Genomic DNA, 144179 nt, shown 5'->3' with positions numbered 1-144179 from the left:
TGTGGGAGCATCATACAGAATGCTTACATTATTAAAATAAAAGAGCATTTATGTTTATAATACAGTCTGGTAAGAGATAAACTCTGTTATCATCCCCCAACTATCTGGAAAGAAATCAGTCCTGAACAAGATGTGAAGTGCTTTTCTGTGTAATAGGAAACCTTGCATACTCACTCCATGCTCCCTACTATCCACTGTAGACACAGTCACCGGAGCAAGGGTGGTTGGCAGAAAAAACGCCATGGCAGGCCTTCTGCCAGGCCACAGTGAGACAGAGCTCATAGAGCTGGCTGACATACAGCCCCTGCTCCATGGAGGCTGCGGTCTAGAGAGGGCTCTGCCTGGAAGCCCTCCCAGATAGGTTGTGGAGTGATCCTGAGTATTTCAGGAACCCAGGCATGGAGACACGCTGGTGCCTTTGGTGGTCCACCTGCTCTGTCCTAGGGGGAACAGTCCTACAAGCCCTGCACTATTGCTGGGTCCCTGAGAGCCTGCCAAATCACACTCACTAATGCACTACTCAGATGCGCTAGGCTGTGAATAGTGGGGTGGGGGACATTTGTACATGAGTCATCTCCACAGGTGATTCTATACACAGGCACAATATAACCTATGACCCATGTTTCCATGAGTTTTTTCCCTAGCAGAAAATTAGGAAATATATTCATTAAGCCCACTCACTGCCCCTTTCAGTGAATCCTTGGTGATTGAAGATTGGGTTGATATTCAGGTCTAAAGATGGTGCAATAGTTACTCAGGCCACAAAATTTTAGGATAACTTTCAAATTTCAAAAAAAAATTAATGACCTTACAACTATTTAATCCCTTTCTATGTTGCCATTTCTCCAGCCCACAGTTTATACTGAATATATTTTCTCCTGAACTCTGAAACTTTAAAAAAAAATAATACAACACAGGTTTTCTTTTCTCAGTGCCACACAGAAACCTGTAGAACAGAGCTCTGGTTAAAACATCACCTGATATTACCAGAGACCGTAAAGGCTCCCCACAGAATACCATCATAACAATGGCCATAACAATAAAACTCCAACCCCGGATCAGGCTGTGCATTCATTTGGACAGCAGGACTCCGAATGTCACCTGCCATGGTGGCATCTGGTGGCTCCTGTATGTTGATATATCTCTACTCATTTAGCGAGTGACAGCTCAGCTGGTGAAACCAGGCAGCATGCAGACGCTGACGGTGCAATGGTGCAACATGAGCTCACATTACCCTCTGGTAACTGACCAGGTATCCTTCTCCAGTCACTAATGAGGAAAAGAGATGCTGAGGTTAATTGACTTAGTTGGCACGTTCAGAACATGGAGTGGACCACATCAGTCTCAGTGTCTCAGCTCCAAGCCCCTCAGGCTCCCCACAGCGTCATTGTGGATAACTGGAACCCATTTTTTAACAGCAAAAACAAAATCCTGTAATTTCCTGATGTATGGTAAGAACTTAGGGTCAGAAATGAGTCACCTTTGTTAAAAAAAAAAAACAAATCACATGAGAGACGAGTGAAAGTGAAACCTGTGTAGATAATTATGTTTGTAATTACTCGCGTGCAACAACCTCACAGTAAACAGATATTGACGGCGCTTTTACCCACAGCCTGCTTCCACCTTTCATAGCTGAGGAATCCGAAAAAGTCGCTTCTCTGTGAGCCTTGCCTGCAGGAAGGCAAACTGAGTTACAAGGAACGTTAAGGTGGGAACAGTGCAGAGGAGAAAGAGGAAGGTAAGAGATAGAGGTTAAATAGGGATGAGGAGAAGAAAGGGGGAGAAGGAAAGAAGAGAGGAGAGGGAGGCAAGAGACAGGGGTGGGCTTTAGGAGAGACTGGACCTTACTAAAGAAACTGAAATAGCATACTGAAAATGTTAAACTATCTGAAAAGTTGACAATAGCTCCAAGAATGTTGCTCCCCAGGGCAAGGCTTTCTGTAAGTAACATGGGATTTTCTTAGGTAAATGCCATTAAACATTTGAACCATTTCACTTGCTGACCTTCTGCCAGCTGCGCACATCCAGCTGTGCCTGGGTCATCAGGACTGTGCCCCTGGGGCCCTGAGCATATAATTGTGGGCATTCTGAAGCCCGTGATGACTGAGCTCCTGCATAGCCTTTACTATGAAGCACTAAATTCATTGAAGGTTTGTAGACGGTTTATAATAAACACCAGCACACCCCACAGTGAACACTATCAAATCCACCCCTCCTTATGTTTGCTTCAGATTTATTTTTAGACAAGATAACATTCTAGGGGGTGGAGAGATGGTTCAGCAGTCAAGAACATCCTGTCATTCCAAAGGGCCCATAGTGGATTCCGTACCTACCTTGGGCAATTCACAACTGCCCATCACTACAGAGGGCATTTAAAGCATCTGGCCTCTTGGGCCACCTAAACACATTCTCTCTCTCTCTCTCTCTCTCTCTCTCTCTCTCTCTCTCTCTCTCTCTCTCTCACACACACACACACACACACACACACACACACACACACACACACACGCCTAGACATGACTACACATAGTTTAAACAGAATAAAAATAAATCCTTTAAAAATATTTTAGGTAAAAGTCAACCCTTCCACTTATCCTGCCTCTATAAAAAACCTCTGACTTGGAGGTTTTTCATTCCCATATAGATTGTCATGGCAGAGCGACCCAGCAATGACACACATTCATGAAACAATATTTCAAATTTTCCAACTGTGCCAGACCCAGCATTATAATGCTATGTGTTCAAGTGCAACTTGCTTTTTCTCTCCCTCCATATTATTTGTCTGATACTTCTGCAGGTTGATTCGTGCAGCTGAAATAAATTTAATGCCTCACCCTGGAGATCTGGTGACACCTCGATCGCTGACAAGGGGAGATTTCTGTCCTGTACATCTGATCTTCAGAGTTTATCTGCTCCTTGGTGGCAGAGAGCCTCTCCTTTGAAAGCCGCTACATTGATTGTCCCTTGACTCTCGGTTCCTGGGTGTCAACTCCAGCTCTGTGGCCTGCTGAAGGCTCCAGAGTGCGCCTCATATGGAACCGTGCTGTGTCTCCATGTGACAGCCACAGCCCTGTTTCAGCAGCAGTGTTTATGCTCTTTCACGCTCTGCTCCATCTTCACCCTACAGGTTGCCCCATATATTCCATGTACTATCCCAGTTTTGCCAACTCTCAAAAGTCAAGGATACGACTCTTTCTCTAATCCTCAGTCTGGCAACTGGAAATCCACCATGGTGGGGGCATTTACACCAAGGAAATGGGCAAATGACAGAAATTAGGAGCTTTGGTTTTGGAAATTCACCAGAACATCACTTTATAACACAAACACATCACTATTGTTTTTGCTTGAATGTATAATTAAGATTTTTAAATAGCATAGAGCGAGAAAGAAAGTAGCCTCCTACCTGATCTCATTTACATTTTGCTTCAGGTTTTTTTTCTTTCTTTCTTTCTTTCTTAGCATTTCTTACAATGCAGGACTGTTGTTGACTAAGTCATTTTTTTCAACTTGCTACAAAAGTGCTGCTTTTAATACTTTGCTCAGTACAGAACTCTTTGTGCACACAGTTATCTGCTTCCTCTCAGTACTGTAGTGTTGCCAGGGCACTGTCTTCAGCTTCCTTTCTCCTGGCTAGGAGACTGCCTTCACTTCACTCTTGTCAGTATCCTCTGTGTAAGCCTTGCCTTCTCCTCTGCCTGGATGTCAAGATTTTCTACTCATTGCCCATTTTAAGGCCTTGGTTGTGTTTAGTCAACGCACTATTGCTGTGAAGAGCCACCATGACCGTGGCAACTCTCAATAAAGGAGAGCGTTTAACGGGGACCTGCTTATATTTTGGAAGTTTAGTGCATTGTCATCATGGCAGGAAACATAGCAGCATGCAGGCAGACACGGTGCTGGAGAGGAACTGTATCCAGATCTGCAGGCAGCAGGAAGAGAGAGTGATCCTAGGCCTGGCTTGGGCTTCGGAGACCTCAAAGCCCAATTCCCAGTGACACACTTCCTCCAACAAGGCCACATCTCCTAACAGTGCCACTCCCTGGTGACCAAGCATTCAAATATATGAGCTTATTGTGGCATTCTTACTCTTATTCAAACTACCACATGTTGTATTTGGGATTTGTTGAGTTTTATTCCTTCCTTCCTTTCTTTTTTTTTTTTTCTTTAGTCTGTATATTGATAGTCATTCTCAAATTTGGAAATTCTTGGGTCTCCCAAATACTGTTTTCCTCTCATTTGGAAATACAATTAAGTTGATCGTCCATTGAGAACCCCCTCCCCCCGAAGATGCCCCTAGGCTCCACAGCTCACAAATAACTCATCTTACTTGGTTGCTTTACATTTCCTTTCACAGAATCTCCATTGCTGTTTCTTCATAGGCACTAATCTTTTCTTCCTCAGTATCTATCATGCTGTTAATATTTACCACCATTCTCATACTATTATAGTTTTCAATAGAGTTCAAACCAAGTTGCCTAACTTTTCATATCACTACTCACTGTACTTAGTCTTCGCCTCTTGAACCTATGTCACATAATGACAGTGATTGTGTTGCCATCCCTGTATAGCCCACTAACTGGTATGCCTCACAGTGTGGGTTTCGTCTTCCTGCTTACTTACTGTTGGGAACATTCTTAGTCCATGCTGGAAGACTGGATTTTACTTTGGGTGTATCATACACTTTTGTCTTTCTGTAAATAATGAACTTTGTACTAAGCTGTGGGTGTTTGGAAGTGCTTAGACTCCTTTGAGCCTTGTGTTGGAGCTTAGTTGGACAGGAACTGGGCATTGTTTATCTAATCCTTCTGAGCACATACTCAATGCCCTGAGGACTCAGAGGTTTCCCACTCTACCTGGAACAAACCCCAGATGAGTTCAAAAGGTGGTTCCCTCTCCTTTCATGTGGTTATTCACTCAGCTTGGACTAATGTCCTGAAATCTGTATTGAGCAACACCTAGGGAAAAGCAGAGAGGGGCCCTCTACTGATCTCTGAAGATCTTTCTACACAGTTTTCTCTGTGCTCTACTGTATCCTGTGAACTCTGTTCTGTCCTTGGTGTGCACTGACTCTGTGCTTCCTTCCCTAGACACAGGGTATCATCCCTGTTCTGGGTGGGAAGCCCTTTCTCTGTATATGCACCTGAGTTCAAAGAACGGCTGCTCTGGTTTGCTTCTCCTTTCTCAGGAATCTCCATGCTTCTTGATAATTCTGGAAAGCTGTTACTACACATATTTTGCCTGTTTTTGTTTTATTGTGGTTTTAAAGAGAGAAAACTGAATCTCTCTTATCTTATACTGTCTTGGTCAAATGTGGAAGTATCAATAGAACTTCAGATTCTTAATTTATTACAAACTGGTCTTTGGAGTCTGTACTAGTCTTGTGATGTGCTATGTATTCCTCTGAATTTGAAATATGATGTTTATGGGCTAGTGCATAGTATCCCTAAGTGTTCAAGCCTGATACCCAATGTCTGGTTCCAGCCGGTAGTTGCTGAGGGAACTAGGAGGCCTTGGAAAGGGAAAGCTGCTTAAGAGCCATGTGGCCAACAGTTCCAGCTCCATTCTGACTTTGCTGTTGTGGAATATTTGTTTAACTGTGCAGAGATGTGTTGCATTTGTTTATGTTGCAAAATATTTATTTAACTATGTAAAGATTGTTTTATATGTTTATGTTGCGGTATATTTAACTATGTAAAGATGTGTTACATCTGTTTAATTATGTAAAGATGTGTTATTGATTTACCTTGCCTGCCTAAGGCACCTGATTAGTCTAATAAAAAGCTAAATGGCCAACAGTTAGGCAGGAGGTATAAGCAGGATTTCCAGGGAAAGAAAGAAAGAGGAGAAGGAAGCCCAAAGAAGAGGAGGTGGCCCAAATAAAATTCCAACTGTATATGGTGCCCAATGTGAGCACCAAATGTAACAAGTCTTTTTGTGTCCTGCCAGCCAGCTCCCAAATAACAACACAGAGACTTCTTATTAATTATGAAGTCCCACACTATAGCTTAGGCTTGTTTCTAACTCGTTCCTATAACTTAAATAAACCCATTTCTATTCACCTTCGTCCTGCCATGTACCATCCATCCTGCTTCTTCTATGTCTTCTGACATCTCTTACATGCCTAGTTTCCTCCTCTTCTTCCTTTGTCTCCCTGGAATCCCTGCTGATACCTCCTGCCTAGCTATTGTCTGTTAAGCTTTCCATTACACCAATCAAAGTAATACATTTTCACACAGTGTACAAATGTCCCACACAGTTTGCCACAGATGAATTACTCATGGGCATAATTTAAAAGTAAAATAGTCATACAAACATCCATAGCTAGCACACTGTGTATAGAGACACATCCTATGATTTAAGATGCTAAAAGCATTAGCCTACTCATCAAAATCAGCAGATGGAGAATATGTCTGTATCCATCCAGTACCATCGAAAACAATAATAGTGTTGAAAATATTACACACAAAATATTTTTATTTGTTAACAAGTATGTACTTGTACTCAAAATCACTTTAATCTTGCAGTATTTTCTACTTTCCATTCCTTTGATGCCAACCATGGACTTGGGTGAAAAAAAAAAAAAAAAAAAAAAAACACCCTTGCTTAATCTTACACTCATCAACTCTGGCCTCTAGTTGCTATCATTCCAGCAAAGAGCTCCTCCTGGAGAAATCATCTGACTTTGCTGGCTTTCTAGTTTACCAGGGTGGAGATGTCATTTCAGAGCACATGAGAAACTCAATTATAAACATATTTAACCTCCTGGAACCTTGTCAAAAATCCCAATTTAATCATGGTAAAGCATAGGATTAAGCCTAATGTCACTGAATTCTTCTGCTATCAAAACACAGAACTACAGGAGTCTGCTTCCCCTATCCCCACCCATCCCCTCCTCCCTCTGCTCTCTCCCAAGTTAACTGGGCTATGGGACATTTGTACATTGCATTCACAATTTTCTTTAATTGGAATTGGTTCCATCTACTAAGAGGCGGTTAAGGGAGTGGATGTGGAAACCCTGAGACCTGTTTGTCTGCTTGACTCACCCCCGTTCAAGAATTTCAGCTACTTGAGAAATGAGGCCATTTTTATTAATATCCTAAGTGTTTCTTTTTTTTATCACAGTTACACACCTATGCAGTACATGCCCATATAGCGCCAGAAAGTCCTCAATTCACTATGAAAAATAATGGAACCCATCTCCATCTCTTCTCGCTACTGGGAAACTCTTCACAACCATTTTTCACCAAGTCTTCACATTTACCTCCCTGTCTATAAATTTCATGTCAATTCTGCTATGTCTTTGCTGTATTATTATTATTTTGCTTTAGTCAATGTAAGTGATTTCATAACACATGGTTCTCCTCTAGACTTCTGCTGCTCCACTAGCATGAATGGCTTCAGGAAATCTGTGTTCTCTCCAAGGAAGTCACAAAGCCTCCCAGGGTCTATAGATTCAGTGTTTCTGCCTTACATCTTCCACAAGTCTCTGCCATGCTCTTGTTTCCTAATGTCAGTTGGATGGTTATTAAATACTTCTATCTTCTATTAGCAAATGCTAATTGTATGGCACTCAAAAAGGTTGACGTTTATTTTCTATACAACTTTTTGTTTTATTTAAATTGGTGTTTGTTGATATTGTCAGTGGCTCCCTCTTTTCTTCATACTTTTTGTCTCTGTCCATGAGTAAGTACATGCATGTGAGTGTGGGGACCACATATTCCAAAAGAGGGCATCTGAGCCCCTGCAGCTGGAGCTGCAGGCAGCTGTGAGCTGACTGGTGTAAATGCTGGGACCTCCTGGGTCTCTGTAAGAGCAGGAAGTGCACTTAACCACTATACCATCTCTCCAGCTCATTTGCCTTATTTTCCACATATTTACCAATATTTCCACCCTGGGCTTTCTAACCCTTATGGAAACATCTTCCTGATTCACATGGACATGGCCAGTATACCACCCATTTCCCCCTTCCTGGTCTTGTCTCCCCCAAGTCTCCACCTTGTTCATGGGATCTCACTTGCCCTTTCTTTCCCACTCCACAGTCAAGGTTCCCTTTATCCTGAGTCTAGTTTGGGTTTCTTCCTTATTGTAATGGAACACACCCTTCAGTGGCTCTTGGGAACTGTTGTACAGAAGGTAAACCCTTTGAGAAATCACAGTTATAAAAATTCCTTTTCCAGGATCTTCATCCAGTAGTTGATGGAAGCAGAAGCAGAAGCAGAGACCCACAGCTAGGCACTGAGAATCCAGTTGTAGAGAGGAAGGAAGTGATGAGCAAAGCGGTGAAGACCATGCTGGGGAAACCCACAGAAACAGCTGACCTGACCAAGTGGGAGCTCACGGATCCCAGTCTGACAGCTGGAAAGCCAGCATAGGCTCGAACCAGGCCCCCTGAACGTGGGTGTCAGTTAGGAGTCCTGGGTAGTCTATGGGGCCTCTGACAGTGGAACCAGTATTTATCCCTAGGGAATGAATGGATTTTGGGAGCCCATTCCCCATGGAGCAATACTTTCTCAGCCTGGATACATGAGGGAGGGCCTAGGCCCTGCACCAAATGACTTGACAGACTTTTATGATTCCCCCATGGAAGGCCTCATTCTCCCTGGGGAGTTGATGGAGGGTGGGATAGGGATTGATGGGGGTCATGGAAGGATGGGAGGGAGAGGGAACGGGGATTGATATGTAAAATAAGATTGTTTCTAATTTAAATAAAAATTTATATTTAAAATATATCTTTTTTCTACATTCATACTCGATTAAGAATTGACTTGAATATGGTATCTGGCCTTCAAACCCAGAAGTAACTGTTGAAAAGCCCAAGGTTCTTATAAGTCCTAATCACATGGATGATACTAGTGTTTATCTGAGAAGCTTCAAGAATCACTGAGTTTTCTGTTTCATTTCCTGGGAGCTTACTCTTCAACTTTGTCTTCTGCTTTTCCCCAACAGCATCTGTGCCATGACTAAGATTTCCACAAGTAACATTTCTCTGAAAGTTTCTACCTAGGCGTATTCGATCATTTCATCTCTCTGAAGATACTGACCAGGGTTGTTTGATATAGATATTTTAAAGGTATTTTCTTCCTCCATAATTCAAAGTTCGTTACATTGGCTTTGTGTAGGATTTTTTTTTACCTCAATCTCTGTGTTTCATGATACAAATCCTCTAAGACAGTGTTTCTCAACCTGTGGGCCATGGCCCCTTTGGGGGTTGAACAACCTTTTCACAGGAGTTGCCTAAGACCATCAGAAAACACAGACATTTGCATTATGATTCATAATAGTAACAAAATTACAGTTATGAAGTAGCAACAAGAATAAATTTATAGTTGGCAGTCACCACAACATAAGGAACTGCTTTGAAGGGTTGCAGCACTACGAAGGTTGAGAACCACTGCTCTCAGATAGTGATCTTGGCTGATTGCTTGTAAGTGGGACTGGGCTCTGCTGAGCTTGAGAGACCCAGTCTACTCATTAAGAAGTTATTGACATAAGTGTTTCTTGCGTTTCTTTCTAGGACAGACCAAGTTCTTAGTGAAGGAACTTCTTGTGAGTGAAACTTAGCTCTGCCCTAGTTCTGGAAGTCCAGCGATCCCAGAGGCCTACAGCCTGCATAGTCTCTCCTCTCATTCACTTTTGTCATCTGGGGCCTCTGAACTCTTCCCTAACATTCCAGAGTCAGGATTCTTTGTTCCCTGACTTTTGCAGGAGACCCCTTTCCCGCCAATCTCCCATCATAGTGGAGAGGGAATCTGGGGACTCTGTATCTATCTTCAGAGACCTTTTATGTCTCCAATCTCCCTCAAACTGTTGACTTCTGTCCCTGTCCTCACTGCTGGTTCAAGGATCAGTGTTTTTCTCTTGCCACTCATCCATTTGCTCCCAGCTTCCAAATTTCTTCTTATGACCCTTTCTGTCTCTATTTGACCTCACATGCTATGCTTACTCATTTTAGTGGAGTTCAGTAGATATCAAAAGTAAATACATTTATCCAACCTGGCATCTTAACCTTGAAGTCTACACATCAAAACTATTATATTTATCAGTATGGAAGATGATAAAAACATCCGGGTCTGTCCCCTTCCTTGTGCCTTTGCAATTTGGATGTGACTTTGTAGCTCCTGCTCTCAGAAAGTAGAGCTTATTCCCCTTCTTTTAAATCAAGTCGGGGCCTGTGTTTTGTTATATCCAGTTAAAAATTTAAGAGTTGACTGCATGCTAATCCCAAATCTAGGACTGAGGTGTCCTTTGTGGTTCTATTATTCTCCGAGAACTTTGTCTGGCCTGCATGCACCACCATTCTAGCTGCAGGCGGTTCAGGCCAGCCACCCCTAATTGATCTTACAACACTTATTAGAGTGGATTCAACCACAACTAGACAACTCTTCATGTGGAGGGAGAAACCTTGATTAGAGGTACCACTGACCATGCTCGATTGGGCATGGTCACAGTTACGTAACAAGGGTTTAAGAAGGAGGGAGGTGCGTACTTGGCTCTCTTTCACCTGGCTGAGCTGACTGGGAAGCATTTCTGGGTCTGTCCTGCTCAGGTGCAAATCTGGTCACTGGCTTCCTTGCATGAGTACTTTTCGCCAATAAACTACTGGTTATCAAGCTATCTCTGACTCCACTTTGTAATCATGTATATTCATGAGTCAAACACACATTTGCAACCTGTTAGGGAAACGGCTGCTGTTTAAGCTGCTGAGGTCTAAGGTAGGTTGTTTCGTGCAAAGGCTAACAGTTGTTGTTACTAAAGAACTGAACTTCAAAGATTCAGATGGCTTTACTGTTGAAAGGAATCAGGAAAGGTTGCCACCAAATCAGAAATGGGAAGAAGCATCCAAACAGCACAAGCCCACTGCTGACTTTGCCCCGAACAATGCTTGCATAAATAATAAATGGGTTGGTTTTGAACTTCACATTGTTCTTTTTACAAACAACATTCCCCTGAACGATAGCAAATCAATTTCATAGTCAGTACTCATGCAGCAGCAGACAACTTACATTGACAACAGAGACTCAGTGGTAACTGTTCCCAATTACTCCAGACACTGAAGAGCCTGTGAGAACAGTGAGCCCACAACAAGCCATTGCACTCATCATCACTCCAGGAGGGGTCAGCCTAGACTCTGTGCACTTCCAAATGCTGCCATAAGCAAAACAGTGAGTTTTTGTTATTGTCACACCACTACGAAATGAATTTAGTGTGCAAGGTGCTCATTTTTAAAGATAAATAACACACTTCTCTGTGGCTGAATAAAAGGAAATAAAAAATTGGAGGGAATGTAAATGAAAAGCAAAACAGATGTAATACACTGTGAAGAGGTGTCTGTGCTGAGGTGCCTTCTGATTGGTTCAATAAAGAGCGAAATGGCCAATAGCTATGCAGGAGGTATAGGCGGGACTTCCAGAACAGAGATGACCCTGGAAAGAAGAGAGGCAGAGAAACCAGCCAGACACAGAATGAGTTGGACACACAGAAAAAGAGAGAAGTAAAAGCCACATGGTAGAATGGAGATTAATAAAAATATGGGTTGATTTAAGTTGTAAGAGCTAGTTAGGAACAAGGCTGAGTGTTTGTAACTAAGAAGTCCCCATGTAGTTATTTGGGAGCTGGCTGGTGGGACAGAGAAAGACCCATTGCATGGCATCTTATCTATAGCAAATGCTGGGGCTCCCGGTTTCTTGTCTACACTGCAGAGACTGAGTGACTGGATGGCAAACATGAGGTCTTAGGGAAGATGAAAGAAGACATAAGCATTGTGAAAGCCATGGAGTTTGAATCCAGGAATGGCATGACCAACAAAAAGATTACCATTTCCAACTGTGGACAACTCAAACTCTCTTGACCTGTGGGCGTTTTACCCAGCATTCCTTGTGTAGCTCAGGAGAACATCCCCACACCATTTCGAAATGCCCCATGATCTCTGCTCTCACTGAAGTTCTTTGGGGTCCATATTTTCCTCATTCCCCTCCAAGTCTAGATTACAGAGTTAAGTTTATGATTATGAATAAAGCCTAAGGGAAAAAAAATTCTCTGTGTATGCAGTATCTGTCCGTGGGTATGCATACATGAATGCAGGTACCTGTGGTGGCCAGAAGAGGGCATCAGATCTTCTGGAGTTCAAGTTACAGATGGTTGTAAACCACCCAGTGTGGGTCCTGGTAGCCAAACAGGGTTCCTCTGTAAGAGCAGTCATGGTCTTAAGGGCTGAACCATCTCACCAGCACCACAGCTCTGATTTAGAATAAATTCATCCTGCTGGGTAGAACTGTGAATAGAAACCACTGTAGAGTTAGCCTAGCTTGGTGTGCTATCAGGTCTAACAAAAAGAAAAATTGTTAGGAAGTTAGAAATGTGAGCAGGGCCTTGTAATGGCCTGGGTCCTAGACTAGCTAAGAGTGCAAAAAGCAAGTTGAACAAGTGACCAGGCAAGCATTCATTTCTTTCTCCTTCTGATTGATATCATGTGACCAACGGCTCCAGGTTCCTGCTTCCTTGACTTCTCTGCACTGATAGGCTGTCACTTACAATTTCAATCCAAAATAACCCTTTCCCCTTAAACTCCCCTTAAAACTCCTTGTTGTTTCTTCGGGGGAGGGGAGCATTTCCAGCCATAGAAATGAAACCAGGACAAAGGTCATGGGGCTTTCTGAGTGACAGGCTGTCTAAGCTGAAGTGTGGACAAGGACACTGAGAAGTTGCGAGGGTGTCAGTCTGATGAGGGGTGGAGCCAGGGAAGTGTCAAATGCCCATTATGATACTGCCCAAGGTTGTGACATCACAAATTCAGAAGGACTGAAAATATGCCTGTCTGTGATCAGAGCTGACCTGGCCTGACCATAAGGGCTGGGGAATAATTGGGAATAAATCATGATAATATTCATATACAGTGCTCAGGAACTTGACCTTAATACTGATAATATTGAGGAAGTAGTTTATCTGGTTTCCGTTATCTATTCACAAGTTCTGTGGGAGCTTAGGAATTGTCCTGTTCACAGTGGCATCCCTTGGACTTAGGACAATGTATGATACTTCCTGGACATTTAATAAGCCTGGTCTGAGTGAAGGAACACTGTGTACCATGCTGGGAATTTCTTCTCATGTGTGTATTTGACAAAGACAAACATGCTACATGGGGCTGGTGTGAGGGAGATAGAAGGAGACCAATGTGGAGCTCAGTCGTATGAAAAGAGGTGATGAGGAGAACCACACAAGTGCAGGAGATTGTAAAACTTATCTTTGGTGTTTAACAGGTGACACCAAGGCTGTTTGATGAAGGCTCAAAGAGTCATAGTTTATACTTCCCTAAAATGATACACACACAATGTATGTGTGCACGAGCATGTGTGTGTATGTATGTGCATGTGTGCGTGCGTGCATGTGCATGTGTCTGTGCATGTGTGTATGTGTGTATTTGTGTGTGCATGTGTTCGTGTGTGTGTGTGTGTGTGTGTGTGTGTGTGTGTGTGTGTGTGTGTGTGTGTCGAGTGAGTGCATGTGGGGGGGGCTAAGGCGCTTGAGCTGACAGTGTTCCCACAAGGATGATAAACTAACAAAAGCCCTAGTATCATGCATGAGAAACCTCCTTTCAAGTTGTTGGTCAGGTAGTCCAACTATCTCCCAAAATAATGCAGGATATTGCTGTTGGCTTTGATTGCCTCTCAGAGGTTGAAGGTAAGTCCCTGTCGCTGAAGACACCACACACTTAGAATGCAGGATTTGGATGATTGGAGCTGAATTTGACCTGAAAGCCTCCTCCCTGTGGTCTAGTTTCCATGGTGCTACAAAATACTATGCAAACTTCAAAGGAAAGGAAGCAATTACTAGTCTTCCGAGCTGCAAAACCAATGAACTACAATTACCAGCATGGCAAGACAGCCACAAAGGTGCAATAGTGGTACTTACAAGTTGGTGGTAATCAACAGCTATCTAACTGGACTCAACAGAAGGGAGATCACATCTAGTACTAGCAACCTAGCCAGCCTCTAATGCCTTGTGAAGACATGGACCACTTAGACGAGCATAATTCCTTACTATGTCCTAAATCCTTATACCTACACATAGTATACATACCTCCCTTGTTGAAGAAACTTTTCTTTACAGGAACAAAGACTGTGATGGTTGGGATGAGAATGGCCCCCAATAAGTTCACAGATTTCAATGTTTGGTCACAAGGAAGTGGCACTAGTTGAAAGGATTAGGAGGTGTGGCTTTGTTGGAGGAAGCCTGTCACCGAGGATAGGCTTTGAAGTTTCAGGGCCCCACACCAGTACAGTGTCCCTCACTCTTCCTGCTGATTACAGATCAGATGTAGAACACTCAACTCCTTCTCCAGCACCATGCTTTCCTGTGTGACACCATGTTCCCTCTCATGGTGACAATGGACTAAACTTCTGAAACTGTAAGCCAGGCGCAATTAAGTGTTTTCCTTTATAAGAGTTTCCATGGTCACGGTGTCTCTTCACAGCAATAGAACCGGATTAGGACAGAGACCATCATAGGAAACCATAACTAGACACAATGCAGAGATCAATAGGTCATGGGGAACCTAAGCCCAGGGTCTACATCACAGTTCCTGAATCTATGGATCAAAGAACATCATGAGAAAAGGGAGTTGGGTGAAAAGATTTTAAGAGCCAGACTACTGGGAATTATGCAGTAAAACAGTTTCTCCTAGAAATGGCTATATAAACAAGACTGGGATAATGGCAGTATCAGGAGACATGTTAGTGTGGATGGGGAAATTTTCATGGAATCTCACCCTAAACAAAGAACGATAGCAACTAATGACTGCTTGGAGAAGGAGAATTATCTCTCCAGGGCTGAACCCTCTTATTGGTTGACATAGAGTGCTCAGACTTGAAACCATGTATACACCACCAACAAAAATAGATTCAGCCAGTTGTGTTTATATATTTACATACAAATATACATGTACATGTATGTAACAATAAAGAAAAAGCTATCATTTGGAGATGTTGGGATGAGGTGACTTGGAAACAGTTATACCTGAAGGGACTGGAAGGAAGAAAGTGAGGTGGGAAAGGGATATAATCCCATTTTGGTTAAAAATATATTTTAAAAAAATAAAGAAAAACATGGGCTGGAGAGATGGCTCAGCGGTTAAGAGCACTGCCTGCTCTTCCAAAGGTCCTGAGTTGAATTCCCAGCAACCCCATGGTGGCTCACAACCATCTGCACCAAGATTTGGTGCCGAACACTATACACATAGTAAATAAATAATTTTAAAAAAAATAAAGAAAAACAGACCAAAGAATCAGTCAGTGCAGATAGGAAAAGCTTAGGTATCAAACCATCCTAGAGAGAACATTTGTGAGACTTCACTATATTCTGCTCATAAAGAAAAAAAAACTCAAAACTCCACAGAAGGAACTTGTACAAGTTTATGTCCAAGTGACAACATAACTAGGTTGAAAGTCAGTGTTAAAAGGACACCGAGAAAAATCCTCCAACTTTTAGAAAAACCTATAACAGACGTGTTACTCAGAAAATATAAAATACAAACTAAATTTTAAAAATTAAATACAAGAGTGGTAAATGAGTATACTGCATACTTTTTAAAAACCTGTATATCAGTTAGCTCTAAAAAAAAGCTCTCTTGATTATTCTGTGTGAACCCTTACTTTGATTTTTTGTAGAAGATGACAGGAATCTGGAAACAACACAGCCTAGACTCCTGTCATCACTAGCAGAAGGGCTACAAGGGCAGGGTCATCCTCAACTACATGTCCAGTTAAAAGTCAGCCAAGGAGGGCTACTTTGAGACCTTGTCTTTAAAGAATTGTTGAAATGAGAGAGAGAGGGGATTGATTTGATTGAGTTTCCTAGGAAGGAGGTAAGATCTAGCCCTACACTTACAGCCTGATCTGTCATTCGGGGCCACCTATCCAACCTGTCCCTACAGTGACAAGAAACAAGTTGTCTCCCTCTTTCTGTGATACTTTCTGAGAGTAAAGATGGGAATGAGAGGCTCAAAATAATTGGGGAAAGGATGATGGGGTGATGTGCAAAATGAGAAAGATGTGCAAAAAACACCCTGCCTGCAGGCATGGACCCAACTTTGTTCAGCTGCGTATTTCGCTAAAATAATCAATATTCCGGTTGCTTCTACATAAAGTTATGGCACATTGCATTTAACTGTCCAGATCCCTTCTGCATGCAGTTATGGCACATTGCATTTAACTTTCCAGATCCCTTCTGTGTGCGACCCTGAACCATGTGTTTATTTTCATCTTAGAGCAGAGCATCTGGCTCCAGCTGCCAAGAAGAACAGTGCAGACAATACACAGCTCAGAATTTCACCACACAACCTCAGAATGATTGTTTGTGTGGAGAGTGGCCTGAGCCACAACACAAAGGAAGAAAAATACCTTACTATGTTGCTGCCCACACAGAAAAGAGCACATATCGGAACCCCTGCCGTGAAGCCAGGCAGACCTCAGCTCAAGTCTAATACCAGTGAGGACTGCTCATGGGAGACCTGTGCATTCCTTGATGTTCCAGTCCGCAGAATTCCTCACACAGCACTTGAGAAGAGTGGGCTTTGAGTCAAACCTGAAACGACAATCAAGAGCTAAACTGAAACCGCCCCCATTCATAGCTGTTCACTTCCTCATCACCTGATCACTGGCATCACCGCCATCCTCACTCAAACACAGTTGTATTGGCACTTGAGAAACTTTTTAAAATTTTCAGAGTAGCTGGGTGTTGGTGGCGCACGCCTTTAATCCCAGCGCTCGGGAGGCAGAGGCAGGCAGATCTCTGTGAGTTCGAGGCCAGCCTGGTCTCCAGAGTGAGTGCCAGGATAGGCTCCGAAGCTACACAGAGAAACCCTGTCTCGAATTACAGAGAGAGAGAGAGAGAGAGAGAGAGAGAGAGAGAGAGAGAGAGAGAGAGAGAGAGAGAGAGAGAGAGAGAGAGAGAGAGAGAATTTCAGAGTCTGTAGAGCTAGGTCGAGTGGAAATTTTTAGAGTATGAATTCTTTAATCTTCAATAACAATCACAACTTTTGAAATACCAGTATATGTTGAAACAGAAATTTTGTCAATGTTAATATTTCTTTTGACAAATTTGGAATAGAATCACTTTGTCTTTTAAATATACACAGCCCTGCCGTTTTGCTCATTTGCTCTGTTTTTAGCTGACTCATAAAAGAAGGGGGAATCTAAAACAGACTAAGGGTATTGTGAACACAGCCACAAGAAAAGGAAAACATTAAGTATATAAAATCTAAATACATGCTTTTCTAGACAATTTGTGGAATGATAAGACATCTCTTTAAACCCAAGTGTGTATTCTTCATCATGTAGCAATTATGCGCTTAAGCGTGTTAGCTAGTCATGAATGCTGGCAAATTGCTGAGTATAAGGAATGATCCAAATTCACTGGATGATTTCTTTGCTGGCAGAGGTTGGAATTTGCCAGAAACCAAGACATCTTCATTGTGAATCTCAACTACAATAACAATATCTAAATATGCTCCAACACTCCATTTTTATGAATGCGTACAGTGCTGTCCTAGGGGGAAACACAAACTACAAAAACACATCCAGTAAGGTTCACACATGCTCATGTGCACACCCATGAATTCTACATCCATCCGAGCACACAAGACAAATTCACCCTACTGTTGAATACTGCTATATCTAAAATAAGGAAACAGCCGGCACTGAGACTTAAAGAAATTGTTACCTTTGGCTTTCCATGTTTGGAACTGCATAAACTTACAATTAAAAGACAACATTTTTTAATTTCAAATGAGTAAAGCTTAATTGACAAATAAATCTACATAAATAATGTCAAACCAACTTAAAGTGATTTATTAGAAGGATGACACAAAAAGAAACAAGACGCTGATGAGACACTTTCTAATTGTAGATACTGCTCCCTCTAACTAGCATCCCAAGCCCATCTACCTCTGTCAAAATTTAGTCCACAGTTTATGCAATTAGGACATGTGAGCCACTGCTAAAGACCCACAAACCCTAAAGCATTTAATCCGCACACAGAATCTGTGAGCTTAGCGTGATTAGGCTCATTTTCCTATGAGGACGTGAAAGCCCAGGGAGATTAAGGATTCTCGTGAAAGTCACCTCAACAAAATAGTAGACTTAGATTTTCGGGGAACCTCAGCTATCAGACCCCTCGACCCACGTGCTCTCTCTCACGAACTTTACATTTAGCAGGAGAAAGCTGTTATTCATTAGCAAATTTTTATGAAGTACTGAGAGTTCAAAGCAAAAAAAAAAAATCATCAGTGATCAACGTTCCAACAGGGAGCTCAAATGCTGATTAATCACTCACTCAACACATTATCAAAAATTGTTACTTTATGCCAACAAGCACTTTATGTACCTAAACCTTGCCAAAAGCAATCACAGGAGACAGCAGGGTGCAGAAGGTGGAAAGAATCATAAAACCTCCATCTCTATAAAGCAGCTGGAGCATCTAGAGAGAATTAACCCTTCAATGGACTGGCTGTGGATTCCAGGAGGTTAGACTTCAGCCTCCCTGAGGGCAAGAACTCTCAGTTTTGTCTCTGCTGTGTATTCTCCACAGAACCACACAAAGTGGACTCTTCAGCCTTTAGTAGCACATGCCGCTGATGGTATAATCTGAATGGATGAGTTACTCTTTGTCTCAGGGTTTTTATTGCTGTGATGAAACACCATGACCAAAAAGCAACTTGGGGAGGAAAGGGTTTATTTGGTTTACACTTCCATATCAATGTTCATTGAAGGAAGTCAGGACAGGAACTCAAACATGGCAGGAACCTGTAAGCAGGAGCTGATACAGAGGCCATGGAGGGGTGTTGCTTACTGACTTGCTCCCCAAGGCTTGCTCAGCCTGCTATCTTACAGTACCCAGGACCACCACCCCAGGGATAGCTATCTCTGTCATTTCTAGAGTTTCAGAAGTTGTTTACAATGTACTTCCTGTTTACTTAGGTAATATTATATCTTTCTGGGGTCTTTGATGGAGTTCCAGACAAATAGTTATAATTATTCTCATTAGTTATGATAAAAGATAAATTAAATATAAAACTTTAGACTCACAAAGATAGGATATATAATACAGTACTTTCTTTAATTTTGCCAAATACAAATGGACTAAATAGCAAAACTGTTATTCTTGCTTGACAACTGTTTTGTTATATGTAATTTTACTATGTTAAAATTAAAACCTTCTTTTTTAATTAGGCAGAAAAGGGGAGATGATTTGGGATATCCTTCTGTATGCTATGAATATGTGTTACTTTATTGGTTGATGAAGCTGTTTTGACCAATAGCCAGGCAGAATATAACTAGTCAGGAAATCCAAACAGATAGAGAAAGAAAGAAGGTGGAGTCAGACAGATTCCACTTAGCCACCAGGGAAGCAAGATGTAAGGTAACAAGTCAAAAACCTCATGATAAAATATAGAATAATAGAAATGGGTTAATTTTTTAAAGATTTTATTTATTTATTATGTATACAACATTCTGCTTCCATGTATATCTGCACACCAGAAGAGGGCACCAGATCTCATAAGGGATAGTTGTGAGCCACCATGTGGTTGCTGGGAATTGAACTCAGGACCTCTGGAAGAACAGCCAGTGCTCTTAACCTCTGAGCCATCTCTGCAACCTGAAATGGGTTAATTTAATTGTGAGAGCCACCAATGTCTGAGACATTGGTCAAACAATTGTAATTAATATTAAGTCTCAAAGTGGTTATTCAAGAACTGGCAGGCGAGACAGAAAACTTCTAACTACAGATAGCACAACCAGCTGGGCCTTCCCTATCAAATCACTAAGAAAATGCCCTACAGGCTTGCCCACATCCTGCTCTTACAGAAGCATTTTCTCAATTGAGGTTCCCTCCTCTCAAATGAATTTAGCTTGTGTCAAGTTGTCATAGAACTATCTGGCACACTCTTTGCTATGAAAGTGGCAGATATCTGATCCAAAGTCATCTAAATAAACACATGGAAGTGAAAAGCCCAGACTACAACTTGAGGCAGAAACATAAGTCCTTCAGTAGGATCAGCCTCATCTATGTGTTCTGCCTCCATCTCTTCTCCAAGAACCTTTCCTGGATAGTGAATATAAAAAGCTTCTGGAGCAGCAGCTCTCAACCTGTGGTTCAAGACCCCTTTGAGGTCAAGCGACCTTTCACAGGGGTTGCCTAAGACCATCAAAAAAAAACCCACAGATATTCACATTAGAATTCATAACAGCAGCAAAATTACAGTCACGAAGTAGCAAGAAAAATAATTTTATGGTTGGTGGTCACCGCAATGTGAGGAACTGGATTAAAGGGTAGCAGTGTCAGGAAGGTTGAGAATCACTGCTCTAGAGTCTCTTGTACCCACCAAAGATCAAGAACAAAACAGAGGACAGAGCCATTGTAGTTCCCATGTGAAATGTATCTCCCTAAGATGTTCTAGTGATGAAGGCCTGCTCCCTGGGTGGTGAGTTCAATCACTGCAAGGCAACTCAATCAACAGAGCTTAGACCTAATCAATGTGTCCATCCACACATGGAAGCATACAGATAGCATTATTGGGAGGTAGAGGAAACACTCCCAGGCAGAACCTAAGTGGATGCAGTGAAGTGTTAGAGGCTTGTTCTGGGGGACCTGTATCTTGTTTGGGTCTTTCATCTATCTTCCTCTACTTCCTGACCTTCATGAGGCCACAAGCTCCTTTCCATGACACCATGCCTCACCATATCCTCAAACAAATGGAGCCACGTGACCTCTGAAACCCTAAACCAAGATAAATTCTTCTGACTACCACACTTACAAGTCCTGACACAAAGTATGACTGAGTCACTCTACATTGCATGCCTTCCCCAAGAGTAGGCCCTGTAGTTACAAAGGTATACCAGTTAGCTTATGCCTGGTCACATGTGGCCCTCCTAGAGCCAGAGTTGGAGCCAACAGAGATTATGTGGCTCCTGGGAGGTGCTTGGCTTCTACATAAAAGCTCTAGTCTGCAGAATGATGGAGACCCACACTGAAAGGTGTGTGGCTCAGCTCAGGTATGTTAGTGCTTCCCCCAGAGTCTTGCTATGGAAGGAAATTCTTTCCAAAAAAAAAAAAACATGCATAACTTAAAGATAATAGTAAAAGAGACTTGTAACTGGGACCATAACTCAGCAGGTAAAGTGCTTACTCTGCAAACAAGGGGACCTGAGTTCATATTCCCAGGATTTATGTAAAAGCTGGACATAGCTATGGAGCCAGGAAACAGGCAACTCCTGGGGTCTTACTGGCCAGTCAGTCTATTTGAAATGGTAAGCTCTAGGTTCAATGAGAGATCCTGTCTCAAAATAATGTGGAACATGATAAAGGAAGACACAAATATCAACATCTGATTTCTACATGCACACACACAGGCAAGCACACCTGTGCATACATTTGCACATACAATTGTGGCACTCACAGTGAGGGTTGGGGGTCATGACTGAGAACACCACAGACAATCAACTTCTCAATGCTCATTCTCTGACAAGCATTGGCATCAGTTTTCTTCTCTTGTTGCTGTCTTCTAAAACTTTGAAAGAGATCCTAGCCTTCAAATACAAGGTGTTTTATCTGAAGGACAAGCATCTTGACAATATTTTTAAGATTGTATTTTAATATGTATAGATTTGTGTCCATATAGATGCCCAGAAGGGGGCATGAGATATCCTGGAGCTGGAATGATATGTAGCGGTGAGCCACACAACACAGGGGCTGAGAACCGAACTCCAGTCTTCTGTGAGAGCAGCTTGTGTCTACACTGTTGACGTGTCTCTTCCGGTCCACATCTTTACAGAGTTAACACTTTACAGAGTTAACTTCCACCTGCACAATACTACTAGATGACTGTGTCTGACAAAATGTATTCTGTTTTATTGCTAGCAATTTTACATAAATATCATTATGAGACTACTTTTTGATTCTGCTATTCCCACCACATAGAGTAAACACAGACATGGGATATGTCTATTTCAAACAATAGACAGAGAAAAGCAAAGGGGCCCCTCAGGACTAAGCACACCGCCATATGTACCTGTGCATTGTTCCCCAAATCTAGTCCTTCAGGCACCATTGATACCAGTAATAGTGTCAAAGAAAAAGGCCGACACTCAGGTACCACTGCCAGAATTACCCCTCCATGGGATGAAGCACCTCACTACATAACCCCAATCAAACAAAGATCAAAAGTCAGAGATTATGCAAAGAAACCTCACACTCATTCTAACACAGAGATGATTTCCTCCATGGATTTTTAAACACCCCTCTACTTTTAATGTGAAATTATTCAGTAATAAGAACTAACAATTCTGGGCTATGTCTTCTCATACTCTTTCTCTTTTCTCTGGGCTGGGGAAATGGCTTGGTGGTTAAATTGCCTGCTGCATAAGGGCTTTGTTTGGAACCCAGAACCCACATGAAGTTAAGTGTGATGGTGCATGGCTGTAACCCCAGTACTGGGAGGTGGAAAACAGATAGGATCATCTCTGCAGCTCATTGGCCAGACAGCCTAGCCAAATGAATGAGTGGCAGGTTCACCGAGAGACCCTGTCTCAAAATAGAAAGGTGGGAAGCAATCAAGGAAGTACATACATGCACACATATATATATACACATGTGTACACTTGCACACATGCTTTAATTTATTATACTAACAAGCACATACACACCACACACACACACACACACACACACACACACACACACACACACAAAGAAAACGTTCTTCCCATTTCATGAGTCCCATAACTCAAGACTCTCATAACTGTTAATTAAGTAAGGTCCCTTTCTAAATGTGAGATCTCCCCTTGCCCTCAATGTGACGATAACTCTGGTTACTTGTCACCCACCACCTCACTGCTTCCCCAGAACCTGCCTGAATCCTTACCCTGGGTACCTGCCTCTCCTACTCATGCAGGAAGCTTTCTTTACCTTTAAAGAAAGCAAGGCTGAGTGGTTCTATTTCGTGTGCACGCGCGCGCATGTGTAGGCCAGAGGTCAACCTCTCATGTTGTTCCTCAGGAGCCACCACCTTGATTTTTGAGACAGACTGCTCAGGAACCACGAACTCAGCACTTAGGCAAAGCTGTCTCCCTGTGAGCCCCGGGATTCACTGATTCCGCCATCCTAGAGCCGGGATTATAAGCAAGCACCACCATGCCACTTCTTACTTAGGTTTTGGGAATCAAACGTAGGTCCATCTACCTACTGATTTATTTTCTTTCCAAATAAATTCCATTAGGATCCCTTGTGAAATTTTGGAAATTGCATTTCAGATTTTTCTGGTGAAGTGGCCCACAACTCTTTCATCTGGCCTTGGCATTTATAAATGGAATTCCAGGGTATATATCTCTGGTATGGACAAGGAGTTGAATAAAGCAATATAACTGTCAAGAGTTCCTGCTTGAGCGATCTGTCACGGGACTCTGGGGCCCATATATTAATATCAATACAAGCTTCAGGTATTAATATCTCAAGGGTATCTGGAAGGTTCTTGCCTCAGACATCCCTGCAAGCCTACCAGGAGCCCTGCCTATTTATATTGTGTTTGACCTGAGTCTAAACCACTGATGAGGTTCTTGTCCACGCAGACACCATAGGTTAGCTAAGGTTTTTCTAGATTTCTTCAGGCTCCCACTGCTACAACCTTAACTCTCCTGCAGAAGTAGGTCACTGTGAGTCCTGCTTCAGACATAGCCATCCTAAGTGCTGAATCCCCCCTATAAGGATCACACTGGCTTACCCCACAGCCATCAATCTGGACAACTTCTGCCATCTTCTTCTCTTCTCTCAAGACTCCTTGTCCCAGGAAGGGGCTTTCCTCCCCAATTATGTCCCTTGTGTTTTATATCAAGCTTGATTGGACTGAAAAAATACCCATATAGTCAGGAATACATCATTTCCGGGTATGTCATAGGGCATTTCTAGACGATATAGCATTTGAATCATCAAGCTGGGTGACGAATATGCCCCCCACCTCTGTGGGTGTGTGTCACCCATTGGGTTCACCGAGGGTCCAGACAGAACAGAAAGGCAGAGGGTAAATCCCCTTCTCATGCTGTCTTCTCAGGCCCTTGGCATTGGAGCTCCTGTTCCCAAATTTAAGAGTCAAATATTTACACCACAGCTTCTCCCCCTCCACATCCTCAGTTCTCAGTCTCAGGCTCTGCCACATGTTAACACCAGTGAAGATCCTAGTTCTCTAGCTTGCACATGGCAAGTTAGGGGACTTCCAGGCTCCATAACCATGACCCACAATGAGTTCTCGTGATGAATCTCATAGAGAACGGTGCATCTCTTGATCCAATGTACATTCACTCCAGGGGAATGTGCAGACATGCACCCTGACACTTTCGTCTCTGGAGGGTCTTAAGCTATTCTTCACAGGACCACTTTTAACCTAAGAAATGTCTCCCTGATTGTGAGGATATAAATGTATAAAACAGATACATAAAGAAAATGTTAGCTGGAAGCAAATCATAAAGAAATTTGCTTTATGACAATTATTCTTTGGTATGCATATAATTTGACTGTTGGTTTTATAGATGAATCTAATTTGCATATCCATGAGATGGGTCTTCTTGGTTATTTTTACATAAAGTATTAATCTGGGCTGATGATACAGGAGGTAGAGCACCTTCAAGGTTTCCAGGGTTGACTGGTATCTGGCTTTTATTACTGTTAATACTGAGAGGAGGAAGTTTTCTTATAAATGAGCAGAACAAAGTAGCATGAGTATGTTTAACAATATTTCAGAAATTGTCAGAAATCCTACCTTAATCCCAAGACAGAACTTAGTGAATAAAAAAACATTATGAAATTTGAGTCATCAACTGCAACAATAACTTTGAAAATAAAGTATCTTATACAGTACAGTCCCAAGATGTAGCTGCGAGTGAGGGGAGGGAATAATGAAAAGCCTGTTTTCTGAAACTAAGCCATTATGTTTCTGTAAGAGCAGAGGACTTCACATATGCAGAAAAGCACTGAAACCCATAGCTTACAGCAGCCCTGGAGCTGAGCCGAGGAGACGAATGCAGTGCTGGTGGGTGCTGGGTGGCATGGAGGCACGGGCAGTATACATGAGTGGTGCAGAGTGAGCATGCTGCTTTGAACCAAGGCTGCCGTTAAGTGTACCACACTGAAGCATGGGTACCCACACTAGGAAGCCTTCAGCTTCATCATTCCATCTTGGATTAATGTGTGGTTGTCGTATGTTCTTTTGCTCTTGTTGAATCCATTATGACTGCCACATTCAGTTACATCACCACATGTGGGGTCAGGAAGCTGTGTGGGGAGGAGCTCGGGCTATTTGCATGAAGCGAGGCTTTTGACTGGCTCCAGCTCATACAATGCTGTTGCCTTATGAAGCACACCATCTCTTGGTGGTGGTGAGTTTTGTTGATGATGATTTTCTGTTTTGTTTTGCTTGACATGGCATGTTGCTATGTAACCTAAGATGACCTCAAACTATTATAGTAATCTTCCTGCCTCACTCCCATGCACAGCTCATCATACTTCTTTAGTTCTCCATTTTCATCTCTGTCCTCTGTGGCCAAAACTTAAGCTTCTGTTACAGGTTGGATATGAAATGGCTATCAAAGGCTCATGTGTTGAAGGCTGAGTCCTCAACACAACAGTATTCAATGGAAGGGCTGTGGGGCAGTGATAGGATCCTACAGGCTGACCTCCCTGATTGGCCAATCCAATGATGGATTCATAACTAAGGCTGTTCCTGGAAGCTGTTGGATATTAAAAAGTGGAGCATGGCTGGGAGAAAGAGTTGCTGGAGGAATGCCGCTAAGCAGTACACTTGCCCTGGTTTCTTCCTGTTCGTGCCTCTTTGCTTCCTGGTCACCATGAGGTGAGCCACCTTGCTGTAACGTACCCTTCCACCACAATGTTCCATTTCATCGTGGTTCAGGAACAACACAGTCAGCTAAGCATCAAACCTTAAAACCATGACTCAAAAATCAATACTCCCCTACATTTATCATCAATAAACTCATCATCACAGTGATGAAGGGCTAACACGGCTCCGGAAAGTATCCTCAGCATTCAGAAACCCTCTCCATCAGAGTCACCCCCCAGTTTATTAAGCGACAATACACATGCCAACGTGTCTGGCACACCAACTACCAAGTACAGCCTTACAAAATCTCTTGCATAAGTCTCAGAAAAACACAGTAGTTTTTGCTTAGTTGCCTTTTCTGTATTTCAATACAGACAACTACCATTTCTTGAGCAACAGACATTGCTATTAGCCCATTATTTGAATCAACACAATTAACATTCACATTAAGATTGTATCATTAGTCCCACTTTACAGGTCAGGACATTGTAGCATAGAGAAATAAGAATAACTTTAACAAGCGTACAGAGCTGAATGACAGTATAACCCAAATCCACATCCTCATCTCGGGATGGGGTTATCTGCTATCCCTCAGCTACTCACACAGAAAGCTAGACAACCAGGAGAGCTGGACCTAGAAGTCAAGGGGCTCTGGAGGTGAGGCTGCAGCAGAAAGCAGGTACAGTGCTAATGTCCTACTTCCTGTTTCCTGTGCAGTTCGTCAGCCAGACCCTCCCTGCCCCGTCTGGACTGCGCTGTGGTCTTATGGACACTAACTTTCAGTGAGTTTCCAGAGACAGTGGACATTTACAAGTACAGTTCTCACAAGTCTGTCCCCAGATTCAGATGAAAATCAGGGAAGTGGACACAAATGGGTTCCTGATAGGCAACCACAGCATGGATTGCTTCACCCATGTTGTAGGAAGATAGGGAAGTGCAGACAATTGTCACGCTCTGATTTTCAATTTGGGGCACTGTCCATTGTGTGGAGGGGTGGTATAGCATTCATCTTGGTTGCAAGGAACACCTGATGTCCCAAGATGGAGCAGTACAGTTAAAACATGGGAAACTGGCCTGGAGATGGGCATCTTTCTCCATAACTCCCATGGGGAACCAGTGCTGGAAAGCATCCTACATCCGTGACACAGAAGAAAAACCGTCCACTTATCTGAGGTACCAGAGGGGAGGATGGGCAGGCAGTGTGTGCTCTCTCCCCTACTCTGATGCATAAAAAGAAAAACAGAATTCCCTGTGGTATGCAAATCAAGTCTAAGAGCCTGGTTCCCTGCTCTGAGGTCCCTCGGCACATAACGAATACAACATATCACTGTTGATCAAGATATACCATATCAAGAATGCTAGAACTTAAGACTAAAATAGAATTAAGAACCACAGTCCTGCGGTGAAGATTAAGAGTGGAGGAGCAAACCTCATGCAGAAGTCTGACTGATTAATGGACATCAGGAATTGCAGCTCAGCTTTAGGAGACTCCGTAGTTAACAAATGTCAACCTTTATTGGTGGGAACAAAGTTATGGGGGAAAGGACATAAGATAGAATCGGCAAGAAGAATTTAGTGTGAGGCAGGAACTTACACAGTGCCAATAAATCAAAGGAGTGTGCTGAGAGGAAACCCCACAAGAAGTTCAAGCAGACCCATTAATAGGGAATGAAGGAGCAGAAGGCAGAATAATTGAGTTATCCGAGAGAGGAAATCACATGTAATGATGGATCTACACCACTGTCCTGCCTGATAGAGTGAGAGACGTGAGGAGAAAGCTGCTAAGAGGGCAGAGAATGGAGAATGCAGAGGACTGAGGATCGTTCTAGCAAGCTACACTCCACCTCCTCAATGACTCCACTCCTTGGATGAACCATTCATATACTGGGTAATAAAACTTACTTCGTTTTGTTTCATTTTGTTTAACTTGGGATCTCGTGTAGCTCAGGCTGGTCTCAAAGTCTCTGTGTAGCACAGGATGACCATGAACTCTTGATCCTCCTGCCTTCACCTCCCCAGTGATGACAAGGCAGCTGTGTGCTAAGATGTCTGACTTATATAGCACTGGTAATTAAATCCAGGGCTTTGAGCATGCCCGGTAAGCACTCTACCAACGAATGTGTATCCTCTACCCCCAGATTCCTATTGACAGCACAGAATCAACTAAGTAGACCATAGTTTGGACACAGAATAACATCCTGTCACTGACTCCTTAGGGGAACAGGTGTATGGCCAAGAAGGTAGAGAGGAACCTGATTTATATAGCAGGATTTGTTTGGTGAAACACTAAGACCCGAGGAAGAGTTAAACAGAGGGAGAGAGATGCCTGAGTGAACTGGCAAGTGATTTGAATCTATACAGGGTGGTGCCTAGTGGAAACTAAGTCAAGGGGGTGTCCTAGTTTGCTTTCTGCTGCTATGAGAAAACATTTTGACAAAATACAACTTGGGAAGGGAAGGATTTATGCCAATGGTCACAGTCCACTATTGCTGGAAGTAACTCAAGGCAAGAGCTTGAATGAGAAAAGGGGTGTTTATTGGCTTATTACGCTCCCTGCCTTGCTCGGGTACCTTCCTTACACAGTTCAGTTGCAATGGGCAATCTTGTTTCTGCTACTGGTGTCTCCCCTCAGTGTGTCTGTGCCAAGCAGAAACTTCAACGTATGCAGACATGGAGGTTTTAGTTTAGGAGGTGGCAAAGGGACTTCAGATGCTTTGGCAACTGGGGATTTGCCCAACAAGAGTGCTCAGCCTGCCCAATGGAAGTCCACTGCGGAGTGATGACATAGAAAAGTACCAAAGACAGGAAACGTCTACACGGGAAACAGCACCGCCAGGTGGGTCAGCATTCTCCAGGTCTCTCCACACAGTGAGATCTGCAGTAGTTATCACCCCCAAGTGGCCTTGGTCCTGGAAGCCTCCTGGGTGGCTTCCTCATCCCTGCTCCCCACCTCAGGGATCCTTGACTTCCCATTAAGATGCCATTGGTCCTAGAGCACTGTACCATTTAGGCTCCTGCACAGTTAAATGAGGTTTCGACTCCCTGTTGCCCCGGTCATGTTCTGTGCCGAGCAGATACCAGGCTCCGGCTCAGGAGGAACAGAGCCATAAATCATAAGTGTCAGAATCTTTTCAAGTTAAATCCCTCAGCTCCCTGCCCCTCATTCACGGCAGGCTCCAGGAGCGTCGATTATGGAAATGCCTTCAGTCAAGATTAGAGTTTCATTTGCTTATTCATTCAGTTTCCAGACCTGCGTTGCAATAACTATTTAGGAATCATCTTGCGAGACACTACTTAGGCACAATTTCCTAATATAAAGGGACTTTGAAAACAAGTATGAGCAATACATGTGTATATATTTTTGTAGGGGGAATTTTTCTGAGAATGTATCAGTTGGCAAAGTTTTTAATTAATACAGCTGACAAAATTGAAAAGTAACCTGGTTTCAAATAATATTCCTATGACCCAGCTACAAAGACAGCAGAGAAAGGAACAAGGCACAGCTTTCTGTCCCCGTTGTCAGCTGCCGCTTCCCAGGCCTTTAAATCCCTGTCTCCTAATCCTTGCAGCTTGTGGCTGCGTCGTAAACTCTCCCCATAATGAACATTTTATTTAAGCCATTTTTAGAGATTAGAATGGAGTTCATTTCCTTCTACTTTTCATTTATGTTCCTTTTAATCCCTTCATTCTAGAAACCTAATTGCTATTTTGCTAGACCCCAAGCAGCTAACCTAAGCCTTCTTTAAGCATTCCTTAGTAATTTTCCTTTAGTTATTGACTACATTTTCTCTTTAGTCAGCTAAACAAAACTTTCAGGATATGTCTTGGGCAAATAAAACTTTCCAGGTTTTTCTTTACTGCTGTTGTTTTTACAACTGAAAAAAAAAAAAAGAAGAAATCTCACTGTGAATTGTTCCCTCTTCTAGGGACATGAGATACCCGGCAGAATGATCGGTGCCCATCATTAGGAAGTTTCTTATCTTGAGCAAAACACTCAGCATTGTATTTGACACAAAAACCCAAAGAGACATTTGGTGTGTGCTGCTTTGTTTTAGCCTATCTTGACAGATGTGGGCTTTGATCACAGGTTTGGGCATCACTGTTTCCCCTTAGACCAGAGCCCTCACTGGGGCACTTACCTATGTAATGCATGAGTCCATTTCAGGGAAACACCTGTTATTCTAGCACCAACTGCTGGGAAAACAGGCCTGGAGAACCGCCAAGGTGACAGCCTTCTAAGTGACACAATCTCATTAAAGGAAAAGCCTTCAGAGGGTAATTTGATTATTTACCTATTGACCCCCTTTGACAAAGACAGTTTAAATATGACAATGAGACCAGGGTTTTTGTCCTAAGAATCCAACCATATTAGCACATATATATCTATAGATCAACTGTATTGTGAATGGGGACGGGAACGTGTGTACATAGCGCATATTTATAAGAATATGGGGCTCTGTATACGGTGCTTCAAAAAGAGAAAAACATGAATTAGACCAGGTAATAAAATGCTGGACTTCATGAAAATAACCATGGCAGGGCAAGGTTTGGCCACACAGGAAGGCATGTGTACTGTTACATGGTTAGAGAACGGCATCATTTCCCATGGGTATTTCGTGGTGATTCAGTTCTCACTTCAACCACAACTAAAGGAAGGTTTCAATAGTCAGTATGATCACTGCCTTCCTGTACCATACGGAGAAAAACTGGGCTCTCGTAGGTAACGTGACCTGCCAAAACTCAAAATCTAACCCCCTTTAGCAGTATCATAGCTACACCCAACAAGCATTCCTGAACTGTGATTTTTTTTTAAATATTTTTTTCCATTTCAAATTCAGACTTGAGGCAACACTGACTTCTCTCTGTTCCAAATGAGCATACTAGGAACCTATGAGAGGACTGAGGGGGACACAGGCCTAGTGACCACTTCCTGCCCTACACTTACCACAACCAACTCTTGAGAACATAAAGAGGGGAAAGGTCATCACTTGCCAATAAACACCTTAGCCTTTCAGATAATCCAGTCGTCACTTTTCCATAGGTGACTACCTTGAGATATGAATGATCTTCCATGCCCAAGACAATTTGAAACTTAAGTTTACATATGTTAGTCCATTTTCTGTTGCTACCACAAACTATCCAAGATCAGGTAATTTGATGAGTCTAGGGGGCTGGATCAATAAATATTTTTTGTGCAAGTGTGAGGAGCTGAGTTGAAACCCCAGCAGCCAAGGAAAAAGTGAGACACAGTGTTCTGTGACTGTAGTTCTAGCACTCAGAAGATGGAAATGGGAAGATTCCTGGCACTTGCTGGCCAGCCAGTCTAGCCAAATCCATAAGCTCCAGGTTCAGTAAGAGACCCTATCTCAAAAAATAAGGTGGAGATCAGCTGAGGAAACAAACACATACTGACCTCTGGCTTGCACATACACACTGACATGTGTACTTGCACCTGTTCACATGGGTAAATGAACACACACACACACACACACACACACACACACACACACACACACACACACAGAGAGAGAGAGAGAGAGAGAGAGAGAGAGAGACAGAGACAGAGACAGAGAGACAGAGAGACACAGAGAGAATGGGATTAGGTGTTAACTCAATTTGTGGGTCTGAAGGCTTTGGAAAAAGTCCAAGAGCACAGACCCAGCACCAACTGGACTTCTGGTGAGGTTCTTCAGATTGCATTGCAATGGCAGAGAGTATCACTGGGTAAGTCACAGACAGCAGAGACACTAGCTTAGCCATCTTATTCTCTGCTTACCCAGCCACTAGGGCCATAACGGAAAGCCCCATCCTCATAGCCTGATCTAATCCTGCCTACCCCCTCCCCAGAAACCCCTCCTCCAAGTATCATTAAATACAATCTAGGAGATTTCAGCCCATGAGCTTTTGAGAAACATATGCAAAAAACAAGCATTTGTCAGTATCTCTGCCACAAGCTAAAAAGGAAATTTCCAACCTTCACATGCTATAAAATAATGTGATGGAGAATCAACTCCGAATTTATTGTGTTCTGAACTGCTGGAGATAGTCTCCTGGAGAATGCCTGCCTCAGCTGCCTCATTGGGGTGTAAAGTCCCTGGAGACTGTGTAGGTTGTGGTCAATGGCAAAGGGCTATGAAATGTCATTGTCATGTTGTAGATGAACTGTCATAGTACAGTATGTTTAATGTCTGAAGTCATCAATAAAACTTACCATGTAAAAGACACCACCAGACCCCCAAAGAAGGATTCTACCTCCGTGTATTGTGACAGAGATGCAAGGCACGTCACCCAGAGCCATGGCCACCAGGCCTTATCCCTCTGGCTCCACATTAGAGTCTAGCTGGAAGCAGGGCAAGGGTGAGGGTAGGACCCCCAGGAGAGACAGCCATAAAGCCCTCACTGACTGCTCAGCTCTAGTCCTAAGCCCACAGTCACCAAACTCAACCTTTTCAAATGCAGCCATCTTAAGAGCTGAATCCCTTTCATTATCCTCTAATTAGAAAACAGGGGATTGTGGAGGACAACAGCCTCCACAATAACCATAACTAAGTTCAACAAGGAAGATGTCCTCAACTCTTCAAGGAAGTTCCTTGTTTCCAGAAAGCATGGAAGCAAAGCCTCCTCGTGTTTGGGACCCCAGTCAACCACATATGAACATTCTGGCCCATTAACGCAACTCTTTATGTGAGCTATAATCACAGTGTTTTCATTCCAAATAACAATAAGGAAGAAAACACGTGCTCTTCACAGACTGGAACCCCAGCTGGGCACATTAAGTCCAGGCCAGTCCAGTCGAGAGCCTGACATGCAGTTGTTGGAACCAAGCAAAGCCCCCAAAGAATGAATCATTTCCCAGAGGTGATAAGTTTGTCAGGCCCAATTTAAAAATTCTACACATACCTCACCTTGCAAATTCTTTTAAAAATGTATTTATATTCTACTTGGACATGGAAACTGATGCTTAGCTGGAGGTTCCATTCTCACCTTGATGAGGCTCCAAAGAGAAGAAAGCAGTAAAATTTAAGAAGTTGTTAACTTGCAAGTGATATAACTGGCCAGACGGCAAGGGGTTCGTTCACTTTTAATGTGGTTTTGTTCATATTCTTGCACTGCCTGCTTCTTGCTTTTTCTTCTCACATGACACACTTAATACTCTATTCACGCTGTGGGTGTGACTTCCTGTGCACTGAGCTGCTTTTTTTTAATGACCAAATTGCCAAAGGTTTTTTTATTATTCATTTGTGGGGCATCCTTTTTTTTTTTTTTCCAACTCATTGGAGATTTCCTCCCTCTAAATGCCAGATAGTTTTTCCCAACAATTCACCCAGATGCTGACTCTGGCCAGTGGTGTTCTCCCTCTCACTGGAGGTCTGTCCTCATGTGGGATGGAAGGGGTGTGCTCTGTCCGGGAGGCAGACACCTAGTCAACCACAGCCCTGTAATCTACATGGTTTCTGTTTCTAATCCCAGAAGGCCATCTTTTCTTTTCTTCATACATCCTCTTCCTCATCAACTTCAAACCCTTTAAGCAACATTGTAGATTTCTGTTATGTTTATTTGGTTGCTAGCTTCTACCCTCTGAGGAAACAGAATTTCAGGGTTGTGTAGAGGTTCCCAGGGCATCCAAGAATGGCTGAAATGGCAATTTGGTTCCCTAGGACTCAGCAGCCTGCCCCTGTGCAGTAATGCCCACTGCCTCCCTTGGAGCTCTGGAAACATGACATCCAGTCAGCAGAAAGACTGTCATAGCACAACCCTAGGCTTTATGGACTGACAGCCCTTTGGAATAGCAACCATTTTACCTCATGTACAAAACATGCCAGGTGTCAAGGTCACAGGACAGGTAAGGAACCAAGTTTCTCTTGAGTCTAGAGTCCCTTGACTCTATACGGTACCCCCCACCTCCTCTGAGGGAGACCCTCAAAGTCATGCAGGCCAACATGGATCAATCTCTGTGTTCTTTTGTACAAGTACCACTTGCCAAGCTGTCCCAGGGCTGTGGCCACCAGCCTCAGACCACAATGGGCCCAGTGGAGACCCAACTGCAGATTCCCAGGCCAACCTTGTGCTCAGCTTGGCTCCAGTGGGTGCCTCTTCTTCTGCACCAAGCATCCCATGGTTTTGAGAAAGGCCCAGGGGAGCAATGCCAAAGATAGGTAACATTTTCCTAATGCCACCCCTACCCCCAGCCCTGCCTTGGTTAATTAACTTTTGCCACTGTGTATCTTCACACCTATCACCTGGAGTCAGTCAGTCTTCCCTGTCAAGGAGATGTGGGTGGGGCCAATCTCTGAAGAGCCCCGGGGGCATACAAGAATAGGTGTCAGAGTGGAAAATAATTAATTCCCTGACATTCCTGATAAGTGAGTCAGGTGTAAGCCCACGACAGCCAGGTTCCCAGCAGCAGCCACGCATCTGCTTGCCAAGGCAGCTGTGTTGAAGCTTCCCTCCATCTGCCCTCCTGTCCACCCTTCTTCCATCACCTCTGTCCTTCCCTCCATCTCTCCTGTCTACCTTTATTTCATCACCTCTGTCCTTTCCTCCATCTATGTCCTTCTGTCCATCCTTTTGTCATCATCCCCATCCTTCCCTCCATCTCTGTCCTTCCCGCCATCCTTCCTTCTACCCTTTCCACCTTCCTTTTTCCATCACTTCTTCCTTGCTTCCTTCTTTTTGCTTTCCTCCTGCATCATTCTCTTTGTCTTTCTCTTTTTCTAATACTCTTTCTTTCTCCCTAGTATTTCTTCTTTTACTTTCTTTCTAGAAGGAAGCAGGAGATGAACCTTAGTACACCTCAGGTCTTTAGAAGAAAGGCCCCCTTTCTCCTCCCACCGTCCATCTTCTTACCTGTGCATTTGATAAGCATCTAGTGTATCGGCGGAGCTCTTACAGTGCTTTCCTGGCACTGGGAGGGGCACAGCAGCTATAGAACCGCACCAAATGCCAGGATCAGGCATTGTTCTCAGCTGACTGATGTATGGTCACCTTGCACACACACCTCTTTGGGTCATGCCCTAAAACTGTGAGGCAAAATAAATCCTTCCAAAAGGTGCATTCACTCACCCAGTGTTCTGTCACAGCAATAGAAAAAAATAACAAGCGCAGAAAGCAAATGTATACTTTTCTATATTCTGCCAAAAGTCAGAACACTTATGTGATGGGAGAGGTCTTTCTGTGTATGTTTATCTTATTGGTTGTTGAATAAAGCACTGTTGGCCAATAGGGGAACAAGATAGGTGGGAGTAAGAGTCGAGGAGAATTCTGGGAAATGTAGTAAAGAGAAGTCTTGTGATCCAGGCAGGAAATGACATAGCAGGCAGACTCAGAATATAAGCAGGGACAAGCAGGAAATCACTCTCTTTTTCCTCCTCTCTTCTCTGGAGCTGCCATGTGATCCCAGCAAGAGAAGACGCCTGCTGCTGGCATCCAATGATATAAGTCTTTATAAAATATATAGATTAATGATTATGGTTGATACTGAAGACTGAGCTAGCATATTAAGAAATCCTAGTCTTTGGCCAGCAGCATTGTCCCTAATATTAATCTCTGTGTGTTATTTTGGGTGTCTACATGGCAGCAGGGCTCAGGCAGCTGGCAGGAAGAGTTATCCTTACACTTATGAGCAGAAAAGAGCCTAGGCCCAAACAGCATCACAGGAAACTTTCCTACAGGGCTAAGTGTTAGTGTGTTTCCAGCCTTAATAAAATTCACCAAACTTCACTGGCTTCTCTGATTTTCTTAGCTGTACAACAAAGACAACTTGTGAGGGGGGTAGAACAATGATGGGTTATGAGGGAGAGGAGGAGGTAAACACAACCTTCTTAGCAGCAGCACCATGGAAAGGCAGGACTCATAACTGAGTAACTGACTCGGTTCTTGCCCAATTGGCTCAGTTCCTTTTGCAGAAAATGCATCAAATAGTCTATATGTTGCAGCTATCAAGACCAGGGGACAGCAGGATGGAACTCAACCCAAATGATACAGTGAAAACAGTACACACACACACACACACACACACACACACACACACACACACGACAATACAGGCACAACTCGAAGCCTTTGCATTCACTTCTCCTTTACTATGTTTGGTTTTTGTACATGTGTGAAAAGTCAGGTGACTCTACCACCTGGAGAATCTAAGCATCCCAACATCCAGGATATCCCCATCATTGTCATGGTGGCACTGGGTCTCCCTCTTAAAAATACAGCTCTTTTTACATGGAAAATTGTTTTTAGCTAAATACGTGAGCAAACGGTGTGGGAAAGGGTTCAGTCTTGTTTTACATGCACAAAGCTCTGGGTTTGATTTCCAGCACAACATGAACTGGAATGGCAGAGCATGGCTCTAATCCCATCATTCCAGAGATGAGACAGAGGGATCAGAAGGTCAAGGTCATCCTTGGATGCAAAGAGTTCAAGGCCAGTCCTGTTTCATGAAACCCTGATCAAAATAATAATAATAATAATAATAATAATAAATAATAATAATAATAATAATAATAATAAAATTTAAAGATCCTAGTAAATAGAAGCCCCCCCAACAAATTTTTTTAAAAAATAGAGGAAATACAACTTAACAATTAAGAGTAAAAGCTCACTTTTTGGAGACTAGAAATAATAAAAACAAGAATGGAAGCGAGCAAGAAAATCAGTCACCAATAGCCCTGAGGAGATCAGCATCACTGGGCAGGCAGTTTGGAGGTGATGGAAGTGACTAGTATTGGGTTATTTGCCCTTGTTTTTTCTCTATGGAGTTTATAGTCCTTTTTCTCAGTTTGCCCTTGGCTGAGACCTGCTGGTCATTTAAAATACTTCTGCTGTCTCTATGACAAAGTGGGAGCTGTAACAGGAGACAAACAGTTTATTTCTCTGCTGGCAAATTGCCTGTCTTCATTTTGAGTGGATCCTGTGGGAGGGATGGTCACCCCTCACTAGGGCTGTCATAGGCTGACTCACACAGATCCCACCGATGACCAGTGGCCCACACTGTGTCTGTTGCCCACCACTGTGTGCTAATGTGGCAGCTTTTTCTTGCCATGTGTGAAGGACACATGGTACTTGGCCTCAGGGACTAGACTCAGATATCCCTGACTTACAGTTCAGGCCTTCTTCCACCAATAAGAAACTTTCAAGGACATTGGGACTTAAAGCCTGATAGGGAAGCCATGGAGGCTGGCTGCCACTATGAGTTTATAGTGAGAAGGTGTGAGAAAAGGAAAATAAATAAGACTGAATGGCAACAAGGCAGTGAAGGTCATATTTGTCTCATTTCCCCACTGCCACAGTCCCTGGACTGGTACTGTCCCCAGATGCTTAGAGAGAGAGAGAGAGAAAGAGAGAGAGAGAAAGAGAGAGAGAGAGAGAGAGAGAGAGAGAGAGAGAGAGAGAGGCGGGGGGGAGAGAGAAAGCTATTAGAAACCTGAAACATTCATGAAGAAAACACCCCAGTCATTTTCTTGGACCCCACAGGTACCTGCAGTGGATTTGAACTCAGGTCCTCCCAGCTTGGGATCTGGAGCCATCAATGTAAGCCATCACAGGAACTTCACAGAGGGATTTTCTTGGGGCCAAACTCTAAGCTCATTAAAACAAAATCTTTGACACCTGTATCAAGTATGGCCAAGGGTAAAAAATCCCTAACCATGGGTTAGTATGCCAAGTCCCTGTGGAGTGAAGTTCCTGTATTTTATAGAACATTAAGTAAATTCTGAGGCAGGAATAGTCAGACTATAGGTCATGGTTACTGACAAGCCTAGAACATATGTTGATAATCTATTAGTGGATCAGGAATAGCTCATTTTAAGTGACTTTTAGCAATGGTCACTAGCCAACTCTTCTCCCCAGTCCCGTGTCCAGATTCTTTGTCCCACCCATCCCTCGTGGAAAAGGACCCTGGCTGTGGATACAAACTCACCACCATGACAGCATGACAGGGACAACAGGGATGTATCAAGCCAACACTGTTCCTCACTTCGAGGGCCATGTTGGCCTCAGCCTACAGTGATGAGAGGAGGCAGGAAAATCCCTGTTTTCAGTAATTACAACGACCATGGACAATCAAAGGTGACCAACCAGGACTGGCTATGAGGTCTCTTAGACATAGGAATATCAAAGTTCAGAATAGGTAGGTGTCACTGTCTCACCTGGAATAGAGGTCACTTTGTGTAACGGGACAAAGTTCAAAAGGCATGCACCTTTAAGGGGTTAAATCTCTTGAATTTGTTTAAAACTCTCCCAGCTTCCTGGAGTTTCTGAAGTCTAGACTCTAATCCCCTTTTGGGGACAGAGGATGACCTAAATAGTGGAATGTACAGACAGGTCTCAGCTCTGCAAGTAAATACAGCAAAATACAGGCTAATTAAAACTAGTCCCCACTTTGTCTCTTACAGAGAAAGCCTTTCTCTCATATTTCAAAACATGCAAATGGATTGTTTTAGGGATGCTAAAGTTGACTTGTCCAGTTTTAGCACCAAGTAAATGACAATCACTTGGTGTGGGCAAGTCTACTGTTTGTTTTTAAGCAAAGGGGTCCTTCTAGGATCCTTGAACAAACTTGAAAAAGAGTTGGACTGAATGTTTAATCACAGAGGGTGACTTCACTTCATAAAAGCAATTTTGCTCATCAGCAAAGGAGTTGAGTCATAGGGAAGGCCATGAGCAAGAGACTGTGATCAATGCTGGGTGATGTCTGAGGAAACCAGTCCATTACACACAGGCACATAGAGCCTGGTGGCTTTCTCCATGTGAGCCTGCCTGAGCATGGCTCCAAAGAATCCAGAGCTACTGCAACTACCTGGGGCTCCAAAAATGGATCCCAGTGGCTGCTAGAGACACGCAGTTACTGGGGCGCCAGATGTGCAGCCTGTGGGCAGCTAAGAGTGTGGGATTGCTCAGATGGGAAATCAGTGTTCTGATAAGAATTCAAGCCATAGATGGAGTTACAAACTAGACTAGGTTCCAGGTTGTTTAGTACCCCAAGAGTCAAAGATCTTTATGGCCCCTTTTGAGGGTCATATCTTCCCAGGGAAGCCCAACTCTTGGGCTTGAGTCCTGTAATGTTTCTCCACCCTACCAAGTCCTAGCCTGAACCCAGCTCGAATGTCAGCCTAAGCCGTGGAGAAGTACCTCTTTGTTTGTTTCTAATACTGGAAACTGCGTTGTTTTCTATTTTAAAGAGCCTTACCATGTACATCAAAGAAACAGACCTTCCTTGTTTACAATCTAGAAATAGTCAATAGATAAGATCTGATGGCATTGCACTCTTTAAAAAGCAAAACTTGCATAGGGAGACAAGAGGAGAGGAGGGAGGGGAAACTATGGTTGGCATGTAAAATAAATAAATACAGTAATTATAACTTCAAAAAGAAAATAAAAGCAAAGCTGGACAGAGGAAATGGCTCAGCTCACAAAGCCCTTGGCTTATATAAGCACAAGGGCATGAGTTTGATACCTAGGACCCATGTTTAAGAGTATAATAATACTAGGCGGTATGGCACATGCTTGCAATCCCAGGGCTGAGGAGGAGGGCATGGACAGATACCTGGGGACCATTGGCTGCCAACCCAGACTGCTTGGTAAGCTCCAGGGCAGTGAGACCCTGCCTCAGCTCACACCTATGGAATGATAGCCAGCATTGTCCTCTGATGGTAGCACTTGTACACACGCTCTTATAATAAAACCAACAGGATCATCCTGTCCAATCTCTACTCACATAGTCGTGCTGTGACATCGTAAAGAGTCAGCTGACCGACTCCCACCTCCTCCAAGCCACACCCATCCTGTAGCTAGAACACACAGAGCAATCAGTGTCTGAGCTCACAGCCTTGTGACACAAAACCCTTAAACTGACCACAAACACCAGCGTTCATCATGGATGGCACCAGCGGAGTGGTATCACTGGAGAACTTGTAGAAGATGGAGACATGCCTACCATGGTCACACATGTATGTAGTGAGAAACGACAAGCAGCAGAGGAGGCAAACGGAGACAGAGAGAGGGTCAGGACTTACATAGCACTACATTGGGCTTATTCGAATCCCAGACACAGGGAAGAAGTTTCCTTTACCCAGAATCCAAAAGTGACAGCACAAAGCTGGCTCATTCTGACTTACATCCCTGAAACCAAAGCGGTGTCACCTTTTAATTCTAGCAGCAACTATGAAACTTGAGGTGTGTCTTATGCTTTTTTTTCTTGACAAAACACTTTTAGTGTACATTATCTTTCTTTGCCTGGTGACTACGGCATTAGTAGAAAATGACAAGCAATTACAGGGACCTTGTGTTATCTGTTCTGGCTTTCTATCATCCACTCATCAACGTTGTTTCTTGGCTCCCCAGACAGGCTCCTCCCCTTTGTATTTCGGCTAACACCCGATCCAGGCCCTTATCAGTGCTTATCCACGGGGCCAGCGTTCCCTTGATATGGGAACTCAGAACAGAAACCATGACTTCTTTGGGACATATTTATTTATATTTCCTGTCATTTAGACAGTTTGAATTCAAACATTTGTCTACTTTCCTGAAGTCTAACCTTAAGAAGACATTATTTCACAAAAGAAAAAATTACTTGTTCACAGTTCTGATAACTCTATCCCCGACCTGGCCCCTGCCATGCCTGCCACATACTTGGTGGAAGGAAACTCCACCTCTAACTATTGCATCTCGTAGTAATGCCTTTGAGTACTTGGGAATTTCTAAAACCTGCAGGTATCTTTGCTGGATGGAAATAGCACATTTTTCTGTAAGGTCTGTACCTCTCATGCTTGCAACTGTTGACTGTGTGCACAGTTCAGTGTTTCCTAGAAAAAGAAGCACTAAGGCGCTCCAGCAGCTGCTGTAAATACCTGTTCTCCAGTCACAGAGGGCCGAGACATAGTGTCATTTTCTCCACACATGGAGAAACATTATTCTTTCTTTAAAAAGGGAGCGCTACATCTTTGAGACCAACTTTGCCACACTCTGAATGATATGTGTGCTTTTTATGTTTATTAAACTGCTATCCAGCGGAAAAAAGCAGCCTAATATTTTGACATGAAGGTCATCTGAAAGTTTTACTGCCTGCAAGCCTGATCCATTTTGTTGATAAAAAGCTCTCTCAGTGGTCCCTTAGATACCCCCACCTTCTTGACTCTTCCAAAGTCTGACATTTCCTTCCCCCTCCCTCTTCACCTCTTCCCACCAGCCTGACTATTAAACCATTAAGTCTGTCCCAATGAATGACTAATTACAGGCTCATTAAGGTTGTCCCAGTGAATGATGTTATGGCATTAAGAAAGGATTTGAGATAAACATCCAAATATCCATGATTGTGTAGAGGGACTGAGTGGGAAATGGGGGCATTGCAAGTTCTGCCTATGCAAAAACAGGCACTGGGGTGACCCGACAAGGTGAAGCACACACTAAAGACTGCAAATTTTCAGCTGAAAAGATACACAAGATGTTAGGCTGTGAGTCCCCAAATGTCCCTTGTTTTGCTGACATAGAAGTCTTAACAGAAGCGGTACATGGTGCACAGGTGTTTGGGTGTCCCAGTGTGCCTGAAAAGGATGGCAGGAGCAAGGAGACTGTAGTCACTGACATCCCCTGAAGGACTCAGATGGTCCAAAGCTGGGAGGAGGGTGTGAATTTTCAGCAGACAACCAAACCCCACCAGAGGAAGGGGATAACACCAGTACACTCCATCTTCATGACAAAACGCAGGATTATGCTGTTACTGCATCGCTTATTTTATCCTCTTGGACATTTAGCAAAAAAACAAAAATGGTCCCTGTTTTTCTTCTACTTTAAGGACACAGAAATCATTGCTTCCCTGAGAACAAAGATGGCCTTTCACGCTTCGCTCGGTCAGCATAGCATTAGCAATAACAGTACAGACAGTAGCTCTGAAGTAAATCAGATCTCACAGCCACCCGAAAAGTCAAATTACCAGAGAGCAAAGTGCAGCCGCACCCTCTAAAATGCCACCTGCGCTTTAAAGGGCTTCCTTTTTGTTTCTCTCCTGCATTCAGGAGCTTGTGGCCGAGATCGATCATCAGGGTATTATTTTCTCATTGCAAGAACAGTCCAGCATCTCAACTATTTTACTTACAATGTCTCAAGAAAGGAACGCCAGCCTAATAAACAAAGACACATGACACAATTCTGGTTTTTTTTTTCCCTTTCTCATAATTATACTGATGGTGCTTTTCTTTACGTAGCCTCCCCAAGCACCTCGATAGGAAGCCAAGCATGCAACCACACAGGGGCCCCTTCAGCTTCTAATGAGAGGCAATTACCCAGAGCTGGAAGCGCACAACTAATTAATTATCATATTTGGCCAGGAATTCTCTGCAGCTAAGGAGAACTGAGATGCTGAGCATCTCTCCATCCACGGACGATGGAAGCTCTGTGCTGTTTGTTAAGTCACAGGTCTCTGAAGCACACTGGGGGTGGGGGTGGAAGGGGGACTACAAATAACATGTGATTTCTCCCGCCAATGTCCATCCGATGGGTCCACTGCCATAGCAAATGTGAGTCGGTGCAGATCCCCAAAACATTTAGGCAGCACAGTTAACACTTAGGTTATAATTTATTGTTAGTGGTGGAGGAGGTGTGTGTGAAGGAGGTCACAGGACATTTACCAGGAACCAGTTCTCTATTGTAACTTCCCAAGGTTGAACTCAGGTTGTCAGGCTTGCTCAGCAAGCCCTTCCACTCAATGAGCTGGTCCCTTATCACATCCCTGAAAGAGAGGCTGGGGATGGTTCCAAAAGGGAAATGAGGGCTGAAGTCCAGGAGACTTATAAATGGTCTTGTCACTCACTGAACAGTCACCAGGCAGTGTTTCTGTAACACAGACTAACTCGTTCTTTCCATTCCTCATTCTTTTGAGACAGCCTGAGCCATGTAAGAATTTATAGACAGATGATAGAAGAAACCTTGCTTAGTTAGTTAGTTAGTTAGTTAGTTAGTTAGTTAGTTAACACAGGGTCTTATGCATCCCAACCTGACTTTAAACTCTCTGTGTAGCTAAGGATGAGCACGAACATCTGGACCTCCTGCCTCCACCTTCCAAGTATTGAAATCACAGGCAGGGACCACCATGTCCAGTTTTTGTGGCGCTGAGAGTTGTAACCAGGGTTTTACACACACTAAGCAAACACTCAAATGAGTGACATCCCCAGTCCAAGAAGCATATTTTAAAAGCATGGAAAGAGGTATCATCTGAACACTGGGTCTAGAAAGGGTGGAGTGTCTGTGATTAGACCAGGGCACAGTTCCATCACTGTGAGTTCATTCATGCACGTTGTGTGGGAAAAATGTCTCTTCCTTGAAGAAGCAAGTTGATAAGCAGAGACTCAAGGCCCTGCCTCACAGAGTCCTAGTGCACAATGAACATCTGGAACCCAAAAATACCAAATGTTCCAAATTAGCAACTTTTAAGCACCAACTGGTGATGGCAGAAGAAGAAGAAAAAAAATATCTTGTTTCATGCCCAAAATTATTTTTAAAAAATCATGAAAATTACTTTCAGGCCATGTGCATAAGATATTTACAAAACAAAAATGAATTTCATATTTAGACTTGGGTCTCACTCCCAAGATACCACATTATAAACATGCAAATATATCCAAATACAAAAATATTAAAAACTAAAATGTTCCAGTCGGAAGCATTTTGGATAAAGGATATTCAACCTGTTGTGGTTTCGGGTTTTGACGGGAAATGTCCTCCACGAGCTAGCATGTCTGACCACTCACTTCCCAGCAGCTGGAGCTGTTTTGGAAGGTTGTGGTACCTTTAGGAACCTGAGTCTTGCTAGAGGGATTAATCACTGAGAATGGACTTGAGGCTTGATAGCTCAGACCCACTTCCTCTGTAGTCACTGCTCTCTGGTTGTGGATACAACATGGCAAGCCACTTCAAGACGTCTGTGGATACAATGTGGCAAGCCACTTCTAGCCGTCTGTGGATACAATGTGGCAAGCCACTTCTAGCCGTCTGTGGATACAATGTGGCACTTCAAGCTCCTGGGGCCAAGATATCGCACCATGATGGACTGTGTGCCCTAAATTGAGAGCCAAAACAATCCCTTCTTCCTGTAAGTTGCTTCCCATCAGATATTTGGTCAGAGAAATAAGGAAAGTACCTAAGAAAGTGACCCAGATACCTTAACCATCCCAAGGACCTTGTCGAGTAGGTAGGGCTAGCTGGACGGGTAGCTCCAGGAATCTGCCTATCTCTTGTCTCTGCCTCCTCAACACCAGGTTTATAAGTGTGTGGCCCCATGCTTGGCTTTTTTTTTTAATGTGGGTTCTGAGGTTCTAGGATCAAACCCCTCTGGTCCTTATGTTAGCCTTGTTATCTCTGACAGAGCTATCTCCCCAGCCCAGAGATTCTATTCTCAATGGTGTGGAAACTCCCTGCTATTTTGCCACAGTGGCTGCATTATTTTGCATTCCACCATTAGTGCACACCAGATCCAATTTCCTAATAGCCTCATTAAGATTGGTGTGGGGGGCTTTGTTGGTTTTAGTGTCATCCTGAAAGAGTTCTATTGCTGCACCTAGCATCAGACCAGCTATCTTATCCCTCAGATGCCTCTCAGTCTATGAAGGATTTAATTTGCAGATTCAGCGCACTTTGTGGAGGGCAATGTGTCAAACATCTGTGCTGTGTTAGACATCACACGAGGTCAGTGTTTCTCAACCCTCCTGATGCCATGACCCTTCAATGCAGTCCCTCATACTGTCATACTGTGGTGATCCCCAACCATAAATATATATATTTCATTGCTACTTCCTAAGGGTAATTTTGCTACTGTGATGAATTGTAATGTAAAATCTGATGTGAAGGATAGTTTATACGCAACCCCCAAAGGAGTCATGACACACTGATTGGGAACCACTGCACAAGGTAGATGAGGTTGCATGTTCTGCCTAAAGGTAGGTCAGACTTGGAGAGAAAACTTAGAGGCTCTACCAAACAGATTGGCCTCTGCCTTCCTAGGGTCTAGCCAGTGTCTGGGAAGTAGAGAGAGGATCTGAGTGTAGGGGGGTCAGCAGACCCTGGGATGGACACACAGTCTAAATGCAAACACCTGGAGTTCTAAACCCTTCTGCCTGCTCCTTGGTAGACCTGAGTTGCTTCTGGCTTGGACCCTGTTACTTTGTGAGTCAGTGAGGACTGGTGTAGGGCTGGGTTTTCTATTTGTCAGTTTCCCCGCAGCTCACAAGAGCGACAAAATCACATCTGAAGACGGAGCCACATACCTTCCCAGCCACTCTGTCCCTGGCAGGCCCTGGAGGTGGGGACAGGCTGCATCTCTAATGTGACAGCTGCTGGAACCATATCTCCCAGGGCCATCACACATCCTACCTATCAGCCTTGCTTGGCAGCCAGGGAGATACATTTAGATAAAGCAGCCAGCAATCCCGATAACAAGCCCCTCAAATGTCAGGCGGGACAAAGAACAGCATTGATTACTGCCTTTGGCCCACCTTTCTCTTTCTGCAGCTTCATTGGCCTTTCTCCTCTCACACAGCAAAGCCACAGGCCAGCAGAATCTGCCTGTGTAAAAAGCAATTGTGCCTGGACACACATTGTGCTGTTGACTAAATGGAATTTCTCCTCATTTCTCCAAGTCCTTGTCCTTCAGGACTCCCAGCAGGGCCAGGCTAAGCTATCCCCCTGGGGCCCATCAGCTGACACCCGCAGGAGGAAGATGCTATGCAGGGAGAGGAACCAGGGAACAGAAGACTGAAGCTGGACCACGGCCTGAGATGCTCTGTGCTAGGACACTGTCCTTCCTCTTCTGAGCAAAATCATTTGCCTGTGCAAGCTTGGCAAGGGTCCCTTGGAATAAATGTGAAAGGCTGCAGAGAGAGAGACAGAGGGTTGGGCAGACCAATAGAGGACAACCTCGAACTCAGGGACTCTTCTGCCAGTGGGCTTGGGAAAGTTCCCACAGAATATTGCCCTAGTTATCTGAAGATACCAACTATACCAACTATGACATGACTACAGGTGCCAAGAGTACACTGCGCACTTCTATGTAGCAAGCTCTGTGGTGATGCTGTTTTGCATTTAATTTCAAATTTCTTTTTTTCCCTGTTAGGAGGAATATTCTTCATACAGTAGAGAGTTAGTGGGGAGCCCTTCCAGGTTTGACCTTTGTCAATGGCTGCCTCCCACACTGAATGCTTGCTCTTTCACTCCTGGTTTGTCTTGGCTATCTACAATGGCATATTTTCGGGTGATGCTAAAGCTCCCAAGAAGGAAAAATAAATGATAATATGCATTATTATCTTCCCTTAATAGCTACTGGTAAATAATACAACATCATCTCTATTCTGGTCCAGAATACCTAAAATAGTTACTCTGGAGCAAAAGCAGGATTAGGCTTCAGAAAACCTGCTTCAGAAGATTTCTATATTAAGAAATATTTCTAAAGGGGAAAAAAAAGAATCTGGAATGAAATAAATCTCAATATAAAGGGCTTTAGCATTTTAATAACAATGACTCACAGTAAAGATATAAAATGTAAATATCTAGAAAACTGACCACTCCCTCCCTTCCCACATCAAAGTGTCCAAATTGAATGTATGAGAGGCTCCCAGACATGGAAAAACTAAGATCACAGAAAGAACTAAGTTTGGTAGTCAGCTGGTTTTGATTCATCTCAATCATTCAGAAATGTTACTGTGAACATGGGGCCCTCAGAGTGAACAGGACTAGAGAGTGTCTTAAAGCCATGGTAGACCTGATCATGGGAGGGTTGGACCTGTTGAGGCTGGCCTTATAGATGCAAGAACTATCTATGAGCCAAGAACAGAGATGGCCTCCAAATGATGCCTGGAGAAGTCATAGGAGCAGATTGTCCCCTGGTGTCTGCAGAAGGGGCCTCAAAGAACTAAAAGACTTGTGTGGAATTGCATTGGTCTATTAACCAGAGTGACCTAGCATCATTCAAAGCTCTAAATTTTACAGATGGATCAAGACCCTGGTGAGCATATTCCTAAGTTATTGAAAAGCCATGTCAATTGTCGCCACCACACAATATTCAAGATTTTTCTATATGAGGCTATAGGATTGTTTGACATGCAGTGGCCACAGTGAATTCCTCCAACCAAATTTGACATTTATAATGACATGGGAATAGTCTCTCCCTAAAGACACCATATCAAGATACATCACAGAGACCAGAAGTGTAGATAGCAATGCCATCCACAGTGTGAAGACCCACACTGTTTCTCACTGAGTCTCAGCTCAGAGAGCTGCTATGATGGCCAGTCAACAGAGGCTATGGAACATTGAGCCCTCACAGCTTGCCCAATGAAGGGGGTGGGGGGATAAGGCAGGTTCTCCAATAAGGTTAGCTTCCAAGCCAGCAAAGAGGGCTCAGTGGGTAAGCATTTGCCTCCAAGCCTGGTAACCTGAGTTCAGTTCCTGGAAATTACATGATGGAAAGGGAGATCAGATCCCCACAAACTGCCATTTGACCTTCACAAGCATGCCTATGTTTGTGCATGCACACACACACACACACACACACACACACACACACACACACACACAATTAATTAATTTCAGAGAATGGATACTCTTCAAAATCCTTCAGGAAAAAAAAAAGACATCAGATCCACATTGTCAAAATATCCAGACCCTTTAAAGAAAGCAAAACATAAGGTAATCTGTGGTGGCAGAAACACCCAGCTGCCCAATACATATGTCTTCTTCCCTTCAGATGTTGCTAAGAAGCAAATGTCTGGGCAGGGGCCTCATTTCTCTGCTCCCCTTTCACCAGGCCATAGCGCCATTTCTTAATAAAGGAAGAACCACAAGAGTCCTTTCAGGGCTAAATCAAGGTGCTAATGTACTTTCCCTTCAGTGATCTTGGAAGCCACATGCAGAAAACAATGGGATCAAAACAAGAATGTGTTTAGATACCCAATCACCACACAGAAGACCATCTATAGGGCACACTGGATGCATTGTTAATCTGATGGGCTTGAACCAATGGAATTTTAGAATTTGTCTGTTATTGTTGGTAGCCTGATGCTAACTCAAGCATGCCCGAAAGAAGCACAGCTTAGAGTCTGAGGCTCTAATAGCAACACCATCAGTACTGGGTGGTCCAAGTTGGAAGTCATTTACAGGCATGCTGAGCAGCAGTAAGGAACCCTTCCTTCCTAATGGTTTCTCTCTGGGACTTTTGGCAAGATTGTTTAGATCACTGCTGTCTAAAGCTCAAAGTTGTGTCTATTGGCTTGGAAGTGATTCTTTCCAGAAAGGACTGCAAGGTGCAAGTCAGATGGCTGCTCAGAATCAGTACTGGTGTTGCAGGACCCTATAAGAGACAAAGCACTTGACTCCTGGATGGCTCCCCCTTACCCCCCCCCCAAAAAATAACTCAAAACCCTCCTGATGGCAGAATTCAGAAATACTCCACAGAAAAGTGCAGTTTAGCTGGCATCATTTGCAACATCAAGACTAAGAGAGAAGTCCTGATTCTTCAATGGGTAGTTTATGTATCAGTAGAGCTTGGAAAATATTATTGGAGGGGGTGTCCTAGGATGTCTCATTGCACCATAGCACGAATAAGTGACTGTCAGAGTTACCAGATGTGGGACAAAACCAAGGGCACTCCACTGTCTCAGACATGGAACAAGTCAGGGACCAGTACCCAAGGAAACTCTGACCTCTACACGTGAACTTTGGCGTATGCATGCCTATATGCACACAAACACACAAGGCAGGGGAGGGATTTGTAAGTAAAAGACGATCTCAACCTCATCATAAACATTTTTTTTTTAAGTATAGATAAATGAAATGCAGCCTGGATGTGGGGAAAAAAGGAAAGACAGCTTCTAAGAGTGTCACTCTAAAGGCATTCACCCTGCTAGGAATTCACTCAATTTCCCAAATTGTCTGTATGCAAAACCCAACACTAATTTTTTTTAAATGTGTTTATTCTTCCCTTGTACATTACATCCTGACCACAGTTTCCTCTCCCTCCACTCCTTCCAGTTGCCCCCTACTTTCCCCTCATCCCCAGTTCTAGTCCGCTTCCATTTCCCTTCAAAAAAGATCAGGCCTTCCGGGGATATCAGTCAAATGCCACAAAACAAGTTACGATAAGACTAGGCACAAACCCTTATGCCAAGGCTGGATGAGGCAACCCAGTAGAAGGAAAAGGGTCCCAAGAGCAGGCAAAAGAGTCAGAGATAACCCCACTTCCACTGTTAGGAGTTCTACAAGAACACCAAGCTATACAATCATAGCATATATGCAGTGGACCTAGCTCAGACCCATGTAGGCTCTGTGAGCCCCTATGAGCCCTTATTAGTTGATTCTGTGGACCGTGTTCTTGTGATGTCCTTCACCCTCCCTCGCTACAATCCTTCCTCCACCTCTTCCATGGTGTTACCCAAGTTCTGCATAATGTTTGGTTGTGGGTCTTTGCATCTATTCCCCTCAGTTCCTGGAGGAAGGTCTCTGATGACAATGGAGCTTGGCATTCACCTATGAGTACAGCAAAGTATCAATAAGAAACATACCATTGACTCTTTTTTTGGCCAGTCATATTTGGTTCTATTCTAGATCTCCACAACACCAATTTCTTGGCATGAACCACTGTCCCAGGAAGACACTATTCCTGGAAAATCCACAAATCCACAACCCTAATGAACAAAAAATGATACAATTATTTATTTGAATTAAAATGCTACAATGTATAATGTTTGAACACACATCTGACACTAATATATATATTATATATATATATATATATATATATATATATATAGAGAGAGAGAGAGAGAGAGAGAGAGACACCAAACCTTCATCTCAAGAAATAGTACTTTTCTAACTTGACAAAGTCCTTGGCCTTTCTTCCAATCCACTTTTTGCATTTCCTTATCATTTACATTGTTAGAGAATGTCACCAGAAGAGAACCCTGGAAACCCAAACAAAAACATAAACTGGTTGTCAGCAATGCCAGCTCCTCCAGTCCTCATCCCAACCCTCAGGGTCTAACCTCATGCAAGCTTCTCTCAGATCACTACAGAGAGTCTTCCAACCCACAATTTCCCAGTCTTAGGAATTGTGGTTGTTTGAATGAAAATGGCCCCCATAGACACAAAAATTTAAATGTTTGATCCCTAGTTGATAGTTTCAAAAGCTCACACCAGGCCCAGCCCCCCTCTCTGTCCCCCTCTCCTTCTTTTTCTCCCTCTTCCTTTCTCTCTGTCTCTCTCTCTTTCTCCCTCTCCCCTGCCTGTGGACCAAGATGTAAAGCCCTCAGCTGCTTCTCCAACACCATGCCGGCCTGCCTGCCACTGAGATTCCCACCATGATGATATGGACTTACCCTCTGAAACTGTAGGCCAGTTCCCAGCTAAATGCTTTCTTTTATAAGTTGGCTTGGTCATGATGTCTTCTCACAGCAATAGAAGAGTAAGTAGGGCAGGATTATATATCTCATTAGACTTTGGAAAGAACTTTTTAAAAGGGAAATTACCTTATTCTTTTCAGTAGCACTCTAGCAATCCATGTGTTTTCATCTCAAGAATGAGAGGGAGAGCCTTCACGTTTCCACCTGGACCATACCTATGGCCCCAGATATATGGACATTGTATTCTACCTTCAAGTTCCACCAAGTGCTTCCTGCAATCTGATCCCTATGACGTTTATGTGTGGTACACACAACTCTCTTTCCTCAGTGCAAGAAACACTCTGGGAGCCTATTAACTGGTAAAAAGGCATCCTTCCTTTTATCTGCTTGGCATGTACAGACATAACCAAACATCCCCATCATTCCAGCAACAGACTTGGATAGAAGACCTACCATGTCCAAGAGAGGGATTGCCCTCAGCATAGAACACGAGTCACAATAGAATAACTTAAACTGGGGGGAGGGAGTCTTGACATGAATAACTATACTCCCACCATCAGGAGAGAGCAAGAGAAAGGAGAAAAAACAAATGTTATTCACATCAGTCTTCTCCAAAGATGCACTGAAGCTGCTTCACACAAAGGAAACTTGCAATCAGCATCCAGTGTGTTGCTTTCCCTAAGGAACCTGTCATTGGCTGATAAAGCCACACAGCCCATGGTGACATGGCTTATCCCTGTAAATCTGCTTTAAGAGGCATAACATTGGATCTTAAGGGCATGAGCTAGCCATGACGTATCTCTGAATTCCATATAGGTGTGTCCCCCAGGAGCAAGGGTTTCTTCCCCAGATGGGTGGTCCCTCACTGGATGGAGTCTTCATTTCCACTTCTGGGCCCTCTATCTCCTCAGTGAACATAGGGAACCTGCACCTCCCAATGGCCCAGTTCTCAAGCATTCCCTACTCTAAGTGGGGACCTTGTCACTGTGACACATCAGTCTTTGACTCTCTAGGGCTCTCTGGAAGGACAGAGTGATGTTTAGCAAGGAAATTTGGGGAAGGCCAAAATCTGCTGGTGACTGACATGACATGAAAGACCCAGCTGTAGAACTCAACCCTGTTCCCGTGGGTGTGTACACCACCGCATGTGGTGGATGTTTTTCAGTTGATTATAATTTTGCATCCATTAATCATCTTGGTGGTAAATGGAGCATCTTTGGGTAGCATGAAAGAGATAAGCTTCATCCTGATAGAGCATGTGTGCTCCATAAGATCTTAAAAGGGTTTGGAAAACTCTTAGATTTGTTTAAACTAGGAACAAACTGTATTTAATTCCACATCAGATTTGTCTATAAGCTGGAGGATTTATGCAGGTCATTTACCTCCTCTAAGCAGCCATTTTCTTACCTAGAAGATGGGGTTAGTGATATAAGTGCCATGCTTACCTCACAGACCCACGGGAATGAAATGAAATAATTTGTGCAAAATATTCCACATTTTTGGGATGTGTTAAGTCTTTATTAACTGTTAGACAATACCAACATGATCTTTATGTGTCTGTTCCTCTCTTCTCTCCACAAAAGGATGGGTGTCAAATAAGAAACCATACACAGAGATGCCTAGCTAACTGTATCGCATGCTCTAGGTTCCTGACACAATTCATTCAGTTTCTCCTTTCTGTCCTCAAACACTGTCAAACACTGTCAAGTTCAGTGTTGCTGCTGAGAACTCCAAGCATCAAGCAGGTCCCTTGCAAGAAGGAAACAGAGAACACAGTGTCTGCTTTAATTGATTTTCTTCAGGCCAGTCTCAAGGAGCTGGGGGTGGGCAGAGTGGGAGCCCATTCAGCCGACTGGAAAGCTCTGCTTTTGACCTCAGAGAACTGAAGGTCTGTGAACTCATCTGCATTTCTCAGTCTTTGGCCAGGATGGAAAATTTCTCGCTGATTTTTCATGCCTTCAAAATGAATTAATTTCCTAAATGGAAAATTGAAGCAATTAGGCTATAGATTGAGTGACATTTACAAAGGTGAAAAGCTGGGAATTTTACATCCTTTATTAAACACTTATTAGGTATATTAAGCAATGCAGAGTAATTACTTTCATTCTCCCAAATGTGATTATTCTTTTCAGGCCAAGACAAGCTCAGTCTTACAGGAACCAGTAGACCATGACGACGCAACTCCAAAAGTGCCAGGTCATGCCACTGCTCTGCAGTTCTTCCCAGGGCCACCTTGGCTAAAGGAGCAAGTGAGAGGAAGGCAGTGTTTTAAGCAGGCCACATAAGAGGTTGGTTGGTTCTCAGGGTGCTATCCAGCTACGGGCATCCACGTATATATAGGTCCCTCTGCCCATGTTTCATTTCAGTGAACAAACTTGTCCATAAAGGAAGTCAACTCACTGACTCAGAGCCTAATAAACACTATTTCTTTTTCTGAGGTTTCTGAGCCTACAACTGTACATCAGTCAGCATTTTACAACTAAAAGAAAAGGCCTGAACTAATAAGCTTAAAGAGAAGAAAAGTTTGCTGGGGCTTGTCATTGTAGAGGTTTAAGCTCCTGACTGATTAACCCTGCTCCTTTGGACAATGGAGTTAATTGGGTACAGCAAAGATGCACACTGTGGTAGGAGCACATTACAGAGAAAAACTCTGCACTTCATAGCAGCCTGGAAGTGAAGAGGAGGAAAAGGAAGGGGTGGAATGTCCAGGGTACTGACCCATGACCTAGTTTCCTTTAATTAGACCCCACCTCTTAAAGCTGCCATCATCACTGGAAAACAGACTCATACCATTTGGGGTATGACTCATACATTTCAGAACTGAACTGTAGCAAGCATTAAGAATATCTCGGATCCAGCTACTCGCCTTTGTGAGCTTGCATTCTAGAAAGGAAACAAGAAATTAAACAAAAATAAGCAAGATATGTCAGTAAAGGCCAAAGGTCATTGCTATGACAGAAAGAGATAATTATACTGAGAGATGCTGCTTTTATATACATATTTGGGGGTGAGGGAGTCTGCCAAGCAGCTGCTGGACATCCTTCAGATGAAGGAAACAGAAGGTGCAGAAGCCTGGGGCAGCCCAGACTTTCTCAGGATCATCAAACAGGGGTGGTCCAAGTGACTGCATGGGACTTGGTTATAGAGTCCTGAGAGAAGAGTGATAGGCAGTTATGGTAAGGACTTGTTGGCCTGTCTGAGCAGGGCAGAAAACAATGGAGAATTTCTGAACAGGGGAGCTGACACCAAAAACACAGATACCAGGGAAATCCTGCACATAGATTGGAGAAATTATTCACCTCTGTTATGAGCTTGGCCCCTGTCTCTCTCTGTCTCCTAAGAGACAAGACAACACTTTGGTCTTAACTGTAGGCTTCTGAGGTCTACAAGACATGACGGGAAAAGCACCTGCCATAGGATGGGGTCCACCTCTGAAGTACTGACTGTGTGCTGAGACCCAAGCTTCCATGACCCTGACTCAAAGCTTGGGTCACGGAGTGCTTCCACGCCTCAATTTTTGTGTGTGAAAAGATGAGTGGCTGTAAAATTATAGGAGCTGATGAGTTTAAAGTGTCAGCCATGAACTCAGTACTCAAAGAAAAAGCCATCTTGTTCAGTTTCTACATGTGTGTATGTGACCCCCACCTCCAACTCTGCATCCGTGCACTGGTTCCTTGGCTCCCACCTCACAGCTCCCTGCCATGTTCTACCACACTGCTGAAACCCCCAAAGTGCTGCCTGTGGTTCCTAATGATCAATGGCTCTCACCATGATCTGGTGACCCATAGGACATGAGGCAAAATCTGAAGGTATTTTCATCAGTCGCATGGGGATGACATCATGAGCTTTTAATGGGTAGAGGACAGAACTATAAATACACATCACGCAGTTGCAGCAGAGCCTTGCCAAAGAATTATCTGTCCCTTAATGCTAAATATGCAGCACTTGAGACACTCTGCCCCACCTAATGAGCTTGTGAAGTCCTGGCCTTCACGCCATCGATGCCAACACACCTGCTCCCAAATATACTCTACTGCCTGTTTCACGGTCTCTCACCGGGATTCTCATTCGGCTCCTAACATACAGTGGTTACATCACTGTGTGAGTGGGTGATTGCCAAGCCAGTGTCTCACAGGGACATTTCACCACACCATTCCCATTGAAACTCTGTGGTAACTCCAGAAAGTTGTGCACCAATGAAAAGTCCATGTCATGACCCTTAAAACACCTCAAATGGAGGATAGCCTCCAAAGCTACACAGAGAAACCCTGTCTCGGTAAAGAAAAACAAAAAACAACAACAACAAAAAACCCCACCTCAAATGGTTTAAGTACCTTTGGTCCCGGATGGATAGAATAAGATAGACTCGACTGGTCCAATATCTTATAATTATTTTCAGAGATAATGTTATGAGAGAAACACAACATACTTTAATCAAATCCCTCATAGACCTGGGACCTGTTGATTCAGCTAAGATGGCTAGCCACCAAGTCCCCCAAAAGTAGCTTGTCTTTGCCTCCCTGGTGCTTGGATGTCAAGCATGTGCCACCGCACTCAGCTTTTCGACATGAGTTCTGGGCATTCATCTCAGGTCCTCATGATTGTGCAGCAAGCACTTTACCAATGGAGCACTCTCCCCAGCCCTGGCCCCGCCCTCTACTGTCCGCTTACCCAGAACCATCAACATTCCCTCCCTCTAGGGAAATGTATTAGTACCCTGCAAAGAGAAAATAAGGTGTCTGAAAGAACCTGGAAGCTAATGAGCCTCATGAGGCTGGAACACACAGGAATCAATACAGTGTGAATAAAGCCAACCATCTGAAAAGACACCAGATGCAAGACAGGTTCCTATCGAGCAGGAGGAGAGGCACCACACCCTGTCAGTGAAACTAGGAATGACTTCAAGAAAATATGCTTGAAAATGCCTTGTCTGTTCGTGTGTGTGTGTGTGTGTGTGTGTGTGTGTGCATATGTGTGTGCATGTGTGTATGTATGTGTGCATGTATGTGTACATGTATGTGTGCTTGTGTGTATGTGTGCGTCCATGTGTGTGTTTCTGTCTGTATGTGGGTGTGTGTGCATGTGTGTGTCTATGTGTGTACATGTGTGGGGGGGGGCGTGTGTGTGCACATGCATATGGAAACCAGAGGACAAGCACCATTCCTCAGGAGCTGTCCACATTGTTTTGGAGATGGGGTCTTTTGTTGACCTTCAGCTTGCAGAGTACCGTTGACTGCCTGGCCAGCAAGCCCAGGTTTCCACCTTCCTCCGTGCCCCAGCACTGATATTATAAGTGCACACCACCACATCTGCTTACTCTGAGGTTTCTGGGAATCAAACTCAGGTCCTTGTGCTTGTGTGGCAAGCACTTCCCTGATAGGCCTCTCTACAGCCCACAGTTCAATCTTGCATTACAGAGAATATAGACTGGACTGCTCAAACAGCACAAGTGGGCCTGTTCAATGGTCTGGTTTCTGGGAAGTCCATGTTGAAGGTTCCTACCTGTCCACACTGGCAGCTTTGGAACTCTATCTTCACAGGGTTGAGTGAGGTAAAGTAATACTCGTCTCTTCCTTTTCCCTATCCCACTGGGGAGGCTCTGTCCTCAGGACCTCATCTAAACAGTTACCTACAAATGCCACACACCTCCAAATGCTACCTCATCCCACACGCTCACACACATAAAAATATTTTTAAAATTAAGCAGAGGCATGCTGCACGATGTGTAGAAGGCACAAACATCTCTGTCAATCTTTCTTATCACCTTCTAGATCAGTGGTTCTCAACCTTTCTAATGCCGTGACCCTTTAATACAGCTCCTCGTGTTGTGCTGAACCCCACCATAAAATTATTTTCATTGCTACTTTGTATCTGTAGTTTTCCTACTGTTATGAATTATAATGTAAATATCTGTGTTTTCTGATGGTCTGAGGAGACCCCTGTAAAAGGATCATTTGACTCCCAAAGAGGTTGAGACCCATGGGTTGAGAACCACTATGCTGGAAGCTTCTATGTTGTGGCTTTTAACTGGTTAAATGTTTCTGTCCAGCCCTTTCCCAGACTCTCACCCACAGCCCTTCCTTGCCCAGCCTCAGTTCCCTGATTATCAAATCAGGACAAGAGCACCCACTTTCGCTAGAGCAGTTACTGTGGGGGTTTGGCACATGACAGGCATCAGTCAATGTCAATTTGCCTTCTCTGTTTGGATGTTGCCTTTTACCTCTGCCTAAGGAACATTGCCATTTTCTTATAGCAGTAAATCTTAACTAACTCTTAGGAAAAAAAGCCCTTTGATTGAACAAATTTATATCAATGTGTTTCTGGTGAATATCAGTCATTAATTCTCCAAAAGGCATCTGGTGTGTTTTTATGCTTTATTGGTAGCCTAAAACAATTCGGCAGTTTGTAAAGTTTGTGTATTTTCAACATTTCAACCGAATAAAGTTCCAGAGAACAGCTGCTCCCAGGTATTTCCATTTCCTAGCTCCTCCTTGTACTCCTAAGATTGAGGATGTTGGGAGTACAGCATGTAGCTTCCCAATCTTGGGGTCCAAAGCTGCCCACATTAGCCTAGTCTGTCCGAGCCTCAAAACACACCCCCTTTCATGACACCCCATACAGGCAGACTAGTGTATCAGTGAATTCAGAGCCTGTGCCCTACCAGGCCTCTTTCACACATATGCACAGTGACCTGAAGTGACCATGAATGGGGCCACACACTTGTGCACAGTGTATCAGCAAGGAGACAGGCCACCACACCTACCTTGAATATGTGAAGGCTCCCCCTGCTTCCTTTGACTAGCCCTTAAATGCACCTTAATATCCTTATTGCTATCTTGTCTATCATTTCAGCTTAATGGTTTTCCTAAACCACACAAGAATAAAAAGAGTGGAATTGGTATTTTTAAGACGTAGTTCTAACAAATCAGACGGGTAAAAGAAGCAAAACCTGTATGCAGTTCAGTGCTTCTGATGACCCAGACTGTCACTGCCTGTCAAAATCAGGCAATAGAGGACCCCTGCCAGTCCCTACCCAACCTGTCCTCCTGAGGCTGCTGCTGTCACTCCCTCCACGGCATGGGGAAGACTCAACCACCAGGCCAGGAAGCGCTGACTCTCCTCTCTGCTCCCTGAAAGCACGGGCTGCATGGGAACACCATGAGGCATGGAGAAGCATGGAAATGAATCTCCACACACTGTGGCTTCTGTAGGAAGCCTCCACATATGACCGAGTCAGCAACAATGGATTATTGCTGGCAGCTTCCAGCAGATAAAGTTATATTATTTTTGAGTAGAACAGAAGAAATTAGGCAGAGATGGGGTTTGGAGAGGCCACATCCTACTTCTAATCTACTCTCCACTGCCTTCACTGAGGCCTGCGTGGAGGGTCAGGTGCCCCAAGGACTCTGACACTAAAGTGCATGCATTTAAGTCAAAAGCCTGATGGGGTGTTAGCAACGTTAGCATCAAAAGATTTCGGGGAGGCATCAGACAATGTCAAGGGTCACACTCTGGCTCAGCTGCTAATCAAACTGTCCTCATCCTGGGAGTCCTGTTGTGTAGTACCAGTCCCCACAGGGCCTGCCACTTTCTGCCCACAGGCGATCCCTCTGAGACCTTTGAGCTAGGAGAAGAGACCAGGCAGACAGGCCTGTCACTTCAGAGGGAGTGCAGACACCCCACAGTGATGTCACCAACCGCAGCAGCTCTGCAATGTCAGGGACCAGCAGTGCCATTCATCAACAAGCTGGAAATGTGACAGTCTGCACGCACAGGGGAGACAAGCAGAGCACTGCAGATTCATCAGGCAGGGGAAAATGAGGGCCAGAGGATTGTTTCCAGGGAGGTTCTAGCAAAAGCTGGGCTGGGAAGAAGGTGTGGACCCAGTTTTAGACAGTTGTAACCACACATCCTCAGCTCTAACCTACAGCCCACCTTGAGAGAAAAGAACACACACACACACACACACACACACACACACACACCACACACACACACACACACACACACATAAAAAAGAAAAAAATTAAAGCAAAAAAAATATTTTCACTAACAGAGTGAGGAAAAAAATGAAAATTTCCATAATGCCCAACAGGCAAATGTAGGGAAATGGGCACTTTGGACAGCAAATTTAACACAGCATTGACTATTTTGAGCTGATTTGGAGATGGTTACAGTGATAGGGAATGTAGACTGAGAGACTTCCAGGACACCAGCCAAACATACTCCTGGTATATCTGTGAGGATGCTTCCAAAAGGGGAAAGAATATCCCTGAATTCGGGGTACATTACTCAACAGGCTGGGGATACTGACAGAAAAGGGGAAGGGAAGGCTGGTCAGCATGCTATGGGTTTCATCCCTCCCCAGGGAGTTCATGTTGTACATCAGAGTCCAGCTTCTCCAGCCACTCTCCAGGAAGCCACGGCTCTTCAGTCATACTACCATACTGAGTCTCCTTGTTCTGAGGCTTCCCGTTCATGGAAAAACAGTAACTGGATTCTGTCTCTCTGGCATGTGGGAAGACACGGTTGGATTATCCAGTCTTCAGTCATGTTTCTATGCCAATCAAATAAATCACTTCTAAAAATATAATATATTCTATGCATCCCCTTCCAGGGACAAGATCCCTAATTCATTGTTTCATATAAAGTGGTCAGCCCTAAAACATACACATATAAACTACGAAAAATGGACAAAGCAGACTGAATATATGTTATGTATCTGTGCATATGTATCATAATAATCAAAGAAAAAGTAGCTATCAATTTGAGGTGGGGCGATATGAAACAGGTTGGAGAGAGAAACCATGGGAGGGGCTGGAGGGAGGAAAAAGAAGGGGGAAAGTGATGCAATTATCTTTTGGTTAAACTATAAAATTTTTCAAATGATAAACTTAACAGTAAAAATATATATCCTATAACACATACTGTATTGTATATACATATATATGAGCATTGTGGCTAACATATATAAAATACAGTATATACATAATAATGCATATATATAATATGCATATAATACAGATATATATGCATATTATATATTATATATATATATATATTTACAGTCTATTGGTTGTGTTCTTCTAAAGAAACCTGGTTAATAATTAGCAAAATGTTTATTAATAAATGAAACAAACCATTAGAAGTTTTCTCTGTAGAAATGTGCATAAAAAGAGTAAAAGCAAATGTCTGTTGTATCATTCTGACCATGGGATAGTGAAATAAGTTGCATTACAGTAACATAAAGAAACATAAAGAGATGTTTACATCTGAAGTGAAAAAGGACGAATGGCGGTACAGCAGGAACAGATGATCCCAGTGTGTCACGGATGTTTAAGTGTGTACATGCATGTGTAGGACTCTGTAAGGGGTGTAAAGCCTCAGGAAGGCACATGTTAGAACACAACTGCAGCTATCTTTGGGGTGTGTAACTGGGAAGCTCTTCTTTTCATTTCAATGTCTCAGTATGGTTCAAGTTTTTTATAAGAATCACACTCCTAAAGCTTAGCATTGAAAGCTGAGTTGGGGATGGTGGCACCAGTCTTCATGAGTCAGAAAGATTGCAAGTTCAAAGCCTGCCTAGACAACAGAGTGAGTTCAAGGCCAGGCTGGACTACTTAGGAAGAACCTGTCTCATTTTTTTTTTAAATTGATGGTTCTGGTTTTTGGTTTGGTTTGGTTTGGTTTGGTAACCCATGGTGTTTTAGTAGGTGTCCAGCAGGATCCTGGGTAATAGATCATTCACAAGAGCAAAGGGGATTGACAAGCTAGGGAAAGAGGCCAGCAGATGTGAGAGGGAACAAGTTGGGTGTCCATGAAAAATATTACACATGTCTGTGAAAATGTCACAATGAAACCATAATTGTGATAACTAATATGTGTGAGTAAAAGTAAAATAAATGAGAAGGGTGTTGGGCTGGGGCCATTGCTTAGTGGTTAAGAACCTAGGTTCAGTTCCCAATTCCCAACACTCACTTGATAGTTCATAACCCCCTGTAGTTCTAGTTTTAGGGAATCCAGCTCCCTTTTCTGGTATCTATTGGCACTGCACACACATGGTGCACAGATACATATTCAGGCAAAACACCCATACACATAAAATAAAATGTAAAAATTTTAAGTATTGCAGATCACAGTTCAATGATAGTGTTCTTGCCTAGCATGTGTGAAGCCCCAGGTTCAACTCCTAGTAATGTAACATAATAACAATAATAGTTACTAATAGAAAAATTTAAAGCTAAACAGCAAATGCTAGAAATTTAGAAAAAAAAGAATATAGTCTACTGAACACACATGTTCTCAGTGCTTCTAGCATGTGAGACAGCCACTTACATATGGACCCAGTCAATGGAAACTCTCTGGAAGACAACTTTAGTGACACGTGTGATTTCTTAAACGTGTCTATGTCCCTAGGTATACCAAAAACACTTCTAAGGAACAGTCACACAAGAGAATATCATTTCCACATGGCTTACAACAATGAGGTTTTAACAATGTATTGTTGGGACAGGGTGCCACCCAGTAGCAGAATACTAACTTAGCATGTGCAAGGCCCAGGCCTCAATTCCCTAGCATCACACTCAGAAGAAACAAAGACGCCAATTCCTTCAATGCACAAATCCTGTTTCACAGAGAAGTAAATGCTTGTACCTCTGCCAAACCTAACACTTTCTGCCATTGGTACATCCCACAAAGTCCAGATGCAGAGATGATCTCCTGGTACCTGAGTATACAGGCCTGTGTACTGCCAGGATCTGTGAGGATATCAGAATGAGTGCTGCACTACAGACTTATAAATCACACGTACACTATGGAACCACAGGACACACAGCCTGTAGATATGCGCAATGTCTGCCAAAACAGCTCCCATGCCCACCTCTCCCCTAGGCCCCTAAGCAAGTCTAACTCCAGGAAAGGTGGATCAAGCTGCAGTAATGCCCACCTCCTCTCAAAGCAAGGAAACTTCTCAGGGCCTGGGTATCCTCCCCAGCTGCAGTGTTACAGACGCATGCAAACTGAGCTTAGAGCTCCTTCCTCCTGGGTCAGATTCTGGGGCTGCACACTTAGATCGATGTTGTGTAATGTTTTACTCTTTTGACTCTTTTAGGGGGGGCACCACCCAGCTCCCAAATAAATCGTAGATGGAGGCTTAGTCTTAGTCATGAATGCCCGGCCTTGGCTTGGCTTGTTTCTAGCCAGCTTATTCTTAGTTATGGGTGTTTGGCCTTGGCTTGGCTTGTTTCTAGCCGGCTTTCCTTAAATTATCCAGTCTACCTTTTGCCTCTGGGCTTTTATCTTCCTCTGTTGATGTGTATCTTCCTTTTCTTCTTACTGTGTCTGGCTGTGTACCTGGGTGGCAGGATGGCTGACCCCTGATGACCTCTTCTGCTTGCTCTCTCATTCCTGTCCCTTGTTTCTCCTTCTATTTATACTCTCTGCCTGCCAGCCCCTCCTATCCTTGCTCCTGCCTCGCTATTGGACATTCAGCTCTTTATTAGACCATCACATGTTTTAGACAGGCAAAGAATCACAGCTTCACAGAGTTAAATGCAGCATAAACAAAAGCAACACATCTTTACATCATTAAACAAATGTTCCACAGCATAAACAAAAGTCACACACCTTAAACTAGTATTCTACCACTGATCAGCGCAGCCAGTATAGGTTCCTTCCATCCCCCACCCTACCGCCCACACCCACAGTCTAGGCTGGCACAGTGGCTGGACTACACAAGTTTGCCCTTCCTCAACTGTAATCTATAAGCTCTCTGGGAGATACCATGTCAGTCCATGCTTTAAAAATTAGGTACTGTTGTGGCTGAGGCTATGGGAGAGTGTTTGCCAAGTACACACCAAGCCCTAGGTTTGATCCCCAGCACAGCAAAACAAGATCCTAGTAGCATATATTAACCCAAATCTTGGGAGACAGAAGCAGGACCTCAGGAGTACAAGGTTACCCTTGACCACACAGGGAGTTGGGTGCTAGTCTGGGATAGCTCAACTGGTAAAGAACCTACCCCACAAGCATGAGAGCAGGAGTATGAATCCCCAATTCCCATATAAAAGCTAGAAAAGGCCATGACTTCTGTAACCCCAGGCCTGGGAAAGTAGAGAGGCAGTTCCCAGAGCTTGCTGGCCAACCAGTCTAGCCAGTCAGTGAGCTTCAAGTTGAGAGAATTGGCTTAAAAGGCAGGCACTGGAGCCATCCTGATCTGAGTGGGTAATGGTTTTACCTAGATGTCATCTGGGTTCAAGCTCTGCCAAAGGCCATGTCTGAGTCTGTGGCCCAGCTGCAGCTGGGGTCTATGTTGATGTCTGTGGCCCGTGTCACCTCTGGAGACCATAGGAACCACGCATGATGAAATCAGACAGCCATGCTGAGCTGGCCCCATCCTTCAATGGCCCAGGGAAAGCTGGCCCTGCCTCTCACTAGACATTGCAGCAAGAGAGCTGGCCCCACCTCTCACCATGGGTGAGGGAGAATTGACACTGATGGCATGGGTATAGGGGAACTGGATGTGCCCCCTTTGCCTGAAGCAGGTGACCCCAGTGGCTGGGACTTACTAGCTCAGCTACCACCCAGGCCCACAGCTGGACCTTAGGTTGGCTCACCCTAACATCTACCTCAACTAGGACCTGTTGGATCTCATGAAGGGACTGGTCCTGTGGAACCATACCCTCGTGATCTCCACAACTCAGGCGACCGAGGGATATCCCAGAGGGGTTCTAGTGAGGGTCCAGTGATGATGGTGTACCAGAAACTAGACGCCTTGAACTAGACCAAAAACCCATTGCAATGAACACTTGCTAGTAAAGCTGATTGAATAAAGAGGTTTACTGTGTGATACACTGCTCCCAGTGCCACCAGGATGAATGAAGGGGTGTTGGAGAGGTTGAAAAGATGGAGACACAAAGAGATTTTTTTGGGGGGGTGTTGTTTTGTTTTGGTTTTGTTTGTTTGCTTGTTTGCATTGTTTTGCTTTGATTTTTTAAATTTTCTTTTGGGGGAGCACTGCAGGGGTGTGGAGGAATATGGGAGGGCTCAGAGGTGAGCAGAATTGGGGTGCATGATGTGAAATTCCCAAAGAACCAAGAAAGAAATTATGTTAAAGAAAAATATACATATAAGGCAGAGAGCTTTTGAGAAAGATACCCAACAATAACCTATGACCTCCACATCTTTACATGCATACACACACACACACACACACACACACACACACACACACACACACCACCGCAAAGAAATTAATAGATATTTAGTAACAACTTTCATTTATTGTTGAATTGCAACCTAACAACTTCATGAGACAGGGGGATTCTCTAATGTCTCCATTTTAAGAATGAGGCTCGAGGATGTTAAGGTTAATAATGGCACAAGAGGCTCAAGGGTGGTAAGCTGGGCTTTGAACACAAGTGGATAGGCTCTGAGTCCCCATGCATCCCCAGAGATATGTAGCATACCAGATTTTCTACAAGTCATATGACAACGTTCGACAAGGGTTTTCTGTGCCTATGTCTGGTGAGCTAGCCTCCAAAGCTGGCCATTGCCATTCAACTTCTAAACTTCAAGACAAGAGGTCACTGACCTCACAGACTTCTGGGACCATTCATACCCCCAGTCCTACTGTCAGTTCTTCCTCATGCAAGGTGGCCTCTGTACTTCTTCACCAAAAAGCAACTGCATCTTCATACATCTTCAAGCTGTGATGGACTCCAGGAAAGGAAGAGAGGACCAGAGATCTGGAATGCTGTTTGTTGTGGTCCTGCCTCGGAGGGCCAATTGAGCAGGATAGGGATTTTTGGTTGTCTTCACATCCTAATGAGAATTAATTGGGGAGGGATCATTTTGACCTCTGTACCCCAGTGCTTACTTACAGAATTTGTTCAGAGCAGTGCATGGACTCAGATGCATCCTGTCTCCATAACCCTTGGTAAGGACTCATCTCCTGACTTGTATGCTCAAACACTACTTCTTACCACACAAGAAAGGTAACAGACATGATTTATCTCTCCTTCAGATTTTTATCAAACATATTAAACAAAGACAAAGAGCCTGAAACCCACAACCTGTTTCCCCTTTTTTTTAAAGGACTGTGAGATTGTTCAGTTCATGGAGCAGACATTTGGTGGCCTCATTTGTGTGCCTTGGAATGACATTCTGAAATCTTCCACAGACATCCTGTGATTTTTACTGGCAAACTTGATTTTTGCTATGAAGGCCACCAATTGTCAGAGTCTTTAACTCCGTACTATGGGACAAAGTTGCAAGTCCCCACTACGTCACACCATGAGAGACATGTCCAGAGGGGCCCTTACAACTGCCATGAGTACAGAAAGCTATCCTCACAACTGTCATGAGCCATCTCTGGCAAACAAGACTTTGCCAAACAAAATCTGGTCATGCTCCGTTTGGATGGTCTCAGATATATGGGTACATGTGCTGGGTTTCTGTCACTGGCAGCCCATCCGGAAAGGGACTATGTGGCTCCCAACCCATCCCCTGGCCCCTCTCCCCTCCATGTCCAATTTATTTTAAGTCAGAACAAATTATTGCCCTTGCAGAATATAAAAGCTTTCAAATTCATCTGTCCTTAGCGTCTCTAAGCTGTTAAAAATCATGCAATTACTCACTTGGCATATGCCCCAGAACTAAATGCAGGAAGCATTTCAGAGCTTCATCCCAACACAAGCCTTCAAGACAGAGCTGGTGAACAGCCCCCAACTCTGCAATCACCCTAAGCTGAGCTGCCAAGAGAGTGAAGCCTTGTGCCCCTTCACACCCCACATTGTTGGTCTTGCTTCCCCCAGTGGCTTCCAGGAAGCTACCAGCAGGCTACTGGAGATTGAAGGACCTCTGAAGGTCAGAGCTGGAGTATGTGGCCAAATCTTCCAGAGCAAGGAGCAATGCAGGACCAAGAAGAGATGTCCTGGATAACGGATTAAGGATGAGTCAAGCCAGAGGCGCTTCCAGGAACAGAGTCCAGCTTCTCAGCTCCTATTACCAAGCAGCATTTCCACAGAGGCATTGTGTGAGGGCACAGTGACCTCACACATGTTCTGGACCCAAAAATATTTGTCCTGAATGCTTTACCAGCTCCTCTCAATCCATAATAAACTGAACTTTAAATCAGCCTCTTTTTCAATGTGACAACAGGAAATCGATCCGAAAGTCCTACTTACAAATTTGTGTTGACTTACAACTTTTCTTGGGGCTGCTCAGCTCACATCAGAGCACAGACTTTCTTTCTGGGCAAACTGATGAGTCCACCAGAGCCTGTCTGGAAACTTCTGCATTGTGCTGGTAAATTAGGAAATGCTGCTAAAGAACTGTCAGCTATGACCTTTGACAAAGAGGTTAGAGATAGTCCCAGAGGCCTGGAAATAGACAAGCTCAATGTTGGTGTGGAAAAGGAAGTGGAGAGCGAAGAAATAGCATGGTGGTTAAAGAGATTGGTATGAAATCCTGGGGAACTGACTTCAGATGCCCTGCTCTCACAGAAAACAAAAAAAGCTCATACCAGGGAATGCGAGTAGGGTGGAGAGATTGCAGGTAAGCTCAGTGTTGATGCTGAGGAGTGAGGCAGAGACAAGTGGATCCCCTGGGGCTCTCTAGCCAGCCAGTCTAGCAGAACATGTGAGCGCTAGGTTAAGAGGGGGAGACCCTGTCTCAAAACAAAGTGAGAAGCAAGAGATGAAGACACACAAAATTGACCTTGGCTTCTATACACACATGCATGGAAACCACATGTGCATACACATGCATACATCACACGTACACACATTTATACATCCATGCACAAGCACACACATGCCACACACACGTACACCACACTCACACACACATACACCATGCACAAGTATACCGCACATACATATACACACACTAACGCAAAAGCAACACACACTTGTAAACTGCACATACATACACATACACGAGCACACTACCAGAAACACAACACACACACATATTTACATACACATACTCACATACAACACACACACTTGCACATATGTACATCACACTCACAGGTCCTAATACACTGCACACATACACACTCATACACATACTCACATAGTCACAATCATCAACCCATAACATTCACACACACACACATACACACACGCGTGTGTGTAAACCACTCATACACATAATACCAAATGCACATACATATCACACACACAATACACATACACATGTGTATACCCCACTCACACACATGTGTACACCACACTCACATACATAGACACCTCACAAACACACATCACATACACTCCTACACACACCCACACACTCACACATGCACATACATACATACACCACATACACAATATACATACACATTCACATTCTTTCTCTCTCTCTCATACACACACATACACAATACATATACACACTCCACATTCTCTGTTTTATACATACACACACATACACAATATATATACACACTCACATTCTCTCTCTCTCTCTCTTTCTCTCTCTCTCTCTCTCTCTCACACACACACACACACACACACACACACTTCCTGTAGCTCTGGAGAGACCTCCATGAGCCTATGGAAACATGGTAAATAACAACAATTCCTTCAGCAGAGAGGGAGAACAATCACCTTGTGTCGGTGACACCCATGTTCACAGAAGACATAAGCTCCCCACATGCAGGAATACAGAAGACACCAATGTGGCATTAGAAACTACAATAAACCAGCCCTATACCAAGCTTAGAGGTAGAATAGACACAGCTCTGTTGAGAAAGAGAAATTTCACAGTTCAGACTAACAAGGGAAGACTATATGTGCACGTCTCCAGTTTAAAGACAAAATAAGTAAAAATAATAAAATGTTGCCACACTCTTGTCTAAGGTCATAGTCTCACATGCCCTTGAAACCATCAATATGTCTAAGAAAATAAGTGGTGTTTTCAAAGTGCTGTGGATTGTTTGAAAAATTTACTCAACAGTAAATGCTCTCCTGAAGTTTGTTTTCCATTGATTTCCTAACCAATCTCACTATTTGTGTAGTGCAAAGGCAAACATCATACTAGCCTGCAAGGGTTGTTACAAATTCTTAACTAACACACTGAAAAGCCATCAGTTTCCCTAACATGAAGAGAAATCTGGCAGTCTCTCCCAAGCAAGCGTTGGAGGGGAACTCCACTCCTGAAACATCTTTCAGAAAAGGTTCCAGAGATTTATGTGACAACAGTGGTCATACAGTCATACAGGAACTGTGAAAGACACATGATAGAAGACAGATAGATATAGATAGATAGATAGATAGATAGATAGATAGATAGATAGATGATAGACAGATAGGTAGATGGTAGATAGATGGATAGATAGATAGATAGATAGATAGATAGATGATGGACAGACAGACAATAAATAGGTACATAGATAGATAGATAGATAGATAGATAGATAGACAGATAGATAATAGACAGACAGATTGGTAGATAGATGATGGAGGGACAGACAAATAGATAATGGATAAAGGGTGGATAGATGATGCATGTATACATACATATATACATACATATATACATCTTTATGGAGAAAAACTATGAAGTGAGTTCTTGCCCTAGGAATTCATCGAGGATGGCAGAAATAAGCTCCACACAAGTCAACAAGCCATGCCTTGCTATATCTAGCCTCCAGCCACACAGCACCTAAACTGAACCTTGTCCATAGCCTGACAGAAACTTTGAGAAACCCAATTCCTTCTGATAAATTATATTTTAATTATCTTTAAATAAATACTTCCAGAAATGTCAACCTGCATCAAATACAAAGAAAATTTATTCCGACATCTGAATAATTAAGTTCTAGCCCTGATGTAGAAGCTGCAGTCCTTGGACTGGAGAGATAGGCCAAGTCGGTGATGTACCAGCTGCACACACATGAGGAGTTGACTTCATAGAAAATTGGGAGTGGTGACACACATGTGGAGGCCCAATGCTGCAAAGTCAGAGATGGGGTATCCCTGGAGCTTGACAACCAGCCAGCCTTGCCTCCTTCGTGAGCTTCAAGCCAGTGAGAGACTCTGTCTCACAGCATCTCTGAGGACAGCCAGGGTTGTCCTATGCCTTCCACAGCACCTGCACACACTTGAAAACACACTTAAATTTTACATGGAAAGTATATTTCTGAACTCTCCACAAATATCATTTCTGTTCAGTGACTGCCTCACAGGGCTTGGGTCAAGGACTGGGCCTAAAACACCTCTAGGCCTTCACTTCAAGCCTCCTTTAACAGTGCCTTTGAGGACTAAAGAATGATAATGAGAGAGCAAGAGTGTGTTTGTGTGTGTGTGTGTGTGTGTGTGTGTGTGTGTGTGTGTGTGTGTATGTATGTGTGTGTGTGTGTGTACACATGTATAGGTATTCATGTGTGTATGCATTTGTCTTAGTTAGGGTTTCTATTGCTATGAAGAGACACCATGACCACAGCAACTCTTATAAAGGAAAACATTTAATTGGGGCTGCCTACAGTTTCAGAACACTAGTCCATTATCATCATAGGGGGAAACATGCTGGCACAAAGGTATACATGGAGTTGTAGAAGGAGCTAAGAGTTCTACACACAGATCCACAGGCAGAAGGGAGAGAGAGGGGGAGAGAGAGAGAGAGAAAGAGAGATTGAGCCTGGCTTGAGCATTTAAAACCCCAAAGCCCACTGCCAGTGACACACTTCCTCCAACATTGCCACACCTACTCCAAGACCATGGCTCTTAATCCCTGTCAAGTAGCACCACTTTCTAATGACTAAGAATCCAAATATAGGAGCCTATGGGGGCCATTCCCATTCAAACCACCACATAAAGCATTTAATTGGGTCTGGCTTATAGCTTCAGATGTTTAATCCATTATCATCACGACAGGGGAGCATGCCGGGAGGCAGGTGCTAGAGTAGTAGCTGATAGCTACATCCTGCATTCATAGGTAGAGAAAGGCAGAGAGAGAGAGAGAGAGAGAGAGAGAGAGAGAGAGAGAGAGAGAGAGAGAGAGAGAGACTGGACTGACTTGGGCTTTTGAAACATCAAAGCCCACCCCAGTTGCACATGAGGCCACACCTTCTAATTCTTGTGCTCCCTTCAAACAGTTCCACTCCCTGGTGGCAAGGCATTCAAATATATGAGTCAATAGGGACCATTCTTATTCAAACTACCAGAGCGCGCGCGCGCGCGCACACACACACACACACACACACACACACACACACACACACACATGTACATGCATGTGTAGGTGTGTGTTAGGAAGATGGCCTGAGGAGATAATCTTAACATTAAATATCAATGCTCTCTCTTGCTTTCATTCAGGAAACAGAGAAAAGAAAGAAGTAAGTATAGATTATAAACCACAAGATCTTCATTGAAACACTGTGTAAAATTTGCACACTTTATTGCATCTATTACCCCTTATTATAGCAATTTTCATTTCCCTAAAGCAATAATTGAGACTGCTAAGCCAATAGTAGGGACCTAAATGTCAGAATCCCCACTCTTAAATGGAGCCACAGCCCTCAGGTTTCTTTTACTTTAAAATCCTTTCTCTTGTTTAAATTCCAGCAATTCAGGAAAAAAAAAAAAACCACACAGCCTATTTCTGCTATCCTCAAAGAATTCCTAGTTTTTCTCCATAAAGATTATATATGTATGTATACTTGCATATATGTACATATACATGTATCTAGCCATCCTTTATCCATATTTATCTATCTGTCTGTCTGTCTGTCCATCATCTATCTATCTTACATCATGTGTTTTTCCATTCTGTTGATTCTACTTCCCTGGAGAATCCTTGTTAGTACACAGTTCCTTTGTTGTCCTTGTGACTGTATGACCACTGTGAGTGACCAACATGTGTGGAGTCCACTCTACTCCAGAGATTTCACTTAGTCAAGCCCTTATAATAACAACATGGCAATAAAGGCATGGCCACAGCATGTCGGATGCCAACCGTAGGACCAGCGGGATCAGATGTGTAGTTCTGGAGTTTGAGCTTTAGCAAGGACCCTTACAGTGCTGAGGGTCACAAAGGACAGCATCACCTGGCATGATGATTAACAAGAAAACCACTGGGGGTCTGTGTATGAGAGGCACACATGTGTGTGCATGGATATATATGCCATCGTCATACAAACTTCAACACTGACTTTATAGGCCAGAGCTTGCTTATGGCTCAAACACAAACTCTCTCTCTATCCTCTCTCTCTCTCTCTCTCTCTCTCTCTCTCTCTCTCTCTCTCTCTCTCTCTCACACACACACACACACACACACATACACACACACACACACACAAACACACACTCACCCCACTGGCTATCAGAGTCCCTTCTAATTTTAGCCATTTGGCACCTGCATCAAAATCACCAAGGGATCACTCAGGGGAATTTGCTCCATTCTACAGGGTCTGTACATGGTCCCTCTTATCCCCGATCTGGGAAGCACTTCCTTGCAAACCATGGATATTAACTGCTGTCATTTCTGTATGTGCTTAGCACTCAAGAGGACCATTATTTGGCTGGATAAATCTCCACTTGTCTAACTTTAACTGCTGTCAAGCTTCCATGTCTGTGTGTTCTGCATCAGAAAATCCAACCAACCTCAGTTCAAAACACTTGAAAGAAAATTCTGGGCGTACAATGTAGTCTTGTCATTTTCTCTGAATGGTGACATACATTTACACTGAGTGTTCTGAGTGTTACATGTCTTGGGATGGCTTAACACACGTGGGGGGACACAAGCAGCTTCAACATAAACACTGAGTCATTTTACACAAGGAACTTGAGCACCCACAGACTTTTGGTGTCCTCCCAGGTCCTGAACTAATCTCCTGCAGATGAGATACGTGTGTATGACCTGCAAGTTTAAAACGTGAGTGACTTGTTTAAAGCTCTGCTGAGGACTGCACCTTAGAACATTTATAGTCGAGATACAGTGTGCTTGGAATGATGCAAAAGTCTCCGTATTCCCCACCGAAGTTCGACCTGAAGAGCCTCCGCACAGAGAAGACATGTCTGCAAGTCTTCAGGAGACTGTTTCTCTGGCGCCTGTGTCCTTCAGGGAAGGGAGGAAGAGGCAGAATTACCTCAGACAGAGCTCCCCTCATCCTCTGGCACTGGCTCCTGGTCAGACAGAGATTTGCTGTCATTGTACACCAGATGGAGGGGGGAGAGAAGGGAAGGGACGGTTTGATTTGTTTAAGCGAATTTCAGAAACATTCATAGCCTAACTACATTCCCTGCCTGTCCAGTGTCAACTTCCTGTGTGTACCAGTCACTCTCTAGCACGTATCTCACAATCTAGACAAGACAAATTGCATTCCCTGTACTTTCCTGGCCTACTGAATCTGATTCACTTATCACCACCTTGGACGGTCTATGAAAAGCCTAATGGGCTCAAGGCCTTAGGTGCTTCTAGAAAAGAACCTTTCATACACAAAATTGAATGGGTCTCTTTAAAAAGCACCAGTACAGGCTGAAAAGATGAGAGTGAGGACCAGAGCTTGGATCCCAGGACCCATGTAAAGCCAAGCACATTTGCACACTCCTATAGTCCCAGGGATGCTCTGGGAGATGGGAGGGCAGAGATGGAAGAATATCCCTTGATCTGGGGGGCAGCCCTCCTGGTGTATGCAGCCACAGACAAGACAGACTCTGTCTCAAAACAGTGGGAAAGGTGGATATGAACACTAGTGATTGTCCTCTGACCTCCAAATGGTGCTCCACGAGCCGTGAACACTGTAGACCCATACACCTGTACTCGCATACGCAGCAGGTTTCAAAATCGTCACTAGTCCTCGATGCTGTTTTTCTATATGTCAGCATTGGTTCCATTCCGCAGACCTTCCATATTCCCAAGGTATCTGTCCCCATTTCAAAATCTTAGCCGCCACCATGGGAACCAAGCCTTTTAGGTACCGGTACCGTTTAATCAGCAGCCAGAACCCAATGGCTATACCAGGTACTATGCAAGGCTGTGTTATGTAGGAACACTGGCCTTTGCAGAAGTGTGGTGATGAGAAGTCATGTCTGAGAAATGGAAAACCTTAGCAAAGAGAGAGAGAGAGAGAGAGAGAGAGAGAGAGAGAGAGAGAGAACCAAGACAACCAACTGACTTCTGCCTTCAGCATAAATATGAAAGTAGCAAGCAGTTAAGGGAGCAGAGTCACCTTAAATGGACCCTTGAAGGTCATTTGAAGGCAGTGCAATGCAGCTGGGAAGGGCTCTCACTGCTCAGCAGCCGCCCCATGCCCTTGAGTAGAAGGCATGGCACTGTCAGGTGAAGGAAAACCAGTACAGACCTCCGTCTGCTAACCGGGGTGAACTTGGTGTCTAAATGCCCCTGGACTGCTTTTAGGGCTCCCACTGCTTTCTTCTTGGCTTGGAGCCTGCAGATAATTTATTTAAAAGACTTAACGGGTCCCTTATGGCTGGAATCCATTTTAATCTCTAAATTGACCACTCTTTTCAATTGAACTTAAAAATGAAGAGTACTGATGTTACAGACGGGAACAGTGAAGTGTCTCCTGATTATAAATGTACCGTGTGATGATAGATGACATTAGCAAAATCCAGAAAAAAAAGGAAACAAAAACCACCAAAATAAAGACTTCTGGCAGTCCCCCTGCCTCCAGAAGAGCCATCTATTGATGTGGTCTATTTTCTTCTGGCCTTTACTGGTTAAATATTAATTTTGATGTCACATGGGTCTATTAATAAAAGTATGGCAAGGACTTTTACACTTAGCAATTCCATATCTCATAGTATAAAATGTAGCAGGACATATCCATCAAAAAATATATTACAGCCAGGCTTCGTGGCATGGGCCTTTAGTCCCAGGTACTGGAAAGGCTAGGACAAGAATTTTCTAGGTTCAAGGACAGTCTTATCAACATAGCAAGACCGTGTCTCAAAATAAAAGATTAAAAAGAGAGTTGAACACTCATCCAAAATACATAAGGCTCTAGGTTCAATCCTGGTACCACAAAAAAATGAAAGAAAAAAGAAAAGAAAAAATATACATCAAAGACAAAACAAATGGTATTTTTCTAACCTTTAATGGGCAAATATGTTGTAGTCTATAGCTTCTAAGTTTAATAATAATAATAATAACAATAACAAGGAGAAGGAGAAGGAGGAGGAGGAGGAGGAGGAGGAGGAGGAGGAGGAGGAGGAGGAGGAGAAGAAGAAGAAGAAGAAGAAGAAGAAGAAGAAGAAGAAGAAGAAGAAGAAGAAGAAGAAGAAATCCTGAAGCCTTAATGTCCACAGCCACAGGACTTGGGATGTACAGGGCTTTCTTCTTTTAAAAACAACAAATGTATCTTTCTATTCACACTGACTACCCATCCCATCCCACCCTACCCCCAGTAAGTTCAGGATTAATGAAAGGCTCTCAGGCCCCTACTATCCCCCCTCCCTGCATCCTGAGCCAGAGGAGGCTGGGGAAGCTTCCCCTGCAGTAGGTCATCCCGATGGTGCTCTTCATAAGTGGCTGGAGCAAGCCCAGGTAAACTCTCATGGGGAACCTTGTCTGAAAACAGCCATGGTCACCTCCTATATCTTTGTCCTCAAGACAACACAAGAGCTAGCGGACAAATTGCCCCCATAGGGTTATCTCATGGGGAGGGGGAGCTATGGCCAGTGTTCAGTTCTTCTCAGGAAATAACCCCCTGAGATGCAGAACCCAGGCAAGATGCTGAAACAGGCTTCTATGGTCACATGAGCGGGAGCAGCTAAGATGGACCCCCTGCCTCCCAAGAACCACTTCCGTATGGATGACTTTGTAACTAACCAGTCAGAGCAAACCTCTGGATCAGCCAATCAGAGCAAGTGTTACTTCCAGTTGCCACCCCGCCCCAAGAGAAGAATTCACTTTTTGAACAAAAGGTTCAGTATTATTACTTAAGAATCCCTTACAATGGCCATTGATGCCATAAAGAAAGAAAAAGAAACTTTCTTTCCCGGAAGGTAGAAAACACTGGATGCCTGAAGAAAGAAAAAGCACTGGGTGCGGTGATCTTGAAGGGTGAAAGTTTTAAATGACTCCATCAAGAGCTCTGTTACTGCCATCTGACTCCTAATTTGAAATGCAACTTGCACAGAATTTCCAAGCAAAGTCTCCTGCAAAGACAAAAGCATCCTTCGTCCTTCGCCCACAGATCTAAGCTTTTCTGCAAAACCCAAGTTGCTCCAGCGGCTTAAACCAGACCGTACACAATTAATGACCAGAAACTCCAATTTCATGTTAATTGGTTTTAATTACATTTTCTTCTATGCTTATCTACAGGGGCTGCTCGCCGGAGAACCTGCAATTTAATATTTGAATTCTCTGCATCATATTCATCCTCTTTGAAGTCGAGTAATAAGACAAATCCTCACACAGTACCTGAACAGTCCACCAGGCAGAGAGAGGGAGGCCGGTAGGAAGAGAGAAGAGGGGGATAGTAGGGGCCTGAGAGCCTTTCATTAATCCTGAACTTACTGGGGGTAGGGTGGGATGGGATGGGTAGTCAGTGTGAATAGAAAGACACATTTGTTGTTTTTAAAAGAAGAAAGCCCTGTACATCCCAAGTCCTGTGGCTGTGGACATTAAGGCTTCAGGATTTCTTCTTCTTCTTCTTCTTCTTCTTCTTCTTCTTATTATTATTATTATTATTATTATTATTATTATTATTAAACTTAGAAGCTACAACATGTTTGCCCATGAAAGGTTAGAAAAATACCCAAAGACACACCTTCTGAAGATGGGGCCCAAGAGCCCTGAGATTTGTTTCTGATTGAGATTTGTTTCTGATTACCAGGGCCTGGGTCAAATTTCTCAGTGCAACAAAAACAGAAAGCATTGGCCCCAACTTCGAGAGGTGACCACCGCAATATGATTGGGACATCTAAAAGCAGTAAATGAAGCTGCCTCCCTATTCTAGCAAACTCTAAATGCCCTGCCTTTAACAGAAATAAATACAACCCCTGTTCCCAGTGGTCCGGGCAGCAGAGAAGTACTTGGCAAAAACCTAGGATGAGAGATAGGAGTCTTTGTTGGGTCACAGTCAAGGGCACAAGAGTCAGGAAACAGATTCTTGTCCTCCTGTCCCTAGACATTCCACACGAGACCATACAATGGCTACTTAAGAGCATCTGTTTGATTGGATTAATAGTGAGAAGACTTGCTAAAACAGACAAAAGACACTAGCTCACCTGCTCCAACATCCTAGCATAGTGTCTATTTTTTATTATTATTATTCTTTTTGGTTTTTCGAGACAGGGATTCTCTGTGTAGCTATGGAGCCTATCCTGGCACTCGGTCTGTAGACCAGCCTGGCCTTGAACTCACAGAGATCCGCCTGCTTCTGCCTTCCGAGTGCTGGGATTAAAGGAATGCGCCACCAACACCCAGCCATAGCATAGTCTCTATTACACTTTTTTTTTATTACACTTCTTTTTTTTCCCATAAACTTCACTAGTTTTGAATTTTTCACTTGTATCCATTTTGAGACAGGGCCATGAAAAGCAACATCCATTTTAAGTCTCCCCTGTAATCGAGAATGTTAACAGCCAATTTTCTCAAATGCTGACACCACTCAGCCTGACTTCGGGACAAAAACACTCATCTTTGCTTCTAATCAAAGCCCTCACTCACAGTTTATATACATCCATTTTGTTTTATTGTATTTTCGAGAGTTCCATCAAGTCGGTCTCACCAGTTCTATGAGTTTTCCCTTGAGCACACAAGTAATGATTCTTAGAAGGCAACAGCTGTGGGCCCACGGAGCTGGTGTATTTCTGTGGAAGCTGCAGTTGTTCGGAAGGTCAGCCATCAAATGGGGCTCATTTTTCACTTGAGACAAAGGCGGTGCGAAGGTCTTTTCAATTTGTATGAAATCGGGCTGCTTTTGTAGGGGCAAAAACACACGCAGAAGCCCAGTCTTCTAAAAAAGAAATGTTGTATAAGATTTATGAGTTTTAAGATCCATGAACCATTGGTCAAGAGATTAAGGTTTTAATGAGAGTTTGTAAAACAAATAGTAAGTAGAAGTTATGGCTACTTTTTAGGGCCAAAAGGATTCCTGTTATTCTTGTGACATGAGAACTGCTAGAATTAATATTAGGCCTGGAAAGTTAAAGACGGAAGTAACAGAGAGCATAGGAGCCCAGATGTTGACTAGCTGGTAAAATGTCGGCCACACAAGAATGACCCGCATAAAGAACTGAACACTGGGTGTCAGTCTGTAATCCTGCTACTGCGGGGGTGAGGGGGGTGCAGAGACAGAAGGATTTCTGGGGTTTCCTGGCCAGCCAGCCTACCCAATCAGCGAGCTCCAAGCTCAGTGAAAGATGCTGTCTCAAAAAAAAATAAAAAATAAAAATAAGTGAAGTCAAGGAAATCACCTGACATTAACTCTGACCTCCACACACATGCACAACCATGTGTACCCACACACATATGTAGACACACACAGACATGTATACACACACAAAAGAAGTAATAATTGTGGATTTATAATCTTGCTTGTAGTCATTTTATATTTCCAATGATGTGTCTTGAGGCTTGAGTTTGAAGGCACAAACATTAATTATTTTTAAGTCCTTTTGACTAAGCTCTCCCCTTTGTTAACATCCCTTGCTTGGCTCGAGATGTTTGGTTTTGGTTGGGTTGGCCTGAAGTCCTAATTCTGCAGCTCAGGGATCAAACTCAGGGCCATGTGCACACAAGGTAAATACTGCTCTCTGCCTCTCAGTGGAGGTGATGGCCTGTTAACATTTAATTACCCAGAGAATGGCGGAGATCTCTGGGGTTCTACTGGTCATTGTCCACTTATCTCCTATTGTTCCGTTCTCCTCTTTCCCTTGGTTTTTTTTTTTTTTTTTTAATCCTTTTTCTTAGGACTATTTTATCTCTTTTGTTGTTCTTCAACTGAAAGTATTTATTATTTTATTCCAAGATTTTCTATAGGGTTTATACTGTTATCTTATTTTTCAACCATATACATGCAAGTGATACATTACTTCACAAAGCATTTAAACAAACCTCACAAATAACGTCTAGTGCTCCCTTCCTGACTTTATGCCAGTTTTTAAGAATATGCTTTTATTTTTCATGTTGTAGATTCTGTTACACCATCATTGAAAACTTTCACATAAAACTCTTGTGTGCTCAGTTGCGCTGCCTCCTGCATTTCTGCATTTCTCGTTCCTTCATGTAAGCCCAGATTCCTCTCGCTATCATCCATTATCCTCCAAGACAGGTTCATCTCACATTTCTTGTGGGTCTCCTGAAGGAGAGTTAATCTAAGTTTTATATCTTCAATTCACCTTCTTATATTTGTTTTAAGCTCATTTTTGTTTGTTTACTTGTGACTAGGTCTCTTTGTAGCCCAGGCTAACCTTGGCATTCACAACCTACAAGTTGTGCCTCTGTGAGTCCTGAGAAATCCCAGGTAGTGTGTTTTATAACATAGTCTTGCCATCTCGTCCATCAAAGCAATAGGTATTTTCTGCTGGGTAGAATGCCTATTGTGATCTAGGCTCCTCGAGTTGAAGGATCGGTGAGAAGAGGTGAGGGATTATAATAAATAATCATTTGCATAATGAACAAACAGAATGCATACCATTACCCAATACAGCTATACCAAGTACAGCAGACCTTACTGTTCAGTTCATTAAATAGCTATACGAGAGTCTAAAAAAAAAGTCTATTAACCTTCCTAGTGCTAATGGAAATCTGGAGAAGTAATTATTTTTGTGTTTAATGAGCAACAACATAAAAATCAGCCAAGCCCCTCTTTGGGTCTAAACATTATCCCATGGTTGGTATAAAGTAAGAATGACCAACTCCTACAGATGAGGTATAAAGAGACAACAGAGAGACAAGAACCCCAAGGAAGTGGGTATTGGTAGAAAGCCATGGGCACAGGCTTCTGGGAAGCCAAAGCTTGGACACAAGCATCCAGACAGCAGAAACACACTTCATTTTGCATGGCTTCTTTGCTCCTCAAAAGTCAGGGGCCATATTACATTGCTCTCACTCAAGCTAATCTTACTCCCCAGGAATCTTGCTCTTTACCAAGAGCCCTTGCCAGAAGCCCTTTTAGGAAACAAAGAACAGCGTGAATAACTGTTCTCTGGTTAAGTTGTGTTCATAAGTTTAAACTTTCAAATATTGTTTTCTTACAGCGGGGCACACCCCCAGTGCAATGGCAGCTGAACAGTGTGGATTATTTACTGGGTGACTGTGTGAAAGGATGGGTCAGCATGGATGAAGGTGCAACTCTGCTTCAGGCATTCTGAGGACTGACTTCGCTGGGTCTGAGAAGTGCTAGGAATGATTAAGTGCTCTGATGATTAAGTTAATGGAAACCAAGAACCTTGAGAAAACATTAGGATGTAAGCTTATTTACCGCAGAGCAGGGGAAGTGGGTTATAAGCTCGCTCATCACTATCTTCAAAAACACACCATTCAAAGGAAAGACTTGTTAAAATGTGGAATGAAAGCTTATCTGCTCTGTGAGATCAAACAGGACTGTGGGCAAAGAATATGAGGGAGACTGCAAGAAAGCCACTGAGCCACCTGGGGTGAGGGGAGGCATTGTCTACTGAGAATGTCCTTGTGGCTAACCATGAACTAGTACAGCAGGCAAAACATTAATCTAACCATAAATTAGAATGACATACAGCATGGTACCGTGTGTATGGTGTAAAATTTAGGAGAAAATGTGAATCCACCTAAATCAAATGTGTTGGCTGTAAAGTCAGCTCTGGGAAGCGGAGACAGGAGGATCCCTGTGCATTTGAGGCCAACACCGGCCTACCAAGTGAGTCCACGGGCAGTCTTGTCTACACAATGGGGTCCTCTCCCAAACACAGCTACAAAACAAGTTTAAATGAGAACTCCAAGGAAGCCATGGGCAGGATAATTAGTGAGAAAGGAGAAAGGCAGCACTTGATCCTTCCCGAGTCACCTCCTGCTTGACATTCAGTGCCATTGCCACCACTGTTAGCCCTTGGAGTCCCTGTGTTGTTAGCCCAAAGTAGCACTAGTGTGTACTTTCATTTGTTGATACATTGTAGAGCAGCTAAGCATCTCTTATGTACCAAAATGCAGTGGGGGTGACTGGGAATGCAATCAAGCCACCCACTCAGCACCCCTCTCCTCTTTTTCTTCTTCTGTTTAACAGAATTTGGGGGGGAGGTCATGTGTGGCAGCAGAAGGTGCCACAGAGACAGATGTAGCTTGGGATGAAGCAAGGCTTCTTGGTGGAGACTGGGCACAGAGGCTGCTGGGTAAGAAGTGTGCTGCGAGGCCCCAGAGCCAGTGGAGAGAATGGCTGCAACTGAAGCATTGCAGAGAAGTACTGCAGGGGGACCGCAGTACGTGCAGGATGACGCTACAGATCACACTAATGAGTTTGACATTTGTCCTAAGCAAGTGCTTGGAGGGTTTGTAGCTGGAGAGTGAGATGGTGAGCTGCCTTTTAGAAAGGTGAGCCCAGATGCTCGTGAGAACAGATCACCAGAGGAGGCTGGATGGGAAGTGTCCAATGACGAGGCATCAAGGACTTTCTCTGTGGAACTGTAGAGACACAAGCCAAATGAAGAATACCCAAAGGGACAGAAACTCCTGTCGGGGGCGTGATGGGGAATGTACTGTGTATGTTTATCTTATTGATTGTTAAATAAAATACTGTTTGGCCAATGAGACAGCAAGTTAGACGGGACTAGGAGTCAAAGAGGATTCTGGGAAATGTAGTAGAGAAGTGGTGATCCAGGCAGGAAGTGACATAGCAAGGAGACTCATATTTAAGTGAAGGAGAAACAAGAAGGTTCCCTTTTCCCCTCCCGTTCTTCCTCCAGCAGCACAATGTGATCCACCGGCAAGGAGGGACGCCAATAAGGCGTCCAATAAGATAAGTCTTATAAAATATATAGATTTATCACGATTAAGACTGAGCTAGCAGATGAGAAGTCCTAGTTATTGGCCAAGCAGCTTTGTACCTAATATGTCTCTGTATTATTGTGACAATCCACACGGTGGGCAGAACTCAGGCGGCTGGCAGAGAATGCCCATGTGGTGGTAGGGCTTGGGCGGCTTTTGGCAGAAAGATTTATCGTAACAGGGGTGCCTTGCAATGTCATATCCATGAAGCAGGAAAGAAAGTGGAGAAGGTGTTAAGGTGGTCATGACAGCCTGTGTGTGGGTGGGAGATGAGGACAACAGGGACACCCACTTTGTGGTCCTGGGCTGCAGTGGTGGGTTGATTAGGGAGTCAGTGTGAGTGAATGGAGCCATGTGGACTTGGCTAAAGAAACTGGCCCCTTGTTCTACCACAGAGACAAACTCTACACCCATTCCCAGGGTGACAGGAGTGGAGCATCTACCTTCCTATGCCATGCCAACAGGAAGAAGAAAACAGGGACCCAGGAGCATGCACGGTCATAATACAAAGGCCATGAACACCAAGAGTGGATTCAGAGGAAGACTGAGCCTTCCTCCATCAAAGTTGAAACAGTCTTATTGGTAGCCATGACAATATTTCCACAGAATACCTCAGAGCCCCAGGTTAGCACACACCTATTAAGTGCCAAGTGGGTGAGACAAAAATAAACATAACATGGAATGTGTCTTTCAGACAGGAAAGAGAACAGTCAAATGGCATGACCCGGCGGCAATGTTTAGAGAAAAAAGTTCTCAAGCAAAACCTGCAGACAGAGCTGAGCAGGGAAAGCAGAGACCAAGCAGGTAAGCAGGAGTGGAGGGGAATGAGCTGTATCACTTCGCCAGGAGATAGAGCATGAACTAGCTTTCTGGGCTGGGAGGTAATAAGGGAGAAAATAGCAGGGGACTGGGGGTGCAATACCTGGCTCTTTAGAACTCTAGCCTGGTGTGAATGAAGAACTGGAGGTCTTTCAAAACAGAAACAATATATTCAGTTGTACATTTCTCAGAAATCAGCGGAATTCTGCCTTTGGATGGGGAAACATAAAGAAATTTATGGCAGACTGAAAATACAGCAAAGGCCCTCTTAACATTGAGAATGATCAAGAGATGCTACAACGGAACTATTCTTAGAAATTCACTTTGTAAGAATACTCAGTAGATGCATCTGCTAAATGTGCATCACTATAACTAAATACCTCAGGCTGCACACTTATGAAGAAAAGAGGTTTATTAAGCCAACAGTTTTGGAAGCTGATGAGGGCCATTTCACTTCATGGCCTTATAGTGAAGGGTAGTCTTCTAAGTAGCAAAGAAAAAGAGTGTGAGATCACCAGATGGGAAGCCAGGAAGGGGCAGAGATCCCAAGAGAACACAATGATCTCTTCATGAAGCACAATCTATGACAAGAAAACAAATAATATATGCACATTCTCTAAACATCTGAAAGTTCCAAAGCAGGGTGGATGGAAAATTAGCCTTCTGAGTCTGGGGTGGGACTCCATTGGTAGAGTGCTTGCCTAGCACACAGGAAGCCCTCTTTGATCCCCAGTGCCACAAAAACAAGGCCTGAAGGTGTATGCCTGTAATCTTAGCACTTGGGGAGTAGAAGTGACAGGATCAGAAGCTCAAAGTCATTCTCGTCTAAATAGTAAATATGAAGTCAGTCTGGGCTACAAGAAACTCAGAAATAAACAAGTTAAGAAGTTGGACAGGGAGAGAGGGAGGAAGGAGGAATGGAAGGAAGGAAGGAAGGGAGGAAGGGAAGGAGGGAGGGAGGGAGGGAGGGAGGGAGGGAGGGAGGGAGGGAGAAAGAGAAACAGAGAGAAGGAGAGAGGGGAGGGAAGGGTCTTACTTAATCCTTGTACTCCTAAGTCCATGTTGCTTCCAGTCTTTTATGAATCATCCCTGGTTGCTCCGATCTTAATGAATAGTTTCTTACACAGATGGTAATAAGGTAAACATTCTGCCTTGTTGCCATTTTTATACAATATTTCTTGAGGAGTGCTTCCCATCAGTGTGTCCTTCGTCTTAACAGATGCTTTATCCCCTTCCATGACTCATCAGACTTTATTGATCTGGTTCCCAGCTTTCCCACCGTGGACCTGGAGTCTGATGGCACATCGCTGCCAGGAAAAGTGCTAAGGTAAACTCATGGCTTGATTTGTTCCATTGCCACAATGCGTGGGAAGTGGGCCGTTGGAAGTCAGAGTGTTGAGCTATTACTTCACAGGAGAGTGTGCATTGCCTTTTTTTCACAGAATTTTCCCCACGTATTCTTCATAAAAGTTGTAAAGATATAACCTCCCCAAAGCAGTCAGTACCTATCTCTCCCTGTCACTATAAAAAATCTCATGAGACAACTTTTTGGTTATCGTCAAATTTCAGTAGAAAACATTATGCCATCTCAAATCTAACATGAATACTCCTCTTAGGAGTAAGGTCAAGTTTCTTTTCCCCCATAGTGTCTGACTGCTGCATTCACCCAACAGACAGCATCTCAGGATCCTTTGCCAATGGTGACTTAATTACTTGTCCATTGTTGTGACAAAAACAAAACTACCTGAAGAAACTTCAGGAAGGAAATGTTTGTTCTGTCTCATAATTCAAGGGTACAGTCCACCATGGCAGAAAGCTCAGATACAGAGCTTGAAGCAGAAGGGAGAAGGGTCACATGACAGCCACATTCAGAAAGCAGAGTAAGGAATGCTTTTGATCAGCTCGATCACTTTCCTTTGTTTGTTTGTTTGTTTGTTTGTTTTTCAGGACAGGGTTTCTCTGTGACTTTGGAGGCTGTCCTGGAACTAGCTCTTGTAGACCAGGCTGGTCTTAAACTCACAGAGATGTGCCTGCCTCTGCCTCCAGAGTGCAGGGATTAAAGGTGTGCACCACCAACACCCCTCCACTTTCCCTTTTTATGCAGTCCAGGATACCAACTGAGGGAATGGAGCCAACCACAGTGGTTGTGTCTTCCCACTATAATGAATATAGCCTAGATGACCCCTCCTAAGTGTGGCTGGAGGCTTGTTTCTTAGGCAATTCTGGATTCTGTCATGTCGACAATTCATACTAAGCATTACAATAACATTTATCAATACATGGGAGCTCTTTGTGTATTAAGAGCTAAGTTCTTTGCACAGTGAGCTCCCATGCCACATGTACACATAGATACATAGATACACATTTACATATAATTTATATAACATATATGTGGTCATCCTGGGGATCAAACTCAGGGCTTCACACTTGCTGAGCAAACATGGAAATTTCAAATCATCTTTTCTGTTTATTTTGGAATCTTTAATGAAGTCTCATGAAATGTGTAAGTTGATTAAAGAACTGAAATGAAAATATTGAGGGTTTCATTTGTACAAAACTTCCTTTCTGCCTTTTGGCTAGACTTGGTTCTTGATGCCACACATGAGCATCTCTTGTGAGAACTGTGTGTTCAACCTTCTCAGCTGCCGTCAACAGTGAGGCTTCTTCCGCCTGCCCACATTGTTGACTGGTTCTGTTTATGAGCACCATTTTTATCTGTGCCTGTTAACTTTGTACCCAATGATTTATCTCCAGTTTTTCTGTTGGCTCTCTGACCAACTGTATCAGTTCTAAAACAGTATCTCCACTTCCTCCTCCCTGCTCCCCATCTCCCTCCCCCTCCCTCGCCCTCATCCCTCTCTCCTTCCTCCTTTTCCTCCATTTCTCCTTGCTCAATAATTTTGTTTAGCACCTCTGAGATACTGCAAAGTCTCAGTGGTAATAGGATGATGTGCTCTTTTATTGTACATGAAACATTCCTGGCAGCCACTTGCTGCCTTTGGGATAGTAGCATTAGACAGAATTCGTATTAACCCTTGATTCTTCCTTTAGTTAATAAAAAATACTGGATATAAGCAAATGCCATTTTCCTTATAATTCATTGGAATTATAAACCACCTCGGTCTTCCTAATGTTCTTGTGGGGGCAGTTGGGATTTGTTTGTTTGGTTGGTTTTGGGTTTGGTTTGAGACAAAGTCTCTTCATTTAGCCCTGGCTGGCCTGGAACTCCCTATGAAGACAAAACTGGTCTTGAACCCACAGAGATCTGTTAGTCTTTGCCTCTTGGGTGCTGAAATTAAAAGCCTACATCTCCTTTCCCAGCTAGTCCTAATGTTTAAACTATCCTTGGATTTCTAAAGTTAGTTCCATGTAACTTATTTCAGGTTTTTTGTTTTGTTTTGCCTTTGTGGCTTTTTTTTTTAAGCTGCTGATTTTGTTTTTTGCTACTATGTATATAAGATTGTTGAGGTGATGTTTTCCACCTGTGTACTGTCTGGTTAGCAAAAATGATACTGAACTCATGAAATCTAGAAACTGCCCTTTTCCTTTCTGCCATTCAGACAGGTCAGTAAGGTTGAAACTATGTGTCCCTTAAGTGTTTGTAGGGTTTCTTTGTTGGACCTGAAGCTTTTTCCAAAGGGTAGCTCTTGACACCTTTCTGTGTCTCACCCCAAATCTGATCTCATTATTTGGGGACCAGTTTTGGTAAATCCCTGTTCTAGCATCTCAATTACTTACACAGAATGAAGAGCAGCTGGCAGAAACGGCTGCACACCTGTAGTCATCATCGCCTTACACACCCATGCTGCCCACTGACTTACATGCTCCCAGCCGCTCATCAGTGCTCTCACTTCTTAATTCCCAAGATCTTCTCCTTCATCTCCCCCTTCCTCATTCTGTCATCCTTCTGCACCTTGAGTCACAGTCACTGTCCCTTTTTTTCCTCTACTCCTCCCAGTGAGCACACCCACATCTGTGACAATTTACCAAGTCTAGAATTCCCATTATCCTCCTTATTCTCAAGGGACTCTGTCCATTTTTCTGTTTGCTCATTAGTGGCTCAAAGAGACTAATTTGTTACTAACGTGATATTTTTATCACCATTTTATTCTTTAATATTTATTATTATTCTTTATTCTTTATTATTTAACAGAGGTATATATTGTTTGTAACTCTTACTTCAGTTCATTTTAATCAAAAATAACTGCTTTCCTGAATTAGTGTGATTTTCTTTGTTGTGTTTTTTTGTGGATATTTTAGTGACATCTGAAGATGCATAGAAAAATAGACAGAGAGATAGATAATAGGGAGATAGATAATTCATGGTGACAGAGAGATAGATATCATCTTCTTAAGGTACAGTATCAATTTATCTTAATCTGATATTCCCTATGAGATATGCTAATTTGTCTGATGGGTCTGTGCTGCCTTAAGACATTGAATTCTCCCTCTGCCTGCAGTCGTTTGCCCCGGCCACACTCCGTGCTGGGTTTGCACGTGTCCTCCCTGCTCCCTGCCTTTGCTCCTCTGAGTGCTCAGTCCCTGTGCAGATTCTCTTCGCTATAGAAATGCTCATCTTCACCTAGCTTAGTGATGTTGCCCCAACTGATGGCATAAAATCATGGCCTCTGGACCAATTTTCCTTTGAATTTATTTACCCTCTTATTTCAAACACTTCAATTTTCTTCATTTTAGCTCTATCTCTCAAATACGTTCTCTTTTACTCACACTGAATGTTGCCTGGGATGGGTCAGAGACCAAGCTGAAGCCCTCAAAGAATTACATCCTGTTTTAAAGTCTGTGTGTGTGTGTGTGTGTGTGTGTGTGCATTTGTGTATGCATGTGGGTGTGCATGAATGCCTATATGTCTTTGCGTGCATGTGTGTGTGTGCATGAGTTTGTGTGTTTGTGCATGTGCATATGTTTATGTATGTATCTATGGGTTCATGTGTGCTGGTGCGTGTGTACAAAGGTGCTCGTGTAGTACATGTGCATGTGTGTATGGAGGTGTGTATGAACATATGTGTAAATGTTTGTGGGCATGTGTGTATGTGCATGTGTTCATTTACATGCACAGGTGTGTGTATGTGCATGTATGTATATGTGTATATGCATGTATTTGTGTATATGTGTACTTGCATGTACCCTTACCTGATTCTTCATATTCCTTACCCAGTTCCTCAAAGCAGAGACAATGCCTTCTTTACTCATCTGATTTCACAAAGTCACCTTCACATCGGATGCATCTCTTTTAAGAAACAGCTGTCTGTGTGCTTGCACACGCCTGCGAACCCAGCTACTGAAGAGACTGAAACAACAAGAACACTTGAGCCTGCAAGCTGGGGACCAGCCTAGGCAGCTAACAAGGCCCTGTGTCAACCCTTCAAAAACATGTTTCTGATTTAGGTCATCACTCCTTCCTTTGACAAAACACATGGTTCAGTGAGAAATGCTCTCTCAAAATAATAATGAGGTGGTGAAGAAGTGACTGAGGAAAACAACCAATGAATAACTCCAACCTCCTCACACACACACACACACACACACACACACACACACACACACACACACACACACATTCACACACATATCGCACACACACACACACACACACACACACACACACACACACACCACAGAGAGGGGAGACACAGAGAGAAAGGGAGACAGAGAGACTCTGGGATTGGCATCCTACGTCATCCGTTATGGAAGTCAACAGCTGAATGTCCACATTCAATCAAAATTCTGTCCAGGAGCCAACAATTTACTCTGGTTGGAAATCTAAGCCATGGCAACAGCTGTTTTGCCCTTCGTCCTAGTGTGGAGTCTTTCTCACAAATGGCCTCACAGCTGGGGGTGTAGAACAGTCTATTCTTTCAAAGCAGTTGTTCCCCCACCCCAAAGTATTTATTCTGTCTTCCCAGCATTTTCCAGAGCACAGGACCAGGATGGCTGGAGTCACTGTGCTGTTAGAGGCTCCAGGCAGCTGTCAGCCTAGGACCCTCGTGAGTCTGAGGCCAGGCCCACAGCGTATCAGCTTCCTTGCAGCTGTTCTTATCAGAACCCCATAGGCCCTCAGTGTAAATCCCAAATGTGTGCAAAAAAAAAAAAAAAAAAAAAAAAAAAAAAAAAAAAAAAAAAAAAAAAACCTTCTATGAGATAGAGATCCACACTAGGCTGTCTGCCTCCCTGTAGCTCTGAGAACAGGGGAATGAGTGGCTGTAAAACTGATTCCTCACTGAAACAGAAGGTTTAAACTCAAGAGAAAATCACTATGCTTTCTCAGACCGGTGCTTCTTTGAGGTTCTAAAAGAGTTCAGCAAGCATCAGGCATTGTCCTACCTCACTATCCACACAGAAGCTGCGCCCACTGTAAATGGCAAATATTCCTCTTTAAAAAGCAAAAAAACAGGGTGGCCGATTCTGTGGATAGGAAAAAACCATGCAAAGGGTGTTACGGAAGTAATGTGATCATCGGCTATTTCACACCAAGAGAGAGAAGTTCTTGATTGGGTGAGGCCTGGTTATTATGGGTGACCTTCTCTGATGGGAACCATCTGATGGTTGCTAAAAGGATGGCATCTCTCCAGAAGAGTATGCCTGCCCAGCAAAATGAAACTCCTTGAGGAAACCTCTAGACTTGTGACACTGACTCAAGTTCAATTTCACAAGAACCATGTGGTAATGTAAATTGTCATTTCTCTAGAGGAATTCTCTTTGTTTGTTTTTCAGAGACTTAAAAGGTATTATTTTTTCAGTTATTGTCACTGGATCTCTAAAAGTCTCTAATGGTTACACCCATACCAATGGGACCCCATCTCCAGTGTCCCCCTGTTTAAAGATAAAGGTTCCGCCAGCATTGAAGAGTCACGGATTTACCCCCGAGTCCTGGAAAGCAGAAGAGAGCTAATCATACCTGTATAAAAAGAAGAGACAGGAGGTTCTGGAGGCTGGGAGAGCTTCTGAAGCAATTGGTGGTGACCACAGAAGGACTCATACTGGAGTTGAGTCAACAGAGGACGAGTAATCCTCACAGGCCAGGATTCTCTTCTCAATTCAACTGAACTAGAAACACTGTTCCCACTGCCTGCTCTAGCTCAAAACCCAGGCTGTGGACATGAGACACAGAGAATAGAGAAAGGGTACTATCCCTTGGGCTCTCTGCTCACTTCTTCACCACAGGTCTACAAGGGCCACACTTGTGCCTCCATTCAACAAATGACAAACTGAATGGAGCACCTGGCCCAAGTTCATCTTCAGGAGGTGACAGCAGAGCTGAGTGGAAGGCTGGTGGCTGACCAAGTCTGTGCTTCTTTCATTGACCACCCTGCCTCACCTAGACCTGAAGCTGTAATAATGCTGATGTCAGCAAGTGCTCCAATGAGAACTTGTAGAGGCGGGTAGACCAGTGAGCAGAAGAAGGCAAAGCAGGAACCCCATCCGGATCCACATATCTCGCCTTCAACAGTTAATCAGCTTCCCTGAGAGGATACTCTGCTTTTCCTCACGGTGGCGATTACACCACCCAGTTCCTGAGTTGTTGTGAGCAGTGGAGGAATGAACTTGGTGCCCCCTACACTAAATGACCAGCCTCTTTTCTCCTCCGTACTATAACCTTCCAAGTCTAAATGCTTCTTTATTTTGAGCAGGTCGCTGACTCAGGGTTGTAAAAACAACAGTCATTGCATTCCTGTCCAGACAAAATAACCAAAGCCAGTATTGTTTTTCCAGGAGAGATTATAGCTAGATGATGATGGATGATAAATTGATATACTGGACACAGAAAGATTCAAAGATAAGAATGCCATATCATAGCCAGGTGTTGGTGGCACACGCCTTTAATCCCAGCACTTGGGAGGCAGAGGCAGGCGGATCTCTGTGAGTTCGAGGCCAGCCTGGTCTACAAGAGTTAGTTCCAGGACAGCTTCCAAAAGCCACAGAGAAACCCTGTCTCAAAAAACCAAAAAAAAAAAAAAAAAAAAGCTATATCATTAATAGATGATTGATAGGTAAATTGATCATAGAAAGATAAGTAGATAAATAGATGATAGACAGGTAGGCTATAGGTAGGTAGACTGATAGATGAATGATAGATAATAGAGGCTAGATGATGATAAATAGACAGACAGATGATAGAGTAGACTTGAACAAATAACAATTAAATGTAGACTTAGTACACTCACTCATTAAACGCCAGCTTTTCTAGACCTAGTGGTATCTGGATATTTGTGTCTTGTCTGCCCTATGCCACCTGACCCAATTTCACCAAAAGCTAAGCCTGTGGGAAATCACAGAGCTCACTGGGACAAAGGGCATCTCAAGTATTTCCTGAGCAATGTTGCTTCTGGGTTGCTCTACACCATGCCATATTATAGTTCATTCTCTATTGCTCACTGGCACTCTCTCTCCCTCCCTCCCTCTCTCTGTTAATTTTCCAACCCCCATGCTTCAGTTCGTACTTATTCCAAATTCCTCTTTCTATACAAAATTATCTTAGTTTTCTCTATAATTTTCTTTTCTGTCGGCCCCATTCAGCAACCTATCACCCCTTAAAAGCTGGACGCCAGCCACCATCCTCTGAGTTGGCATCCACTTTACAATGGGGGAGTCTTGCCCAATCTGACAGATAATGCAATTCCAAAAGGCATCTCAGACAGCAGGGTTCCTGGCACTCCCTTCACACACAATCTGCTCAACCCCTTTGCCCAGCACTTATCTCTGACCTGGCCGCTCATGGCTTCACTATCACTCTCCAAATCTTGGATTCCCACAGTTTTTAGACGTTCACAGGCATGTCCAGTCTGAGGCCTATACACATCCCAATAGTTGCAAATGTGACCACTAATACATTGTAATCTCTCAAATGGTTGGATGCCTCCGCAAGGAACTCCAGGAGTTCATTTCACAGGAGAATGTGAGGTACCTCACCATGTTTCATGAATTCCTCTTGATATTTAAAGATGTTCCCATTTGATCTGTTTCTCATTAACTATGTATTGTCTCTCTTAGTGCTCCTGCTTGCCATGGACCAGGTTTACCTTGATATCTACTTTAATTTCCATCCTGTCCCTTATACACAACTGCAGCACTTGGTTCCAGGGACAGCTGAGCTTTAACTAGTGGCATGATGTAAATAACTCCTCACCCTAATAACTTAGTAAACAAAGGCAATTTTAAAAGTGGGTATCATAAAAGCATCTAAAAATCGGATGTAAATCTAGGATACTTTGCCCAGTATACTTATGGTGTACATTTCAGAATGAGGGAGATAGGCAGTGCTCCTACTTCTTAACACGAAAGTTGGTAAAAAAAAAAAAAAAAAAAAAAAAGTTTTCTCCCATGTTACTTACAGAGCTCCGGTGCTTCCATCTAAAAGGCCCAGACAACAGAGACCATTGCACTTAGAGCCACCTAGTCCCCGTTATAACTACTTAACTACTACCAGGGCACGGCTACTATCACAGATGTGGCCAGATGTAGCCTACACTGCAGCCCCTGCTCTGAATTAACATGATGTGGTCAGGGGAGCTACCACTCAGGCAGAGAGCCACAGCTACACAAAACTGCCCCACAGGCCCTGAAACACAGTAACCTCACATTCAGATGGAGCTCCATCCTGAAGGATAGCAACTGTTGAAGTTGTCAGAGATGAAATTTTAAAAGAATTACAGGACTGGATTTTCTAGCCCAATGGTAGAGACTTATCTGCCATATATGAGGTTCTGAGTTTGATTTCCAGCATGGGAAGGAGGGACAGTGGAAGGGAGAGAAGTAAGGAAGGAAAGAGGAGAGAAGGAGAGAAGGAGAGAAGGAGAGGGAGAGGAAAATATATTCAATAAAGTGAGATCACAGAGCAGACACAAGACCTTGGATGGAGAGCTCACTAGGGTATGACTGATAGCCTCATGAAAGGGTGGGGGTTATTTATAGAGAGATGGAGACATAGAGTTAAAGAGCCTAGTAGCTGAGGATGGAACCTGAGGCTTAGGTCCTGGAGACACTGAGTCCCCCACTGTGCTGGGTCTCGTGGTACCCCACAGCTTTGGAATCCCCTCTCTGCCTCCTGTGCATCCATCCCTCTGTGCATCCTCACCAAAGCCTCCAAGCTCCTCAGCACTCTAGCCGAGTTTTGCCCTTTGCATGCACATTTACTCTCTCTCTCTCTCTCTCTCTCTCTCTCTCTCTCTCTCTCTCTCTCTCTCTCCAACATCCCTGCAACATAATGCCCTACATAATACTGTTTTCATTCCTCAGGCAAGGGACCTGAGAATCAAGGAGTCAATAATTTGTGGCAGTCGCATGACTAGAAACTTACAAAACACACATGTTGGATCCAGGCCACAACCCTGTCACGCAAAGCCCCATCCCCTAGCTAGCAAAACCAGTGTCTCTCCTTCATTTGCAATGTGAACACCGAGGAGCAGAGATGCTCATGACCAAACCCTTGTCATCATGAGCAGCTTGACTCGTACCACAAATGGCTGATGACTGGAAAGAAAGCAAGCCAGCAACCTTACCCTTGCCAGTTCCCTGCAGCAGGGCTGAAGGGTTAACAGGCCCATCCACTGTGGCCAGAGATGCAACACTTAGTGAACAGTTGGGCAACCCCTGCCCTGAACCTTCAATGCATGGCCATATCATTGTCGTTCCAGGCTTTTACATTCAGTTTTGTGAACTTTTAAAAAAAATACTGTTTTACTTTTTTTGCAAGGAGACTGTAGAAGAAACTGGCTGGAGGGCACATGGGCCTCATCCTGGAGCTTCCTCCAGACCAGCCTTGTGCTCAGACACTCACAGAGAGGCTGAAATTGGCACAAATGCAAAGATGAAAGGCAATTTAAAACTAAACATCTCAGAAAGACTATCCACTCCCTGAAACCCACAGTGGACAAGGCTTCCTCAGTCCCACAGAGCCGCCACAGAGGGTCACTGCTCTTCCTGGCCACTATCTGCTGTTATGAACACACAAGGGCCGGAAGTAAACAGAAACACACCGTCCTCCATCCTGAAGGAAATGGCAGGGGCACAGCTACATTTCCAGCATGAATGAGGGTCACCCCCACCCCTGCCTGCCCCGTACTACCACATTGGGTGTGGGTGTCCCAAGCCTGGTCCTCTTAGGTGTCCCAAAGTCCAGGGTGGCTCTCTAGGGACTTGAGTATCTGTGAGTTCCGAAGACAGTCCAACTAGTGGCTGTCAAAGCTAGCTGCATCCAGAACGACCACGAGCTGAGATTGGCCTCTGTCGGCCTTGGAGCATAAGCTTCTTCCTTAGACCTCATTTCTCAACATGGTTCAAATCTGTAGTCTTAGTCCTAGAAAACTGTTTCCAAAATAAGTTTAGATACTTGAAACACAGAGACCTGGAAGTATACACTAATCGAAGGTCTGGGTTTACAAGGAGTTTCACTTCGTTTTAGAATACTTTGCACTGAATTATAGAAAACTACTGTATTCAGGCATTATGCTGGCCTGCCCCTGTCATCTGGCAGAATGCAAAGGACCCCTTTAAAAGAAAGACCCCTGCCCACTTATGCTCACTTTCCCTCTCTCTTTCCTGCTGTTCCCCTGGGGCAGACAGGACTTTTCCTGTTTCCCTCTTCTCTTGTGTCCTCTCTCTGTCTCTGTGTATCTCCCCACCCTCCTCCCCCTTTCCCTTTCTAATAAAACTTCTCACTTAAGCTCTGTCTGCCTGGCATGTTTGTCCCTCCACCTCTGTCATCTTTGTCTGCGGTGGAATCCACCAAGGTCCCTCACACATTATCATAACAACTCCTGTGTGGAAATTGAGGCAACATACCCTGAAGACCCTGAAGCACCAGTGAGCTTTACTGTGCATTTTGGATTTGAACTTGAAATAAGGCGTAGACATCATTAGGTCTGGTTTTCTGCTCATTGATTTATCACCAGCACCTAGAACAGTGCCTAGCTATGCTATTACATCATAGCTACTGGTCTTCTTTACTGACAAAAGCGACTTAAGGAATGAAGGGCTCTTTTTGGCTCACAGCTTGAGTATACAGTCCATCCTGGCTGGAAGGCGTGAAGCAGTGTGAGGCAGCTGGTTACACTGTATCCACACCCAGGAAGGAAAGCCTCGAAAGTTGGTGCTCAGCTCACTTTTTCCTTTTTATTCACTTACAAATGCCAGCCTGTGGACCATCGTTAGGATCATCCCACCTCAGCCCAATCTAGACATTTCCTCACAGACATGCCCAGAGATTTGACGGGGAGATAATTCTAACTCTGTCAAATTGACAGTCACTAATAACCATCACACTTGTCCTAACTGGAGTTTGATAAATATTTTTAAGGTAAGTACTTGAAAAGGAAAGCAGAACGGAGAGAGAGGAAGGAAGAATGAATGGTGTCACACCATTCAGACTGAACTTTTGGAAATGCAAGCAGACAAGCACAGACGCCTACCCATGAAGAGGGTGACACACACAAAGGACCCAATTTTTCTGTCAACATTTCCTAAGAAAAAGCAGACAGACATGTATAGAAAGAACTCTTGTGCTGAAACTTAGTAACTGAAGGCAGAACTGTGAGATGCCTTTCCCAAAGGAAGCAAAAATAGCAATGTGCTCAGGAGTCTGCAACTTCCCCACCTACCCCTCACCCTCAACCCAGATCCCCAAGCAGACCCAAGACACTGTGATCTGGTCCTGCCAAACAAGAACAGAAGCTCCCTCAAAAACCTACCTGAACATTCCAAAACGGAAGTCTTGGAGTCTTATTTTTAATTTACCTTCCATTGTGAGAAGATCCAAAGCATGCAACAGTAAGAAGACTAACCGGAGGAAGCTACAATGTACTCCTTGGCCAGTGTCAATACCAGTCAATTCACAGATACTTTTGCCTTTACTGGAACTATTTGTGGCCTGCAGAAACTTCCTAATGTGATAGAGGAAGAAGACTTACCTCTCTATGGGGCACTGGACAGGAGCTAAGTACATCAAGTCACTGTTTAAGGGTTACAGAGATGGATCCATGGCTCAATCCATGCTACTCTTGCAGAGGACTTAAGAGTTCAGTGCCCAACACCCACAACACCTGTATCTCTAGCTGCATCTTCTCCAGAATGATCTTTCTGTCCACTCCCAATAATGTGGGCTGAGCTGTCAACAAAGAGAAAGAAGCCACAAAGACAGTGGAGTGACAGCAATGACAGAAGCAGCAGAGAGGCTGTGACAATGACAGCTGAGAAGTCAGCAGGTTGAGCTATGGAACCTTCGAGTCAACCAGCTGCTTGGCAGCTGGAGAAGCAACTGTTTTAGAGTAGATAAGGCAAACAGAAAAAAAGACCATTATCCTAGTTAGGGTTCCTATGGCTGTAATGATACACCATGACCAAAAGCAAGCTGGGGAGTAAAGGGTTTATTTGGCTTACACTTTCATATCACCGTTCATCATTGAAGGAAGTCAGGATAAGAACTCAAACAGGGCAAGAACCTGAAGGCAGGAGCTGATGCAGTGGCCATGGAGGAGTGCTGCTAACTGGCTTGCTCAGCCTGCTTTCTTATAGAACTCAGGGCCACCAGCCCAGGGATAGCACCACCCACAATGGACTGGGTCTTCCCCATTAATCTCTAATTAAGAAAATGCTCTATAGGTTTGCCTACAGCCTGATCTTCTTACGGAGGCATTTTTTTTTTCTGATCAAAGTTCTCTTATCTCAGATGACTATAATTTGTGTCGAGTTGACATAAAACTAGCCAGGACAGCCATGGAAATAGAAAGATGACAGCAAGAGAGAGCTGAGAGCTGAGGTTGAAGATCAAGAAAAAAGAAGTGACAGGCCCTGGTCACTGGAAAATTCTAGATAGCTGTCAGGCCCTTAGGGCCAGGAGTTGTAATGCTGGGTCATGTTAGGGAAACACAACTTTAAACCTACACAAAAGCAGAAACACTGAGTGCTGTCAAGAGCTGAGGCATCTTGACACCTACACCTGCTCTGAAGGTGTTACTTAACTACAGCCAAGTGCTCAGGAATCTCTACTTCTGTCCCCACAAGCCATGGCAGTTGTAAGTCCAATGGACCTGACACCCAAGGTCCACAGGAGGACTGTAATATAAGAGGCTATTCCCACCTGCTTGCTGCTGCCTCTAACCATTGCCCAGCACTGAGGGACACAAAAGCCACCACAGACCAGCTTGTCTTCCTGCCTACCCACAGTGTCTACCCAGTAACGCAAATGGATTCCAGTGAGGTGATTGGTGACATCCCCATCTCTGAACAATACTCTAACCAAGACCACAACTATGAAACTTGGAGAGGGGGTGTGAGATTTATTAATACTGACACTGAAAGATTTGTAAAACAGCAAAATCCAACACCACCCTTACCCTTTGTGGTCTGTCTAACAGACAACCTTGCTATCTCTGGCTAGCAGTGAATAGATAACCCACTTTCAAGGTCTCCTGAGTCAGGACGACTTAGGTCAGTGGGTTCCAATCCCTGAATCACCTGTGTACTCATGAATTCTGTGATATTTGTTCCCTCATTCAAACCTCCAGTGCAGTGGTTCTCAGCCTGTGGGTCACAACCCCTTTAGGGGTTGAGTGACCCTATCACAGGGATCTTCCAAGACCATTAGCAAATATAGATGTTTACATTATGATTCATAACAGTAGCAAAATTACAGTTATGAAGTAGCAACAGAAATCATTTTATGGTTGGGGTCAGTCATAACATAAGGAACGGTATTAAAGGGGCACAGCTTTGCTGAGGTTGAGAACCATTGCTCTAGCAGAAGTGGAGTGCTTTGCATCTATTTTCTAGGGGAAATATTTGAATGGGGAAAGAGTCCTCTGCCTTCTCATTGCTCTACTTATCACTGTTGTGGCCAAATTCTGAACCCTAAAATCACCAAGAGACCCGTTCCAATGCAAAAGCAAAGAGTCTTTTATTATTTAATGAGTTAACTGTATTAACAGAGCAATAAGGTCCTGAAGGGGCCTCAAGGCAGGAAATTTACTGGATAGAGCAAGGGGAGTGTCCAAGTGTCCAAAACAGTCTCAGGCCTAGTGCACTTCCAGGCTTGGGCAGCCTGTCCTGTGTTGATTGGTCAACTGGTTGCTATGGCCTATATGGCCTATAGGTCCTCCCAGGGCGGTTGCTATACTTTACACGCCATTGTTACACCACTATCTTAAAGCATGTCTAGAGCCTTCCAGCTAACTTCTGATTGGTTCCTTGCCATGTGGAGGGTGTCTGACCTCTTAGTGACTAGGAGGTCGGGCAAGGTCAGGAAGATAAGCACATTTCGCTGAGTCGGAGGCCAATATCTTGCTGGGTCTTTTCTGCAGCCTGTCATGGCTGCCAAAGCAGGAGGTTGGATGAGGGTCTGGTCCCTTCAATCACTATGGACCAGTTAGTACTTCTCAGAATGATGTATCTCATACTATCTGGAACTGCCAACATCTCTGGGGCATGACAGATGATGGCTGACCAGCCCAGTCTCCATAGATTCTGCTTTATGAGGGATATATAAGAACCATGTTCCATTTTTAAAGACCATTTCCTAAGAAAGAGTGAAAGGGGAAAAAAAGAGTGGAAGAGAGAGTACTACCCCTGTTACTAGCTGTACTTCAAGAGACAAAAGGAACCAGTGTCAAACCCCAACAGAATAAATACATTTATGCTACCATCTGCTTGACTTCTTTTTATTTTCTTTTGAGGCTTCAAGTCTCACTATGTAGTCTTGGTTGGCCTTGAACTCTCAGAGATCTGCCTGCCTCCACCTCATGAATGCAGCCATTATAAAGTCCTGCTTGAGTAGAAGAACCAGTGCTCCTCCAGGGAGAAGTAACCAGTGCTCCCCCAGGGAGGAGGAAGAGCAGAGTGCACCTCCATAGCATAGGAGTTCAAAAGCATCCTGCATTCCCAGGAAGACTGCTAAGGCACTGGTTGCCTGTGTAAGACCCTCGAAAAGCCCAGGCTTCCAGAATCTTAGCCCAGGACCTCGGCCACCCCAATCACAGAATGGAGGCGAAAGCTTGATGCAAATTGCATGAGGCTTTATTATAGTTTAACGAGCTAACCCCATGTTAGCTCGGGTCTTTGACCCACCCACCATGGCAGATTGCTAGCAAAGACAGTTCGAAGCTGCTGCGTACAGATCTTTATAGGGCAGCGTAAGGGGAGTGTCTAGGGGTATGCACAGGTTCAGGATTGGTGTGCCTCCAGGCTTGGAGGGTTTGCGCTGTGTTGATTGGTCAACTGGTTGTTATGGCCCATAGGCCCTCCCAGGGTGGTTGCTATGCTCTCTGCGTCATTGCTGTGTGCTTGTCTGTAAAGCACACCCAGAGCCATAAAGCATAGCGCCACCAGCTAACTTCTGATTGGTTCCTTGTCACAAGGCAGGCATCTGACCTCTAAGTGACCAAGGCAAGTTTATGGCAAGCACGTGTTCAGCTGTTATGGCTACCAAAAGGGGAGCTGGTCCCTTCACCTGACGTCTTCCTTTAAAGGATGTCAGACTCCAGAGTTAAAGCAGTTGATAAATAACGACTCAGCTAAAGTCTAAATGTGAGCTATGAAAACTACTGGACCAGAACAAAACCCGATGCATAATGGAACCAATTCTAAAAGTTTAAGAAGCCAGAAGAGAGGGTGTCAACCCTGCTTGGCAATTACATACCTTCTTTTTTTTTTTTTTTTTTAGCTCTGGGGCTTAGGCATGTTAAACACCCTTGCTCTGTGATCTCTTCATGGGAGTAAACTACATTTGTTATTCATCACTGTGTGCCAATACCACTTTAGCACTTAGATACAATAAGGGGGCAGAAAAGTGTATCAGTACATATGTATGAGCTTAAAATACATTTTAGGTTTGGAAATTTATTACCAATGGGGGAAGGTTCAAAACTGAAATCTGAGCACTCCAGAAGCCCACCCACGGGTGGGAATTGTACCTGTCCAGCGTCAGGTGTCAAGGTGGGTGTTTCCATGTAGCACACAATTCCAGCTGCACAAACGTGGATCTGCAGTTTTTCTCCCCAAAGACACACGTTTTTGCAGAGGAAAAGCAAGGACTGACTCCATTTTGATCTTTTGGCCCAGTGTCTCAGCAATGTGTTCTTTCTTTGTCATTCAGACTATCACGGTTGTTATTGTCACAAGGAGAAAGAACAGAAAGTCAGCCCATTTGGGCTTTGTTCTTTACCCTCACATTTCCAGGGGAGGAAGGGTGTGGGGCTGCATTTTTCCGGTAGGATGATGCACACGTTCTTGTCTGTGTTCCAGTTCTCCAGCCACACCAAGACCCACTGAGTGGTCTGAGCTGAGGAGCTACCCCAGCACAGACCCTTTGATCCGAGGGAGCTGGCCATCTCACCTGCAGCCATGTGTGCCTCTGCTGCCTGGTAAAGGATCTTTGTGGTTGTGCTTTTGTGGATGAGACAAGGAAAGGCAGAATGGGCTGCAGGTTGTCCTGAGCTGGCCCCGTGGTAGTCCCTTGAACAGCTGCCTGTGAACACACCTGCTAGACATAAAACTCAATGGCCTTCACCAAAGCTCTCTGGACATGACGCTAGGACAGGGTTTCATCTCTGCTGCTGCCGTGTTCTCATTCCCCTACGTTAGGAGTGCCCATTCTTTCTGGCCTGGCTCATTTAAAACCCAGCTGACTGAAGGGAGAGACTTGAACTCCTTGAACTACTAAACAATTCATCCCACCCTTCCTGAGCCATGAGGATGTTTGTAAAAACCCAAACAGCCTGGGGAGGTGTCAGGAAGTGAACCAAAGACAGCATGCTGTTTATAGGCCAGAAACATTACTGAGATTTTATTCTGGCTTGGTTGTTTGGATTGTAAAGAGAATACAGCCCCTCCCAGGGAATGGCTGATAGTCTACAGGCTATCATTCAGAAAAACTACCTCCATAATGTCTGGCCTCAGCCTCAGGGGGGGCCACAGAGGGCGACAAATGATGAAAGGGTGGCAGGAATAATTGCTTACCTAGTTCCAAGTAGAAAGAAAACAAGGAAAAATTTAAAAGACCACTTCACAGACCCTCTTAAATTGGGGTCTTAACCATTGCCTTGCCTACTGGGACAGTTCAGAGGGGTTTAGTGTGGGAGCACTGTAAAACCAGCATTGCATTAAGACTAAAGAAAACAAACTCTACCTTAGAAAACAATACTGGGACCATCTGTCACATGTGAGGGATAGAGAAAGCAAAGCACCAATCCCAGAATGCCCAAGCTTCCTTAAGAAAGGTACATAATACAGAAAAAACAGAAAGAGTGTCCTGTGGATGCCACTATACTCTGAGTCTGGAATGACTGCCAAAGGCCCTTGTAGTAAAGGTGTGATCTCCAACAAAAGCAATTAAGGGAGAAGTGGTTGATTTGGGGATACAGTTCTAGGCAATAGAGTCTCTCAGCAGGAAGTATGTCAACAAGAGTTTGAGACAGCTGGCTATGCTGCATAAAAAGTCAGCACAAGGAGGAGATAATGGCTGGTGCTCAGCTCATATTTTTTTTCTTTTTCATCCAGTCCAAGACCCCCAGCCCTCGGAATACTTCCCACCATGATTAAGGTGGATCTCCTCACCTCCAAGAACCTACTCAAAATAACCCCTTATAGGCAGACCCAGAGGCTAGTCTAGTGACAATCAGTATTAGCATCACAGGAGTATATGCTTTTGCTTGGCATTAGAGAACACTGGTCTCTTGCTTTTCTCAAGTTCAAGTCTTAGCCATGAGGTGAACAGCTGTGTTCTGCCACATGCTCCTGCTATGATGGGCCACTGTACCAGCAAAGCCATGGAGCCCACTGGTCATGATCAAAACATCTAAACTAGAAGCCAAAAAGAAGAAAAATCTTTTCTCCTTGTGAGTTGAATAGAAAGCTGACAAACATGAGACTTTAGTTCCTACAACATTTTGAGCTGCATAATGTTCATCTACATGAACTCTTGGGCTTTCTAAATTGTGAGTGTTGGAGACATGTCAACAGTTCAAGTCTAGGGAACTGCACTGTCAGAGGAAGGACTCCAAGTTTGTTGTGAAAAGCAGCAAGACAAGACATAACAGAGGAAGAAATATCAGGTGTCAGAGGCACAAATGGGCATAGTGTAAAAGCATTTCACTGAGTCATGAAAAGAGCCAGCCAGATAGGTTAAAACTTACATTCATTGAAGGTAGTCACTATTTTTAGAATCTTTAATTTTATCAAATATTTCCTTTTCAAATCATTCCAAAAATCTTAAAATTAATCAATGTTAAAGCCCCATAGTTAGGGCTGGAGAGATGGCTCAGAGGTTAAGAGCACTAACTGCTCTTCCAGAGGTCCTGAGTTCAATTCCTAGCAACCACATGGTGGCTCACAACCATCTGTTATGAGATCTGGTGCCCTCTTCTGGTGTGCAGATATGCATGGAAGCAGAATGTTGTATATATAATAAATAAATAAAATCTTTTTTAAAAATCCCATAGTTAAACTGGGTGTCATTTTTCAAAATAAAAAAATCTTATATACCAAAACCAAAGATTTTTTTCCTACAGAATTAGTCTTGAAGGAATCATTGCCTCGAGGAGCTGAAAGTTCAGTTGGAACCATTGATTGGGGGCCAAGAGGAGCCATCTGTGCAGCCAGCTCTGGAGTTGTGGCTCCAGCCTTAAACAAGACACTGGCCCCCTACATTCTCACCCACGGTCATGAGTAGAGGAGCATTGATGCTCCCATTCATCCTTTATCCCAGATATTTTGCTGCATCCCCAGAGTGTGCTGGACCCTAAGACGGGCAGATACCCCCATGAAACTGAGATGATCAGAGGAACAGCAGAATGACATTGTCATCCACACTTCAGCATCTGCTGTGGTCCAGAACTGCTGACAGAGGAATGGAGGATGCCATGTCCATTGGTCCTGGTCCTGACCATCCCACCTGGGAACTGCTTTTCATAAATATTTGAGCTGCTGGGCTTCACATTTTTGTTCTTACAGAGAAAACCAGAAAATGTGAAGATTCCATCCCAAATAGCTGATAGCACCATGAAATGTGCTTTGTGGGCATTAAACCTCGTAGGGACTCTTCCCTTCTAGACACCAAATAGGTTCTTACTAAGAAGGTGTTCTTAGTAAGACATACCAAGGTCACAGCGTTTGGTAAACATGGCTTCCTCAGATGATGCTTAAAGCACAAACTTCTGCCCTGTTTTCTCATCTTTAAATTGAGTTCAAATGGGTGGTGTGGGTTCTATTTAAGGCATTTTTTTATTTTCCTCCCAAGTCATACTAACCACAGTCAAACTTCAAAAAAAAAAAAAAAAGCATATCTCAAGTTCAACTTCCTGAGATGAGTTCATAAGTCGGTAATTTAACATTTGCTCATCATTAAATCATCACCAAATGGCCATTCATGACAGTCCCTTTCCACTGCCGCCTGAGGCAGCACGCAGGGACAGACATCTTCAACTCCCCAGGATGTGACTCTGTTCACACCGAAGTTCCTGTACTTCTAAGGAGCCTGTTGTCTCAAAAAGACGGCATTTTCTCACTCTCAAAACTGCCCATACATTAGTGAGTTGACACTGTCCGTACTGGCTTTGCAGTCACTATAGGCTAAATTTTATACTCTGAAAATTCATATTTTGGATCCCCAATCCTCAGTAGCCCAGAATACAACTATTTAGAGAGAGGAGCTTAAAGAAATGGTCAAGTTAAAGTGGGGTCATAAGTTCAAGTCCCAAGCCATTCTGAGGAGTTATTACAAGAAGACTAGAGTGTGGACAGCTGGAGGCCCCAGACGCTTCCTCACAGACATAAAGCCATGTGAAATGTCAACAAGCTGGCAACCTTCTGAAAGCCAAGAAGAAAGTTCTCAGGGGAAAGGCCTCTTCTCAGACCTTGATCTTAAGATTTTAGTTTTTAGAATTGTAGGGAGTCGTATTTGGTCATCTGTAGCAATTCACTATGGAAGCCCTAAGAAACACATACACAACTCATCTCAGATCCATGAGAAAAATGGAGAATCCCAATCCATCAACCAAATTCTCAGATTCCATAAGGGTATGTTCAAGGGTATCGTCAGAACACTTCAATCCATGATTTCGTCAGATTGGTTAGTATTAACCCTTAGGGATCAAGACCTGAAAAATCTCAAGAACATTTCCTCCTTCTCCCCTCCCTCCCTCCCTCTCTCCCTCTCTCTCTCTCTCTTTCTCTCTTTCTCCCCTTGTTTCCCTCTCTTCTGTTCCTTTATATGCAAAATGCATGTCATAAATTACAGGTCAAAGTTGCTACAAAGATAGCAAAGATAATATGAACTATTATGTAGCATAAACTAATATAAGTGCTTCCTAAATGGCAAAGGAGGATGTAATGTGGTAGGCTTGACTCTTAAGTATTTTTTCTCAGCCTCTCAAAGAAAAACAGGAAAGAAATCCATGTTTTTCATCTTTCACCACTCCCAGTCTTTGCCCCACAAGTGCCAGCTGTCCCTTCAGTGTACAGTGACATTCACACCCCACTCTGGAGACGTGATCCCTCTGGCTCTCGTTGAATGCACATGAATCCCAGGGACTCTCATTAAGTTTCCGCCTAGTACAGTGAAATGCTCCACCACAGAACTCAGGTTAAATCTGTACATCCATGATGTTTTTCAGTGGGAGTCTTCCTGGACTCTCTTAGCAGCTGCCCTCGGGGTCCAGAGATTTCCATCTGTTCTAGTGGCAAGCAAGCATGACTCCACACTCTTGGTCCCCGCGGATGATCCAGCACCTTTCTGGGTATCTTGCCATGCCTTGGGGATTTCTAAATTTATGGTAGAAACCAAATTCCTCAAGGATCTTCAAACCTGAGTACAGATGTTCCCCAGAAGTTGCTAAGCTTCTGAGACATGAGAAAGCAGGGTGCATAAGGGCTTGAGTGAATCCAAATCCATCATTTAACATCTAAGGAGAATAATTCCTTAAACAAATGAGTGTATGTAAAAAATGAGATGAAGAATAACATTTGGTTTACAAGGTTTTCAGTTATATGAACTTATATATCAACATAAATTCTGGGTCTTATATTAAAACAACAAGCTAGGATCAAGAAATTATCCTTCATGCCCTAAAACTCATCAGTCTGTGGTCTGCATACTGTGGAGTTCTGGCCCACTTTCCAACAGTATCTCTAGTTTCCTTTTCCTAGAAACAGAAAGATCCCATCTCCTTGCTCATCTGTAGCCGGACAATGCCATGCTGAGCCCTTAAGAACATGTATGTGACAAGCCTGTTTTCTTTCCGGTAACAGACAACCTTGATGCTGCAGTCAGGCTGTGCCCCACTCTAATCCCCTCAATACTGTGTAAAATAGTGGTTCTCCAGACTGTGTATTACCCTGACAGACTCCATTTCACAAACGGAATTAGACTATGCTTTGAACACAAATGACAGAGCAGGACAGTTGTGCACCTTCGTGGGCACATGAACACCACCATCTGCCTGGTACCACCTATGGGCTACTAAATGATAAATAAATTATTCCCAAGACTAAAAAGGGTGGCAGTCTATAAATTTATCAAAGTAAGTTGGAGAGATATGGGCATATTAAAATCATATCAGAAAACTAAGGTCCCAAAACTCATCAGACACACCAGACAGAGGAAGAGTGAGTGCCACGTGCTCATCTGGACCTCATGAAGAAGACATGACATTGTGACGACAGTGACAACACCTACCCATTGACTAACCACAGGAGGTGTGTGTCCAGGGACCAACAGGCAGAGAATCCTTGACTGACTCAGGGACTTCAGCTTAGTTCAGTCCTCACTGCTGATCTGATGTAGTTGATTGCTGTCCATCTGTCTGTCCATTCATCTTTCTGGACCTGGATCTATTCATTTGTCCACCTGGATCTGATCCTGTTGTTTGCTTCTACAGCCTCCGTGTTCCCACAACTTGTGGGGCTCAACTTTAACTTGTGACCCTGCTTGTCCCTACAGCATCACTTCCAGTAGACTCTTGACATATTCCTACTAGCTTCCTGCTTCTTCCTGTCTTTTAAACCTTTTTAGCTGTTTGGTACACACACACACACACACACACACACACACACACACACACACACACACACACACGGGGAGGGGGTGCAGTGTTACTGTGTGATCTTCAAGCCAATGTTAGTAATTGAGACTAGAATGAAATCTCAACTTCAGTTGGCTCACAAGGGAAGTGGAAACACTTGGTGAATTTGCTGTGGAACAATCTTTTTGTACACTATGAACATGTATTACTCTCATTGGCTAATAAAAGGCCGATTGGCTTCTAGTTGGGCAGGAAGAGATTGAGCATGAAAGCAATACTAGGGGAATTCTGGGATGAAGAAGGGAGGAGTCAGAGGAGTTGCTAGGCAGATGGAGAATGAGCTAGACATAGAGATTGGAATAGAGGTAAAGGCCACAAGCCTCAGGGCAGCACATAGATTAATAGCAATGTGTTGAGTTAATTATTAACTAGTTAATTACTAGTTAGTAATAAGCCTGAGATATTGGGCAGGCATTTATAAGTAATATTAAGCCTCTGTGTTGGTTATTTTGAAGAGGCTGCTGGGACTGGAAAACTCCAACACAAATTGCTGATATTTCTGATTAACCAAGCTAGATCCGAAGGCCTTGTAGGAAGTGTCCTAACACAGATGACATGTAAACACTTTGCTGTCTGTAATAAATTAGCACAATGCAGAATTATCTGCTTTGAAAAGACGTATCAGTTGTTCCACTGCCATAACAAAGTAATAATTGCTTAGCTGCCATAACAAAACATCCTGAACAAAATAGCTAAAGCAACTGCAATTTATTTTCTCAAAGTTCTGAAGGTTGGAAGTCCAAGGATACCAGCATGATCCAGTCCCTGGGGATAGGTATTTTGTTTGCTTGTTTTGTACTAAAGATGGACACTGTCTCACTGTGTCCTCCATAGTGGAAGGGAACCAACCAGCTCTCTGCTGGCTTCTCTCCTAAGGACACTAATCCCATCAGGAGGTCTACCCTCATCTAATGTTCCCCTAACTTTAGACACCTCCCCAAACACCCAGCTTTTTAATGGTGTCACATAGTGATGGAGTTGTAGCATATGCACTAAGGGAGACAAAGCATAGTTCACTGTACATCCCATGTGTCTCTTCAGAGACTCCCAACACACTGCTAAGCATCATGGAGTGTGGCCAGAGTTTGGCTTCTCTCCATTCTTGGAGATTTACTAAGCCTATGCTCTGGGGTCACATTTGCATAAAGTGTCTTGAACAGTCATTTCAAATTCGTTCATTTCAAAAACCAAAGCCTGTTGAGCTGCCTTTGCTTTCTGTGCTTATTTTTTAATTCTCTAATTCTTTAAATTCTAGTAAGGGAATTAAATGCTCTCCTAAATATTTGTGCATTTATCAAACAATTCTTTATGAGGCAATGTTTTGCACCAAATGTTCTACACATAACCAAGAATACAACAGTTAGCAGCCCGTCCTCAAGGATCCTGAGCTCCTTCAGAGGATATACATAGACATAGGGTCACGAGTAGGCCCACAGACAACAGAAACTGGAAATGGAAGACAACTTAAGCAGATTTCTCCAAATGACAATGATCTTATAACTCCACATCTTATATTGAACAACGCATGGTCCTAGTGGTTTATGTATTTGAAAGCTACCTGTTTTCTTCTTCTTCAACCCATTACTAAGTAACTAAAAGGAAAGTAATTGGTTACATTCATGTTAAGTTTTCCCAAAACACCAATGCTACCAAGAGTTCGGGACTGGATCCAAATTCCTCATCAGTGTTGTCATGTTTCATTCATTTCCTCCTCTGACCCCACCCACTCTGACTCATTCTTTCCGGATCTCGGGAACTTAGAAATTGCCGTGTCTACTTCATTGGGTGCTCTCCCAACGTGGAGTCTCAAATGGCCTCAATTCTTCAGCTCATAACACATAGGTCAGAGGTATTTTTAGACTAACAGATTCGAGGGGGCAGCCTGCCAGCCTGATATCTATGGAATCTCTTGGTAAAGCTTCCCTTGTCTCCTAGCTCGGCTTTCAATCAGTCACTTATGTCTTTGTCTATTTCCTGTCTACCTGTGTCCTCTGCAGGAGCACAGGACCCCTGAGGACAGGCTGAGAAGAGGGAAAAGGAGAGAGTGTTCTAGAGCAGGAATGCTCTCTCTGCTGTGAGCTACTGTCCTGCCACACCCATCCATGTCTTGCTACTGCTGGCCTGCCATGCTGGACTGTTACCTCTGAAAGTGTGGGCAAAATTAATTAGTCCACTCTCGAGTATTTTGGTTATTATAAAACTAGCATCTTTTCTTCTAGATTTGGGTCAAAGGTAACGTTCAGTTGAGCTCTTTTGTATCTCTAAATTTAGTGCCAGGAGATCAAAGTTTAAATGCCCAAAAGGGAGGTGTGGATTTTTTGGTTGAGAAAAGTATAAAGTATGCCAAAATGGGGTGCCCCTCTGTGGAAGACCAACTATTCATTTCTCTGAGATGTGGACTGTGTCAACAGAACAATCTTTGTAGAGGAGTCAGAAATCTAATCTTTAAAATACATTAACTCATTCTAAATGTATGGTTTTCATTTACCACATGGAAAATCAGCTCACTCAATTGAATGTTCTCCATTGAGTTTTGCAATTGGCCACCTCTAGGAACTGCTCCACAGTACAGAGCTGTTGTTAAAGCTTATTTTGTTATGAGGATTCCTCATTAATTGAGTTCATTTCAAGTCCCCAAAGAACAGACGCCTGGAATGAATATCAGTGATCCCAACAGTGAATGATGTCACTCAGGGGCCTTGTCTAGTCCCACAGCTTGGTCACTAATTCTACCTGGATGAAGACTAGTGGAGGATGAGTGGCCCTGAAGGAAAGAGGAGTACAGAGCGAAGGAGAGACATCCTCAGTCAGGGAGCATAGCTGCTGCTTTGTGAGGTGTGTAGGTTCCCACAGAGGTGACCATAGCTGAGGAACAACGTGTTGAACAAAGCTGACAATGTGTGAAGTGGAAAATGTCACCCACAGAGGAGAGGCGCTGTGAACTTTAGTTTTGACTTAAATTAATGGGGACTCTAGGAGAGAAAATCCTTCCAAGGTTCAAGAAAAGCCACAAGGTTGCCAGAGAGGCCTGCCTGAGCAGGTGCCTGCCAGGTGTGCTAGAGTTCAAACACAGTGATTCCATTCCTGGGACATCCTCCGACTACCAATCCTCTAGTTCCAGGTAATGAAGTCTCATCCCATTTTCCTCTTTTTTGATGTTTTTGTTTTCAGTCATGGGCTGCGGGAGTAGAGGGGGCTGGGCCAATGAATCAGTGAAGACACAGCTGCAGAAGTTTGAGGGACCTTGTGGTGTCATTCTTAGATTTTTTTGAGGGGGGGCTGGGTCAGCAAAACAGCAAGAGGGGATTTCTTCCTAAGCAAACCAACCAATGTAGCAACATGTGCCTGGCCAGGCATTTGGGAGTCTGAGCTGTGTGAGATGAAGGAAGTGCACCCAAGGCATGGGGCAATGGCAGCATCACAGCATTCCAATCCTTCTGAGCCCTTTCCTTCTGCACACAAGAACCTGCTACCGCACCACGAAGAACACCTGCTCACCTCTCTTCCCCATTCATCATCCTAATCTCAAGTTCATAGCCCCAGCATTAATCACTTGCAGCAGAGACCTGGCGAGTGGTACAGCCGAGGATCTCCAAAAGGAAGTCCTTCATGAGTGACTATGGGAAGGGATGGGAGGGTGGAGAGTCAGCAGAGTGGCATCCTTTGTTGGCTGGTGGGATGTTGAGGCAGCTGCTGGGAGAGAGCGCTGATTAGCATTGCCTGTGGAATCCAGCAAAGTGAAGAGGCAGATGAGGAGCTGCTGGGAGAATTAGCATCCTTAAATAAGAGACATAAGTGTAATGGGAACAGAGAAGTTCCTAAGTGGTTCATCTCAGGCTGCTCTGCAATAACGGGAATGTTAAATATACACCAAAGAGGAGGGGGAGAAAAGGGATAGATTGAATGAACCAATTCGATTATTAGACCTATGGACTGGCTGTGCACTTATCTACAGCCAGTTCTCAGGTTTGTTTTGAAACAAATGGCCACAGTTCAAATGGCTTATTAAACCTCATAGCAATGTTCTTTAAGTTGTGATGACGAGGTACCTTCCGCGCTCAGGCTACATCGGGTCTTCATCTTACTAGGGGAGGCCTGTGACTACAAGCATCCCTCTCCCTGCATAAAGATAGCTTCTCTACTGATACCTGAATGACGTCACTTCCGCCATACCAGCCAGTTCTGAGGTTCAGAGCAAACTGATTGCTTTCTGCACAGAAGTGTTTATTTTCTCAGCCAGGCAGTAAGTCCTTTGAGGTAGAGAAAGATCCTATACTTCCTAAGGCCCTCCTTCAAAGTGAGAACTCCTTGGTGATGAAAATGCCCATGACCTTGTTGCTGGGTTGCCCCTGGAATCCTGTGTCTATGCAACCACTCTCCAGTCCTGCTAGGGATGTGTGTGAGGAAGGCAGGCAGAGCACGCACACCTACCTGGAAGGCAGTATTTGAAGACTAGATACCCTAACAATAATTGCTTCTGTGTTCCAGGCGCTTCCCAAGGTCATTCCAAGAAAGACACGCAGGAAGGGCCATGATTAAGAAAAATGAACAGTTGTAGTGTCCCTCGTTAGCCTGCCCACAGCAAGACAGGATGGAACAGGGAAAAGCCGTGAGTCTCAGACAGATGCTCTGTGACTCCGGGGAATGGAGGCATCAGTTCACACTGGTCTCCATAGAAGAGCCCGAGAAGGCACCTGACATCTTTCTTTTACCTCTTTTCTGCCATTCTGACACTATGATCATAAAGTTGGGGAATTCTTCAGACCCCAAAACTAAGGGTTTGCCCATCAGGAGCCCACCCCTATGTGACATGCAGAAAGGTCAACCAATGAGTGGCATATCTTGTAAATATGTCCAGGGGCCAGCAGAGGACAGGTCTGTTGATGTGGAGGGAAATGGCATCATTTTTCCCTTTCTAGTCTCAGTTTTCTCTCAGTTCAACATGCCCAAGTGTGAGGGTTACTGTGTCAAAATACCATACAGTCAGCTATGCTTTGGTATCTGGAGTGACCACAGGGGATTCTATTTGGAGGCTGTCACTGTCGCCAGGAATTCTAACTTCAAAGCTGTTCAAATATACAAAACAGGTCAAACAGCTCTTCCAATCTCTAAAATATCAGCCATCACAGAATCTTCCTTTAGCCTTTACATCTGAAATGCAACCCACCTGCCGTTTCTTCAGAGTATTAAAAACAAAGAATGATGTGCAACCTGTTTGTTTGGGGTGGCTTTTCTTTTTGCCTCTTGAGATTTGTTTTTGGAGCTTGCTGAGGAACTAAGTGACTCATTTTTACACAGAATTATCCTGATAATTTTCAGACTATTTGTAAACACAGTAGTATGAGGATCAGGTTTCAGGGTTTTTTCCCTCCCATTAGATGGGGTGGCCACTCCAGTTTCTGGTCCTGACAACCTTCTGGTGGTTCACTGAGAAATGGTGCCAGAGTCCGGGCTCTGAAATCCCCAGGAGAAACCACTGTTCAGGACTCTGGGGAGTCTTGGGATCACCATCTGGCTGTCCCAGACCAAGTTCTACCACTGTAGAGAGAGCATGATCTTGGCAACTCTTTTAAGGAAAGCATTTAATTGGGGCTGGCTTACAGTTCAGAGGTTTAGTCCATTATCACCCTAGCAGGACATGGCGGCACACAGGCAGACAGGGTGGTGGTGAAGGAGCTGAGAGTTCTGCACTTATATGAGTAGGCAGCAGGAAGAGACCATGACACTGAGAATGGCTTGCACATTTGAAACCTCAGAGCCCACCTGCCAGTGACACACTTCCTCCAACAAGGCCACATTTCCTAATACTGTTACTCCCTATGAGCCTATGGGGGCCATTTTCATTCAAACCCCCACACACACCAAAAAGGCAGCATAGAAACTGTAAAATTCTAACAAATCATAGATTTTTCAACCAGGATGAAAACTCTACAGAGCTCACAGAGACGCTCACAATGACCATTCCCAACTCACTCCCCAGGAGCTAGTTTCCAACACTGCAGACACACACTGCAGAATGGGGCTACAGGGCTATACCTGAGAATCATGGAAAGTGAGGGACAGAAACACAAACAGAAAGAAAACCATGTTAGATGGAGGATAAGGAGATGTCATTTCTCATTCCCCATCTGTGTGCCAGGCATTAGACTGTGGCTCTGGGGTAACACTGCTCAGTGAAGGTTGCACTGCACTTTGTAGAGGATAAATCACAGAGTCAGTAGGGTTAAACAGGAGCTGCCTGTGCCTCTCCAGGCCCTGACAGGTGCCCCCTCTGCTCTACCCTGTAGGGAAGGCTGCACTTGAGAGGTATTGGAAAGTGATCAAGTTGGAGGCCCATAACTGTGCCTCTTTGGCTGTTTTCTGGATTGCAGAGTTTGTGTTCTAGCCCAGTGCAAACTGCTCACCACTGAGCCCTTGAAGCCAAAGTCCTGAGTCCAGAAAGTAACAGAGCAGATTGTCCGTGGCTTCTTGACTTTCATCATCTCCAGATACATACTCTCTTTAATCAGAAAAGGCAGCATTCATGCCCCATGAGAACTTGCCAGGGTGAAAAATAAGAAATAGACTCAGCTGATCTGGCAAGTGGCCCTGTGATGGGCGACAGCACCCGCATTGCTCTGTGCATAGATCATCCATGCAACTCATTGTGACTCATTCTCTCAGTGGCTGCACAGAATACAATCAAGGCCTGTGCTCCCAGGAGACCCAGTCCCCCAGCAAGCCTTCTTTCCCAAAGGAACACTGATTTTGCATCCAAGCTGAGGAGAAATATTAAGCTTCTGCTATGTCAGTCCCACTGAAGTGATTTGAAATATTGTACTTAAATTTCTTTTAAAAAGAATAATTTAAAAGGCTAGGTGAGGTATACAGGTTTGTAATCCCAGAGCTGAGGAGACAGAGCTTACTGGACAGTCAGCCTAGACTACTCTGTGAGTTCCAGGCCACTGAGAGACTCTGCCTCAGAAAAACATAGTGGACACCATATCCAAGGAACAGAATCTGAGGGTGACCTCTGTCATCCACATGTATACACATATACATACATGCTCGGGCGTGCACACACATGTACACACACACAGAGGCCCCTGCACACACACACACATACACACACACACACACACACACACACACACACACAAACATGCATACATGCATATGCCAAACAACATTTTTTTCAATAAATAGCGTTTTGAGGGGTGAATGTGTGAGTGAGTTATGTGCATATCTATGTGTGATATCTGTATATTATATATGGTATGTGTGGTGTATGGGTGTGATACATTTTTGTGGTGCATATATATATGTGCATGTATAGTATGCATATATGTCTCTGGGTGTATGTGGTGTACATGAGTTTGTATGTGGTATATGTATGTTATAGGTGTGTGTGCATGCAAATGTGTGTGGTATATGTATGTTATATATGTATGTGCATATGTGTGGTATATGTATGTTGTATGTGTGTATATGTATGTATGTGGTGAATGTATGTTACATGTGTATGTGTGTATGGTGTATGTATATTATATGTGTGTATGTATGTGGCATATGTATAAGTGTGTATATGTATGTGTGTGGTATATGTATGCTATATGTGTGTATGTATATGTATATGTGTGGTATATGTATGCTATATGTGTGTATGTATATGTATGTGTATGGTATATGTATGTTATATGTGTGTATGTATATGTATGTGTATGGTATATGTATGTTATATGTGTGTATATATATGTATGTGTGTGGTATATGTATGCTATATATGTGTATGTATGTGCTGTATGTGCACATAACTTTGCAGTATGCCCACCCATGCATGAGTGCATCAGGGGCCAAAAGAAGATGTCATGTATCCTATGGGTCACTCAACATGTTGTTCTGAGACAGAGTCTCCTGCTGAACCTGGAGTGGTCCCCTGTCTCTGATCCCCCCTCCCATAGCTGCAGGGTTCCAGTGGTATGCAAGTCCACACATGCCTTTTTGCATGGGCTGTGGGGATTAAAACTCTGGTCACATGGGCTCTAGGGATTAGAACTCTGTCCTTGTGCTCGCACAATAAGTGTCCACTGAGTCATGACTTCATCCCCAAAGGCATTTTAAATGAGCTTCCCCATGTCTGGTGTTGTTGGGGTCAAACACAACTGATTTAAATACCACCTATAGCCAGGATTGGTGAAGCTCACACATGTGCATGCCCGCATCTGTACATACATAACTTGGATAGAACCAAACTGACACTTGCCTTTGAACCACCTTCGGAAAAAGGAGTTTGCAAAAGGTGCAGGGCAATTAATGTTGCACAGAAAATAATCCTCTTAATGGCTCCCGTTCAATTTTCTTATTTATTAATTAAATAGTTGCCTAAAGACATCTATCTTATGTCTTGTTTCTATACATATAGTTCCTAAAGCAATATACAATGTAATTTCTTCACAAAATTTCCAGTGTAGACTTTATTTCCAGTTGATGTCTTCAAAGTCTGATAGAGTTTCAAGGAAAGTGAAGCAATGAGCTAGGAGAAAGGCAAACACAGGCAGACAAGAAGGAGACCCTAGAGCCACCAGGGGGAGGAGAGGGTAGAGGCGTGTAGGTTTGGTCTCTGAGCATGAGAGCTAATCATGAGTCACAAGGGACAGGCTGTGGTACTCCCAGAACACACAAGTATACATACGATCTCTGTTTGTTCTAGACTGTTGGAAAATACTTGCTAGCTCACATCAACCACCCAGAGCTCCTTTCCAAGCTGTTGGTTGGATGACATTTCCTGCAGCCTTGTTAACAAATGTGAGATCGAGGACCACACTGTTTGATGGATAGGGAATTCTTTTGCAGCCTTCAGCAAACAGAACTAAAGGCTCTGATCCCAAAGCGTCAAGAACAAAAGCTGGACCTGTGCAAATGGGGTTGCTGAGTCACTGGGTGAACCTCTGCCCAGCCTCTAGACATGGTGGAGGAAGGACAGTGAGTAGCTGGCGTGGAGGCAGGGGATAGGGCTGACAGATTGCATCTCAGCTGTACAAAGCAAACAGAAAGAGTGAATTGCAAGTTAGGTGAGGCTATTAACTCTCCATGTACCACCCTAGATTGGAAAGAGACTTCCTCCAACACATCTTCATGCCCCCAAAATTTCATAACCTTCCTGTAGGGGGAAATGCTGACCACGCCCACTTGGACATGGTTAGAGTAATGTAGCAAAGGCTTAAATATCAGAGAGTCATGCATGTGACTCTCTTTTTATACCTCCCGTCTGGCTGAGCAGATGAGTAGGCATCCAATGTAAACCTGGTCACTGGCTCCATTGAGTGAGTACTTTCTTAATAAACTATCTGTCATCAATCTAGTTCTGACCCGACATTGCATTCGGCTTTACCTCCCCAAACAGTGCCACACTGGGGACCAACAAATGCATGAACCTATGGCAGACATTTCTCATTCAAACCATCATGGTTTCTCTCTTTTTACTCATCCCATCTGCATTCCAAGGGTTCGCAGGCCCATGTCAGGACTTTGACCCAGGATCATAGCTGGAGGGGTAACTATTGTAACTAAACCTCCTCCCAATGGGGCCTTATTTGGAATAGACAAGATGTTTAAGGAAAAATCAAAGGCCATGTGAGTCATTCAGATAGCCCTAATCTGTTGTCCTGGTAAGAGGCTAGAACATCCATGCACAGTACCAGGACATCCCTGAGGATACGAAGAGAAAATAGCCACCTACAAATCAAAAATACAGACCTCCAGGGGTGCCACACCTCCATCTCAGAACTGTGAGGAGTGATTTTTCTATTCTGAAAGCTGTTCAGTTCTTGGTGTTTATTTGTCATGGAAGCCATGGCTAACACACTCTCATTCCCAGAGTTTTCACCTCAGGTCACCAGCGACTGTTTCTGACTCGGTTTCCCATTTGTGGGAGAAGAGGCTGAGGGTTCCATTTCTCTGAAGCTCAGCCCTCTGGGGAAGACTGGTGGTGATGAGAGCATGGCTGACAGCCTTTGAGTGAGAGCTTAGAGTGGGGTAATGAGGCAGAGACTGCCAAGGTGTTCTTGGAACAGGGTCCAAGTCCCCTTGAGGATGGGCAATAGGTATAGGCACCAGCTAACATTACTGTCTGTTGCTTCTACACTGAAATAATCCTTCCAGAAGTGAAGCTCCTCAGGACTCGGGAAATAAACAAAACTTAGAAGTCTTAAGTAGTTCCTGAAGCTTACAGGATTCACAATGTCCCTCTTCAAGGTTCTACAGGCAGGAAAAGTCACACAGCAGTTTCTAACACAAGGTTTTTCCGAACATTACTGGAAGAAGTTGCCAGCCTTCTGGGGCAGGTAGGGGGAGGCACATGGATACCTTCTTACCACTGCTATGTTTGAAGACAGAGCAGACATGGCTGCCAGGCATGTGAGGAGATGTGGAGAGGAAGTGCTGCTTGGTAGAGACAGAGAGTTGGTTTGGGGTGATGGAAAGGCTCTGGATGTCAGTGGTGACATGGAACAGATATTCATAATGCCCCTGAACTGTGTAACTACAAATTGTTAAGTTTTATGACATGTGTATCTCACCAAAATAAAAGTGTTTTTTAACGTTTCAAGAAATGTGTCATCCCCTTAAGATGAAGCCTTCTAACTAGAAGAAACCATTCTGAGCGAGGTAACCCAATCACCAAAAGACAAACATGATATATACTCACTCATATGTGGATTTTAGACATAGAGCAAAGGATTACCAGCCTACAATCCACACTGCCAGAGAAACTAGTAAACAAGGAGGGCCCTAAGAGAGACTTACATGGTCCCCTGGAGAAGGCGAAAGGGTCAAGATCCCCTGAGCAAATTGAGAGCATGGGAAGAGGGGGGAGAGAGCTAGGAGAACAAGAAGGGAAGAAGAGGAGGGATGCAGAGGACATGAGGGAGCAGAAAGGTTGAGTCAGGGGAAGAATACAAGATAACAAGAATGGAGATACCATAATAGAGGGAGACATTTTAGGTTTACAGAGAAATCAGGCACTAGGAAAAGGTCTGGAGATCTACACAGATGACACCAGCTTACAATCTAAGCAACATAGGAGAGGCAACATTAAATGCCCTCCCCTGATAATGAGATTGATGACTGACTTATATGCCACCCAATAGCCCTCATTCAGCAGCTGGTGGAAGTAGAAGCCGACACCCACAACTAATCACTGAACTGAACTGGAATCCAGTTGCAAAGAAGAATGAGAGATGGGCAAAGGAGTCCAGACCAAGCTGGTGAAACCCACAGAAACAGCTGACACGAACATTGGGGAGTTCTTGGTCCCCAGATTGATAGCAGAGATACCAACATGGGACTGATTCAGACCCCAGGAACATGGGTTTCAGTGAGGAAACCTCGGAAATCTACGGGACCTCCTGTAGTAGTTCAGTACTTATACCTAGCATAGGTATGGACCTTGGGAGCCCATTCCACATAGAGGGATACTCCCTGAGCCAAGACACACGGGGGTGGGCCTAGGCCTTATCCCAAAGTATATGATAGACTCTTATGACCACCCCCCCATGGAAGTCCTCACCCTCCTTGGGGAACAGAAAGGATATGTGATAGATAGGGTGTTAGTTGGGGGGAGGTAGGGGAGGAGGGGAGGAAGTGGGACTGGGATTGGCATGTAAAACAATCTTGTTTCTGAATCAAAGAAAAAAAAGGATGAAGCCTTCTGTGGTGGAATGGCATTTAGCTGCTATTCCTGGGAAAATTTCCTTGCCCTCCTTGTTAGGAGATGCCAGGCACACCAAAGTCTGCTTGAACGATGGGCCTCAGGATAATTACAGGGGCTCCAGTAAATGAAGAAACATTGTAGTGTTCACCTAAAGAACTCCTGAGATGGGCTAGAGTGTTTACAAATGTCCCCACCATCCCGAACCAGAATCCCACGGTCACAGCCAATCACTGGAAAGCCTCGAGCGTGTATAGAGGAAGAGCCCTTTGAGCTCAAGATAGCAGGAATACAATTTCCACTTATCAGGAAGATACATATTTCTCATTAATATCCTCTAGACCATTTCTTTGGGTTCCTATGAGGATTTTACCCATTGGGCAATTGAAATGGGACAGTTGGAACAGAGCAGCCGGCAAGTGAATAATTCACTTGGAGTCACAGATAAAATAAGCTGGGTCTCTCCTCTGTACCCTTAGGGAGCAGAAGTTTGGGGAAAGTGTCAAAGGCATGCTATGCACAGATACTCAGAAATAAAGAAGGAGAAAAATCAGTATGTCTTCCTTCTCACCATCCTATTGCCAGGAGGGGAGACAAGGAGAAAGAGTGGGGATGGAGCACTGGGTAGAGGAGGGGTGTGTGAGTCTGGAGCTCGGAGGCAGAGGTGCTCAGGCTCCAGTGCTCAAGGGCACAAGTGGGCAGACTCTCTGCATGACCAGAGAGAGAGGACAAGGGACGAATCCTTTGGGAGAAGCAAAGGAAATGGTGGACCCGCTCTCCAGGGTGTAGCTAGGAGGGAAGTGCATTCTTGCAAGGAGGCAGCCTTGCAAATAAAGTCACTGAACCAAGTGAAGACTTCTCCACTAGACTTGACTGTCAGTTATTCTCACATATAAATGTGAATGCTTAGCTACTTTGTGAGTAAATACATTTTGTATCTCATCTCCACAAATATGTAGACAGGTATTGGGACAGTCTGGTTGGGTCCTATCTTCTTCCTGGAGTTGTTGCCACTCTTGTCTTATTCTGAGGGTTGCTCATTCTCAATGGCAGACAATGTCCCCTCTTGGCTGGCCCTCTTTGTTCTTAGCAACCAAGCTGACGGGAGGCCTGCCGATGCTGCACATCATAGGGCAGCATGTTCCCGAGTGACAAGATTCAGGCACATCATGGAGAAGACCTCTCAAACTTACAGATGGCCTCTGGTTCACAGTTTTCATGGAAGTACTTCTCAGAGACACAGGCAGGACATCAGTTGGGGTTTTCCTGTCTCATTCACCCTCTCCTGGACCTCCAAACTACACTGAATAGGGACCCCAAACCAGCCAGCTTACTCAAAAGAAAAACCTTGCGTGGCCAGAAGATGACTGGTAGACAAACAAGTCTGAGGTCCAAGTGGGGTTAAAATTGGAAACATTCCTGAGACCTCCATCCAGCACTTACCACCTTACAGAACACAGAAAATATATCACGTAGTTATATAAGAGTATTTGTGCATTTGGGTATCTATATATTACCACACACTTATTAAATTATGTACTTACATATAAACATGTTGATAAATATGTATTTCTCCCCGTTAATATTGGCAATGATAGCATATACAACATAGGAGAAACATAAATAAGATAAGATTTTAACTGAATAATCTTGAAATGTACCCAGACATCTTTGTGCTTGGCTAGGAAGGATTATAAAGAAAGAAAACTGGGCCCAGGGGGCTTCTGGGACATCTGATTGCTGGGGGGAAAAGTAGCCTCTAAGTAAATTATATTGATCAATTAAATATCAGAAAATTATGGATCATATTCTCATCAAAACAAAGAAGCCAAGATTTAGAAGAAAAGGTGGGCCAGCAAACTCACTTTAGTTGGTTGAACCCAAGTGTTTGAAAAATAGTTTGATTGATTTTGCCAACTGGAAACTCTGCCAATTTTCTAGTGTCCCTAAGCACTTACTAGCATTTTCCCAGATTGAATTTCCTATCCATATTTCTAAACGTTTTTGGCCACTCTGTCCACAATTATTTGGAGTTCTTTGTGAATGCAGAGATAGCATGCCTTGTTCTCTGAGAATCGTCCAATGTCATGCTAATTCTAGCACAGCCCTACACCTACAAAAGTCTTCCAAGAATATCCTTCTGCTTTGTGTTCATAGCAGCACCCTGAGGGCAAAGAATTGCCCCCTTCTGTAGATGTCTAAACTAAGGCTTAAAGAGATGAAAGAACTGCATCAAATCTACATAGCCAGGAAAATGCAAGTCATGGATTAAAATCCTGGTCTCCTGACCCAAATCCACACCACATCATAGGTAAGAAAGTGGATGCTAAATTCCAAGTTGTTCTTAGCCTACGTCTCCAAGCAGGATCCCTTGTGGGGCTCTTGCTAGAATGGTGCAATCTGAGAAATTACAACAGACCCTACCAAGTCTAGGCTAAGGGACCATTCTCCAAGGATACAATCCTTTGCTGTCTGTAACTTCCTGCTCACCTCTGACCTCGCTTCTGCACATGCCACTTTATTCTTTCAAAAACGTTTTTTCCTCTGTGTGTGGGTCATGCAACCACAAAAATAGAATGATTCATCATTCTGAAGAAAACATAAATAGAAAGACTTCAGGTGTAAGAAGAAGCATGTAGATAAACCAACCGAAATGTCAGCTATAAATTGAGCAAATGGTGCCTTCAACAAATGTCTCTATCCTGTTTGTAATCAGTAGATATTCTGGATTATACAAATTCAGTACATGGTGGGATGGGAAAGTGATTAGCTGTCTTTCATAACACCTCCCAATTTGAAATCCAAGGATTTATTTGATTCATGGTTTGTTTATAGCCTACTTGCTATTCATTAATAAACTGAGCTTAATAATAATCTCTATGCAAAATACCTAATCTTCTTCCCCTAAACATGGCTCTTAGCCATCGTCACCATTTAATTTAAAGTCCCAGAGTAACCCACCCTATTTCCTCACTCTGGAACTACAATGTGTTGGGATCATCAAAAGCACAGCTATGGTTCAGGGGCACCCAGGAACCAGTTGCAAATAACCCAATAGCTGGCCCAGCGTTGAAGCAGAGGGGTTGTCGGGGCATCTTTTCAGAGCTCTGAACTCCCTCTCACGGTCAAGAATGCCTGCCTAAGTCTGACAAAGCATGAGTGGAAATGAAAAATCCCAAAGGCAGAGGAACCTGAGACAAAACTACTTCAGATCTACCTTTCTAGCCAAGATATAAATTAAAATGAAGTGAATTAATAAAGACCTTGCAGATAAAGACATAATTCTTTGTTAAATAACTTGCATCCCATGAAGCCTTAGCCATGTGGTGGGTTCTAGGCCAAGAGGACTAGACAGCAACTCTAGTCTCATTTCTGTTGTTTCAATAAGATATCCTAGCAAAAAACAACTAACTTAGGGCAAAAAGGTTTGTCTGATTTATAATCTGGGCTGTCATCCATGATTGTGGGGAAGCCATGGCAGAAAAGTAAAGCATTGCATCAAGAGTAGAGAGAGACTAAACACATGGATACATGTTTGCTTGCTCTCAGATAGCTTTCAACTCTCTTAACTGTTTGGGACCCACTGCCTAGGGAATGGTGCTGCCCACAATGGACTTCGTTTTATAACATCAATTAACATGGGTCTTCTACAAGACAATCCCTCACAGATATACACAAAGGTCAATAAGACATGCATAATTCTTTCTTAAAAGTCTCTTCCCAGGTGGCTCTAGGTTGTATCAAGTTGATGTTAAAATCAACCAGCAGGAAGGCCTTGCCATCAAGGAGAGATGACAGAGTGGTTAGAGAGTAAGAAGCTCACACTCAACAACCCAGTATGGTGGAATAATTGCTGTCATGCTACTTACAATGCCACCTCCAAGGATTGCCTACCTGGACTGTGATTCATGCTAATCTTCCCAAGAGTTATTTGAGAGCCCCTCTTAGATGGTTCCTGATGGGACTTCTCTGGGAAAGTGAATCACCCTAGCCAGAAAAGTACAGAACACTGACTGAAGTCTAGGTCTCTAGACACCACATCTAAACCAGGCCACAGGTAAAAAGGCATGTTAAGTTCCTAGTCTTTCTCAATGAAGTTTTCCAAAGATGTGCACATCACTTCAAGGCACTTGCTAGAGTGGCTGCAATGTAAGAAATCAGAATACACCTTATAAAATCTACACATTGCATTAGGAGACTTGGGTCTCCAAGAACACAATTAACTGACCTGTGTCTGCAGCTGTCCTTGACTGTCCGAGTCTTACCCAACCCTGAACCCTTCTCACATCTCCCTGTCTTTCCTCTCCAGCTGAGTCCGGCCCATAGCCCTCTGGTATATTGAAGTGCTGTACTGCCCCTTGGTCTACAGTCAGCTCTGCCAATGGAATTTTATAGTTCCTATATTCATACAAATGAGGCAATCCATCAGGAGACCCTGTGCATGTCCAATCAGCAGTGATGGAGAGGAAGGCAGTTCCCCCACCGCTCAAGGTCTCAAATGCCATGTCCTTCAGTCACATGTCACCAGCAGACCCCAGCAGTTCCTAGGGAGCAAATGCCTGAGGACACTCATTGAAATATAGATAAATCCATCCAAATGAAGACCCACAGGGTCCATCCACTACTGCCTCAAGCAGCCCTTGTCTAATGTGTCATTGCCACAGCCCTGAACAAATCAGAGGATATTATTTTCGAAGTAGTGAAAGCCTTGCTGAAATTCACAGATAAGCACGGGGACCTGTCCACCTGTCTGGAGACCAGAGCCTTGTCACACAAAGACAACTGTGCTAATGCCTTCTTTAGTGTCTCATCCCCTATCAGCTGCCCCTTCACACTCACACAGGCTTTCATAGCAGCCAGGTAGATGTTGCTGAAAGTTAGTAGTGAGGGCAGTTTTCCACTAAATCCTCCCCTGAGACCCTCTTTCTCCCTAAAAGAGGTATACTGGGATTTTAAAAAAAAAGAAAGAAAGAAAAGAAAAAGAAAAGGACATTTCAAACTGATGATGTTTTAAAGCCTTGGTATTCAGTACCTGATTTTTCCAAGGCTCCTCAGAGGTAATCAGTACAACTTTATCCTAACGATTATAATATCAGTATGAGCAGCCTGGCCAGATAAGCACATGGTCACATTTCCCTTTCCAGAAAACAACATGCAAACCAAGGATTGCTCCTATGCAAGGCCTGGTTATCAAGAGGGCTCATGTTAAAAGCAAAAATATGCAGGGAACCAAAGGAATCAGGAAGCACAAAGAAGGACAGAAGACAGGCCTTATTCACGCTTGTGAGGCCAAGGATGCAAATCAAAATGCATCTAAGCCCTTACCAGAGGCTTGCACACTGAAACCTCAGAAACACAAGAAACTTATCTGAATTAGAAAGACATTTGCAAAAGGTGGCAGCCGCCAGGGTCTCCACCCAGAAGGTCAGTTCCTACCCAACACCCCCCCCCACACACACACTTCACAGCACTCCTGGCCTCCATAGCAGGTGCCACAGAACTGTACTGAATCTTGCATTTCCCACCAGCTGGAGGCTCTCTCTTGCTGGCAGGGGCTCCTGGCTCAGCATTGAGGTGATGTTGTGGCCTTTCGAGATTCAGGCTGAGTCAGTGAGCTGAGAGCTGGCCACAATATCCCAAAGAACCAGCGATAAAGCAGTCTTTTCATGGCTAATGGAGGCTAATTCGCTAATTGATGAATTGCTTCCCGTCCCATGGGGAAAGGCATCTACCAAATTTTAGATTTCAATTGTGTGAGAAATTACTTCTGCAATTCAGCCAGAAAATGTCCCTGTGACTAGGTTGGGGGTTTTGCTTTTAAAATCTTAGGAGAGAGTGACAAAATCAGAAAACAGACTGGCTGTTTTGTTGAGGTAAGGGAGGAATACAGGCATTCGGAGAGGACCTGTTTAGAGACCTCTCATATCTGAGTACAGCCTGCACATGTGCAGGGCTCAGCCAGTCTGGGATGCTCAGACAGCTTCAAGAGCTCATGAAAAGCAGCTCATTTTCTTGCCTGGAGGCCCACACAGCAAGCATTCTCAGGACCCTGCAGGCATTTCCCAGGCTCTCAGGAGAGTTCTCGGGTTCTGAACTTTCAAAGCTGTTCTGGCTTCCAGGTCTGTGAGTCCACCCTCCCAGGTCACTTGTGCAGATGACTTTCCAGTAAAAAGTGCACACTCATGCATGCTCTCTGCGAGCTCCACCTTTTATCATTGACTCTATGACCCATCAAACACCGAGGCTAGAGGGCTCTGCTGTAGCAGTGGCTTCCAGATCATACACCCTTCCTTCCCCTGAGTACCACTCCCAGGAACCGCCCATCACACGGGGGATGTGTGATGCTTAGGGTTAACTGTCAGCTTAGCAGAAACTGGAATCAAGCCTTCAAACACACCCAAGAGAGACCATCTAAATCCCAGTAACCTGTGAGAAGATCTGGGAAGCATTATCTTTATTATATTAGTTGGCAAGAGAAGACCCATAGTAACTGTGGGAAGAAGGATCCTTGGGCAGGGGATCCTGGGTGGTATAAATGAGAAGGGTGAGTGAGCAGCAGTTGGTATTTCTTGCTCTCTGTTGCTGATTGTGGATGTGATCGGCTGCTTTAAGTCCTTGCTGCCTTGACTTCCTCACCAGGACGGACTGTACATTGAACAAAAAGAGGTCCTTTCTCCCTTAAGTCACTTTTGTCAGAATATTTTATCAGTCTCGGGAACAGAAACCAAGACAGGATGTACTGTGCTTCTCAGGATGGATAGCCAAGTGAGGACACCAAACAGCAAATATTCAGGGATGCTGACAAGTGTCCAGTTAGCCAATAACACTTTGGCCCTTAGCAACAGGAAGTGCTAGCATGTGTCTATGCTGCAAGTTAGGACACCGAGACAAAGGGGGAAATGTTGTGCGGTATTTTGATCTCATTCTGACAATAAAGTTTGCTTTGAGTCAGAGGGCGGAGCTAGCCACTAGCTGACCAAACTTAACCATAAAGTTCTTGGAGGACTGAGGACAGATAGGATACAGGAAGTAGTAAGGCGGGGCTGAGAGAGAATCTCAGCCCTTTTGGAATTGGCAGTCACTGGTGGTTCTCTGTCACTTCTCTAATCATTCAGGTACTTACCCCATATCTGACTCCCTAATTTTATTGATAAAGAATAATTAGATAAATGGCACAGCAGGTCAAAGCAGCTAGGAGAAGACACACACCCTCAACTCTCAGAGCACACTCCATTCCTCATCCAGCTGAGAAATCCTTCATCCTTCTTTGCCCCACCATTTCTAGCCGGGAATAGCTTCTGGCAAATGTGTTAGCTTCATGTGGGACACACAAAACCAGGTGTGAATGGGTCATGTTGTCAGTGACCTCTGTTCTTTTGCACAGAGGATTGTACTGGACCTGACTCCCTCGATGGCAGACATGGCCATGTGATGTGGCCTTGCTCAGCCATCAAAGCAAAAGCAAAGATGGGGATGGGTAGTGGTAGCACATGCCTTTAGCCCTAGCACTTGGGAGGCAGAGGCAGGTGGATCTCTGTGAGTTCCAGGCCAGCCTGGGCTATAGAGTGAGTTCCAGGACTGCCAGAGCTACACAGAGAAACTCTCAAAAACAAACAAACAAACAAAAACCAAGCAAAAGCAAAGATGATAGGTGACAACTGGAGCCAGAAGGGTGACTTCCTGATGCCAGGCTTGCTAGATATCTTTGTCCATGTTACACACTGAGGTAGATGGCTATCCTTGCTCTCCTGTCTCATACAGGACCTGCACAGGGAGATTAGGAATGATAGAGGGTAGGCCAAAGAGATGCTTCAATGGCTAAAGGTATTTGCCAACAAGCCTGACAACTGAGTTCAATTCCCAGGTCCCATATGAAAAGAAGAAACTAACTCCCAACAGTTTCTTCTGATCTCCACTATGTGCTATGTCATGCCTGCAACACACACACACACACACACACACACACACACACACACACACACACACACTTTCCTTTATACGTGAAAAACTAGTACAGTCTGAATAAATAAAGAGAAATTATTGACCTAATACATCTAGCCAACATGTAGTAACATCAGTAGGAATTGGGTCAAGTGTTTCGGTGTATATTGGCATATTTTTTAACAAGTGTAAAAATTCTGCAAGAATTTTGAAATGAATATTTTTGAAAACTTAGCAGTTGTCAGAATGACAATTTTTATGCCAGGGATGCTAGTATATGCCTGTCATCCAGCACTTAGGAGGTAGAGACAAGAGGATCAGTGGTTCAAGGCCAGCCTTAGTTACATAACAAGTTTGAGGCCAACCTGGGCTGTGGGATGGGTGAAGGGGAGGGGAGGAGAGGGGAAGGGAGGGAAGGGAAGGGAAGGGAAGGGAAGGGAAGTTGTATTTTTCCAAGGCAATTTTCTATGGACCATGTCAGTTTCTAAGCAAAAGACCTCAGCACAGGCAGGGCAGCCACTATCTCCATGAAAGTCCGTGCAAGGCACATATCACATGCTCACAGGGTGGAGAGTGACCAAGAATGTTGGGCTCTAAGTACCTGGATAGACACAAGAGTCCAGTGTATAGCTGACAAAGCAGAGGCTAGTCCAGAAGCTGAAGGGCAGGGCTGAGTCATAGCTGGTGGTAAGTGGGAAGAAAAATGAAACACTAGCTAACACTGTGAGTTTTAATTTAGCTCCAACATAAACAGAAGCAAGGAGCCACCAATGTGTACTGTGTTATTTTCATCCTAAAAAATGAAGCCCTGTTAAGAAGTCTTGTCCATAAAATAGATTCAAGCTGAGGTGGTCCCCAAGGTACATCGGCAGTACCTGTGGTTCCTCAGAATGTCACTTCTTCAAAGGTCAAGAAATTGAGGGTCTGGACTCAGGCTGGGCTCTTTCCTCTGTTGTAAATAGATGCCCACAGACAAATTAATTTGCATAGCCAAAGTTCCCCTCAGTCCTAAAGCAAAGAATTTTAATGTCAGTCTTACAGCATAGACCAAATCTTGCAGAACTTGTGCATGCTGGGAGTGTGCTTCCTGACCGCTTCTAGCTGAATCCCATTGGTCCATCTGGGGAAGAGCCTGGAGTCTGCAGATTGCAGCCTGGGGGAACAGAATGTAAGGGTTGTTGAGACCCATGGCTCTATTTGTCAGACAGAAGTGAAGGCCACCACAAAGAGAGCTGCAGGAAGGAAATGGAAAAGAATCGAGCTGGTTTGCATCAGCGTGAGAGGCTGTGTTCTGGGTCCATCAGCCTCACACATGCCAGATGGGAGGGAAGTGTTTTAGAGTGAACAAAAGTAACAGAGATACAAATATTTCCACTGTCTTAAACTCCTAACATCGTACAATTTGATGAAGGTGTAAGACAGAGAATTGATTTGTGAAATCTCTGTTTGGCATTTTTATGCTTTGTATTCTTTGTACTTTCATAAAATGGAGATTTCACATAGTAATATATACTTTGGCCAGATAATCTGGTCAAAGACATGAGGACGAGGCAATGTGGAAGATGAAGATAAGAGAAACAGGAAGGAAAAGGCCATGTATCGGAGCTTGGTGGAAACAAGTCTGGCAGGTGAGCACAGAATTCTGTGTTCAGGACCCACAGAGCTCAGACAACTGAGAAAATGGTGCTGTTGCCATCACCTGGCTCTTTCAGGAGGCTTAGGTTTGTGCTAATAAAATCTTTCTTAGATCAATCCAGTGGCAAAGAAAAGGCAGTCAGTTGACAAACTGAACAGCTATTATGAGCCTAGTTTGGTGGGCTTTTTCCTTCATTTACTCTTTATGTTTATGTATATGCATGAGCTTGCATGAGTTGATATGTGCATGTGAGAACAAGAGGCCAGAAGAGAGCATTAGATACCCTAGAACTAGAATTATAAGCGTTTGCGAGGAGACGCGTGGGTGCTGGGAATGAACCAGGTCCTACAAGTGCAGCATGCCTCAAATGCTGAGCCATCTTTGTAACCCCAGGTTCAGTAGTAACAATACAATTACCATGTATTGTTAACATGGAGAGTTAAGTCAGTACAATCAGTGCATAAGACCAATGATAAGTGCCAGTGGTGATGGGTGTGGTCAGCGGTGGGCATGCCTGGAGGTATACAGGTGAGTAGTGACACCAGTCCTGAAGCCAGGGCTGTGAGACAGAGGCTTAACAGAGAGTCTGACACTCATTGTCTGCTTTCTGGGGTAGGAAGGGCATTTATTCACCCCCACAGCCTCATGCATATAGACAAAGTCATCAATAAAGAATACCAGGGCTCTAGCTCCATTGGCCCCTGCTTCTCAGTTAAAATGATTCAGAGCCAGGAGTGAAGAGAAGCCTCCATGGCTCCCACTGCCCCATGCCATTGACAAGTCTGACCTGCCAAAATCTCCTGTTTACTTGCCTCCCCTTCCTATAGCCACCTTGGCGTAAATTCCACTGCCCTGTGTTGTCCAGGCCCAACCCTGGACCTATAAACTGCCAGTAGGTTCCCAACCCTGAACAAGCTACCTGATCTCTGCTGTGGCTAGATGCCATTGTGCTACTACAGGAAGAGGAGAAGGAAGAGGAAGAGGAAGAGGAAGAGAAAAAGGAGGAAGAAGAGAAGGAAAATGGTGTCATGGAATCAAGCTCATGTCACATTTCCAGCCAGACTCTGCAGACACTACCCATACCCTCCTTGGCCCTCAGAGGAGACTCCCAGCCCAAGGGAACAACTAGAGCTGTGAAGCTCAGAGGTGCTGGTGTCCTGGGTCCATTTCCTGTCCCTCCTCATCTCCAAACTGAGTCTTCAAGGGCAATTAGTCCTGGACTCAGAACAGATTGAGTTCACACTGGGGACAAAGGAACTTCCAGCAGAGCTCCTTGATGGGTCATCTACGACACCAGCAAAGGACAATTAGAATCTTCTCTCTCTTCAAGTCCTTTCCAGCAAGCACTTGGACCCAAAGCACAGACCTTCCCTCCCTGCTGGTGGGAGAGGCCAGTCATTTACTGTCATGACATATTTTCAAAGGACAGTGCCTCCTACAGTTTTAAACTGTACAAGCACTTAATTCCTAGGACCCCACTTTTTAAAAATTTCTTCCCACCCTCAACCTCTCAGCATAAGAAATTCATACTCTACTCCAGACATACAGGTATGCAAAATAAGAATACAAATCAGATGTTCAGTGTTAATCACTAATAAAGAAAAATCTAAAGCAGTTCTTTGATACTTATGTGCTTTTATCACTTATTAAAGATTTAAGCAAATTTATATACTAATGAGATGATGTGCTTGTTTTTACAAAAGGAATCAAATATTGGGTAGTATTTGTTACTGCAGAACAAAGAGCATCTTCAGTGTTTCTCAGAGATGATCAATATTTTGATGCCACTTCACAAAACTATATAGTACAAAGAGTCAGAAGTGTGTTTAGGACAATCTCAGAACTGTTAAGAATTCTGTTCTAATCCCAAGCCAAAACATAATGATTTTTGTTTCTTTGTTTTATGAAACTCAGGTCAGCAATTCAAGTGAAAATTGTTACAGCCAAACCTTGCAAGTACTACAATCCATGCTGAGGGACAATGATGGTGAAAAAATACTGAACATTTCTGTTTTCTGTAATTAAACCATTATGTTTAATTAAGAGTGGAAAACTTTTGTTATGAAGAGTGAACACCGAATTTCATAGCATACAATAGTCTTGAACCTGAGCTTGGTGGCTTCAGGCAGCATTTGCTGGGATTGGATCATTTGACAGTGCACAATGTGTTGTAGCTGTATATTCAGAACCCAGGTAGCAGTGATGCCATGCAATACAACATGGACAAGGGCTTCGAGAAGACTCCCAACTGGTTACCAATCTAGCTTTGAATTAATTTTGATGGTTGTAAATTCAGAAACTTGTTGCCAAATTTCTCATGACCCCCCCACCCTCACCCCATGCTCAGTTACACAACCCCATATGGGACCTTGACCCACAGTTTAGAAGCTATTTCCTGGAGAAACTCATTACTTCATGGACTTCTAAACAGGGCAGGATAGACACCAAGGAATGTGTTCTGGCTTCTAATAAAGTTACCAGGGACAATTCATCTACCTCAGGAAGGTTACCAATGGTCACTCACCGGTTTCCCCAGGACCTCCTAAGAAAATCGCCACTGATTAGAAAAATGATGAGGGAGAAAAGGATATCTAGAAAATAGAAAAATCTGTTTGTTCCCCCGGGCAAAGAAAGACTCAATTTGTCTCCTATAGTACTTGGCTCTCCATCCAGGACTGGGAGACTTTTAGGATTCTTCCTAGTACAGCATCTTTGATGCTGCTCCCTAGCCCTTCAACTCCTCATGCAGACATCAACAAGGCCTATGAAGATGGCAGCCAGAAAATTATCACTGCCTTCCCTGGGAATTAAAAGACTTCTAGAAAGTGACAGGCTCATTCTTGCCATCTCTCTTTACTGGCTGTTCCTTACCCATCTCCTTGGACCACTTCAGTCACCGCCCACTGCAGCTGTGGCTTCGATCAGAAAGGGTTCTAAGAAACACTGCTCCTTGGGAAGAAAGTGGACAGCTTATAGGATTTCACCTAAAATGATTGTGTTCTGCATCATGGATGCCCATCTGTAGAAGACACTGGCTATCGAGACTGTACTCACATTGTTAGTACCCAGGCACTGTCCTTAAGAGCCCCTGTCTTTCTGCACTGGCAGTGGTGCCTGTGGACCTTCACCTTCTGCCTGTGGAAGCCAGTTTTACTATCCTGGACATGGTCGAGACGTGTCATGCAGCCATGCCACATGATCTGGTTCCAGTCTTCCATGCCCAGCCTCAACCTGAGTCTAACATGTATCTGGGACTTCTTTGAGTCCCTGATATCCCACAGCTGAGTAGCTCAGGTCTGAAAACAAATCTCCATCTACTTCTGGGAAGGAAAAGAGTAAAGGTGATTTCCCAATAGCTGCACCATTGCCCTTTGGAACCAAGTTCTCTGTGGCAGGGCTGTCCTGTGTAGTGATGTCTTGACTCATTTTCTGACACTAACTGAACACTACAGTCTGGGAGTTTATGAAGATGAGAGGTTTTTCTAGCCCATGTCATGAAGACTGAGAAGTTCAATATCAGGTGCTAACGTCTGCTCGAGCCTTCCTCCTGCATCATGGCAGTGGTTCAGACCAAGTCAATGCTTGACCTTTATACAAAGCCACCAATATCATCATAGGAATCTTACTCTTTTAGCCTCATGTCATCCTGCTTCCCAAGGGCCCCATCTCTAAACACTATGAACAAATGACTGGGAATTAAGCTAATTAATTATGAGTCCATGCTTACAGCATCCCTGGTTCCTATGCGCAAGGTGCCAGATGAATAGCACCCACACCACTGTGATGACAACTGATATCGTCCAATGTCCCTTGAGGATAAAATTACCCCATTAGAGAACCACTGGTTAGGAGAAAAAGAGTGGGAAGTGATGCTTGATATGCTCATGAAGTCATACAGAAGTGCCTGAAAGGTGTCAGCATTTTGCCATCTCTGAGCCACATGTGAAAGTTCACACTAAATAACCATGAACAAAAAAAGAAAAAGAAAAAAAAAACACTAAAACATCTTACAATGTTTTAATAAGTTTGCAGGTCTGGGTCAGGCCACAGCCATTCATCCTATAGCCCACAAGGACAGCCTCACAGTAGACTCAAGCATGTGCTGCTCTGCCTATTGTCTCTTTGTCCAGAGCTCATCACTTCTATAAATAACTGTGTAGCAAGGGGAAGGGAATGGGGAGCCCATAGGAAAGGAACAGTGTGGGGCTAGGACATCTGAAAAGCACAGCCATCTCTGGCAACCATGGCTAACTCATCAGCCTGGCATCATCCTTAACTGGACATCCCCTCCAACCAAGACACACTGCTGGAACAAAACAAAACAAAACAAAAAAAAAGATTTATCTACACACACACACACACACACACACACACACACACACACACACACGTTTTAAAAGACACCTCATCAAAAGTTGCATGTTCACTGCAGTCTTGATTATACTAACAAAGTGCCATGCTGTCCACCTGTCTATGACGCATGCCTAGGAATATCCAATGAAGCCATTCTTATAGTGCAGTAGGCTGACCTTCGCAGACAGGATGGAGCTGCATGAAAGACCCCCTTGTTAAATGAGAAGAGGGGGGCTGTGTGAAAAGGGTGCACTGTGAGATCTGTGAAGTGCTTCCATTTCTGGGAAGAGAGAATAAGGACGGAAGGACACAAATGCAGAGCATCTTGGAGTTTTTTCTTGGTCATTACACTAATTTGAATCTTTCTGCATAACGGGGCACACTTCCAAAACAAGAAATGGACACAGACCATCTTCAAAGAGAAAACACTGCAAGGTGACCCAGGAAAAGGCAATTTTGCTAAAAGTACTTGGCAACCGAACCCAGTTGGCTGGGTGCTGAGGTCTTCTGCCTGTAAATGTAATACAGTCTTGAAGTCTCTGGCGCATGCTAATTCTGGATAAATGGAAGTTGAAACAGTTGTCTGGGTTTATGTGACTATTACATTATCATGAAAGCTTCGGTACTAATCCACAATAGCGCAGTGAAGGAGACACCTGGTATCTTCCAACTGAAGGAATTTGTTGCTTCCATCCCTGCCACCAACACAGCAAATCTGCTCTGTGAGAGGCAGGTCTAAGAAATGAACAGGATTAGTTGATGGTTGATAAACTAAAAATTACAACTGTCTTTTTTTAATGTTTTTTTTTTTTAAGACCAGGGTGCAACACGATTTTTTCACCAGCAGCAATCCTGATCCACTATCTCAATTTCTTCCAAAGTATTGAAATGTAAATCTCTTTGTGTAACAGAAAGGAAATGTTTCCTAAACTCAAGCTCTGCCCCTCACCCTGGGGAGAACTTGGTCGGTCAAAGGCAAAGAAGATAAACAGCCCTTAACAATGGGAATGAAAGGGAGATGGTTTTCTAAGCAGATGAAACTGTATGATTTGTTATATTTTTAGTCCGCTTGCAGATGTGAAATAAGAAAAGAAAAAGTGTCACCAAATTTTATCAAATGATTAACTTTTATCATAAAGTTATACTTTTAGACAGTACATAGAGACCTTCGCAGCAGAAAATTAGACTGTTTTGAAACAGGACAGCCTTTGCTCTGTAGCTATGTGCCAACTCTACTAACCCAGGCAGTGTCTACATCACCTCATAATGTGCCACTCGGGCTGGTCTCTGTCTGCCTTGCATGCTAATTCTTCTCGGAAGATCGGAATCTTGAAGGCAATCACACTGATGGAAATTTCACCAGATTTGTTCCTGTGTCTAGACATATCCGCCACCAGATAGTCCACTTTCTCGGAAATATTCAACTTTACAAAGCTAAGCACAACCTACAGCCAGCCTCATTTGCAGTTCTTTCGGTCAGCTGTCAAAATCCGGCATTTCCATTGTTAACGTTCAGAAGGACATAGATTTTCCAAATGGTGTGTGGATGAAGTAGCTGAGGCAGATGAATGAAAAAAATTAAATAAAAGGGGGAGGACCTAACTATTCCTAAAGTACGGAAATTTTTATTGCAGATAGGAGAACGCAGACATAGGGAAGAGTCCAGGCTGAACATGGCCAGCAGGCTAGAGGTGAGGAAAGAGAGCAAGAGAGGAGCCACTGGCCAAGATAGGTGGCCGGGGCCAAGAGGCCAAGAGGCCAAGAGACAGGCACAACCAAAATGACTGAGTTACATACAGATAAGCCTGGGGGATCTAGGGACCGGAAGCCCAGCCCCTGGGGCGGGGTCAAAACTCCTGGGAGGAGCCACAGGGACTGAATGCTGCTGCTGGGAGAGTGGCAGTTTTGATATGTTAATTGGCACCTCAGTTAGCCATTTGTTGAGGGAGAGGGGGGTTCTGAGACCTAACAGCAAGGTCTTGGGCTGAGCTACCAGCAACCTCATCACTTCATGTTTTCCCAAATGAAAGAAAGCCAAGGCAGGTAGAAAACTGCAACCACTATCTAAGCATCCTTCTCCTCTGCCTTCCACTCACTGGTCCATGAGCACTCAGGTTGAGCAAGTGGCCATGTCACAGTGGGCCTCTGCTATCCTGGGGCCTATAGTGAGAAGATACAGAGCCTGGAATGACCCCTGTGAGTTGCCGGGGGCACTGCATCTTCCAGTCAGGACAGAGGTGGCCCAGAGCTGAAATTCAAGAATGGCAACACGATGTCGATCCACCAGTTCACTGGGCCCTTCAGGAGAAGATGCCAGCAGTTTTCCTGCAATCACACTGCTGCCACTTTCTCCTGTGTCAGCTGAATAAACTGATGGGCCCAGTGGACTGGAACCACAAACCAGAAGCAAGTCTGCACCAAATCATCCCCAGAGGGAAAGAACAAAGAAATAGGTCAAACACAGCACCATTTTGGTTAGGTCTGAGAAGCAAACTCTTCTAAAACAAGGCAGAAGGAACATAGTGCAGGTCCCATTCCCTGGTTTCCATTAGCTAGCACCCCTCATGGCAGGATCCATCAATTTAACTTTTGGATGTCTGGAATCCAGTCAAGATCCACTCCCTCCATATGCTCAGCAAAGTGCAGAGCAATAGCTGATCACTGCTGGCAGGAACCATGGTGAACCACCACAGGATCTTAGCGGTCCTAATTTCTCCAATTTATTACTTGATTTTGAGAAATCTGTCCTCCCCCTTCCCCCTTCCCCCAACCCTGCACGAATTTGTAGCTCATCTTGGTCCTCCAGGTGGTTACAGGGCTTGATGCCCACGCTGAGTAATTGTTTTTCTTGGTTTGCTTTGCCCTCACCTGGCCAGAGTTCTACTCATCCCATCTATCATGTTCAGACTGTCAAAGCAAAAAGCCAAACATCTCAGTCATGGTGCTTCCTGGGCCGGCTGTATTCCAGCCGTTGAGCAGATCTGAGGAGATACAGAGACAGTCATAGAGCAGTGGGTTCCTGCAGGATAGTCATCAGTGAGGGGATGAGGTTAGATGGCCTTGTGATCCCTCCCACCCCGCAATTATGTCTCTCTCTACACCTATACACACAAGCATATATATGCATTCTCACATATTTGTACATACATACACGGAGGCACACAGGTATATAACATACACATAGGCATCCAAGCAAGTACATACACACAAAAAGATGCATGCATGCTGACACACACACACACACACACACACACACACACACACACACACATATATATATATATATATATATATATATATATATATATATTCCCATACACATATAAGCATGCACATATCTTCATGTTAATTCAGGCACACATATGTATGTAGGTACACATGCATCATACACATACATGTGTACGAATCTCTGAATGCATACATGTACAAATATATGCATACAGACATATACAGGAACCCATGTATATGCACAAACATGTATGTACATACCACACACACATATAGGTGCATTTGTATACACAAATATACAGTCTCATGTATATATACACAAGCAGGCATACATGTATATGCATATACATGTTTTGCTCTGCATCCCAAATCTGCACACTGTTCCAGTTCAGATTGATCCTAAACTGTCCCCTGGCTGGCCTTGTTCAGGTCGACTACAGAAGTGCCCATGCTCATGCAAGCCCTGTATTTACTGCCCATCAATCAGCAGACTTGACTGGAACTCTTTCCAGCATTGCAACTCCTTCCTCATAAAGTCTAAAATGTGTTGAATAAATGAATTGATCAAGTTACACACAGTCTGGCAAGCCATTTAATCTAGCTGCACTTCAATTTGTCCGCCTGCAAATGAGAAGAGTGCCAGCTGTCTCACGGGACTGGGGTGGGGATCATGGGAACGTGGCTGGCCAGTATTCACAAATATTTGTCTCTGCAGTTAAACTCATGGGTGGCTATTGATGCCTCACTATTGATAAGGTCTTTATTGACAGTGCTCTGCCAGATGCTACAAGGTGCAGAAGAAACCAAGGCAGAGGGGCCAGACATTGCCACCTAAGAAGCTCTTTGTCATGGCAACAGTGTGTTATCACTGTGTGTGACAGGCTGGCCACAGGGCCCCTGTCTCCACAGAAGGGCTTGGCTTAACCATCTCTACCTCTGAGAACTTTCATGCTTTCTTTGATTTTGAATTGAAGGGACACAGGACACAAGATTCCATGCAGCAGAATGGGGAAGGGGAACAACTATGCCTCCACCAAAAATCTTCAAGACTTCTAGTTCACAATGTCTAGGTACTTGTCCCTTGAAGGTGGGTGTGGCCATTGGAAATGCTTTGGCCAGTCCAATATCCCAAGATACGATTTGGGGAGAAACATTTAAGAACTGGTACAGAATTCTGCACATTCCCTTTCCCTAGGAAGGTAATTGTGGAAGCAAAAGTTATCTGGAGGAGATGTGCACTGGGCAGCCTGGAAAGCATAGCCTACATTTGCACAGGCCTGGATCATTGCCCAGACCCACAAACGACTTAACATGCACAAGAAATAAACATTTGTTGAGTTAAGCCATGGAGATTTGGGTGGTGTTTGTCACTGTAGAAAACTCTAGCCTCCTCTGGCTGATCCATTTCCTCACTGGGCGCAGCAAGGATTAAATGAATTACTGTACATAAACACTTGAAAATGCTAGCTCTACAAATATTTGTCGAAGTTACTCTGCAGATTTGATTCAAATGTGTGGGTTTTTTCCACATTTTATAATTGGTGGTGTTTGGCATTTTAATTGGCAGCAGTGTTTCTTTCTTAACACCCCATAAAATCACCCTACATCTTGGATACAGGCCTATGAATCTGTATTATTATTATTATTATTATTATTATCATCATCATCATCATCATCTTAGGGACCGGTGGTTAAATAACAGAGACCATATTCTTCATTTGTAAGTACTGCATAAGCAAATGTTTTGCGCTTGATTCAAGGGGAGGAAAGTGAGGGAAAGTAAGGTCCACCTCACAGAGCTGATGTGTGCCAAGCTTAGCATTGGTAGCTTGTTTCCAGGGCAGATGTGCTGTTTGGACTCAATCTTGGTGTATACCGACTAGTGGCTCTCCATCAGTCCTGAGGACAGCATCCAATATTCAAAGAAGAATCTTGGGGGATGCTTTAAAAAAGACTGCTAACAATTTTATGCTAAGAGTTCACTGATAAAAGAATTAATCTGTCAAGATAACGACTGGTCATGCAAAGGAATTGCTCTCGATCTCCCCTCCACAAAGTGTCAAATGGCCAACAGCGCAATCATGAATTTTATTTGTTTCTAGGTTTTCCTTTGCATTATATTGAAAATTTTGTTTGAATTTGTGTTGCAGTTGTATAAGACTTAGATGCATAGAAGCCTTTCTGTTTTACCCATATTGATGAAACATAATAATAAACAAATACATAAATACAATAATAAAAATAAATTAAGTCAAAACAGGAGGCCTTTCAATGGGGCACACATGATGGAATGATGAGAAAGTAACCCAAACTAGGCAGGCGTACAAGTTGTTTTTGCTTTTCTGTCAACATTCCCAAATATTCTCAGAATGAGAAGAAATTACCTCAGATGTGCATCCCAGAGGGAGCTTCTCATACGTGGCCTATCTTCAGGCTGAGACATGGGAGATCACCATGTCCAGCCTTCATCCCACAGCAAATTCCCAGTGCTTCTCAGCTGCTCCTGTGGGGCCAAGTAAGAGGAGCAGAGGGTCAGCTGGGATAGGTAGGGACAGAGTACTTGCTGGCAGGCGGTCTCGGGAGTCTGAGGAAGGAGACAGGCCCACAATGCTGGCATTTCACACGTGAATCTAGAGCTGGAGGGAACTGTGTGGGAACACAGCCTCCATCTGCTGCTCGGCTGCCTGGGAGTCTCATGGGCCTTACCAGCTTGTTGACAAAGCCTGTAGAAGTCCCCTCTTGGAGCTCCTATCAGGCAGTCTGAGCCCCAGAGGTTCAGACAGTGTTGTCACAGCCCCTGGAACATCTGGAGCCCAGATCCACAGCATCTGTGTTCCTCTCTCCATGTGTTCACCCAACCACACTGCAGAGGGTTCCATTCCAGTTGTGACCGCTTCACTCGGCTGCTTCTATAACTAGGAGCAGAAGAATCCTGTTCTTTTTGTGTCTTGATTGGCGTTTTGACTTTGACTGTGTTATACTGTGAATTAATCTCTGCTTTGTAAATTGGAAAAACAACTGAAGACAGTCATGCTATTTGGATGGTATGTCTCTATGAACCAACATAAGGGTTTTAAATTCAAAAACCATGAGCACCCTTAAAGAGATTTTAGAAAGTGTACCGTTTCCTTCATTTTAGTTCTGTTGATCCTGCCAAACTAAAACTGACCTTAGAGTCCCCTCACTCTCTCTCCTGAACTTGTTGGTGAAGGGACCAAGACTCAGACATGGAGAAGAAGGTTTTTCCAAAGTCACCCAGGTAGAAAGGCCCAAGACAGGCTGGAAGCTAAGTCTACTAGTTACAGCCTGAGCCATTTAATCTTCCCACAGTAAACCCACCACCAGTGATCCCCGACCTACAAAGAATTTTAGTTTATTTTCTTCACTGACTAGGGATATAGGGAAATATATTCCATCTCTTAGAAGACTGGGTAGAAGAAGGCCCACACTGAGGATGAAAGCAACCAAGGCTTTCCACAACAGGGTGTTGTAGATCATACTGTTGCTGTACTGAGACATTCAGTCAAAGAGGTATATTCAGTGTGTTTCAATGCACCATTCAACCCATGTTTAGCAGACTATAAGCCCAATGGAAGGTGAGGAGTATCTGACCTCGGTTACATAAGTTGGATGGAGAGTTGAGTTTAGGAGTCATTGGGGGTCCCTGAAGAACCAAGAGTATAATCAAGGGTATATAGCCAAGTGCTAACTAGGAAAGCCAGCATGGTCATTAGAGCATGGGTGACCATACTAAACTGAGTCCTCTAAAAGTTTTTGTGAATGAGATCCTGGGTGGAAGTAGAATCTTTGCAGGCTCAACCAAGCTAAGATGAGGTTATTGCTAAGTCTTTGGGAGTCATTATGACTTGTGGCTCATAAGGAAAAGGAGACAACCAGACAGGCACACTCAGAAAAAAGACATGATGGCTCATGGGAGATGTCACGTAAGGACCCAGATAGAGATGCAAAGAAATGGCTATAAAGTATGGGACTCTAAGGGCCACTAGCACCTCATGGAACTTGAAGAAGCTGGGAAGGATCTTCTGTAGTTTAATAGACTCTCTGACTGCTTGATCTTGGATTTCTGGCTCCAGAACTATAGAAGAATACTTTCCTATGGTTCTAAACCATAGTAGGACCATGTCCCCACCCATAATCTGAAAAAGATGTATGCCTTAAGCTGTAGGTAGTACTAAACCCTGTATAAATTATGTTTTTATATGCATGCATGCTTAGACAAATCAATTTATAAAGTAGGACCAAGAAGAAATGAATATTGAATGGTAAAGTAGAATAGTTATAATAATATACTACAATAACACCTATTCAAAATTCGATAACTATTAATTTCCGGAATTTTCCACTTACTGTTTTCAAGCCACGGGATACTGATTCAGAGACAAGGGAGGCTACTCTACAGCAGCCCTCTACATCCACAGGTTCAACATCCACAGAGACAACCACAGATCAGAGGGTTACAATTGCTTCTCTACTGCACAAACATCCTGCCACCATTCCCCAAGCAAGAGAGACAACATCACAACAATCCATGCGGCCTTGACATTTAAGTCAGTGAGATATATCATCTATAGATGATTGGACATACATGGGAAGACATGCAAAGACCACACCATTGTGTGTCAGGGATCAGAACATCTCCATGTTTGGGTGTGAGGAAGCCCTGGACCCAACCCTCGCCCACCTCCACACCCTGCAGTGCAACTATACTGCTTCTTCAGCCCTAGAAGCTCTTGCAGGTGGTGAACTATCTTACAAAACTCCCTTGTTTAGTAGTCATTTTAGACTTTAAACCTTCAAGGCCACAGCCAAAAATTTCTGGTATTTGAAAGTTTCCTGCAAACAGGAAATAATAGAGAAGAACTGCTGTTCTCAGTCCCCTCAGATGCCCACATTCCTTCTAACAGCCGTTTACAGCTGCCCAGTTCCTGCTGCTGTTTTTTTTCCTCCACCATGAAGAAAGTCTTGCCACCTTTTAATTATAAAGGTGAAGGAGAATGGCAAGAATAAGGGGTGCCCATTGTTCCTGATGTCACCAACTCCTTACATTACAATTATGCAATTATAGACGGATCATTCCATAATTCAATAGTAATAACCCAGAACCTGCCAAGTAGTAAAGCCTGGGCTACTGCAGGGAGCAAACAGAAGGTTCTTCCAGACAGCTAGCAGCAGAGGTTGGATAAATGACTAGATGGATGGATATTACTGATAATAAATAGGATCATTAATAACAAGGATTGATAGGTATGAAAGTTGATAACTATAATGATAGATATTATATATAAATACATAGTTAATTGATGATTGATAGATTCATAAATAGGATAATAGATAGGTGGATGATAGGTAAATATTCTAGATACTATATTAAATATATAGATATTTGGTAGATTTAGATAGTTGGTAATCAATTAGCTAGTCACGATAGGCACAAATGATAAATAGATGATAGTGCCTAATAACAAAGCCACCAAATATACCAAAGCAGACAGCAGAATATCCCCCTCCCTTTATTTTTGAATTATAATATCAGTAACATTGGTGGTCAACATAATTAAAGACTACTTTAACCCCTTATTACTTTTCCAGTCATGACCAGACAGGATGCCCACAAGATCCAGGGCCTACTAGACAATCCAAATGGGTTCCTAAAGAGCAAGGAAGGTAACATATGCACACTAAAACCTAGAGTGACAACAAACAGCATGCTGGCCTTTGGCTAATGCAAGACCCCCAGGAGATTTTTCCTGTAAACAGAGTGTCATGGAATTTGTCTCTAAGGACTCAGTGGCCTGGGTTTAGCAGGTGACATATCTATTAAGAGAACTCTGCTGAGCTCCTGTCATGCCCTTTCCTGACTCTTCTGGTCTCAAAGCCACAATAGCCCTGGATCATGTAGAAAAGGCTTCCTGGCATCTCAGAGTATTGTGTCCTGACTGTGGGCAGGTCCCCTCTGACACAGTCCAGAGATAGAGGAGAGAATCTCAATTGCAATGTTACTTCAGTTGTATTGGCCTGTAGACATGTATGTGGGGCATGTTCTTAGTTGCTAATTGATGTGGGAAGGCCTAGCCCACTGTAGGTGGTGCTATCCATAGACAGGTGGATTTGGGATGAATAAGAAAGCAAGCCGAGCAAGCCAAAGGGAACAAGCTACTAGGCATCATTGCTTCATTATTTCTACTTCAATTTCTATTTGAATTCCTGCACTGGTTTCCCTCAATAAAGTACTATACCCTGAAGGTTGAAATACTGCCCCTGCCTCGACACACACCAAGTTGGTTTTGGCCAAGATGTTTACTATAGCAAAAGTAAGCAAACTTAAACAGAAATTATTACAAGGAGTGGGGTGTTGCCATGCCTGACCTTTTTGTTTTGGAGGGAAGACTGTAGAAGTATTTGAAATGTTGAGCTGGAAAAGCCATAGAGTGCTTGGAGTTTAATGAACTAAGATAGAGAAGTTGGAAGGTATTACTAAGAGCAGCACAGATAACCAATTCTAGCTTTTGAAGTTTCAGAGGGAAATTAACACTCCGTTAGGAGTTTTTCTATGACATTTTGAATTAAAAAATCTATAGAAGTGAAACCTTTGCCCTATGGGGACAATGGGTTATGGTTAGTTGAGGCTGAAGCATCGGCTATGATTAGTAAAAGAAAAGCATCACTAGTGTGAACCCTTCTGGAAGGGATTGCATCATGGTCAGCATACTGAAAATGTGGTCCAGAGGTGGTTAAGGTTGCATCTAAAGCAGGAAGCAAAATCTCCCATGTGACACTAGTTTTAGTGGCATGAAATCTGAAGAATTGGAGGGGTCTTGGGGGAAGCTGAAGCTTTGTAGGAGAAACTGTGGCCAGCCTACCCAAGCCGCAATCGCCCTGGCCCCAGTGGCCAGGCCAGCCAGCATGCTCATGTGCATTCATGCACAGCAGGCACTTCCTCCCTGAGCCAAGCTGCCAGGCCAGCCTCAACATCCAGAGACAGCTGAGGAAGAGACACCTGACCCAGAGACACCAATGAGGAAAGGACAATGAAGCAGAGTCAGCTGCCTGAGCCAATAGGACCTTGGGAGGGGGTATAAAGGCAAGTCTAACTTACTTAATAAATGAGTCTGCAGCATGCTCTGCTATTTACTGACTCCAGGTGCCTGAGTCATTGGTGCTGCATCTTCTCACCCCCTCCAGCAAGGAGTGTCCAAGCAGGGTAACCTGCAACATAGCTTGACACCTTGTGCCACAGTGAGAGTCTGTGAAGAGAGGCCATGAGGCTGTCAAAAGGGCAGCTTCAGTTGCAGTGGAGACCCCAGGATATTGGAGATGCCAGGACCATGGGACATCTTCTAAGGACAGCCAGCAGGTATTGAGTGGAGATGGCCTGAGCCTAAGAGAAAAGTTTCGTGTGTGTTACATATTGCTGAACTGGAGAAGTGGGGATGCTCAACTCTTATGGAACCCAGAAGATCAAGAATGAGTCCCAGATATTGAACATCGAGCTCACATTGTTACATCTGGGTTTTCTTTTAATCTGATTCTGTGTCCTGATTCCTTCCTCTTGGAATGAGAAACCATATATTTTTTTTTTTTACTTTATAGGAGCACATAGTTAAGAAACTTTGGATTCCTGAAGAGAACTTAGACTTCTAGACCATTGTAAAGTTTTAAATTGTGGGGCTTTAAAGTTGCACTGTATTTTATATTATGGGACGAACATGGCACACACCTTTAATCTCAGAACTTGGGAGGCTGAGGAAGAAGGATCTGGAGTTTCAAAGCCAACTGGTGGGTAGGAGATTCTGTCTCAAAGGGACTAAAAAGTGGAAGTAGAGGTGGAACCCTGACACATATCCACTGGCTCACTCCCTGCAGCCATTAGAAAATACCCCCTCTCCTTCATATTCTAGCATGACCCCAGAGGTTAAAACAAAGCAGTCCTGTGACAGAACATATCAGGAAAAAAAGTTTTCAAATTTCATCTATACAAAACTCAACTTTGAAAACCAAGCATCTGTTTAGCATGCTAGGGATAGATCAGGAGGTCAGGAGGCTCATGATAGGAAACATCCACCTGAACCCTCCAAACCATATGCCCTCCTGACGTCAGAAGGCAGAGTGTAAACCCCTCCACCCTCTGCACCCACCTGCTCTATCTCTGTGAGTCCCTGACTACCGTATCAGCTCTGCCTTTGTCTCTGCACTGGTGGGCCTGCCTCTGCAGAGAGAAGGCTCCTGCAGAAGCATGGAGAGGGGTATTTTTCCCCACAGAATTTTCTCTATGGCATGGTGTAAGTCCAAATAGGGCCTGACTTGAGCTGAAGTAACCTGAACTTAACTACTCTGCATCCTTAGCCAAAGCCTACCTCCCTTCACCACTTCCCTGTGCCCATCCCAAAGAGGAGAAGTTCCAGGATGGATTTAGTGCTGAATCGACGCTTTCCCTGTCTTCAGCTCTCACAGGGAAATGAGGCCAGCTCCACAAACCAGCCAGAGCCACTGGCTTTGATAACAGCCTTCAAGGGGCTATATTTGCACACAGCTGAAAGGGGAAATGAAAGCTCAGCTGCGGGTCAGTCCCAGTTGCCAAGGAGGATGAAGGCAAGCATCAAACAGCTGTGTTCCTGTCACTCAGCAGAAACTCTCCATTTTTCCAGTGCCCTCACCATATAATTCCTTCCATTTACAGTCTTGTGATATTATGATAAAGGGTGGCTGCTGAGAAGTTTTGAAATATCTCCTTCATCGGTGAAGACAGCTTAATATCCCACACCCTGCCCCCCCCCAAAAAAAAAAAACCCTCCTAAGTATTACTTCCCGCCAGAAAATGGGTTGGATTTGTTTCAAAACTGCTTCAGAATTGGTGAACATAAATGGCCCTAAATTTAGCAAATATCAGCTTGCCCAACCAATTCGCAATATTTTCCTCCCTCCCTTCTAAACCCCGTTTGGCCTTAAAGTCAAAGTTGAGCTGGACGCTGCATCTCTCCCACGAAGGCCCTCGCCTTCCGTCCACATCTGGTTTGATGGTTAATTGATAAAAGATGAGCCCACTACTTAGTAGCACAGAGCCGACTCGGGCGAGTCCCTGGCCTCCCCCGGCAGTGCTATTCAGAGGTGAACTGGGTTCCAGCCCTACTCACTTGGCAAAGTCACTGAGTGGGTGGAGATGAGAAAAACATCTGCTTTCCTGTCTATGCTCAAAATACAGCATTTCCTCAAAGCCTGGACAAGGGGACAAAGAGTTCTAACTGCCTATAAACTCTGTCCCAAACACGATTTGGAGTGCTGATTTCACTCTGGAGTGATGGGTTGGGAAAGTTCTAGCAACTATTCAGCAGACCTTATGGCCCCTGTCTTGATCCTGATTATTCTAGAACTGGTTATGGCTATTTTTTTTTAAAACATCAGCATTGTGTCAAACACCATCCAAATCCATGTGTCACGTGTGTAATAGGTCGACAGCTTCCAAAGAAGACAGTGGCATTTGCACCAGACTTAAGTAACACCAAGAAAGACAAGGTCCTTCTATACCCTGCCAACAGTTGCAACACAGTAGATAGGGGAGGATTTCTTCACTACACACTGTTCCCTTGAAAACAACAACCAGGTCCGCCTCATTTCCTGCCTACCATCACATTGGACCTCTCAGAGATGTCCATCCCTGCCAAGCATTTTGCAGACTTGGGAAGCCCACATCATCACCTGACAGCTCTGATCCCCAGGAGGCTTCACTCTTAAGAAGCCAACTGTTGGCGTCTGTAAGAAATGATAACACTGACAAGCAGCGTGATGTGCCCCACACAGGGGCAAAGAGTAAATTAAACTCGTCCTCTACTTGCTGCTGGCATGGGTTCCAGGCACACAAGGGCTTCTTAGGAATAAGCTGTATTGAGGACATGGCAGCACCTTTCATGAGCTGACTGAAGATTATTTAATCATCATCACCATCATCATCTTCATCACCATCATCATCACCATTGTCACCACCATCATCATCATCTTCATCATCACCACAATCATCACCATAATCATCATCAAAATAAGGTTTTTATGAAAGTAGGAAACAGAACAGGAAGTCCAAGAGAGAAACTGGAAGCTGAGGCATGAGGAAGAACGTTCTCAGCTGTAGAAGGACCGAAGCTTCTCTGTGATTCCCTACTCCTACTCCAGAGACTTCCAGTCTCCAACCTTCCTTCATAAGAATGATAAGCACAGGCTTGTGAATGATACAAGGTCAAACATGAAGACTGCTGGTTGAAGTCTGGGACAACAGAGCTGAGGGGCTGACCCATGTCATGTCTGTTCATTTCCAGATGACCTACATACATAGCAAGATTTAGATAGATCTCCAAAATGCAGCCCTATCTTTCCATATCTATAAAATCTAAATGTTAATCTACTTCAGGAAATGATTTTTAGAGGTCCTATAAGATTCAAGGAAAAAAAAAACACCCACCCTACTTAGATATAAATTTTACTGTAGCATCAAATTGTGGAATTTGTTTTATGAGACATGCCAGTTTATGACTCTTCTGTGGGATTTTAAAGGCTTTTCTATTCATAGGGACATCTTGAAAGGAGAAGCTCTCCTATAGCTAATTTGTCTCAAAATGAGGCTTAATTTATTGTTAGAAGAAGGTGGCCAAGACCCAGTATTTCTGACCAGCACCCAAAATGCAACTAAATCTCTACAACCTGTGAGAAATAACAGTTTGTTATTAGAACTTTCCCTCAGTTCTAATGTTTGCTTGTTTTCTGTGAAGAGCTAGCAGAGATTTTTCAGGGTGATGGCCATAACCCCTGAGCATCATGGAACAGTTGAGAGCATCCCAGGCTGCTCTGCTATTCCAGCAGGGTTGGGCACCCGAGACCAGCAAAGGAAAATAGTGGTCCTGGACTGTATGTCCAGATCCAGGCTGCTCAGACCCACCCAAGGGATATCACAGGATGGGACTGTCAGGAACCTCATCTTTCCAAGCAGAGTACATCCCCATCCTGCTGTCTCCCTGCATCCCTTCCCATCTCTGGGGTAGTCAAAGCCAGATCGGAGTGTCACGCTGAAAAGAGAAAGAAAGAGCACTGTCTTCTCTCTCTTGTCTCTCCCTGAGAGTATGGCCCTGGCTTCCTCCTACAGGAAGAAGGCAATGCTGGCTTCCATTGAAGGGTGTGGACTGAGGAGAAGCCAGACACAAAAGAGAGAGCAAGTCAGGATGTTACTAACAGTCCA

At 43.9% G+C, this 144179-nt stretch overlaps 1 long non-coding RNA gene across 1 annotated transcript; it reads right to left on the bottom strand.

Moving 5' to 3' along the window:
• Positions 1-75902: 75902 nt before the first annotated feature.
• LOC118238377 lies at positions 75903-136038 on the bottom strand. The gene is made up of 3 exons (XR_004768488.1): positions 135647-136038; positions 135325-135443; positions 75903-76189 (listed from the first exon to the last, which is right to left on the bottom strand). It is a non-coding gene; the product is annotated as an uncharacterized LOC118238377 (long non-coding RNA).
• Positions 136039-144179: the final 8141 nt, after the last annotated feature.

The sequence above is a fragment of the Cricetulus griseus genome, chromosome 2 (genome assembly GCF_003668045.3).
Source record: "Cricetulus griseus strain 17A/GY chromosome 2, alternate assembly CriGri-PICRH-1.0, whole genome shotgun sequence".
In the NCBI taxonomy this organism is placed as follows: Eukaryota; Metazoa; Chordata; class Mammalia; order Rodentia; family Cricetidae; genus Cricetulus; species Cricetulus griseus.
The sequence above is the reverse complement of the archived record's forward strand: the minus strand, read 5'-3'. Positions and strand labels throughout refer to the sequence as shown.